General features: G+C 43.0%; 1 protein-coding gene and 1 long non-coding RNA gene across 2 annotated transcripts; one reads left to right on the top strand and one right to left on the bottom strand.

The window, feature by feature from the left end:
• Positions 1 to 11,566: 11,566 nt before the first annotated feature.
• SERINC5 (serine incorporator 5) lies at positions 11,567 to 115,653 on the bottom strand. Its single transcript, XM_047856755.1, has 12 exons — positions 115,466 to 115,653; positions 73,343 to 73,510; positions 45,518 to 45,696; positions 44,521 to 44,603; positions 42,516 to 42,609; positions 35,948 to 36,159; positions 33,634 to 33,729; positions 29,953 to 30,079; positions 22,686 to 22,752; positions 19,685 to 19,724; positions 18,925 to 19,069; positions 11,567 to 16,145 (listed from the first exon to the last, which is right to left on the bottom strand). Exons 1-12 carry the CDS (start codon positions 115,490 to 115,492, stop codon positions 15,998 to 16,000), a joined length of 1,386 nt encoding a protein of 461 aa, XP_047712711.1. The 5' UTR covers positions 115,493 to 115,653; the 3' UTR covers positions 11,567 to 15,997.
• LOC125164206 (uncharacterized) lies at positions 83,217 to 84,044 on the top strand. Its single transcript, XR_007151672.1, has 3 exons — positions 83,217 to 83,331; positions 83,418 to 83,504; positions 83,912 to 84,044. It is a non-coding gene; the product is annotated as an uncharacterized LOC125164206 (long non-coding RNA).
• Positions 115,654 to 121,896: the final 6,243 nt, after the last annotated feature.

The following is a 121,896-nucleotide window of genomic DNA, read 5'->3' on the forward strand; positions in this document are numbered from 1 at the left end:
AATTAAAGGTCCAAGACAACTGACCTCAAAGTAAGGAGATTATCCCAATGGGACTGATTCAATCACATAAGCCCTTTAATTTTTTTTTTAATGGTTATTATTTGAGAAAGAGACAGAGAGCAAGCAGGGGAGGGGCAGAGAGAGAGGGAGACACAGAATCGGAAGCAGGCTCCAGGCTCTGAGGTGCCAGCACAGAGCCCTATGTGGGGCTCGGTCCCACAGACCACAAGGTCATGACCTGAGCTGAAGTCGGCCACCTAGCTGGCTGAACCACCCAGGCGCCCCTGAACCCTTTAAAAGACAGAAGGGGAAGTCAGAGAGATTCAAGTGTGCTAAGAATCCACATGCCCTTGGTGCTTTGAAGATGGAGGGCTTTGTGAGAAGGAATGGGGGGTTGGCCCCTGGCTAGCAGCCAGCAAGGAAACAAGGACCTCAGACATACAGCCACAAGTAATTGGATTCTGCCAATAATTTGAAAGAAGATTCTTCCTAGAGCCTGCAGATAAGAGCTCTGTCTAGCCAACATCCTAATTTACAGCTTTGTGATACCCTGAGCATAGAACTTAGCCAAGCCCACCCAGACTTCTGACCTTCAGAACTGTGAACTAATTAATTTGTGTTTTAACCCACCAAATTTGTGGTAATTTGTTATAACAACAATAGAAGAGTAATACGTTCCCTAAACCTTTTTTTCACTTATTTTGTAAAAAATATGGTGTGGGATGGGTGCCTGGGTGGCACAGTCAGTTAAGCCTCCGACTTTGACTCAGGTCATGATCTTGCAGTTAGTAGACACCCATGTCGGGTTTCCACTGTCAGTGCAAAGCCTGCTTTGGATCCCCTGTCTCCCTCTCTGCCCCTTCCCCATTCATGTGGCTCTCACTCTCTCTCTCTCTCTCTCAAAAATAAACATTTAAAAAAAACTTAAAAAAAAAATATTGGTATGGGAGTGCCTGGGTGGCTCAGTCAGTTCAGTGTCTGACTCTTGGTTTCGGCTCAGGTCACAAGCTCATGGTGCATGAGTTCGAGCCCTGTGTCAGGCTCTGTGCTGACAGTGTAGAGCCTGCTTGGGATATTCTCTCTCTCTCTCTCTCTCTCTCTCTCTCTCTCTCTCCCTCTCTCTCTGCCATTCTCTCTTCTCACTCACTCTCTCTCAAGATCGCCAGGGTTGATTCGGCTGATCTGGCTGGCTAGGTGGGCGTCCCCTTCCTCCCTCTCCTCTCCATGTGTGTCCCTCCAGAAGCTGTGTGCTTGGTCGAAGAGGATGACTTTCCCAGATAGAGGAGGACCGCTCTTCAGTCAAGGGTATATGAGTAGCTGCACTCCCCTGCTAGAACCTCCAAACAAGCTCTCAAAATAAATAAATAAACTTAAATAATTTTTTTAAATAAATAAATAAATGTGTGGAGAATACCATTTGCTCAGTTCCTAGTGCCCAGTTGTATATTCAGGAGCTCCTTGCTCCTTGCGGTGGGAGCACAGCAGGGGCTGGATGTTAGCTTCAGCTTTATAGCAGTGACAATCTACCCCCCACTTCACCAGCCCCCAATCCAAAACTTAGAAGTGGCACTGCTGTCAAGAAAAAACGTTGAGCAAAGTGATTTCAAAGGCCAATGTACTTCCCTTCAAGTAATGGGGCTCAGTCTCCTGCTCTGTAGCAAGCTCTGGATAGGCGTTGCTTGTTCCCACGTAGGAGGTCTTTATCTGTTTATACCAGACTTCTTTTTCAAGTAGATTGAGGGCTCTGAGATAAAGTAACATATTAGTTGTTTTTAGTAATGTGAATTATTCACACTAATTCCAATAATAAAAAGGGAATTTTTATATAAGGAGGCTACAAGAGTGTTTTGTGGAACCTCGAGGTCAGGAAAGCATCTGAGCCACAGGAAGACACTAGAACCAGAGTCTGGAAAACCCACCACAGATCTCTCATTGTCTTGCATCTTGTCTTAAAAATCTTTCTTTTCCTTGTCTAATTGAAAACAGGCTTCATTCTCTGTACTCTGGTCCACATGACAAAAAATGTGACTATGGGAATGGCCTGTGTTTAATGGAGATTGGCCACCTGTAGAGAGACAACTCTCCTTCCCCACTCCACACCCCATCTTGATTACAAATTCTAGGGGAAGGGACACAAACCAGATCACCTTGGGTCAAGAACCATTCTAGAATAATTCACTAAGTCCCCAACCCCCTAACGCAGGCGGTGAGTGGCTGTGGGCAGTCTTGTTTATGAATGTGGCAATCATCCCACCCCTATAACGCTTTGGAGGAAAGGCTGGGGCAAGGACAGTTCCCAGAGAAAATGTAGAGGGGCAGACAAGCCAAAGGGGTTTACCCCATTCCTGATAGCACAGTGAGATAGTATTATACGGTGCTAGACTCTGTGCTTCCCAGTATCTCGGTATCACTAACCAACGTGGTATAGTCAGATTTCCTTATGAGGCCAATCACCCATTCATTCATTTAACAAATAGAAATTGCAAACCCAACATTACGCTAGGTACTTGGTAAAACTACAATCTCTGCCCTCTTGGAGAGGGCCATTCTACCACATAAGTGGAAAATTACAATACTGTACAAAATATTATAGTCTAAAACCCAAATCAGATCAGGGGTGGGGCTGAGGAGAAGGCTGTCAAGAAATGCTTCCTAAAGAACAGGATACCTTAAGGGAATCTTGAAAATTAGCATGGTTGTTAGAAATAGGGGAAGGAAAATGTTCCAGGCAGCAGTAAGGTTCATTGCCAAGGAAGAGCATTTGGGGAAACCAAAAGTAGTACAGAAAGGTTGACATGAGGTATGTCGGGGTGAGAGTACTGGGAGGTAGACTAGAAAAGGGGACAGAGACTAGATCTGAAGGGACATGAAAAACATAAGCATATGATGAAGGCAATGGGCTTCCTATACAGGCATGATGTAGGTAACTTGAGTTACCTTCTTGAAAGGTCAGCGTGGCTTGTAATGGATTGGGAGTATCCGAAGATGGAAACATGCAGGTGGGTAGTTGTTGCAGTGACCTTGGGATGGCCAAGGTGAACTAAGATAGGGGCTTTGAAGACGGAGAAGAGCAAAGTGATTCAAGAGATGTCATTGCATGGGTCAAGAAAAGGCCATGCAGTGGGTGGGGTGGTGAGAGAAAGATACATAAATAAAGTTATTACTTGAAATAGTGGAAAAAAGATTAAGAGATGGATTCTATCAGCATTTATTGAGCAGACACACAAGGCTGAATCATGAACCTTCTGTAAATTTAGTCTAAAATTTGTGCAGTTCAGAGACTGAGTGAGGAGGAGTTTAAGGGTCATCTATCAATGTGGTCTCGGTTCTGTCTCCACGGGACAAAGAGGAAGAGAACACTTCAGCGTCATTGTTATGAAAATTCAGTTAAATACAATGCGAAGTCAAAATAGTGGGGGTGGGAGGAGAACTGAAAATTTGATTGAGTCTCAATCAAGTAGAACTGGGACAAAAATGACCAACTAAGCAGAGATCCAATTTGGATTATAAAAAGCTAGTTCATCAGTAAGATCAGTACTGACTATAAAATCAGAAGCAAATGAAGAGTCACTTAAGCACAAAAGTTTTGCTGTGATGTTATGCAGTAAGATCCAAACTGTACTAAATATGAAACTTCCTGCCAAGGAGAAATATAATCTTCCCTGGTGGCAAAAGTCAGAATTTCATAACATTAGCCAGATAACCACAAAAGAATGTATCTTGTAATACAAGATGTCTGTAAGCCATCATGAGACTATGCTCTCCCCACTAATTAACTAACATTCATCATTTACTGACTGATATATTTAAAAAACACATTCCATTTCGTAGCCATGTTCTTATTATGCTGACAGGTTGAATAGAGATATACCTAAAATGTAAGCTTGCCAACAATCATTTTTTCCTTCAATGTTGTGACATTTATCTTTTTAGAAGAGTTGCACACATACCACCCGCTGTTATTAAAAACAATGCTATCCACTGCCTTTTTGCCCAAATAAAATTTATAAATTTTAATCTGGCTACCAAATAAATTTTTAATTAAAAACTTTAATTTAAGGGGCACCTGGGTGGCTCAGTTGGTTAAGTGTCCGACTTCAGCTCAAGTCATGATCTTGCAGTTCATGAGTTTGAGCCCCACGTCAGGCTCTGTGCTGACAGCTCAGAGTCTGGAGCCTGCTTCGGATTCTGTGTCTCCCTCTCTGTCTGCTACTCCCCTGTTCATTCTCTCCCTCTTTCTCTCTCTCTCTCTCTCTCTCTCTCTCTCTCTCTCTCTCTCAAAAATAACAAATAAACGTTAAGAATTTCTTTAAAAAACTTTAAAGTGTTTAATCTGGCCACAGTATCTGGCCATATTCATTGTAGAAATTCCAAATAAGAAAATTAAAATCATATAATTCTAACAGTCGGCAGCAATCAATTCTGTAAATTAGGACATATTGACAACATGTGTGACAGAAAAAAAGGAAAATGTAAGAAATTTTTTGAAATTTCCTGATTCTTGGGGCACCTGGGTGGCTCAGTTGGTTGAGCATCCAACTCTTGATTTTGGCTCAGGTCATGGTCTCATGGTCATGGAATCAAGCTCTCCATTGGGCTCTGTGCTGAGTGTGGAGCCTGCTTGGGATTCTCTGTCTCTGTCTCTGTCTCTCTCCCCTTCCTCCCCACCCCAAACTCCCCATGCTCTCTTTCTCTCTCTCTCAAAATAAATATTTAAAGAAATGTAAAATCTCCTTATTCTCCTATTAGAGATTATATGATTATTCTAAATATTTGCTCCCCCACCCTTGGGGGGATATATTACTTCCCTGTCTCATTACATCGGCCCTGGGTATGTGACTTGTGTGGCCCTCCATGTGGGAGGATTATATATCCCCTCCCTGCTGACCTCAAGAGTGGCCATAGTACTTGTTTTGAGCAATGTTAATGGTAACAGAAAATGTGTACCACCTCTGAACAGAAGATTTAGGAATCACCATGTGTTTCTGCCATCTTCTCTCTTTCTTCCAAAAGACCAGTGTAGGGGCAAAAAAATAATTTCCCTCTACCCTTCTAAGTTCTAGACTGGGGACCCTATAACAAGAGTTTAAAAACAGAACAAACAGAAGTTTACTGACATCTCATAGGAAAGCGAAAATAATTTTCACTTTACCCTTGAGTTCTTGGCTGAGATTCTTATATTAATGCTAGATTAGCAAGACAAAAACAAACATAAGTTTATTAATGTGTATATTTCATGTACACATGGGAGATATCCAGGAGAAAATGAGTAACTCCCTGACATGGCTTAGAATTCAGGCTTAACTACAATCTCAATAGGAAAAGGGATGAGGCAGTGGGATGGGATGTAGGCCTCATAGGGAGAGTAAAGGATTTTTAGGAAAGATGAATGGGCCCTTAGGAGAATGGATGGGAGGTATGATAGTTTGGGATGGTTCATCTGAGTGTGGTGTCAACTTCTAGTCTCTCCTGTGATGAAAGTCAATCCTCCCTGGTTGATGAAAATCCCAGGGAGGGATTTATAATAACTGAGTTCCTTTTGGAGGATCTATCTTTACACAGACAAGGAGATTTGAGAAAAAATTTCTCCCTGCATTTGCTGTTTTTAAAGTTCATACAGCTCAAAATAATCAATATGCCCAAGTGGCATGTTTGCTACCCATCATTCTATACCCCATGTAAACATGAGAGATACCCAGGATAAAATAAGTAACTCTCAGAAATGGCTTACAACTCAGGCTTAAATAACATCTTCAGCTAAGACAAAAGAGAGAAAAGTGGAGGGGAGGTCATTTACGGACAGGTAACCAGAAAGAGCACGGCAAACCAGAGTAAGGTTTAAAATTTAAGTCAGTGTAGGGGCGCCTGGGTGGCGCAGTCAGATAAGCGTCCGACTTCAGCCAAGTCACGATCTCGCGGTCTGGGAGTTCGAGCCCCGTGTCGGGCTCTGGGCTGATGATGGCTCAGAGCCTGGAGCCTGTTTCCGATTCTGTGTCTCCCTCTCTCTCTGCCCCTCCCCCGTTCATGCTCTGTCTCTCTCTGTCCCAAAAAATAAATAAACGTTGAAAAAAAAAATTTTTTTTAAATAAAAAAAAAAAATTTAAGTCAGTGTCTCCTCCATTGTTGACTTCTGGGATTAACATTTCTCCTTCCTGGTACAGAGAGGTTGGGGGATAACTTTGTAATTTTATGCCCTGCTTTTAGGTAAATAGGGAGAGAGCAGAGCTTTTCTTCTATCTGTTTCTTCTCACTTACCTTCAGCTCACAATAATCCTTATGCCAAAGTGGCCTATTTTGGTGTGACACATTCTGTCACCCTTCATCAGAGAATGAAGCTATTCCCAAATAGAAGCTGTTATATCAACCTGGCTCCCAGAGTGAAGAGAACTAAGCAGATGGCCTGCAGTTGACAAGTAACATGAGTAAGAACAGAATTTTGGTCACTGTGAATCACTGAGACTTCTGGAGTTGCTCCTTACCACAGCATAACTAAGCCTATGCTGACTGATACACCCACTGTCAACAGGAGTTTTTATGTCTGAAGAGAGCTTTCATGCACTGCAATAAATAAGTTGAGTTTCAACTTACATTTTATATATTTAAGTAATGTATTTTAAAACTTAATTTCTAAGCCTTTAAACTCAGGTAATTTTATTTTCAAATTGATGAATTTTGTGTTAATACTTAATTGTCCAATTTCATTTGTTTTTGACTAATAAATTTATAAGCCTAATTAGATAATTAGGCTTATAAATTTGATAAAGTACACCCCAATATTTATCAGCTTTTTAAAATTTTTACAAAGTTCAAATTACAATCTAATAAATTTGATCTTGTCAAATTTCTTCAAATTCAAAAAAAAAGTAGATTCACATTCCTATAGACTAAATCTTTCTAAATATTTAAAACACACTAAATTGGGGCACCTGGGAGGCTCAGTTAGTTAAGCACTCAACTTCGGCTCAGGTCATGATCTTGCAGTTTGTGAGTTCGAGCCCCTCATTGGGATTTCTGCTGTCAGCACAGAGCCTGTTTCGAATCCTCTGTCCACCCCACCCCCCCGCTCCCACCCCCCGCCTGCCTCTCCCCTGCTTGTTCTCCCTCTCTCTTTCAAAAATAAATAACCCTAAAAAAAACACACACTAAATGTAAAAAGTTTAACCATATAAATTTAATACATTAAAACTTAAACATTTAAACACTGACTTCAAACTTAATTACCTATATCTTCTTATGAATTATTGATATAATTCTAAAATCAGTCTCTTTACTCACCTTCTCACCCTAAAAAGCAGAAAAACACACTACATATTATAATGATTACAAAACTTATTTCTAGGTAAAATTCATTACTAGACATAACTTAGCTTGTCATCAGAGTCTTTGAAAGTATTCTTATTTACTGACAATAATGGAATATTCCAGACCCTTAGATTTCCTGCCCTCAAATGTGCAGTGTTCTCCTCACCAGGGAGCCCTGAGCCCTACCTTGGTCTTTTGCCTGGAACGTACAGAAGATGGATTTGCAAAGTAGCCCCTGAGGGCCACAAAGGAAAAGTCAGAAATTCACAGTAACCTTTTGCCTGACATCCCTGAGATGCTAAACCAAAATCTCCGGTGTTTAAGACCCTGAGGTCCAGTAGGTCACACAAATGCAATTTCTCACCAATATAACTGTTATACAAATAGAGAAACCAAGAGAAAGCTATACACGTAAAATGGACAAACTGATCTAAAGGGGTGATGGGGGTGGGAGGCAGAGAGAGTAAAGAGGGGAAAAGGGGTGGGGAGAGGGGAGATTTGGCCACCTCTGTAAAAACAAATGCATTTCGTAAGAATCTTAAGAAAATTTGCCCTTTTTCCTCATGTGTAAATGAGGGTTAGAACACTAAGGCCCATAGGATCTTTGTGAGAATTATGTCAGGCACAACATCAAGGACTCCGTAAACCTGAATTTACCATTATGGTTTTAAAGTGGAATTCCAGGGGCGCCTGGGTGGCTCAGTCGGTTGAGTGTCCAACTTCAGCTCAGGCCATGATCTCATGGTTTGTGAGTTCAACCACGTCAGGCTCTGTGCTGACAGCTCGGAGCCTGGAGCCTGCTTCAGATTCTGAGTCTTCCTCTCTCTCTGCCCCTAACCCACTCACATCCTATCCCTGTCTCTCTCAAAAATAAACATTTTTAAAAAATGAAAAAAATAAATAAAATGGAATTCCAGAATGGATTAGAGCTGGGGGACCGGATGCCATAGGACATGCAGAAGCCCGTCTTCACTCCCTCCGCCTCCCCTTTCTCTTTCACAACTATTTCTCTGCATGTCTGCTTCAATCCTGTAGCTTTCCTGTAATTTGGCTTCTTCCCTAAGTCACTAACAACATCGTTTAGTTTCCCACCTCTTTGGTTCAAGACGGCAGCCACTCTAAAGCTCTAATTTCAGTCCTAAACCCAAATTTCCAGAGGGGTGCTGCCATGAAGACAAGAGATGAACATGTGGGTACATTTTCTGGATGTGCATGCTTGTGCGTGTGTTCTGATGAAGACCCTCTCTTCTCGACCAAACTGTAGTCAGGCTCCTCTGGGCCCTCTTCTTGACTAGGCCTGGGCCTTCTGTGTCCATCCTCTCGTTGCTGGGCCTGCACAGCCCCATCTTACAAGAATCCCCCACCCTTGATATCCGCTCATGTTCTTCATTCCGCACCTTCGATGTACAAATCCTTGGCCGGGCTTTAGTAAGAGTCTTGGTTTTGTCAGTTGAACAAGAATCCCCCTACACTTGATGTCTCCTCTCATAATCTCCATACACTTATCCTCTCCCTCTGCTCTTGGCTACACATCCCCACTTATCCTTGTTGCGTTCAGAGTTGAGCATATTAAAAGGTAAACTGAGACATATTTAAAAATTTAAGAGTTTGAGTAAAATTGGATTAAAATTGGGCAGCATCCAATCTAGCAGATAGAAATGAGCTCTATGGAGCAGCATGAAATGGAAGACAAAGACAGAAGGGAGTAGGAATGAGGTTATACCAGCAAAAAAATGGACTGGTTATTACAACCAGTAAACACAAACCAGTATTTGTGTTGTCAGCACAAAGCTGGATGTGGGGCTTGAACCCACAACTGTCAGATCATGACCAGTGCCAAAGTCTAATGCTCAACCTCAACCAACTGAACTACCCAGGTGTCCCTGTCGTCTTGTTTTTAACTGCCTGATCTCTGCCCTATTGCAAAACTCCAACTGCAATAGTCCCAAATAAAATTTTCCTTACAGTTGTAACAAGCATCAGAGTAATTTCCTTAACAGTTCACACACACACACACACACAGGATGTGGATTGCCCTGCAATAGTTTTCTAAATTATTTTTCATTTACTAACACACCCGAACACATTCAATGAAATACTTTTTTTTTTTATTTTTTTTTAACGTTTTATTTATTTTTGAGACAGGGAGAGACAGAGCATGAACAGGGGAGGGTCTGAGAGAGGGAGACACAGAATCTGAAACAGGCTCCAGGCTCTGAGCTGTCAGCACAGAGCCCGACTCGGGGCTTGAACTCACGGACCGCGAGATCGTGACCTGAGCCTAAGTCGGCCGCTTAACCGACTGAGCCACCCAGGCGCCCCTCAATGAAATACTTTCAACAGCATTGATTGATTAGTTACTTATCATTTCTAAGATGCCACAAGCAAAATGTGGCCTCAGGGTGAAGACAAAAGCCCTCTCTGCTAAGACCTCAGAAAGACTTAAGGGAGTGATTTCCAGATCCTCAAGGCTAGACAAAAGGGCGCCTGAAAGATTAAGGGTATTGTCACACAGCACTCTGACCTGCAGTCCGAAGTAGCGGACGTGTATCTGGAAAAGATTGGCAGAGATGGTTTCTATCTGACCTAGTGAATCCCTTAAGATTCACAGAGAACACAATGTTTTTAAGAGAACTGATCAAAAGCACCACCAGCTTAAGTTACAAGACAAGAACCATTCAACCTAAAGCCACCAACTCCCAAATCATTATGGGCAGGACTCAGGATGAGCAAACTAGTTGGCTAGAAATCAGGCCTTATGGAAAAGAGAGGATGATCCAGAAGATGGTTCCTTGGCTGTGATTCTGTGAGTTGGAGACTGGGAGCTAAGAAAAGTTATCTGTCTCTTCTGATCTTACATACGATGTCAACAGGAACAAGATAACTATAATAGACAATCCCTTTCAAACCGTGGAGATGAGTATTTGGATATGTGAAATCTCAATAAGGTAATTTAGTTAATACCGTCAAGTGCATCTGATAGGCCACGTAAGATAAGGACATTGGAGTCAGCCACACAGAGGTTACCAATGACCCGAAAAAGCAGTTTCAGGGAAAAGGTGTGTGTAAAGCCTTGTTGCAAAGGGTTCAATTCAAGGGAAAGGAAGAAACAATGGCAACAGTAGGAGCAGAGATTTTGGATATTCCTGAATTCGCACATAAAAAGAGGAATTAGCGCAACCAAAAACACACGGACAACATTTGCAACATGAAGCAGTGAACCCCAAAGTGCAAATGGGCCAGAAGACCTGAACGGTATCAGCTTCTATGTGGGAAGAAGCAGATGTGGGGAGGAAATGAAGCAAATGACAAATTCACAGAGACAGTAGAATAGTGCTGTCCAGCGGCTGGTGGGAAATTGCTGTTTCATGGGTGTAGAGCTTCACTTTGCAGGATGAGAAGAGTTCTGGAGATTTGCTGCACAACAGTATAGATGTCCTCAACACTACTGACTGTATACTTTGGAATGGTTAAGATGATCAATTTTATATTATGTGATATGCACAATTTTAAAACTCAGGAAACTAACCTCACATTTAAAAAAGGAGTAGAGGGGCATCTGGGTGGCTCAGTCGGTTGAGAGTCCGACTTCGGCTCAGGTCATGATCTCAAGGTTCATGAGTTTGAGCCCCATGTCAGGCTCTGTACTGACAGCTCAGGGCCTGGAGCCTGCTTTGGGTTCTGTGTCTCCCTCTCTCTCCGTTCCTCCCCTGCTCACACTCTGTCTCTCAAAAATAAATGAAGATTAAAAAAAAATTTTTTTTTTAAAGACTAGAAGAACCAACTTTGGCTTAGGTCACAATCCCACACTTGGTGGGTTCGAGCCCCACATTGGGCTCTCTGCTGTCAGTGCAGAGCCTGCTTCAGATCCTCTGTCTCTTTCTCTCTCTGCCCACCCCCACCCATACTCTCTCTCAAAAATAAACACTTAAAAAAAAAGGAAAAAATTTAAAAACTTACATAAGTGAAACACTATCCTAGATCAGAAGACTTACTCTAATTCTCATATTTAAGAAAGTATAGCACCAGCCCAAGAATGGGAAAAAGAAAGCAAGACCACAGAAGTTTTCAGGGGTGAAGGAAACAAAAAACTTGGGTTTTTGTGTTTATTTTCGTTCCCAAGAATTGGAACAGACTCTATGAAGCATGAGAGAAAGCTGATTAACACTTCAACACTTTGGAAAACACCACCTAGAAGACTTCAGTTACAAAACACACACACACACACACACACACACACACACACACATACAAAACAACAATATAGTTCTCCATTTTAAGTTTTATTAAAGTACAGAGTTAACAAGTTTTGAGTTTTCTACCTAGGAAAAGACTGGTCAACTTCAGATGCTTCATAGAAAAATTAGCATTCAAAAAACAAATACAAACCCACAGTTGCCTTTGTGTCTAGAGGGTAGAAAATAACTTCTTAAAAAGTTACCAAAACTATAACCATATCCAAGACTATTATAAATTTCAAACAGTAAATTTAGCACACATTATACATTTCAAATTCTAATATAGCAAAACATAACCAATAATTTGGCTACAGCTAATTATTTCACAAAAGTTTAAAAAATTAACAAAGTTATGATTATAAAACTTTCGTAGAATTTTTTTTGCAAAGTAAAAAAAGAACTTAAATCTTTAATATAGGAAAGCAAAATAATCCTCTTAAATTTCTCATAAATAACTCTCAAGACATATATTACACATCTGTTGCAAGCTTTCTTTACCTGAGAGAACTTCCCAGGATCCTTCACCCAGAGGATTACCTTAAAGAATGCTTCATCATTTTACTCACATAAATATGATCAAACCCCTACAGAAGTAGATTTGGACCTAGGCATTTTTAATGTATCCTTACCCAATTAACTTTTCCTGAAGGAATTTTGCCTAAAAACAAACAAACAAAAAACCCTCTTTGGTAAAAGCCAAATATTTCCTCCTTTCAAAACGAACGCCTCTGCGAATGATCTACTGGTGAAAAAAATTTTAAAAAGAGAAAGATCTTTAGAATGACCAGCATTAGTCTGAAAGATCTGTGTGAACAGCTCTCTAGTCCTGTAAGGTAGGTCCAACAGGTCCAACATACCTCTGTCTGAAATGCAACACTAGATTAAAGTGTCTGAGGCTTTACAAGCATCCTAAAGATGGTGGGACACATGGTGGCTGCCTTAAGAACAAAGCAGAGGGAGCTTGTTCTATCAGGAGAATATCCTGATAGAACTGGATATAAGCAGAATTCTATGAGCAGACTGGCTACTGCACTGTCCTTAAGGAGGACCCAGCGTTCTCTCTGAACATGTAGGGCCTTAGCCCAAATCGCCTTCATTTCCAAGAGGAGTAGAATACAAATGTATGCCAAAACGAAATGCTATTTAGAAAGGCAGTCAGAGGAGGAAAAAGCCAAGGCAGCTTAAACACAGGCTCTCGAATTCCCTTTGCAGGGTAACATGAAGCACCAGCACCAATGGTGGTAAACTTCTGGCTAAAATTAAATAAGTACATAATCTTAAATAGAGAGAGGGGGACAATATGGGGGTGGAAGTGGGATTAGCACTGCATGAAGGTCATCCAGAACAAAGGCTCCTCTGAGGAACTGGAAATAAACAATGAGGTATGGGGGTGCAATGGGAGGCGGTTCCCCAAATCTCCAGTAACCCCACCCTCCAACAGCTCACATGCACACAGTCCATCTATTCACAAAAGAGCCCCAAGTATCTCTGATGAACAATTCTTTCAAGCCATTTCCAAGAAACCAAGAGGACAAAAGCAAAACCAACTAACCAGTATTAAAAAACTCAACCCAGTCTGGATGAAGTCGGGTTGCCAAAAGCCTGGGACAGAAACATCTCTGGCCTTCAGTGAGGTGACACATCTAGGTACACAGCAACATTCCCAGAAGACTCCCTTCCCCCACTTAGTGTTTTTACTCATGAAAACGAGAAGGGAAAAAATCTCCACATGGAAGGAATAGCACAGGGGAAACATACACATAGTTTTTTTAAAAAACTTCTTCCACTTTCATCACTAAAGGAGTCTGACCAGCAGCTACAGGGAATGTACTTTTTTAAATCACATACAAAAAGTTGTAGGAAGCAAAATTATATTAATAAAAGATCAGTGAATTTCTCAAATGAACACCATGACAGCAACTCAAAGCAATTGGCACAATTTTTCCAGTTTCTTAAATCACGGTAGCATAAAAATGTAGGTTCTTTAAACCCACAAACGTTGACTCATCACCTGAGTATTGTTTATTACAATTAATAATCATTAAAGTCAACTTATTTGTATGCCCTCAATCCTTAGAGTATATCCACATCGCGTGCACCATTCAGATAAACTTGCGTAAAAACCCAGCTGAGCATAAAAATCAGTGGCTGCAACCGTTCCTCTCGCGTCAGACTAAACTTCAAGAACTTTGGGCCACAAACCAAGTTTTAAGCAGCTGGCAACCATGGGATTGGCTGGGCCAGCTAAAGAAGGAAGCTCTGAGGGCTCGGCCACTGGCAGTGGATGTCCTTTTCCTTTGTGTTTCCCTGAGCTTCTTTCTGCAGGGGAAGTCGGCCAACGAAGGACAGCCAAGTAACAGCAGCCTTGTCAGAGGGACTGTGAGCTGCTGAGGACCAGTTCTAAAGTCACACAGCTGGCTGCTCAAGCCAGCTAGACCCTACCAGGAAGAAACCCACATTGAAACTGGCATCCCAGCTCTTGAGTTCCCAAAGCCAACCTCAGCTTACCCAGAGCCCTGTGGCACTACCGCACTGTGGCGGCTTCTCCCGGGGGGCTGTCACACATACCCACAGCCCGCTCCCTCAATCTGTTCCTGACCCACAGAGCTCCCAGTCCCACCGGCTTAATAGGGGCTGCACACAGTGGCTATCCATTTTGTGACTCCAGAGGACCTGTCAACTGCCAAGCTCCAAGAGATTCTGGCCTAAAAAAATCAAATGGATAAAGTTTATAAAACAAGGCCCTCACACACAAACGAGTGCCTTTATAAATGGAACCTTAAACATTATAAACAAGGCAAGAGTCTACAGGAATTCATCCACTGAATTTGTTTCCCCTCTGATTTTCCTGGGAGGAGGGCAAAGGAGTAGAAATGAAGAATTTGACTAATTCCCCACACCAGCACTTTGGCACACTGGGACCCAATTCTGCCCAACTCGTACAGTAGGGCACACAAAATACAGGCCGAGTCTCTCCATTTTCAGACCCTCTATGGCCAGGGAGCTCGAGAGGACTCTTTCCACCCTGTGTGAGACACTAACAGAAGCACCCCCACCGTGTCTCCACTGGGGTCTCTAATGGCCTTTCCACTGAGAAAACGCTTCCGTGACTGAGGACAGCAACACTGAACATGGAAATCTTCTTGGGCAGCTGCGTAAAGTCACATCTCCTAGGAGTGTTCCAAGTATGTATTTTTGGAACTCTCCATGGACATTGTTTATGGCTTAATTAAATACCCCTCCCCACGCCCCACCCCTCACCATTTCTTCTAGGTATATTTGGCCATTTCTACAACTTGTATAATAGGCTTTTATCTGGTCAGCCCAGTTTGAGGGGCTGCCTGGGATCCTTACCTCAGCAAATCTACTCTAAAAAACCACAGTGGATATTAATGCCATGGTCACATCACAGATCCTGGAAACAAAAGCCCTTTTGCTGTTAGGATTTCAAAGGCCTCAAGGTGGAAGAGAAACTGGTTGACTTTCATAAATGAAAGAGGGGTACAGCAGGCTTCAGTCAAGAAGCAACTTTTCAGGTAAGGTCCTAGAATATTCTTACTATTAATAAGTACAAACATGTGAGAACTATAAGAACTATAGCCCTCCATTGTTCAAGCGAAGAAAACAACCCGAATACTGTTCTATAATCATGTGAAAAACACCACAAATGGGAGTCACAATTATTGCAGTAACTCAGATCAGGTAGTAAGAATACAGTGGGGACCACACGGTAGTGATGGCAAAATTGTGCTTTTTCACATTATTAAGCAAAGATACTCAGCCCAGAAAGAAGAGGGGACCTCTGGAAAGGGCAAGGGCAGAGAGTGAAGCTGTGATTCCCAGCATCACAGTTTCAAAGGGAAACGCTGGGGGGCCAGGAGGAAACAGCACAAGGGTGGAGTTGCAAGCAGGTGCTTCCTCTTGGACCCTATAAATACCAAGTAGCTGTGAGCAAGGGGCCTGCAGGCTGAGTTCTGTCTGCAGAGCCCGCTGGGGACAAGACTCTGAGCTGAGATGTGTGAGAGGGGTCTGCATTCTATCAGGGGCTGAGGGCTCAAGATTTTGGCATGTTTTTCTATTCCAAGGATAAGAATGACAGGCCACACAAAGGAAGTTGTATCCCTGTGATAAGATGTCGTGCCCCAAACCCTATTTTCGTAAAAACATACAGAAGCAAAATACTAGCCTATTCCAGTTTTTAGGGTTATGACACACACAAAATACATGATCACTCGGGATCAGCCTGGCTGAAAATCTCAGTTCTTTTGGGATAAACTGATAATTTCTTTTTGATTTTCAGAATTAAAAAGCTAATCAGGTGATTTTTTTTTCTGAAGGCCTTTTCAGACCCACTTCAACCAGCCTGAAGATGCTAGCTTTTCACAAAGCACCAGTCACTACTCAGACCCTTGTTCAAAGGATGTCACTTCCAGCCTGCGGGCCTGGTCAGATGCCCCTCACACGGAGAACTGCCGAGAGGGGCAACAGAGGGGAGCAACCAGGGTCCCCAGGTATAACAGGACACACATCCAGCAGGAGGCCATCTTGACCCAGAAGATGGACCAGCTTCCGCTGAAGAAGGTTTCGATGTTGGCACTTTCATAGCTGTGGAAACAAGAGACCCAGCTGTGGTCAGAGCAGGAACAGAACGAGGTGGGGGGGGGGGGGGGGCGGTATCTTCCAGCAGGTGTCTCCCCGATTCCATCCCCTCCAGTCTTTCTGTTTTTTTGTTTTGTTTTCCTAACAGCTCAATTCAGATACAACTTACACCATTTCTCCACCTACTTTCTATCTCTATGTATCTGCCTACTCAGGACATTTCACAGAGTCATGTGGCCTCTTGGTTTTCACCAAGCACACTGTTTTCAAGGTTTAACCATGTATTCCTTTTTATGGCTGAGTAATATTCCATTGCACGCATATGGCACATTTTGTTCATCCATTCATCGGCCAATAGGCATTTGGGTGGTTTCTCCTTTTCCCTAGTATAAATGAGGCTGCTATAAACACGTAGGTCAAAGTTTTTGTGTGGACGTACTTTTTTTTCCCTATTGGGTAGATATTTAGGATTAGAACTGTCAGATTGTGTCATAACTCTATGTTTAACATCTCGAAGAACTGCCAAACTGTTTTCCAAAGTGGCAGCACCATTTTACAATCCTACCAGGAGTATAAGAGCTTCCAATTTTTCCCACATTCTCAACATCTGTTCCTTTCTGCCTTATTGATTAAAGCTCTCTCCTTTAAGCTTTCTACACCAAACCTTTCTAGGGATTATCAAAGCATTAGAAGCATTAGGGACATATTAGAAGCTCCCTCCTCTCATCTCCCTCAAGATGTTCTGGAAAAATCTCCCCAGTGAAGCATTCTGCTATCTCCACCATCCCCAAACTTCACCTGTTACTCCTCATTTCTCTTCCTCAGTTTTCTCCCTAATAGTTATTAGCACTACCTAGCACACTGTATTTGATTTGGATCATGGTCTGTGTCATCCATTCAATTATAAGCCCTGCCATTTGTAACAGCATATGGCACATGGGAGCCACTCACACAGTTGCTGAAAGAATGGATAAAAGAAAGCACAATGAGCCTAAATGTCTATCCCATGTTTATTCTGAGTTATAACAAATTATTATCCAACAAAAACTTTGGATCAGTGAAAAGTGATTAAAAAAGAATTAAAAAGAACTTCCATGCAGTGATAGGGAAAGTCAGACCCATCACGTACTGTTAGCTTTAAAAACAAAATGAAACAAAAAAAATCTCAAGGGGAAACATGTATAATCATACTTATATTTAAAAAAATGACACAGGCTTGAGGCACCTGGGTGGCTCAGCCAGTTAAGCACTTGACTCTCGATCTCGGCTTAGGTCATGATGTCACATTTATGAGATCGAGCCCCACGTCGGGCTCTGCGTGGACAGTGTGGAGCCTGCTGGAGATTCTCTCTTTCCCTCTCTCTCTGCCCCTTCCCCAGCTCGTGGGCTCTCTCCCTCTCAACACTTAAAAATTGTCAAACATTTAAAGACATAATAAATAAATAAATAAATAAATAAATAAATAAATAAATAAATAAATAAAAATTTCAAGGTGACACAGGCTTGTAAATGCATGGAAAAGGAGTGAAAGAGTATGCACCATGTTAGCAGTAGTCGTGGGGCATGGCGGGGGGTCAGGGAGAGGACACTGTCACTTCCCATGCTTCTATGTCAGTCTTTTTAAAAAAGATGTTTAAAACTTTCATAATAAAAGTGGAAAATTTAAAAAGACAAAATACAAAGTAGAAAAAACAGGTATTTTCTCTTCCTTAAAAGCAGATGACTGAGGCACCTGGGTGCCTTAGGCGGCCGACTTTGGCTCAGGTCATGATCTCATGGTTCATGACTTTGAGTCCCGCATCGGGTTCTGTGCTGACAGCTTGGAGCATGGAGCCTGTTTCGGACTCCCCCTGTGACTCCCCTCTCTCTCTGTCCCTTCCCTAGCTCATGTTCTGTCTCTGTCTCTCAAAAAATAAATAAATAAATGTTAAAAAAAAAAAAAATCAGATGACTGCTGAGGTGCCTGTCTGGCTCAGTCAGAAGAGCCGCGACTCTTGATCTTGGGGTTTTAAGTGCAAGCCTCACGTTGGGCGTAGAGATGACTTAAATAAATTAAAACTTAAAAAAAAAAAAAAAAAGCAGATGACTGCTTAAGAATTCCAAGTTCTGGGGCACCTAGGTGGCTCAGTCAGTTAAGCATTGACTTCGGCTCAGGTCATGATCCCATGGTTCATGGGTTCAAGCCCTGCATCAGGCTCTGTGCTGACAGCTCGGAGCCTGGAGCCTGCTTCAGATTCTGTGTCTCCCTCTCCCTCTGCCCTTCCTCTGCTCATGCTTTGTCTCTCTCTTTCTCTCAAAAATAAATAAACACTTAAAAATTTTTAAAAACACAGAAATAGAATTCCAAGTTCTTCCTCCATTACTATTACTGTGTTCCTCAAGACTGCCCATATGCGGTTAACATTTCCTTCTCTTTCTTTTTTTTTTTAAGGTTTTATTTTTAAGTAATCCCCACACCCAACATGGGGCTTGCATTTACAACCCTGAGATCAAGAGTTACATGCTCCACTGACTGAGCCAGCCAAGTGCCCCAACCTTTTATTTTCTTAAAGCTGCAAGGAGCATCGTCAATTCCAAGGGTTAATTAAGAGCATAACCACAGACTGTTGAGACCCCAGCACTGTTTCTGTGTAGGTGAGCACAGCAGGACTTGGAGAAGAGTTAAGCCAACTGTAGGAGATCAGGTCTGTGACTCAGTGGGCCTCAGCACTTAAAGAATAAGACTTCACTTGGTTTTCTAAAGATCATCCCTTCTAAACGGTCTAAGACAAGGGGTCACACTCACTTGAACCAGCTGGTGACCGTCATCATCACATAGAGGGAAGCCAAAAAGAACACGAAGTGGAAATAGGAATAGCTATAGACGGTGCCTCTCTTCTCATCATAAATGACCCGTGGTCCCTCCTTCACGTTCTGCTGCTCTTCAGTGTCTGTGAACGACAGAGCGAGTGCAAGCTCATAGAGTGAACACATGCACGCCTGCCACTTCAGCAAAGCCACACTCACTAACTTCAATCCCAGGGGCTCTTGAGTAGGGAAGATGTCGAAAGCCATCTTTACCCACATCTATACCCTAAGCACAACCCCCACCCCAACTCTAGAACCGTCCTCCACAGGATGAGTTACCTAACATCACATTCACTTGAACAGAGCAGAAGAGAGCCCTTCCAAACGTGAACTTATGATAAGCTCAGATGACAATGAGGGAGCACACCAGGGGTTCTCAAGCCCCTGGGATGCTCCGATCCAAATGTTCATTCCTTTGAAAAATGTACTTCCTCCTTCTCTAAGTCTCTCTGTATAATTTAACTTATATGTGAACCAAAACATAAACTTATTCCTGCCTGCTAGAATACGAACACAAATAAAACCCAGTAGCCAGGAAGAATATGGAAAGTATATCAACAGTAAACCAGCTTTGGAGTAAGAATCTCCTCTTACCATTCAAGTAATTTTGCTTGAATCCCAAATATCTACACCTACAGCCTAGTGCCACAGGTCCGCAGCACCACAAGGCTGAAAGGAAGGGGAAGTTCTCTACTCACCCTCTCCATCGGGGCCGAAGCAAAAACAACAGCGAGCCACCTGGAAGAACAAACCCAACAGAGTCAGGTGGCTTGCATCCCACTTTTCTACCTCCACATCAGTAAAGTACTAATGGCCATCTGTGTGACATGCCAAGCCTTCCCGTGGGAACTGTATCCCAGGCTCTGAACTGCGCACATTGTTTCCCTTCCAAAGGATTTGATTAAGCATCTGTTCTTCCCAAGTGCTCTTGTGCTGGTGATAGGAAACACAACACACATGGGTTGAGCCACGCACACCCCCTCAAAGGTGTTCACTTAGTGATTGCTCAGCTACTTAGAATGCTGTGAGCATCCTCTGGGTGGCAGCTCCCAGGCTTTGGCTCAGCCACAGAGCATTACTCTGCCCTACAGCAAGCTTTTTTGCTACATTAAATGACTGCACATGGCAGGGGTGTAAAGGCGCAGCCATTGACCCTTGGGTACAGCTCTGATGGGTCCTATCTGCTCTGGAGCACCAAAACAGTCAACAGTGGCTTTGTCCAGCCTCCGGTGCCCTTCGACTTCACCCTCTGCCCAATTCTGTTTCCTTCCTCTTCCTTCCTTCCACATGTGTTGATCACTAACAGACACACTGCACATCAACTCTGCCTTGGCAGCTGCTTCTGGAAAACTCAACCTGAATCACAAGGTGAATGAGACAGATTCTCACTCTCCTGGAGCTCACTCCTGGTGATGATTTGCTCTCCTTGCTAGGATTATTATCCCGTTTGCAGGTAAGGAAACTGAGGTCAGGCAGAGTGAATAACTGGCCTGAAGTTACAAAACTAGTTTAGTCACAGAGCTGGGATATAAATGCAGGATGGGAAATCCAAGGCCCGCAATTCACAAAAGGCAACAGGTAGCATGTGAAATGTAGGAGACGGTGGAGCTGGCAGAATCAGAAATGGTTAAGGCTATGAGGTCTGGAAGCAGGAGGCCCACCTCCATTTCCTATGAAATCAGGCTGCTCAACTGTCTGCCTCTATGGAGACAGGGGAGCCGAGAACTGGGATGGATGGGATGCTTTCCTTTGAAGACTCTTTGGCACCTTTTAAACGTGGTACCATGTTCATGACCTACTCAAAACAAGAAACTAGTAAAAAAAATTGGATTATGAAAAATTACTACATGATTGCAGAAGGACTCTGGTAAACGGGGTAAAAAACATTACATGTACCAAGACAAGGTGGGAAATGCTGGGTCCTTGGCACTTCCTGGCTGACCATGTTTTTACTAGAAAGAACAGAGAGCCAGGGATAAGGACATAGGTGCTTGAGCCTTTGTCTCTTTTATATACTTCAAGGCCAAGCCCCTGTTTCCCTACTACATCAGGGAAACTTCTAATAAAGGGATTGGCCTTGACAGAATCTTGGATCAAGTTACACAGTCTAATCATTCAGTGGGCTCAAGACATGGTGCCCTGGGGTCCTAGTTCTTCTGAAGCTTCATTTAGCATAAGAAACTACCAACTCTCTCTTTCAAAGGTGTATCCTGTGAAACGGGATAGAAGGAGAGCAAACCAACTTCCGTTTTGCACGTTCTTCGGTTCAGAAGGAAACACTGGGACACTTTCCTTAGAATGAGAAGGAAAACATCCTCTTAAAGCTAACTTAGAGACTTGTTGTTCTTTGAGCTTACGCTCTACACAATCGGGACATTGAAGCCACAGCGGCACAACCGCAGCAGGTGGTCACCCAGCCAGTGGTGAGAACAAATGCCTGCCTTCTAGAGACCATTCTTTTCTGTGTAATAAGCAGTAACCTATTCAGACTCAGCACAGATTCCTCCTTTTTCAAGTGACAGAGAGAGCTGCTGAATGCTGCTGGCAGACTGACAACCCTTCATAATGTTCACTATCTCCAGGTCAGGTGCAGGAAAGACCCTCCCCAGAGACCCAGCTGCACAGAAGAGTGCCCGTATCTGGAGAGACACCAGGGCTCTTCCATCCGGGGAAAGCTATCAGGATACTGTCTGGGGCCCGTGTCAGGCAGGGCTGGCAGCAGGGCCAGGAGCCAGGAGCCAAGCTCTCGGGCAGCGGCATTCAGGAACACAGACTTTGGAGCCAGAGCGCACGGTTTACATGCCAGCCAATCAAAAGTTTAAATAACTTCTGCTTTTTCCCCTCTGTAAAACAGAGATCAAACCCTTACTGGGTTTTTATGAAGATTAAATGAAATCACAAATGTAGTGCTTAGAATAGTGCCTGGCATATAGCAAGTGCTGTAAGTCTCAGCCATCATTGGAACCTCCTGTTCTATTCCTGGGCTCAGGGTTGAGTCTTTTCCTGGCTGCCTCCATGCGATTAGAACTTTCCTGACCTTAGTGGATGTTCCAGAGGGCCCCAGCAAAAGACTTTTGCACAAATAAGGAAATAACAGGCATTCTGCTGACTGATAGGCATCTGTTCAGCACCCTGATTCTCTGGACACCTACTGTTCACAATTCTTTACGCAGTGAAGGAATGGACACAGTTAAATAAGCTCATGCACCGACACTGCTCAGCAGTGTGGCATGGAGCAGATGCTGTTTCCTTCCCTTCTCCGTCTTTTTCTCCTTCTTCAAACAGCTATTACATATAACCTCATGGTCATGCTATATACGGAGGACAAAGACAGGTATGTAACAGAGGAATGCACTAGAAGTTAAAACAAAACAAAACAAAACAAAACTCACACACATTCCATTATGACAGAGGAAAAGAGCAGAGAGCAGACGGACCAAGCTACCCGGGCCTCTGGTGGAGATGGGCAGCAAGGCCCAGCAGAGGCTAATTTCGTTGGAGGAAAATCAAAGGTACATTTGAATCCCCATAGTATCTACAAGGCATTGTTTTTTCTGTACAAAAATATGGTATTCTTCTTCGAGGAGAAAAATGGGATCGTGGAATGCCAATCAATAAAGATGCAAAAACACGTAAAGAGCCTTCCTGGAAAATAGGTCTTCTGAGATAAAGCAGAACAAGGGGAGGAAATGAACTTACTTCCAGTTCAGGGGCTGCATATCGGCCTTGAAGAGCGTCAGAACTTGACCTTGTCGTGGACGTCAAGCTAAGAAACAAACACATGTTATATCACATCAAAGGAAGGGCAGAGCCGCCTCCCTGCACCCTCTTGTTGGGGCTGCTTAAGTCTATTTCATCTTTCAGTACCCCACTTTATTCCAAAATGGATGCATCATTTTTATAGTTCATGTCTTTTTACACGGATTGCATTAGATCATTTTAAGCAAAGAGAGGTCTGCAGATGAAGAAATAAATCTTTTGGTCCTATTATCTTGGTTTTCACTTCTCTCTCTCAAAGTAATTCTCTCTGCCCAAAATAATTTTCTGATTTCCCTTTTATCTTTCCCCTCTCTTTGACTACTCTCACTTAGAAGGGATCGAAATCAACAAAAGAACCCAGAGACAGCAGTAAAAAAAGCAAGGGCGTGAAAAGCAAAGGTCACAGTTACTTACTGTGATAATCAACCTTTGGCAGAACAAGGTTTTCTGTTTGCAAATTCAATAGAGTAGCTGTGAGTGTGATTTAAAAAAAAAAAAAAAAAATTCTTCCTACCACTCTCCCTACACCCAGATAGGTAAAATGTTATAAAATCTGGCTTACAAGGGTAATATAGGTATATCTTCTGGGGCGAAGAAAAGGAAATACTTTAAGCAAACAGAAATGTATAAATACTTAAGTTTCCAGCTAACTCTATAAATTCCTTTAGCAAATATCTACTGAAGGCCTGCCATGTGTCAGGTCCTGTTCTAAGCCCTGGGGAATTTAGTGAAAAAGACAACAATCCCTAGCCCCTTGCACGAAACCACACACGCATGGACATATCCTATGTGCCAGCCTGGAGGCGGGTAGGGAGTGTGGCCACTGGAGAAGCAGGAATTAGCAGGTTCATTTCAACCAAATAAACCCCAAGAGGCAACAATGCTTTTCTCTGTTCATTCTCATCCTCTTTCTCAAGGAGAGAAGAGATCAATGAGATGCAAATAAACAATAAAAAGACTTCCTCATAAAAAAGTCTTCTGGGATCCAAGCGCACTCCTTTTGTGAGCCACTCAAGCCCAATAGCATCACTTTGGTTTCTGCTCTGAACAGATGGATGCTAACGGAGGCCCACTCCATTCCCACTTCCTAACCTCGAGCTTAATCAGAGGAATTGTAGAGATACTTCCTGATGGTTGTGCACCCAAGAAACACACACACCTTGCTCCTGCATGTAAGAGCATGCTGTATTTTCTGCATGTAAATTATGATTTAATATATCATTTCTGTGGAGGAAAAGTTAGGTTTTGATTCTGGCACCTCTGTTACTTTACTTCCATCGTCAGAGAGCAATAAACTAAGCTTTTGTTCTTCTAAAAATACCTGCATTCAGTTCATCATTAATGACACAGAACTTCTCTAAGTAGATGCTACTATAAAATATTATTATAATTCAGTCATGGCCTTTACCCACAAAATACTCTTCTTGGAATTACCTTAGAAATGTTGTTTTTACAAACTCCTTAAAAGCCTAGGAAATTCTTATTGTCTGCATTCTATTACTCAGAGCCATCTGTTTGGTGAGCACAAGACGAGTTGCTAAACAGCAGCCCCTGGATTATGCATAACCTCCTCCTTTCCAGGGCTAAGGTATGAGCAACTTTCACCCAGTGCTTCCTGTCGGGGGGTGGAAGGAGACTGACAACATTTGGTTGGGACAGTGTATCACCATACAGATAAGTCATAGCCTATTCACTGTCTGTAGTCTTCACTCACAAAAAGCCAGCACTGTCTGGCAGTTATTGTGACAACCAAAAAAAAACACCTCCCCTCCAGCCACCCACCCCCTCCCACCGCCATGCCCAGGGCCTCTTCCATATCGGCAGAATGATTCAAAATTCAGGTGGCCCTCCGCACCTGCTTCAGCTGCTTTTGGAACTGGCCAAACTCCCCCAGATCAAAGAAAATCTCTACAGAACATGTCCAGACTTTCCTGTTGGAGACCATAGATTCTGCTCCCTGACAAACTTACAGGGCCCTTGAGGGATCCCATGACTATTCCCACCCTTAAAGGGAGGAAGTTCAATTATGTTCCCGGTACACAGTATAAGTGGTGATTCACAGCTCCCAAAGGAGACCACCATCCCATGTGAACTGGGCGGGGGCAGGGGTGGGGGGAGGGGGACGCCTTAACATGCCCCCGATGCAGAACCAGGAAAAAATTTTTTTAAGTTTCTTTATTTTTTACTAATCTCTACACCCAACCTTGGGCTGGAACTCTTAACCCTTAGATCAAGAGTTGCATACTCTTCTGACTGAGCCAGCCAGGTGCCCTGAGCCAGGAAGATTTCTGATAGGTGAGGAAGTGGCAGGATTCCCAAAATAAAGGCTGTACACCGCTCCTCTTTTTTTTTTTTTTAATAGATCCGCCTTTCTTAAATAAAAGTGGCAGACACAAAACACACCAAAAGAATAGACACCTTGATTTGCCAATTCTTCTCAGTTTAAGCCAATCTTCTCTTCAATTCTCTTACCAACCTTATTCTTATTCTACATAGTCTACTCCATTGCCACGAAAGTTTCATTTTGAACTACCAAGTTGTTTGACATTTAATAAAGATCCATAGTTTTTCTAATTTTCTATTCAAATTTCTTAACATTTAAATAATAATTTTTTTTCTCATAGGCATAGTTGACACTGAAATAGCCAGGACCATTTTACAGCACAAATACCTCCCGATAACAAAATGAGACAAATCATACACCTTATCCTTGTACCTCAGAGAAGCATCTGACTCCAAGCAATTCCAGGGGCAAAAGTGATTATGAACATGCCTCTCCGAGTACTCTAGCAAAGGAGACTCAAGGAGAAGTTTCCTGAGATCGGGGGTAGAGAATCACAGAAATAGGCTCTATGCCCCTCAGTTTCCTTTTTATGTACAAGGGAATTGAAGCTGATTGCCCCCAGGATCCTGCCAGACTGCACAGTCTCAACTTGAAGCCAACAAAATAGTAATTTCAATCACCTAGCGATGCCTAGGTGGCTCAGCTGGTTAAGTGTCCAACTCTTGATTGCTGCTCAGGTCATGATCTCACAGTGTGTGAGTTCAAGCCCCACACTGGGCTCTGTGCCGACAGTGTGGAACCTGTTTGGGACTGTTTGCCTTCCTCTCTCTGCCCCTCCCCTGCTCACACTCCCTCTCTCTCCAAAATAAATAAATAAAACATTTTTTAAAAATCTAGAGACCAAGAAGGGGATTAAGGAATAGTTAGTGGAGGGTGGGGCCCATTACAGCAAAGATCCAGGCCTAAGTGGGGGTAGGAGGGTGGATCTATAGAAAGAGCCATTGGGGAAACTCGTACATGGGGTCCAAGCTGTGACACTTCTTCACAGCAATGATGCCTGGGTACAGTAGAAGGGGCATCTGGAGGAAAATTGACTTCAGTTGGAAAGCTAGGGAGTAGGTTTAGGTTGAGCCCTCTTTCAAGCTAAAACAGCAAAGATAAAACATACTCATAGTGAGTCATGAGAGCTCCCTAAAGAAGCATGTATGTCTGTGTGTTGGTGGAGGGACAGTGGAGCTGGCTGGCTCCAGATAGGGAAAGAGATAGTGCAGTGAGCCTTCCAGGACCTTACAAAAAAGTTAACCCCAATCCCAAGCAATCATGTGACTTTCAGTGAAAATGTGTGATTTCTTCTTGCCATTTGCAACTACATGGGTGAAACTAGAGGGTATTATGCTAAGCAAAATTAGTGAGGCGGAGAAAGACAAATATCATGTAACTTCACTCATATGAGGACTTTAAGAGACAAAACAGATGAACACAAGGGAAGGAAAGCAAAAATATTATAAAAACAGGGAGGTGGACAAAACATAAGAGACTCTTAATTATGGAGAACAAACAGAGGGTTACTGGAGGGGTTGTGGGAGGGGGGATGGGCTAAATGGGTAAGGGGCATCAAGGAATCTACTCCTGAAATCATTGTTGCACTATATGCTAACTTGGATATAATTTTTTTTTAAATTAAATAAAAGAAAAAACACTTATCACGATGAGCACTGAGTATAGAATTGTTCAACCACTCTATTGTACACCTGAAACTAATATAACATTGTATGTTAACTATACTGCAATTAAAATTTAAAAAGACATTTCAAAGCATAATAAAAAAAGAAAAGAAAATGTGTGACTTCTTCTCCTTGTAACATTCAAACTACACAGTCTTCAGTTTTCCTACAATGTCTATCAAGAATTCTAAATATTCCTTAAAGGTGGGGGGGGGGGCGGATTCTAGATATTCCTGCAATCATCTTTTTTCCTTTTTTTTTTTTTTTTTTTTTTTTGAGGGAGAGAGCACACGCGCAGCAAGAGACAAGAGAGAGGAAGAGAGAATCTACACCTTCAGCACAGAGCCCGTTATGGGGCTCAATCCCATGAACCGTGAGATCATGACCTGAGCTGAAATCAAGAGTTGTATGCTTAATGGACTGAGCCACCCAGGTGCCCTTTCTGCAATCATGTTTAATTTTTTTTTTTTTCAACGTTTATTTATTTTTGGGACAGAGAGAGACAGAGCATGGATGGGGGAGGGGCAGAGAGAGAGGGAGACACAGAATCGGAAAGAGGCTCCAGGCTCTGAGCCATCAGCCCAGAGCCTTACGCGGGGCTCGAACTCACGGACCGCGAGATCGTGACCTGGCTGAAGTCGGACGCTTAACCGACTGCGCCACCCAGGCGCCCCTCTGCAATCATGTTTAAATGACAGTTTCCACGCAAGCAATGGAGCCTCGTTTTGTAACATTTTCCAATCTCTCATTCCTCTGAGTCTGGGAAGAGACATAATATCTAGAAAGTCAAGATCCGAAAACGTAAACTGGGCTGCCTCCCCTTCCCAGCAGCATTCTCTGACTTGAGGCTCTACTGGGCCTGATCTCACTTCCCTGGGAGCCCAAGACACTTGGCTAGAGAGTTCTCAAAGCTGACTCCTCCTGGAGCTGCACGGATCCTCGCAGTGAACACTAATCACCAGCCTCCGGAGGGGTGCTTCACTGAGTCCTGGGAGAAGTAGCTGCCCATCACAGGGAGTGTGTTCGTGCCCTGCGTCCCACAAACACTCCTGGTCACTCTGCACTCCGCTCATGGAGATGCTGTTAACGCCCCCCACCCCCACCCCAAATCAGGTCTCGTTACTAGCATTCAGAGTATTTGTTACCAGCATTCAGACAGATTTTAAGTAGCAGTGGTCAGCTTTGAAAATTGTTATCTTTTGGGAATATCAACCAAAAGGGGTGAGGTTTTATTTATCACCTCTCACGCAAGGGTGGCAGTGAAAATCTGACACGGTAAAAAGTCCATGCTGCAAAACAACACCATGTGGCAGTTCTATCAGCACACTAAGTAGAATTGTTGCCACCTTTCCACTGACAGATTTATAGCAAATCTAGGCCCTATTTCATCCAAGCAGCAGACACCTTTTTTCATGTGTGATGAGGCATTCAGCAACCCACACAAACACAGAGTTTTATTCTGTCAAATATCTTTCTAGGTTTTTTTAAATAATACAAAAACAAAAGAAATGCTACCTCCCTATAAAACAAAACCAACAACAAAAATAAGTTATCTCTAATACCACCGCTATTATAGGTTTGGTGATTTTTTTCTATATAAGTAAACATAACCATATTTCATTTGTATTCATTGTAAATAAATGTTTATTTATTTTTGAAAGAAAGAAAGAGAGACAGACTGGAAGGGGGGGGCAAGGCGGGGGGGCAGGCTGGGGTGGGAGAGGGAAACACAGAATCCGAAGCAAGCTCCAGGCTCCGAACTATCAGCACAGAGCCCAACATGGGGCTCAAACCTGTGGACCGCGAGATCAGTACTTGAGCCTAAGCCAGATGCTTAACCTACTGAGCCACCCAGACACCCCAACTATATTTTATTTTTGAAATGGAACCGTCTATCATTACATTTTAGTAATCTACTTCCTCCCACATAATTTGCCAATATTTTTTTACATACTAATACAGAAAAAACTGAGTGATAAATGATGAAATTAGTCACGCTACTGCCATTTCCCCCAAAGCTCAATAATGACAGACTCAGGGAAGAAAAGCTTACTCAGAAAAAGGAGAGCTGAGAATTGGCAGTCAGCATTTGGCTGGCTTTATGGTTTTCCTGAAAACATTCACGAACTTGAGCCTGAATCCCATCCACTACTTTGGACGTAGTAGGTACTCAGTGAACAACTATGGAATTAATAAGAATGAAAGGTCGAAATGGTGACCGTGGTTCTTTCTGCTGCAAGAAGGAGAATCTGTCACTATGTCAGGGGCAGGATAAGAACCAGTATCACACAACTGTCCCTGGAACAACCACCTGCAACACAAGCAAGCATTTCATGGCTTGATGCGTGACTGAACAAGTACTCAAGACCCAGTTCCCACATCTTCAAAACGTCTGTCGGTCCCTTTCTAAAAGTAGGGAGTGTTAGAAGCTGTAAGAGAACGTGCCAACGTTCTCAGAAAGACATTTTATTTCTATTAGCCAAGGGAAGATCATAATGTACCTATGCCAAGTTGAAATTTTTATACACTGAAACGTAATAAACAAAGCGGAAAACCTAAACATGAAAAAGTCACTGTCAAAAGGAAGCTTAGTGATCAGGGAAATACCTAACAGAATCAGTAACTAAGCATTTCTACCCGTTACTTTTCTCCCTTGGGCAAACTCTTAAACATTCTAAATAAAGGTGGAACACACCCCACGACTAGCATGTGAACTACAGTCTGCTTTAACAGCACTGTGGGTTTTAGCATAAAAGAAAAGGGACGTTTCCTGTCTTTCTCGGGCCAAACACAAAATGACTGTGTAAGTACTGCTCTGTATTCTTTCCATCAGCAGCAGAACAAATGATACTTCCCTTGGATTAGAAAGCTGCCAAAACATTCTGGCACATACTATCTCTTCCCTGCTTTGTATTCCCTTGCCCTCCAATAATGCTTTAGCAACTAATATCCAACCGTCTCCTGAATGGCTACAATGTACTATGTCTCTAATTTATTTATGCATATAAATGCAAGTAAGGAAAGTGAAGTCCAAACACTGTGCTTCCATGCTGTAATACAAACTTTTAACTTCAAGCTATTTTTCCTCTTCCTCAGATGGGATTTGTTTTGCTATCTCATAGTTGCTACAACTTTCTTAAATTTTTCTCTGCACTTTTAAGTCTGCAAGGATGGTCTCAAGTTATCTCCTAAGACTTACCATGAATATAAGATGCACACGAACAAGAGAGTGGTACCTAGTCCAGTAACCAAGTTTTCGTCTCTGTACAGGTCTTGGCCGAACTCTGGCACACAGATCGTAATGTTCTTCCCATGCTCATCTAGAACTTACGAGGAAAAGACAAAATAATCACAGTTCATCAGAAAAGCTTTTGGTAACTCACAGACGCATTCGTTTTGGGAAAATATGCGTATCTTTAGAAGAGTTAAGACTTATCATTGGAGACTTCTAGTCCACAGCCCAACTTGACTCAGACTAGACTAGACTGTTGCTATGTCAAAGCACTCCCTCCCACCTAAGCACCCTCTTAGCACAAGACCCTCAGATTCCAGCTCCATGGTTCTTCTGTTCCATGATGTAATAAGAGTCTTGCTCTTCTCAGTACTATTCAAACAGTAGCAAAAAGTAACATTAGATCCATTTATCAGCTGACTCAGCAGGCTCTGAACAGAGGTAGGATGCAGACATTAGCGAGTTTCCACCGTTGTCTATCCTCTGTGGAACAGTGGTGAGGCTACTCAACAACCAGACATGACTAGCTGGTCAACAGCCACCTGAACAACAGCCTCTACCCAGATGTGAAGTCCCTTAATTGCCAGTAACGGGATGGTCATGACTCTAGTATCCTTTGCTTGCTTGTTACCCACTTTCCCAGGAAAGTTCTCCCATAGCGATTCATTTCTTTAAATTCTTCACACTTTTGTTAAAAAATATATATATATATGTCGTGTTTCTTTTTATTGATCAGGTATCTAAATTTATGGTGCTAAAAAAATCAGTTTATCTATAAACAGAATAGCTTATTTAAAGAAAAGGTCTTTCCTCAACAATACTGCGGTGTGCATTAATTCCATTTGTTACTATTATGCACAAAAACCTTGCTTACAAGGGGATGGTATAAACATATCATTTTGTTCACTGTATTTAATAGGCATAACTGGCTAATAGTTACTAAATCATAATGTAAAGAAATGTGAGAGGTGCCTGGGTGCCTCAGTCGATTAAGCATCCGACTTCTGCTTAGGTCACCATCTTGCAGTTCATGAGTTCGAGCCCCACATCAGGCTCTGTGCTGACAGCTCAGAGCCTGGAGCCTGCTTCAGATTCTGTGTCTCTCTCTCTCTCTCTCTCTCTCTCTCTCTCTCTCTCTCTTTCCCCTCCCCCATTCGTGTTCGTTCTCTCTCTCTCTCAAAAGTAAATAAAAACATTTAAAAAAAAAAGAAAGTGACAATATCCAGGTACATGCTTTCTGAATGTTTCAAATTACAATCTATGAGTGCTGCCGATACCTATGGGAGAGAAGAAAATTACCTGTGCAAAGATGGAGGAAAAAATAGTGTCTAATCTGGGAATATTCTGAGATTTTCAGGATTTCTTAAAAATTTTGAAAGCCTACATCATAATAAAGATTTCTATCATATTACCATCAGTGGTACTTTTTTACTTAACACAGAATCTCCTATCTATCTATCTATCTATCTATCTATCTATCTATCTATCTGTAAGTAAATTCTACGCTCAACATGGGACTTGAACTGATGGCCCTGAGATAGAGAATTGCAGGCTCTACTGACTGAGCCAGTCAGGCACCCCCAGAACTTCAATTTTAAATATCCAAGTTAGATCTGATTGCCAATAAGAAACATAAACATAAATTAACAGTCTAAAAATCATCTTACACACATGTACATTCTAATTATTTGAAGTCAGACTAGAATTATTACTGGTACCCACATTTGAAACAGTAAAAATAACTGTGTATGCTGTGGTTTAAGGAATCTTTATTCTTAGGCCAACAAAAAAATAAAATTTCCCAGGCACCCCAATAAAATGTTTTTAATTGACCAAAATACTAACTTTTCTATTTAAGTAGTACCACCTGAAATTAAAAATAAGTTTTTTTTTCTGTTTTTAAGTGAGTGATACTTGTCATTTAAAAGAAAAATTCTGTAACCAAAAACCTCATTAAATTAAAACCAAAAACTAATAGTCATAAAAGAAAGTGTTGGGGCACCTGGGTGGCTCAGTTGAGTGAGCATCCAATTCTTGATTTCGGCTCAGGTCACGATCTCACAGTTCCTGGGAAAAGCCCCCTGGGCTTTGCGCTGAAAACACTAAACCAGCTTGGGATTCTCTCTCTCCCTCTCTCTCTGCCCCTCCCCTGCTGAAGTGTAATACACACATACATATATAAGAAAGTCTTAAAGAAACTAGATTTAGGGGCGCCTGGGCGGCTCAGTCAGTTGGGAGACCGACTTCAGCCCAGTTCAGGATCTCATGGTTCACGGATTCGAGCCCCGTGTCTGTGCTGACAGCTCAGAGCCTGGAGCCTCCTCTGGATTCTGCGTCTCCTTCTCTCTCTACCCCTCCCCTCTCTCTCAAAAATAAATAAACATTAAAAAAAATTTTTTTAAGTAGAGTCAAGATAGAGCTATTAAAAAAACTGAAGCTAGGATAGACTATAATTAATATAAGACCTACGACTGTATCATTTGGCACCAAAAGTAGCCATAAAGACAAGACTCACACAGTATGTGTATATAAAACTTTCAAAATTATCTTTGCATTTTTTCTACATTTAAAAAAGGAAAACAACTTCAATTTCCTAAAGACAGTATATTTACTTAACCTTATTTATACAAGACAAAATGTACCCCCCCACACATTTATATATAATTACGTGTATATATGTGTGTATACATTTATATCCACATTTATATACCACAAAAGTGAAACAGATGATGAAATAAAATGAGCTCAGAAATCAAAAGATGGAATGGTCTTTTGGTCTTTTACTGGCAAGTTTCAGGTGCTCATTATTATAACAATTTATAATATAATAGGGCTCTTATAGTTCTTCAGTAATCATTTCAACTACTCTGTAATAACAGCTAACCTTTATGGAGCACCTATTACCTGCCAGGAACACACACACACACACACACACAAGCACACACACACACACATACACACACACACTCTCTCTCTCTCTCTCTCTCTTTGAATTCTTTAAAAACAATCCTATAAAATAAGAATCGTATTTAATTACCTTGTTAAAATAATAATTAAAATCCTTATTTTAAAGACAAGGTATCTAGGCAGAGAGAGGTAAATAACTTTCTACAAGTTACTGAAGGGGCAGAACCAGGCTATAAAGCCAGGCGGTCCGACTCCAAAGTTTACACATGTTTTGTTGTCTCTAAAAATAAACATTATTTAAGATGAGCAATTCGAAGTCACACAGCCAGCATATGATAGAGGCAAGTCAAATCCTGTCTCCTGCTTCCCATTCCCATGTTCTTCCCAGTCTCTCTGACAGAGAGATGACCACCACTTAAAGAAAATTAATTAATAACCAATTAAAAAAAAAATAAGCAAAACACAAAAGTTCTTCGAAAACACAGATTAGGCCCAAAAGCAAACTCAACAGCCCATCTTTGTTTCCGTCTTTCCTACACAGCAGGAAGACTCAGAAGAAGGAATTTTCATTTTCACATCCCACGTTAAGGACTTTATTTAGAGAAAAATCTAGATCTCTCTATTTCGATTTATTGCATCTTTGACATTCTAAACAACAGCTCAGTAGAGACATATTCCTTCCTCCGCAATGAAAATATTAATACCACAAACACCTGCTCCCTAAGAGTCCAGCTGGCTTACCTACTTCTACAGGTTTGCTGGAGAGAGCTGAGAAAGTGAGATAGGTCACATAGCAGCTTATGAGCCCCGACTGCAGTAGCCCGGAATGTGGCTGTCCTAGAAAGTGAAAGTGATAGATTTCAACACAGCATTTTACATTTCAACAATAAATAAGCCAAAAAAAAAAAAAAAAAAAAAAAAAGCTCCCGACCCCTAAATGATATTCTTCAAACTGAGACCCCCATCGTTAAAGGAAAGAAGAGGTATAACATGTTTTCCAAATAACATTAAAAAGGTTGATTAGGCCAAACCTATCTCCCACGTTCTGCCGAGTTCTCTACCTACCATCACGTTATTTTAATAATAACTACAACTGTACTTAAACGCTCTGCCTAGTCTTCCTGAGGTTCATTAACACTAGCTCTTGAATCTTAAGATCTCAGAAGAAAATTCACCATCATTATTTGTGAGACCACATAGCTTAGTGAGGTAAATGACAGAGATATCATAGTGGAAAAAAGCTCAATCTGTTAACAGACAAAAAAAACTTGTGGGAATAGCAGTTCAGGTCAGAGAGGAAGGTACTGGGGCTCGGCATTCATTGAGGAAGGGCTTTAATATGTTATAATATTTAAACTAATCTAAGTGTTTTTATCATTCAGAATAACCAAGATATGATAAAAGGAATTTATCAAATTTTGGTGAAATTTTCTACCACCTGTCTACATGAAAAAATTTATTTCATCCAGTCTTCCCTCTGATTAAATGTGTTTTGAGTTGTAGTTATTAAGAGTTATAGACTCTTTTATAATGTTGCTCTTTGGCACGAGAGTAAGACTCACCTTAGCAACTAATGACATTAAACCAAATATTTCAAAATATTACAACTATTTTAAAAGGTAGGATTTAACCCAAACAGTATTTTAATCTGAACACTAATATGTTTTAGGGAATTCTTAACTGATCAGTTAAAGGCACTGGGAGATTAGTACTCTCAATTTCAATAATGTACTTGAAATTTTCAGTGCCAGAAAACCTTTAAATTATCCAATGCTAGTTCATTTTTTTTTTTTTCCTTAAAGTTTATTTATTTATCTCTATACCCAATGTGGGATTTGAACTTACGACCTGGAGATCATTCTTCCAGTAGGGACTAAACCATCCAGGTACACCAATACTAGTTAACTTATTAAATCACCATTTTAGAAATGATTTGAAGAGCTATAAATTATTGGCCACATTGCCCTTTTCCTATCTAGAAACCTGAATGTCATTTGGTTTTCTACAAGGAAATTAGGCCATGGACACTTCTTTCTATAACCAAAGATGGCAGTCTGGCTTAAGACATCAGAAGTTGTTTATAAAAGACAACTCGAGTCTGTACTTTCTAAAGCACTTCCAAAATCCCATTATTTCTTCCCTTTGCCTTTGTGGATTGTTTGTTTGTTCGTTTTTAAGTAAGCTCTATGCTCAACATGGGGCTTGAACTCATCAACAGGAGATTAAGAGTTACATGCTCAACTGACTGACCCAGCCAGGCACCCCTCTTCCATTTGCCTTTGAAACAACCTTAGGTCACGTCAGGTTTACAGATTTCTGTTGGCTTTACTGAGAAAGGACTTGGATCTGAGGAAGGTTAGCTCGTGGGCCAGCTGCTGGCTCAGCCAGATCAAATTTCCTGCTTCTTGACTCCTAGACCACATGGTCCCTGATTTTTGGTCCACAGGCCTTGAGTGAAAGATGAGCCCAGAAAGCACTCCTTCCTCAGCCTTCTCATTCAAGTTTTACACAGAGATTATAGGGAAGAACTTAATATACAATCAGGGCATCTTCCATTTAAACGCTCCTTGTGGTACATTCATTAATAATGGTTAATAGCTGGGGCGCCTGGGTGGCTCAGTTGGTTGGGCGTCTGACTTCAACTCAGGTCATGATCTCACGGTTTGTGGGTTCAAGCCCCACATCGGGCTCTATGCTGACAGCTCAGAGCCTGGAGCCTGCTTTGGATCCTGTGCCTCCCTCTCTCTCTGCCCCTCCCCTGCTCACGCTGTCTCTCTCAAAAATAAACAAACATTAAAAATAATAATAATGGTAATAACTATCTTATTTATTGCCTTTACTACATTGAGATCTTTCTTGACAAGAAGCATGCCAACTATCCCATTCAGCCCAAGTGAAGACTTCAATCCCACCCTTCCTACTGCTGACCCATCCATGATAAATTATGCAGTGGCCAGAATTTAAAAACAAAACAAAACAAACAAAAACACCGGGTTTGGTCAAAGACACACAAAAAATATACAAATGAGGAGGGATGGAAAAAACTTGTGCTTACGATTTTGGACACAAGGCGAGATGGCTACCACTGAAATAAGCAGACACAGGCCTCCGTTCAGCCCCAGGAGAATTTTGTTTTCCAGGCAGCCGTCCTTCTGGGTGTAAAACACTGCCATCAAAATCAAGCCTCCGGTGGCGATGGAGTACATGACGAGTGTCACCAGGGCCAGAGCGGCATACCACAGCTTGTTGGTAGCTGTGCCGGCAGTCCTGTTTCTCCAGAAGTGGTAAGAGGGAGAGGAGAGAAGACAAGGTGATGAGGCCCCTGTTCTCTGACCACGCTTACCGTCTCGCAGGCGGTAACTAATGCTATCAGCCCCCAGGCCGCTATCACCCCAGTTGTCCGGAAGACTACCATTTTATCAACAGTTAGTCTCAATCAAAGCTAGAAGGTACAGGTAAACATCTCAAAACAATTTTGGTTCAGGCTTAGAATTTTTCCTAAACACTACAACATTCCGTTTTTACATATGTATTCATCAATTAAAATGTACTTGCACAGACTTGACTCTAACCTCTCCATTCTTTTTTTTTTTTTTTTAATTTACCGTGAGAGAGAGAGGAGGGAGAGAGTGCACACACACACATACACATGCGTGCAAGCGGGGAAGGGGCTGAGAGAGGGAGAGAATTCCAAGTGTGGAGCCTAATGCAGGGCTTAAACACACAAACCATGAGATCACAGCCTGAGCTGAAGTTGGAAACTTAACCAACTGAGCCACCCAGGCGCTCCGTAACCTCCCCATTCTGAAAAGGAATCGCCCTGGGATAGGTTTCGGCAGTATTAAAAAGCAGCTCTTGGGGTGCCTGGGTGGCTCAGTCGGTTGAGCGTCCGACTTTGGCTCAGGTCATGAACTCACGGTCCGTGAGTTCCAGCCCCGCGCCGGGCTCTGTGCTGATGGCTCAGAGCCTGGAGCCTGTTTCATATTCTGTGTCTCCCTCTCTCTCTGACCCTCCCCCGTTCATGCTCTGTCTCTCTCTGTCTCAAAAATAAATAAATGTTAAAAAAAAAAAGTAGCTCTTAGTTAAGTTCTCTTTGTGGTTTCCCTCTCAACACAGAGCCTGGAGGGGCTGCTGTAGCAGCTTCTGCTAATGTCCATCTTCTCTTTAGGGAGAGACAAACTTCACTCAAAGACTGGATGACCTCGGCCCTTTCATCCCTCTGCTGCAAAGGTGGGTCTGTAGTGGTACTGCTTCTCCGAAGCGATGCCACATAGGATTAAAAGAGAGTTGGGTTTTTTTTTTTTTTTAAGTTTACTTATTTTGAGAGGGGGTTTATTTATTTTGGGAGGGGCAGAGAGAGGGAGAGGGAGAATCCCAGGCAGGTTCTGCACTGTCAGCATAGAGCCTGACGAGGGGCTCATATTCATGAGATCATGAGAGCATGACCTGAGCTGAAGTCAGACGCTCAACTGACTGAGCCACCCAGATGCTCCAAGGGAGAGTCTGAAAAGAATAAAATCAGCTAGGAAAGGAGTAAAAAACTGTAATGGGATTTACAATAAAAACCCTTAAAGAAGTGATTAATTTTCTCTCTAGTTTATGTAAATATTAATAAAGGGATAAGAGAAATGAGCGGTGGTTTAACAATCTATAGAAATCGTTGAGGACAATAACAAAACAAGAGTTCAAAACCGCTCAATCAAGACGATAGAACCATAGGGAGCACGGGTGAATCACTGTCATCTGCCTTATGATTTAACTGCCACACTGTAACCACATTCTCACAAACCTTCACAGAGAAAGCAACTTGCTTAATGTTTTCACAGAACTGGAAAGTATTCAGGCAACTCAGCTAAAATGTTTTAATGATGAAAAAGTTACTGCAGCCAGAGACAAATAGGGAGGGAAGACCAAAATCATAATGACCATCATATTCCTGAAACCTCGCCAGTGACCACAGAATTAGTCTAACATAAAAGGCACATGAAGGAAATAATAGAGTAAGACTTGAGAAGGGGTGGGGGGGAGTGGATGCAGAAGCCAAATGGTAATCGATGACAGGAACAGAATGCAATGTATAGAGAAAGGCAAACACTGCTGACCAGTGTGTGGGTAGGGTGCAACTGTTCCTTTACTGGTCTTTTGGGCTGTCGCTAGCATATGAAGACTTTCTTATAGTCAATATAGGTCTACATTCCCAAAGTTAAATTCCCAACCCTAACCTCTCCCTTCAACTTTAGACTCATATTATCCAACTGTTCAGCGCAGGGGGTGGGGGAAGGGGTCTGGTCCAAACTGACTTCCCAAATGCGCATCTCTACCCCCTAATCCTGCTTTTCTTCATCTTCCCAAACTCAGAAGATGGCAGTTCCATTCCTTCCTTTTGGGAAGGGAAACTTTTTTTAAAAAAGAAAAGAACTCCTGACTACAGTCTTTTTTCCCTCCCCCCACCCAACCCCACCTCCTCATCACCACCAGCAAAGTCCATGAGTTCCAATTTTGGAATAGACTAGAATCTGACTGCTGCTACCATTGTCTGAGCTACAGCCATCTCTCACCTGGATTATCTTCCACGGGCCTCCTTACTTGCCCCTCTGACACCCCAAACCTTTCCTGGAATTAAAATATACTTTGTATCACTTTCCTCTGGTTTCAAACCCCACTAATGCCCTTCCTACCTCACACAAATGCCCCAGAAGCCCGACAGCATCTGGCCAAATGGCATCTCCTACCTCACCTCTGGTGCCCATCCCTCACCACAGGGGTGCAGCACAGTGGGCCCCCATTTGCCCCCAAACAAGCCGGGCATGGGCCCGGCACAGTCCTGCCTCAGCCTCCACACTTCCTTCTGTTTGCAGTGGTCTCCCTCACACCTGATCATGAAGCCTTTCCCTGCCCTGCTCTCCTCAACCCCCACACCCTGCTTTCTTTTTCTCCGGTCTTTTCCCATTGAACCTGTTAACTTATTTACTTGATCATAAATTGGTTATCTGTCCCTGCCTCCTGCCCTCCCCAACAGGAGAAGGTAAGCTTCATAGAGCAGGACATCACTGTGTTCACTGCTCTTCTCCTGCTATTGAGTGCCTGGCAAACAGGTGCCTACTGAATATTAGTGTAAGAAATGTCAACTGTTAAAAAATAACTTTGTGGGGGTGCCTGGGTGGCTCAGTTGGTTGAGCGTCCGACTTCAGCTCAGGTCATGATCTCAAGGTTTGTGAGTCTGAGCCCTGTGTCTGACTCTGTGCTGACAGCTCAGAGCCTGGAGCCTGCTTCAGATTCTGTGTCTCCCTCCCTCTCTGCCCCACTCCCCTACCTGTACTCTGTCTCTCTGTCTCTCTCTGTCTCTCTCTCTCAGGAACAAACAAGCATTAAAAAAATAATAACTTTGTGCAGCAGTGTTTTTTTTTTTTTTTTAATGTTTATTTATTTTTGAGACAGAGAGAGACAGAGCATGAACAGGGGAGGGGCAGAGAGAGAGGGAGACACAGAATCGGAAGCAGGCTCCAGGCTCTGAGCCATCAGCCCAGAGCCCGACGAGGGGCTCAAACTCATGGACCGTGAGATCGTGACCTGAGCTGAAGTCGGACGCTTAACCGACTGAGCCACCCAGGCACCCCTGTGCAGCAGTGTTTTAGCAGAATGGCTGCTATTCCTGCTGCTCCAGATTCATGACATCCTCCTTGATGACCTTTCGTTTTGCAGATAACCCAAGTGCCATGACTTACTTATCTTTATACTCTCGGTGCCTACCACATTGTCTGGGACACAGTTAGTACTCCCCAAAACTGTGAATAAATGCTAAATGAGAAGAAGTGCTTCAAAGGAGATTAGAAAAGGACCAGACAACAGGGCAGAGTGCACCAACCCAGCAGTACGCTGGCACCAGGCTGGGCTCGGGTTCTGGAGAAAATAACACCTAACCACAACACAAATGACAAATCTAGCACATTTAGAAAATGAGTCTTTGTTAGAAACACCTAAATGTACCTTCTACTTTTTGCTATTTCAATTTTGATATAGAAGTGTCACTTCAAATCACAATATCTGAGGTCGAAAGGAAAAAGAAAATTAAACATCTAACGTGACCATGTTATTTTGCAGGTGTGAAAACAGCGGTCAGAGAGGCCAAGTAATATGCCCAAAGGGAAACAGCGATCTAGAGGAGCAGAGGGACAGACACCTGCAGTCTCCTGGTTTCCGGACCCATGGCCTCCGTCCTACTGCCATTGGGATCTTCTTCTCAAGATATTTCTTGAAAAGAGGAAACAGGGGCACTTGGGTGGTTCAGTTGGTTAAGTGGCCAACTCTCAATTTCAGCTCAGGTCATGATCTCCTAGTTTGTGAGATCAAGCCCCACATGGGGCTCTTCACTGACAGTCGGGAGGGAGCCTACTTGGGATTGTCTCTCTCCTCTCACTCTCCCTCTCTCTCTCTAAAATAAATAAGTAAACTTAAAAAAAAGAGAGAGAGAGAGAAAAAAAACAGAGAGGAAAAGGGAAGAAAAAGCAGTTTGGTTGTTCCATGAAAAGTGATGTATTATATTTTCTAGACTATCCTTGTAAGCAATAGTGTCTATTAAAAAACAAACCTAGTAAATTAGATTAATTTATCTGAAAATACATTATTAGTGAGCTGCCTAGCTTAATCCTAATTTTAGGCAGACAAATCAACTATGAATATGCTGACATTAAGGGATTTTGTTGGGATACTGGCCTCAATGTGTAGACAAGAGCAACATCATCGGTTGCAAAGCACTTAAGTTGTTCTTACTGAGTGGTTTCTCGAAGGTTTTTACAGCAGCCAAACTCTTCCAAAATGCCTGTTAAAACTTAGCATGAATAATTAGTCCCAGAAAATGGCTTCAGAACTGAGCAAAACATTCAAGTCAGAGTAAAGAAGCTCAAATATTGTCAAGAGAACATACTGCTTACTGGGTAAATCAGGCACCCAGTATCAAAAACGGTATTCTTCCACCATGAAGTTCCCTATTTTGACCTATATGTGTAAGAATTTTAGGAAACATTTAGAATGATTTTATATTAGACAAAATAAATTTCTGTAGTATCACTTATGTGACTCCTCTATGTGCTGTAAATATTTTAGAAACGGACTATTAAGTATTTGGGTATTTAATATTCACTAAATTATAAAATGATAACACTAGCCTTTCACTCAGGCATCTCTTGATTTGATCTCTAAAGAAACAAAACCAAACCCAATGAAACACTAACTACCACCAAGCTGAGGAATATAATCAGAATGAAAAGTTATTTTGAGGGAATCTGGACCGTATATTTTGTTTTGTCCAAGAGAAAAAATAAATTTCATGGTCATACATTTTCTGATTTCTTTTTTCCAAAACAGTTTAAAATAACATGATACGCGGGGCGCCTGGGTGGCGCAGTCGGTTAAGCGTCCGACTTCAGCCAGGTCATGATCTCGAGGTCCGTGAGTTCGAGCCCCGCGTCGGGCTCTGGGCTGATGGCTCAGAGCCTGGAGCCTGTTTCGGATTCTGTGTCTCCCTCTCTCTCTGCCCCTCCCCCGTTCATGCTCTGTCTCTCTCTGTCCCAAAAATAAATAAAAAATGTTGAAAAAAAAATTTAAAAAAAATAAATAAATAAAATAACATGATACGAATAAAAATGACAGAACAACAAGAAGTCTTCCTAGGCACAATAGATAGTTATTCTCATTTGTTATTTTATAAGGAAGCTAAGCAAACAAGAGCAGCAAAGTGCCCTGCCTGGGGGCACAAAGGGAGTCAGCCTGGCCTTTAGCACTCAAGGGGCTGACACTTACCTAGTTGCCATTTCCTGAATTGTGTGGCTCAGCGAGAAATAAAACTAGCTATTAATAATTTGGCATTTCCTACTTACCCTAGGATGTGAATTCCATGCTCAAGGTGCTTAGAAAGAATCTACATTTTTAAATTCAGGATGGCTTTCTAAGGTAGCACAACAGATCTTCCTAATGAAGGGTCTTTATAATCTTAGGCAGATTGAGAAAGAACCAAAAAAAAATTTTTTTTAAGTGTATTTATTTACTTGGAGAGAGACAGAGACAGCACAAGTGGGGGAGAGGGAGGGAAAGAGGGAGACAATCCCAAGCAGGCTCCGCACTGTTGGTGCAGAGCCTGATGGGGCTCAAACTCATGAAAGATCATGACCTGAGCTGAAACCAAGAGTCAGACTGACTGACCCACCCAGGTGCCCCCAAAGTACTTTTTTCTAAATCTCCTGAGGATGGAGGCATAAGATAAAACCTGCCCAAGTTTTCAGCCACCTAGCATCACAACTGGGGAGCCAGGGCCAAGAGGTGCCAGCAATGGATGTGAGTGTGGCTAAGTCACAACAGCAGCTGACTCAGAGAGCCCAAATGAGAGAACAGAGGGAAAAGCCAAAAAGTGAAAAAGAAATAACATGGAAGAAGGAAAGGAAGAAAGGAGAGGAAAACCGGTAGAGGAGAGGAATGAAGGGAAAGTGCGCCAACCTGTTTCTCGCACGAGCAGGCTGCCCACCCCTGCCAACACAGCTCGGGGTAGACCCTCTATCAACACCGTACTGCAGGCAGTTTCCCCGAGCAACGACTGAGTTCACTTGGAAACCTTCCCAAAATGCACATACCAGTTCTTGTTCCATTTATGTGCAAACTCCACGAGCAGGATGAGCTGGATGCCTATAAAGATGAAGCCCCCGACGGCTCCCACATAGCGCCAGGCTGCAAAAGAAGACCATCCAAAAGGAGGTGAGGGGATCACTCCAAGTGCTGAGCTTAAAGGAGAATAATGACTACAGTTTATCTTTACTACATTCTTACTGTACCTGCAACACATTTAATTTCCACGCAAGCGTATAAGATGGGTGCTATTGTTACACGCACTTTACAGATGAGAAAAATTGAGAGTCTATGCAAATCGACAAAGTCCCACAACCACGGGGCTCAGTCAGTTAAGTGTCCGACTTCGGCTCAGGTCATGATCTCACAGTTTGTGGGTGTGAGCCCCGCATGGGGCTCTGTGCTGCCAGCTCAGAGCCTGGAGGCTGCTTCAGATTCTGTGTCTCCCTCTCTCTCTCTGCCCCTCCTTAGCTCACACTCTGTCTCTTTCTGTCTCTCAAAAGAGAAATAAAACGTTAAAAAAAAAAAAAAATGTCCCATGGCCAGTAAAGGACGTAGCTGGGATGTGAACACAAAGCAGTGTGTGTGGTTCTTGAGCATCTAAGCTGAGCCTACACACTGTAACTGACAGCTACCCTAAAAGACACAGCTATTCACAAAATCAACAACGACCCACGATTTGTAAGTAAAAACACATCTTAAGAAGAAAAAAGGCAGTGAGCCACCAGAGATTAGTCGGGAAATGAGGGTCAGACTGGGGGCCACGGACTCAGATCCACTCCTCACTCTGCTACAAGGAAGCTCTAACCTTCCGTGCCATGTCTCTAGGTTACAGGTTGTCTATGAAAATGGCTGAACTGCAGTTGGCTATAAAAAGAACTGTTGGGGGGCGCCTGGGTGGCGCAGTCGGTTAAGCGTCCGACTTCAGCCAGGTCACGATCTCGCGGTCCGGGAGTTCGAGCCCCGCGTCAGGCTCTGGGCTGATGGCTCAGAGCCTGGAGCCTGTTTCCGGTTCTGTGTCTCCCTCTCTCTCTGCCCCTCCCCCGTTCATGCTCTGTCTCTCCCTGTCCCAAAAATAAATAAAAAACGTTGAAAAAAAAAAAAAAAAAGAACTGTTGGCCCCATCCCATTCTAAATCTATCTTTCTAACACATAAAAGTACATCTGTGGGGAACAGAAAACTAGTTAACAGCATTTTAGGAAAAAATAAGACTCCGAGAGGACCTCCTTCAGGAGTGCATGTAGCTTGTTATGCCCCTAAAAACTAGCCAGACCCTAGTGACCATTTGAGGGGCCATAGGCTGTTCCTTAGGGACTGACACAGTGTGAGTGTTTTTACTACCTTAATTAGGAAAATGAATTCGTTTGGGTTAAACAACGTTTTGAATCTCCCTACTTTTCATGTAGAAGGGCCCCTGTTTCAGCTATGATTAACGGTCCCAAATTAAATTAAGTTTGGGAAATTCTAGGAATAAGAAATGTAATCCAATATTATATACAGTTTCACATAGGTAAGTTTAGAAATAAGGCTGGATGATGCCTTTCTTATCTCATTATAGCTGCAGCTGATTTAAAACTCAGTAGCCTCGTGTTCTGCGTAGGCAGATTTCCGGGCAGTGCTCAGAAAGAACAAGGCGTCCCAGAACCCCTTCAGTGATGGTGTCATGCTGACATGCTAAACTGGTTTTCAGACAGACTTGCAGGGCCCCATTTTCCCTTCAAGCCAATCACCTTAAAATTATCAATTGAATTCTCCAGGCTGTAGAGTAACACCTGGCCAGAAAGGGAGGGAATAGGGGAAAGATCTAGATGGAGAAAGAGGAGTGAACTGGAAGGGATAGGGAGTGGGGAAGGTGGATACAGTGTGGGCAGGTAAGGCAGGAATTTTTTTTATTAAACCACAAGAAAATCACTAATTCGAAATATCAAAGGCACCCTTGACTACACTTTTGAACAATTTTACAAAATGGGTAAGAACAAAATAAATAGGTACCCCAAATACCCCATTTGTACCATTCAGAAAGGTCTCCTGATCTGGAATGAAGAAAGCTCCTGAGCACATGGCCCCCAACAGCAGAAGTTTAAAGAACCAAAAGCTGGAAAGAAAAAAAAAAAAAAAAGAGGAAATGTATTTAAATTGTATTCATGGAAGGACAAAAGACCTTTTATAAGGTAAGCATGTCAGGGGGCACCTGGGTGGCTCAGTCGGTTAGGCGTCCGACTTCGGCTCAGGTCATGATCTCATAGTTCATGGGTTTGAGCCCCGCATAGGGCTCTGTGCTGACAGCTCAGGCCTGGAGCCTGCTTCGGATTCTGTGTCCCTCGCTCTCTGCCCCTCCCCCAGTCATGCTCTGTCTCTCTCTCTCAAAAAAAAAAAAAAAAAGAGAGAGAGAGAAGGTAAGCATGTCAGTCCATGTTTCTACCACTGGTACTGTTCCTTCCAAATCGAGAGGAAGTAATTAAGTGACTGGAGACTGCCTTGTCCCATAATTAAAACCAATTCAGCATAGCCGCTGATTGCACAAAACACCACTTTGTTGCAGGGGGGTGGAAATGACCTAAGGGTAGGTCTTAGTACTAGAAATAAAAACGCCTATCTCTGCTGCATCTCTCACTGTGGTACTGGCATGACCAATAGGATTCTAATTCTTGGGCCACTGAGGGGTGACAAATCCCCCCTTCCCGAAAACGAGTGTCAACAATTTCAACTACAGGAAGAGCAGTCAGATGGTCGGATTAGAAGAGGTCAAGGAACACTATTCTGAATATCAGGAAAGGGGAAACTAGGGGCGCCTGGGTGGCTCAGTTGGTTAAGCGTCAGTTGGTGGCTCAGGTCGTGATCGGATTGATGCTTTGTGAGTTAGAGCCCCGCACACTGACAGTGCCAAGCCTGCTTGGGATTCACTCCCTCTCTCTCTACCCCTCCCCTGCTCACACTCCCTCTCTCTCAAAATAAATAACTATTCAAAATAAAAAGGGAGAAACCAACCCCCCAAGACTGAAGACTCACCCGTTGTGAATATGCGCTCTACAACCTTTGCTGCTGTTGATTTTCAAGGTCAGAAGGCAGAAGATGAAGAAGAAACAGGCCATTCCAAAACAGACTCTATACACGGCAGAATACCCCACTAGTTTCTCACAGGTGTCACCAGCTTTAATGCCTTTACAAATATCTTCGTAAAAAGGAATCTGAGGAAAAAACAGAAAAAAGTCATCTGTTAAAACTGGGTAAAGAGAGGGGTGCCTGGCTGGCTCAGGTGGAAGAGATTTGACTCTTGATCTTGGGACTGTGGGTTTGAGCCCCATGTTGAATGCAGAGATTACTTTATAAACAAACTTCTAAAAAATAATAATAATAAAGTTGGGTAAAGAGGGGCTGTCATGAAGTGTTCCCTGAGCCTGCAAATCAAAGTCCAATGTGGAAATGTACTTTGGGCATAGAGAAACAAACAATTTTCTCTGAATCATTTTTTTTTTAATTTTTTAATGTTTTTATTTATTTTTGAGACAGAGACAGCATGAGCAGGGCAGGGGCAGACAGAGAGGGAGACACAGAATCCGAAACAGGCTCCAGGCTCTGAGCTGTCAGTACAGAGCCCGACTCAGGGCTCGAACCCACGGACTGTGAGATCATGGCCTGAGCTGAAGCTGGATGCTGAACCGACTGAGCCACCCAGGCACCCCTCTCTGAATCATTTTTAAAGACACAGTGCTCGGGGCGCCTGGGTGGCGCAGTCGGTTAAGCGTCCGACTTCAGCCAGGTCACGATCTCGCGGTCCGGGAGTTCGAGCCCCGCGTCGGGCTCTGGGCTGATGGCTCAGAGCCTGGAGCCTGTTTCCGATTCTGTGTCTCCCTCTCTCTCTGCCCCTCCCCCGTTCATGCTCTGTCTCTCTCTGTCCCAAAAATAAATAAACGTTGAAAAAAAAAAATTAAAAAAAAAAAAAAAAAAAGACACAGTGCTCATAGCATACCACTTCACCTTTACTTATCCTAATGAATTTTGAAATCTAGCATCAGAATTTTTAAAAATTATACTTGTCATTTTTCTTGAAAAGCATAAACATACAGAATAAAAGTGAGAAACTTCCTTCACTCCTGACCCAAAATGTCACTCCTCTCCTTAAGAGAGTTAACAATTTGGTGGGTATTTTTATTAGTTCAGGTGTGTGTGTCCTCATCCCCATACTTAGTCACAATACACACACACACACACACACACACACGTATGGTACCATGTATATAGTATATACAAAAAACAATTTATTAAATAAAAGATTATACGTATTGTTCTGTGATGTTTCTTTCCAACTAACAGTAAGCCATGGAGATCTTTCCCTATTAATTATACATAAAATCCCAACCAACTTCTTAACCACTATTTAATATTTTATTTTATTTTTTATTTTTTTTTACTTTTTTATTTTTTTATTTTTTGGGACAGAGAGAGACAGAGCATGAACGGGGGAGGGGCAGAGAGAGAGGGAGACACAGAATCCGAAACAGGCTCCAGGCTCTGAGCCATCAGCCCAGAGCCTGACGCGGGGCTCGAACTCACGGACCGCGAGATCGTGACCTGGCTGAAGTCGGACGCTTAACCCACTGCGCCACCCAGGCGCCCCACTATTTAATATTTTATAGTAAGAATTCTAGATCAAGATTGGTAAGCTTCCCACACTGAACTTGTTAGGGACAATTTTTTGTTGCCTGTTATATGTTTTCTTGCTATTACAAATGCTGACTCAATAAACATTGCTATGCCTCCTCATTGCACACATGCCATTATTTATACAGGAAAGACTCCTGACCTAGAAATGGAATCAAGTTTTAGTTTCAAGAGTTAGAGTCAAACCACACTTCAAAGACTGTAGCAATTCATGTCTCATCAGTAATATCTGAGACTGCTCACATTTCCAATCTGAACCTGCAATTTAAAGATAAAGTAAAGGTTCATAACAAATGGCCCCAAGATATGCCACTTTGGTGTGAGAATTACATTGATCTGAAAACAATCAAGTTCCAGAAGACTCAAAAAACTTTGGCCTTCCTTGCTAATTGCCTAAAAAAAAATTAGATGGGGGCAGGGGAGAATTTAATAGAGGACTTGTTCCAGGAAGAGAGCTACCACCATAGACCAGTACAGCATAGTGCACCTGGGTGGCTCAGTCAGTTAAGCATCTGACTTCAGGTCATGATCTCACCCACCATTCGTTGAGTTTGAGCACTGCTTCAGGTGCGCCCTGCTTCTCTCTTTGAAAGAAAGAAAAGAAAGAAAGAGAGAGAGAGAGAGAGAGAGAGAGAGAAAGAAAGAAAGAAAGAAAGAAAGAAAGAAAGAAAGAAAATGAACAAACTACAGCATACTATGAACTAGGTAGTAGACAAGGAGGAATTCAGCAAGGTCTGTTTATGAAAATTCCTCTGTCCCTTGCTTCCATATGGCCCAGCAAATCTGTTTACCAAGCATTTACCCTTTATCTTCCAGTAAATTGCCTTCCTTCCCATCGGAGTCTCGAAGTCTCAAGCCCGTTCCCCCTTCTCCTAAGTTCAGGATGACATATATACCTCATTTTGCCTATCTTTGGAATCTCATGTTTATGAGATTATGTGGATTCTGTGAAAGTATGAAATTAAGTTTGATTTCCCCTATTAATCTGTCTTGTATCAATTTAATTTTTAGACCAGCCATGAAATTCTTGAAGGGTGAGGAAAAATTTTCCTCCCCCAAAATAAAAAACACTATCTTGTTTCAATGTCCTCATTATGAGTAGTATTCACATCTTTTGTTAAATTTATGGCTATCTGCATTTTTCTCTGTGAATTGGCTATTAATTGAGCTTTTTTTCTTCTTGATCTGTTGACACTGTTATTTATAAGTCTTAATCTTCCAGTAAGTGTTGGCAATGGTTTCTTCTAGTCCAACTAGAAGGTTTCAATGTAAAACCTATATGCATTACCAGAATGATTAAAATCTTTCATAATAGGGGTGGGCGCCTGGGTGGCTCAGTTGGTTGAGCGTCCAACTTCAGCTCAGGTCACGATCTCATGATTTGTGAGTTAGAGCCCCACATCAGGCTCTGTGCTGACAGCTCAGAGCCTAGAGCCTGCTTCGGATTCTATCTCCTTCTCTCTCTGCCCCTCCCCACTTGTGCTCTGTCTCTCTGCCTCTCAAAAATAAATAAAATAAAATAAAATTTTTTTTCATCTTCCATAATAAAAACAAGCAGTATATTTCTAACTAATGTTGGAAAATAAAGATTTAGTCAATGGTTATTAAAAAAAAAAAAAAGAAAAGAAACTTTGCTTCTTATTAACATCAAAGTGGAACATTCTTCAGAACAAAACAATAAGCTGAAAATCACATTGTAACTGTTATTCACAAGACAAAAAAATATCGCAGAGGGGAAAAAAATGACACAAAGCTGGAAGTAAAATTGAAGCATGACAAGCTAGTTTTTTCTTCAGAAAAGATTTTTTTTAAGCTTATTTATTTTGAGAGAGAGAGAGAGAGAGAGAGAGAGAGAGAGAGAGAGAGAGGAGTAGCAAAGCGAGAGATAGAGAGCAAGAATTCCAAACGCGGGGCTTGAACTCACAAACTGCAAGATCATGACCTGAGCCGAAACCAAGAGCTGGACGCTCAACCAACTGAGCCACCCAGATGCCCCTCTCCAGAAATTATCTTAAAGGCTACTCAGATTTCCATCAGCAAAAGGAAAACTAAATTTAATTGGAGTTCATTTTCCTGAACGAAGATTCCCTCCACTCAGAAAATGTCTGCAGTCATTATGATACCTGAATCTGAAACATGTTTTTCCCAAACAGCATGTTTTTTCAAGTAAATGCCTCGGGCAAAAATGCATTGTTGCTGAGAACCAATTAGTATAGGTCCTTGTCTCTGAACAGACAGATACACAAGATTTCATAAAGAAATGTCAAATATTTTGTAGTCAGAAAGTTTCTACAACCGCAATTTTCTTTTTTTTTTTTTTTAGATCAGTTCAAGATGTAAAAGAATAGAGACATTACTGTATTTTTTAACAGGCTACAAAACAAAGTAGCATGTGTAGGATTACCAGATAAAATACAAAGTGTATAGTTAAATTTAAATTTTGCACAATGACAGATTTTTTTAGTCCCAGTACATCTGCAGGAGTGCTGACAGTACGGACTCCATCTTTGGCCCTCCTGCTAGTTTGTGTTCACTTGATGACCTCTCTTGGGGCTGGGTGTTCAGGGTGCCCTGGAGATTAATATACTTAGAAATGCCTGCCCGGCCCAGATGGAGGCTGGGGGAGGCTTGTTTGGGCCCCATGAATCAGTAAGATAGAACATGGTCTTCCCTCTTCCTGAGGCACAGGAAGATCTAATTAAAGGTTAGCTGTCAATTAGGTACATGTGAACCCTCTGACCTCATGACAGTGCTCTCACGCATGTCCCCTCCCTCTGTAAAATCCAAACCAAGGTCCAGACTTTGCAGAGAATAACTGCACTTGCCGGGGATCCTTCTCTGCCAGATCCACCCCCCACAACCCCTCACCCCCACACTCAGTAAGTTACCCTAAATAAAACTCTGTATAAATTGTATCGAGTTGCCTGCTTCGTTTTCCAGTCTCAAAGTTGCCTTCTCAGTTTGGGAGAAATAATTTACTCTTCCTCCTCTACCTTCTAACAATGCTCCATACAATATTTGGGACATACTTATGCTAAAAAAAAAAAAAAAAAGCATTCCTTGTCATAAAATAAAGCTCAAAAGAAGTCAGGCTCTCTCTGGAAAGGGCCAGGTGTACTCCATGCTAGAAAGATGAAAAGATGACTGGTTTCAGTAGGTGGGTAAGGTGGAAAGCCCTGGTTCAAAAGTCCAGGTAACAGATGAAGAAGGTAAGCCACTGGTAGGGAGACTAGAAATTCTGTAGGTAAAAGTCCTAATTGGTAGGACTATATGAATGACAAGAATGAAGTGAAGGAGGGGGCAGTGGGTACTGTTTGGGGTGGTGGGGGAATGGGGTTGGCATAGGACAAACAGGGGAACTAGAACACATCAGGCGTTTGTTTTAACATACAGGGTTGGAGGCACCCTGGGGCATCCCAGTGAAAATGTCTAGTCTGGAAATTGCTTTAGGACAGCGATTCGGACTAGGCCCAAGAGCACAGGAAGCACTCCCATGCAGGTAATAAGAGAAGTCAGCAAGTGCTTTCCGAAGGAGTCTCAATTTTTAGCTTGTGTTTTACCATAAGTGAGCAAACTCACAGGGTTAAAAATCGTCAAATAGTCAACATCCAAAAACCAAATGATCCAATTAAAAAATGGGCAGAAGACACGAACAGACATTTGTCCAAAGTTGACATCCAGATGGCCAACAGACACATAAAAAGACGCTCATCATGACTAACCGTCAGGGAAATACAAATCAAAACCACAATAAGATATCACCTCACACCTGTCAGAATGGCTACAATCAACAACACAAGACACAAAAGGGGTTGGTGAGGATGTGGACAAAGGGGAACCTCACGCACTGTTGGTGGGAATGCAAACTGGTGCACTGCTTTGCAAAACAGTGTGGAGGTTCCTCAAAAAGTTAAAAATAAAACTACCCTATGGTCCAGCAAATGCACTACTGGGTATTTACCTAAAGAACAGAAGAACACCAATTCAAAGGGATACATGTACCCCTATGTTTATAGCAGCATTATTTACAACAGCCAAATTATGGAAGCAGCCCAAGTGTCCATCGAAAGATGAATGGAAAGGGGCGCCTGGGTGGCTTGGTCGGTTAAGCGGCCGACTTCGGCTCAGGTCATGATCTCACGGTCCGTGAGTTCGAGCCCCGCGTCGGGCTCTGTGCTGACAGCTCAGAGCCTGGAGCCCGTTTCAGATTCTGTGTCTCCCTCTCTCTCTGACCCTCCCCTGCTCATGCTCTATCTCTCTCTTTCTCAAAAATAAATAAACGTTAAAAAAAAAAATTTTTTTTTTAAAAAGAAAGATGAATGGAAAAAGAAGATGTGGTGTTCATACACACATACAGTAGAATATTATTCATCCGTTAAAAAGAACGAAATCCTGCTATTTGCAATGACATGGATAGAGCTATACAGTACAATGCTAAGCAAAATAAGTCAGAGAAAGACAAATACCATATCATTTCACTCCTATGTGGAATTTCAGAAACAAAACAATGAGCAAAGGGGGGAAAAGGAGAGAGACAAACCAAGAAACAGACTCTTAATTATAGGGAACAAATTGATGGTTACCAGAGAGGAGGGGGGTGGGGGGATAGGTGATAGGGATTAAGGAGTGCACTTGTCTTAAAATGAGCACCGGGTGATGTATGGAATTGATTCATTATATTGTACACCTGAAACTAATATATTAACACTGCACCTTAACTAACCGGAATTAAGATAAAAGCTTAATTTAAAGAATGTTTTTAATTTATTTATTTTGAGAGAGCGAGAGAGACTGAGCACGCACACAAGTAGGAAAGGGGCAGAGACAGAGACAGAGAATCCCAAGCAGGCTCTGCACTGTCAGCACAGAGTCCAACGCAGTACTCGGTCTCACAAACTGTGAGATGATGACGTGAGCTGAGAACAAGAGTCCAATGCTTAACCAACTGAGCCACCCAGACACCCCGTTAGGCTGTTTTGCTTATACAGAACTTATTGCTCTACAATACTCATCCACCTCTCCCTCCTTCCCTTCTCTCTTCCACTCACTCAGCAAAACTAATTTCTGACATTCCCCCCTCAACTATGACACAAGCATGTCAGTACCCCTTTCATCTACACCAGCCCATCTTTTAACTTCAGGCGCTTCTCTGCCTAACTCCCCACAAATCCACTTCTCTCCTCTCCTCCCCAAACCCATTTCAAGGAGAACACTAATGCCAGGAGGCCTAAACTTCCACTCTAACCTTCCCCTCCTCCCCCCCCCCCCGCTTATTTACTCCCAGAGGCTCTCAGGCTCATCAAAAGGTGAGTATGTGTTTCATCCAAAATAAAAGCAGCCAAACTACCCACTGCTCCAAGTACTAAGACCTGCTTTATGCTCTGTGGGTGACTTAGTCAGTTAGTCCTCAGTAAGTGGTGAATATTTTTAGGCAAAGAACCTCTACACTGAACAAGCTGGCAGGATTCACGAAGGGGGAATTTGCTCTGGTTCAATATTTGCTCTTCCAAGTTCCATCCCAGTTTTAAAAAAAGAAAACACACATCATACACAGGCTCCACACTGTGGGGTGAAGGCAATGGGCTGGCTCAGGGTGTTGCCCCCTTAAGTCGGGCCCTGGGCATCCAAGGACACTACATCTATGTTGGTTCTGTAGGGACCTGTGGGCAAAGGGTTTCCTTTCAATCCTCAAGGCAGCCAAACTCAAAGCCATAAAATTATCAGAAAAAATAAACAAGGACTCAGTGGACTTCCAACCCCAGCTCCCCTACTAACTTGAGCAAATTACACACCCTTTCTGAGCTTCAATTTCCGTATCTGTACAATGAAATAAAATTGCCATCTACCTTATGAAGTTGTCCTGAGAATTAAATCAGTCAGTCCTTGTAAAGTGATTGCCACAGTTGCTAACCCATAATAGCTATTAACTAAACTTCCTGGGGTGCCTGGCTGGCTCAGTCTCAGAGCATGAGCCTCTTAATCTCAGGGTCAAGAGTTCAAGCCCCACACTGGCCACGGAGCATACTTAAAAAATTAAATAAATAAACTGCCTTAAATTCTAAAGTACTATCTACTTTATAAAAAGAACTTTTGGAGGAGGGGTGCCTGGGTAGCTCAGTCAGTTGAGTGTCCAACTCTTGATTTTGACTCAGGTCATGATCTCACAGTTCCTGGGATCGAGCCCACGTCGGGCTCTGTGCCGACAGCTCGGAGCCTGACTGGGATTTTCTCTTTCTCTGCCCTTCCTCTGCTCGCGCCCTTTCTCACACACACAAAATAAATAAACATTAAAAAGGGGGAGGGTGCCTGGGTGCCTCAGTCAGTTAAGCATCCAACTCTCGATTTCAGCTCAGGTCATGATCTCACAGTTCATGAGATAGAGTCCCACATTGGGCTCTGCACTTACAGTGTGGAGCCTGCTTGGGATTCTCCCTCCCTCTCTCTCTGCCCCTCCCCTTACCACCCCCCCACAAGCTTTCTTGATCTTTCTCCCAAAATAATTAAATTAACATTTTAAAGAGAAAGAAAGAAAGAAAGAAGAAGAAAGAAAGAAAGAAAGAAAGAAAGAAAGAAAGAAAGAAAGAAAGAAAAAAAAAGAAAGAAAGGGAGGGCGGAGGGAGGAGGAAGGAAGGGAGGGAGGGAGGGAAGGAGGGAGGGAGGAAGAAAGATCTTTCCAGGGAGGGAATCAGCACATTACATGAACAACTGATGGGTTGCTGCATTCTGACTTAAACACAGTGGGGAATAAGCATCTTAGAAATCAGGAGATGCTCTACTCACTTTACCAAAGGATTGGTGTTGCAAGATACAGGCTAACTTCCAATAAGATGACTCCTTCCCTGGTATATTTATATAAGAACTGAGTTCCAAAAAACAACATTCATTTATCTGTTTTTCAGAGACCTAGCCACTGGTCAAAGAAAATATATCTGAACTCCCAAATCAGGGAAGATATTTTCAAAACATCAACACAAGTATGAAGCTCAAAGACATGGAAGCTAGAAGGAAATCCACACAATTTTTCCTACACAGGAGAGATGCCAGCTACGCCCCCCCAAACAACTTCAATCTCAGAGGAGTAAGTATCAAGAACCCACAGAAGAGTTATGGAAAGGCCTACACACAGGTCTGGTTGGCCCAAGGCCCAGATGCTACAAACTTAGAAAAAAGTATGGACTTTGGGAGGGTTCTTAACAGAAGCCGAGAGGAGGAAGATGAGAGGTGTGTCCTCCTAATATGAAAGTGTTATTTGGGAGAGATGAGAAAATGGCATATTAGTAAAGCTAAAGATTCTTACATTGTATAAAATTTCCAGGGCATTTCCATTTAAAATTTCCATATAAAAGCTGCAAGGAAAGCTTTGGGCAGGTTGGCATGAGTAATAGCATGAAAACCAGAAGAACTAGCTCTGCAAGTTCTGTTTAATATCTCTTGACAATGAATTTCATAACCAGAGCCTCTTTCTGTCTGCCTCTCCTCTTTCTGGTATTCCACTTATCTTCAAACTTTCTAAGGCAATTTGTTTTTCTCTGTGGAATAATGTCAGGTCGGTATCAGTGATGTCTATCTGTCACCCGCCAAGAGACAGGAGCTGTGAAATGGGGAACACCGAAGTCAGCTTCCATCCTCCTGTAGACCACCTCTGGGCTCATTCCTTGATAAGTGATTATCTCTGAGGCCATTTTCGTGACGGGGTACGGGTTTTTATTTTCATTTTTTTATTTTAGAAAGAGCGCACACGCATGAGAAGGGGAGAGTGGCAGAGTGAGGGAGAGAAAGAATCCCAAGCAGGCTCCACGATCAGCGCAGAGCCCAATGCAGGGCTCAATCCCACGAACGGAACCGTGAGATCATGACCTAAGTAAGCCCAAATCAAGAGTCCGGTGCTCAATGGACTGAGCCACCCAAGCGCCCCCTGGGGGTAGGGGTGGGACTATTTAAAATCAGTACCAACAACCAACACTCACTTCTCTCTGGGGTGGGTTTCTAAATATTTTTAAGATGCAAGTCTCCATTTGTCATTGTTAAAAACCACAGGAGGAACGAAACTTCCACAGTCTAGTTTTATCTGACCCTGCCACCTCTGAAATCAGGAACTCAATCCCTCCAACAGTAACTCTGCAGAATCACAGAGGCATGATACAGAGCTGGCATTAGCACTCACAGCTCCTCCACCTCAAGCATTTCATCAGGATCGGCACAGCCCCAAATATGATTAGACAGAAAACAACTCTGTTCAAACTGTCAACAAAAAGCTTTCAACAGAAACAAAACAACTCCCCGAGGACTGACTAATTATGATGGAATGAAAGGATCTTCCACGGGAGAACAGGGATCAACTAATGCCAGTCTCTAGAAGAGAATTAGGTAACATCGAAGGTAGAATGTACAAACTACAACACACCAGTAACACAAGTAAGAGTTAATCCCAGTGAAAGCTTTTATAGCTCTGCATTCAGAAGGCAACAGCATCGGGGAATGGGGGCCATGGAATGGATAGGTCCCATTTGCTGATTTGATGTAAGCCTACAGATTAAGGCAGAGGAACTCAGGTACAGGAATCCTGGTTTCTAGCTTGAGAGCTGATCTGATGGCAGACCAGTGGTGGGGCAATAATTCACTTAAAAAACAGGGGCGCCTGGGTGGCGCAGTCGGTTAAGCATCCGACTTCAGCCAGGTCACGATCTCGCGGTCCGTGAGTTCGAGCCCCGCGTCAGGCTCTGGGCTGATGGCTCGGAGCCTGGACCCTGTTTCTGATTCTGTGTCTCCCTCTCTCTCTGCCCCTCCCCCGTTCATGCTCTGTCTCTCTCTGTCCCCCCAAAAATAAATAAACTTTGAAAAAAAAATTAAAAAAAAAAAACAAACAGATTGCATTGGAGGTGTCTGTATCAATGGGAAGCATGAGCCGGTGACTAAGCAAGGTGCAGTGCTCCAGGAAGATAGCTGGACTAGAGATAAAGATTTGGTAGACCAGCAGAAGTGGTAAAAGAGGCAATCATAGGTAAACTCACAGGGAGAGGAATGTGGTGAAGGAGGGGAGGGGGGACAGGGGTGGACACAGCCCAAAATGCTGGGGAATGCAAATATTCAGGGGCTGGGAAGAAGGAAAAAACTCAAGGAAGAAACTGAAAAACTACAAACTGAAGAACAGAAGTGAAAGGAGAGGCATTCAAGAAGCAGAATGTGGACCGTCTGGGTGGCTCAGTCTCTTTGGCATCTGACTTCAGCTCAGGTCATGGTCTCACGGCTTGTGAGGTCATGAGTTTGAGCCCTGAGTCAGACTGCCTGCTGTCAGCACAGAGTCCATTCAGGTCCCTCTGTCCCCCCTCTCCCTCTGTCCCTCCCCAACTCACTCTCTCAAAAATGAAAACAAACATTTAAAAAAAAAAAAAAAGGAAGCAGAGTGTGGTCAGCAGTGTCAAATAATGCCAATGTGAGGGGACTGAGAAGTAACATTGGGTCTGGCAGCCAAGAGTCATTTGGGACACTGAATCAAAATATTCTCTAGAGCCAGTGGGAGCAGAAGCTGAACTACAGATGGTTGAGGAGATAGCCCAGGTCTGGGTATGGGTCAGGAAGCGAACCCAGCAGGTCTTTTGCCCATACTTCCAAGAAATCAAGCAGCAAAGGCCAAGGATCATTCCTAAATTTTATTGATTTGTGATTACTCACGCAATACTTAATAATTACATTCTTGTTGCCAAGGAAAATGTAAATTACAATAAAGGTAGAAAAAATACAACCCTCTTGACCATTATCACCCCACCTCCAACTTGATTGCTCCCCAGAGGTAAGCACTGTTGCAGCTGCGTGCATACCCTTATGGACACTTTGCTGTGTTATTCTACACTCACTATGTCTTGGGGATGGTTGTATGTCCGTACCAACCCTAATTTAGTTTCTGTTACCCAACTGCCAGACATTTATTTAGGTTGTTTCTGATTTTTCACTCTTATAAAAATAATGCATGGGAATGTAAGATGGTGCAGCCACTCTGGAAAACAGTATGGAGGTTCCTCAAAAAACTAAAACTAGAGGTTCCTCAAAAAACTAAAAACTAAAAATAGAGCTCCCCTACAACCCAGCAATTGCACTACTAGGCATTTATCCACAGGATACAGGTGTGCTGTTTCAAAGGGGCACAGGCACCCCCATGTTTATAATAGCACTATCAATTATAGCCAAAGTATGGAAAGAGCCCAAATGCTCATCGATGGATGAATGGATAAAGAAGATGTGGTATATCTATACAATGGAGTATTACTCAGCCATCAAAAAGAAGGAAATCTTGCCATTCACAACTACACAGATGGAACTGAAGGATATTATGCTAAGTGAAATTAGTCAGTCTGTTGCATCCACACGACTCCTGAAACAGAATGCTACGGGCACCAGTGACAGTCACAACAAAGTTTATTACAATGAGAGGCAAGGCCGACCGATCGGGACCAACACTCTTGATAAGAGAGCGCCCTGAACAGCCGGGGTACAGAGTTTTTATAGCCAATCACATCGTTTTATCATCACCTGGGAACAGAACAAAGAAATAGTTTCCAGATGAGTTAGAAACAGTTGCCAGATGAGTTAGAAACAGTTGCCTAATGAGGTGTTTATTTTAGACTTTCTGCCTCTAAGTTGCAACCAGTGGATCTCCTTGACCCTGCTTCTGATGCTCTTTTCTTTGAACTTTTGTTTCCTTAATTGGTGAAGCCTAATTTACAAGAGTATGAGGCTTAGTTTACAAGAGTAAAGCAATGCTGTTATCTCTTAACCTTCAGTGTCAACACAAAGCTGTTATTTTTCAAGCTAAGCATTAGCCCTACACTACAATTTAACCCTTACAAGTCAGAGAAAGACAAATATCATATGACTTCATACATATGAGGACTTTAAGATAAGGGAAGGGAAACAAAAATAATATAAAAACAGGCAGGGGGACAAAACAGAAGAGACTCTTAAATATGGAGAACAAACAGAGGGTTACTGGAGGGGTTGTGGGAGGGGGGATGGGCTAAATGGGTAAGGGGCACTAAGGAATCTACTCCTGAAATCATTGTTGCACTATATGCTAATTCGGATGTAAACTTAAAAAAAAAACAAAAAATCAAATTTAAAAAAAAACTTGAAAAAAAATGCATGATGGATATTTTCCCCACTGTACATATCTCTCTACACGCGTGTAAAACATTAAGGAGGGCAGACACCAAGAAGGTAACTTTGGGTCATAAATTTAGTATGTTTTAAATTTTAACAGATATTGCCAAACTCTCCCCAGGGAGGGTTTTTGTGAACTGTAGGGTTAGAGTAAGAGGATGAGTAGAAGAAAGGAAAGAAAATGTCAGGAGAGCCACATATATACTCCTGGGAGCCAGGAAATCCTCCACTGGCCCCCTGGGGGTCAGCATCTCAATCCTCTTTCCTGAGTGTCTTCACCCATTACACACTGCCCCGATAATCAAGGCAAGTGGGGTGGGAATGGGACCCTCTGAGATCAAGGAAAAAATCTACACTTCACCCCAGAAACAACTTAAAACTCACTACAGAGGTTTGCACTTTGTTTTAGTGGTTACTGCCCCCCTACTCCTCCCACAGAACACAGAGTCTGGATGCAGGACTTTCTGCTGCCCTGGGAGGAAAAAGGTCAATAAAGAATCACTCGTGAACACAGAGATGCTGGGGGTTCTATAACAAGAAGACTAAACATCTCAACAGGAAAACTTTTCTATTCGGATAACTTATCAGACAAAAGACATGGTTATAGCCTAAGTGAGCCCCAAACAGGCTTTCTTTGTGAATATATGGACTTGCAATACAGCGATGACATGTTATACACAAATTCAACTGTGTGTGACCGACTTCTATAACCAAGTTCTTTAAACCAGCGAAACTAGAGCTTGCATGTGAAATCTTTCTTCCATACTACACATTACATTGTACAATTCAATATACAATATACCACAGAGATCATCGTTCACTCACTCATTCACATCTACTATGTGCAGGTATTGTGCTAGGTTATAGGGATACAAGCAGTGAATAAAATGGGTTTAAAAAATCCATGCTGGGGTGCCTGGGCAGCTCGGTGAGTTAAGCATCCAACTCTTGGTTTCGGCTCAGGTCATGATCTCACAGCTTCATGGGCTCAAGCCCGGCATTGGGCTCTGCAATAACAGTGCAGAGCGCACTTGGGATTCTCTCTCTGTTCCTCTCACACTTGTGCTGTCTCTGTCCTCTCAAAATAAATAAACTTAATAATAATAATAATAATAATAATAATAATAATAATAAAATCCATGCTGACAAGAAGCTAACTTTCTAGTGAAATGTTGTACACACAGAACCACGTGTGCTCTCCTTTATGGGTATTTCAAGCATTTTCATGGTTAATTTTCACTGCTCATGCATGATTTTTGCCTTAAGTGGGACATGAGAATCTAAAATCCCCAAAAGATCGGACTCTACCATACACAGAACCTCAAGTTTCTGAGAGATCCTAGTCCCCAGTCCTCATACTGAGGACCAGGACATGGCAGACACTCAGGTTTCTGACCCAGCATCTTTCCCATTTTGCCATTTATTGGACCTGGAATGGGGTGTCCCCAGCAACAGGGGACCCACAATCTCATTTTATCCATCCCCACTTCTTGCTGACCACCAAAATGCTTGGTTTGGCTATATATAAAGAAAAAATGTAAGTTTTCTTTTCTTTTTAATCATTTACCATTTATTTCAAAAGGCCACATAGAATAAGGCAGACTGTTAAACGTGTCACACTAAATTTTTTGGTACATTATTCTTGTCTCGTTGACACAACATGTGGTTGACCCATCCCAGTTATCTGCAACTTCAGGACTCTGGTGTCTTCAACACAAAGTTTAAGCCACTGAAGTTCTCCCCCCAGAGAGGAGAGAATTAACTGCATATGACAAGCATAGAGCCACAAACACAAGAATCAAACACTCACATCCTATGGGTCAAATTCAGCTAGCTTCTGTTTGTGCAAATAAAGTTTTATTGGAACACAGCCATGCTCCTTTGTTGGCACATTGTTTGGGTGCTTTTGCCCCACAATGGCAGGGTTTGAGCAGTTGCTACAGGCCACAAAGCCCTCAGAGCAGAGAATGTTTTCTAGCTGACTCTCCACAGGAAAAGTTAACAGCCTAGACTACCAGAAATAACAGCTGAGGAGTTGTGTAGCAAGGGTGAATAAAATTAACATCTCAAAGGCAAATGACAAGTGGTGATGACTTACTCTACAGATCAAAAGCCAAAGGACCAGCACAGAACAGAGAGGTCCATTTGGAGGATTTTCTGAGTGTCCAGGACTCCGCCCTGCCTTCTCACCTCCACTGAGATTCTTTCCCTCCTCCAGAGCACTGCTGTCCCAAAATGGAGCTTGTGCTTTAAATGAATTCAACTGTACATCTCCTATATGCCATTTTTAGAGCAGTACATTAAGTGTTTTAATTTATCTGCCGGGTGGTGGAGGAGATGGGGGGAGGACATGCCTGGGAGTTCCAATGCTCCTCTCTGCAGGCCAGAAGCCCTCAATAGCTCTAACAGAAAAAAGTCCTCACATCTGTTATGCAAACACGCCATGTGCAACCAAAAATAAAACCCACACTGATGAAAGCCGACATTTCGGAAGATAATTTTAGACTTATTTTAAAACTGTAGAAACAGTCTTACTGAAATGTAAAACCACAGCCCCAAAATGCCTGACCCCCTAGTGATTAAGCTCAAGGCTGCTTTAGAGGTCAACACGCTCCATTCCATTACAAACCTCCCACCTCACCTTAGCTTCACTGTGTCCAAAGACGCAGAGAAAACATTCCTGAGTGCTAATGTGACCCCAAAGGTCAATAGAAATGATGGCTAAGCTGACAGCAGGGTCTCCAAGTCGCTAATGGAGTTCTCGTACTTGGAGCTTTCAAACACACCCACGTGCATACGGCCTCTCTCACATCAAGGGGTTCCTTCTGCATACACTCACCAAACTGGTCTCTTTCTCCCCGACCTGAGGTCTGGTTCTCTAAGGACAACAACCCTATTACTCATACTTACATCCCCTGCACTTTGCACAGTGCTTGGCATCTACATAGTAAAGAAGGAAAGACAGGAGGAAAGAAGGAATTCTAGGACTTAAAAGACTTTTTCAAGCACGAACTCAGATTACAGTGTAACCAAGTAACACGATCACCCTGTTAAATTCTGAAGAGCATCAAGACTCAACTATTCACAATATTTATGTAGCGTTTTGAGGCTACCCACTCCTAGTTCCCTCTGTGTTGTGCCATTTGTCTGCTCCCTCGGGCCCATTTTTATAATGACAGAACTGTTCATTTCCAACTGTCTGCCCTCTTGTCTGCCCTATTTATCTGTGGAGCGCTCCAAGGTCCCGTCGGCAGACAGCTGCTGAAGAGATGCTTTTGAGGATGACAGAGAAAGGGGGCAGGAAAACTTGAGTTCTCACATCCTATCATTCTTCACTTCCCATAGCCAGATCCACCCTGAAACAGAGATCCTCTTAACACCTGATGCCCCTCCCCCAAAGTTTCTAGGTAACAGACCCACAGGTCTAAGGACAATAACTATTGTTTCTTTTTCTCTGGCTCCGGGCAAGCTCATTATTACTGGACAAGGATCAAACCTCTCTGCCCTTGGTTCAGACTGGAAAAAAAAAAAAAAAAGACTCTCAGCAGGGTATCCATTAGTTCAAATGACTGCTTGTAGTACAGAATTATTTCCCACCATCATTTTCCCCCTGGAATTCGGAATTCACTTGTGTGCAGAAGGGTGAGGCCTGAGGGAGGGGAGGGATGAGGGATGGGAGGGTTGCAGGGACTCTGTTTTCTCCCACATGTTGTTAGGTCTGGATGGAATTTACACCAAAGATAAAACTGTTTGGGGGCGCCTGGGTGGCACAGTCGGTTAAGCGTCCAACTTCAGCCAGGTCACGATCTCGCGGTCCGTGAGTTCGAGCCCCGCGTCGGGCTCTGGGCTGATGGCTCAGAGCCTGGAGCCTGCTTCCGATTCTGTGTCTCCCTCTCTCTCTGCCCCTCCCCGTTCATGCTCTCTCTCTGTCCCAAAAATAAACGTTGAAAAAAAAAAAAATTTAAAAAAAAAAAAAACTGTTTGGAAACATGTGTCCCCAAAGTCCCTCCCCCTTGGAAGGGAGGGGACCCAGAGCATTTAAGAGGTGGAACCTCACTACCAGCTCCCCACAGGAAAATTTTCATTAGGGCACAGTGAGAATTTTCCCATGGTGTCCTCACAAAGGACTTGGGGTTTGATGGCCCAAATCCACCTTTAACCTGAGAAACACACTCATTGATAAACTTGGCACATGCAAGGCACAACAGTACCATGAACTCAGCTGCTGTTCAGAAAGACAACTTCTGAGAAGCATTCTATCCCAGCTGAATTTAAAAACAAAAACAAAAACAAAACAAAAAGAACAAACTCCAGAATCAAAGAACTGGGTCAGGTCAGCAATTATTATTATTTTTCTGCTAATGTGACTCTTGTTCTAACACAAAAACATAAAATGCCAGAGCTCTAACGCTCCATAATAACACCTGACAGGTCTCAGGTACACAGTTTTCTTAACATTCAGCCGGTAAACATCAAAATCAAAATAAGAGCCAGGTTTTCCAGCTTCGATGTGAATACCTGCCATTCTATGCTGGGACAAAGCACTCAATGTTTTGGATCAAACTGGAATATTTTTCATTGCTGTTTGCTTACTTCTAAAATATAATTACAGCACACACAACTTGAAGGCAGTTTCTATTTTACATGCAAAGCCAGTGGATAAATAAATACTAGATTTGTGACTGCTCCTATTTTCTACTTCAGACCAACAAGTCGTCTCTTGAGCCCAGCTTTTGGCCCTCACAACAGGAAGGAAGCAGGTGGGGGAGATAAGCTAAGAAAGCTGCTAAAGATGGTAGTTTCCAGAAGGAATCCTCCTCCTCCACTGGCTACAGAAAAAAGATTGGCAGTCAGGAGGAAGAAGTTTGCGAAGGCCTTCCCTGTTATACTTCTGTCACCATCTAAGCGACAACCAGACCCAGCGGTGCAGAAAAAGGCACTGGCCAGGCAGCCAGGAGACCAGCACTCCTGGGTTCTAGTCTCAGCTCTACCTGGGGTCACAGCTTTGGACAAGCCACTTCCCGGGGCCCCACCCACTCACCTGGCAAAAGAGGGGTCTGGTTAGGATTAAGATGTTAAGATTCTCCCATTTTAAAACTTCTAACCTTTGGGGCACCTCGCTGGCTTTGTTGGTGGAGCATGTGACTCTGGATCTTGGGTTTGGGGGGTTGGAGCTTCACACTGGGTGTAGAGAGAGATTACTCAAAAATAAAAACCTTTAAAAGCAACAACAACAACAACAACAAAAACTCCAAAATACCTTCTAACTTATCATTTAAATCATATTCTAAAAGAGATAATAATTTTCTCTGCATAACCCTTATCATATCATAACCATAGGATACTTGCTGTCTCTTCACAAAGTAGAACACATCATAAATGTAAGCTGGATCTTTTTTCCATTTATCTGTTCAACTAGAGCCTTTGCCTAGAAACTGTGTTTCAGTGTTTCTTTTCTTTCTTTCTTTCTTTCTTTCTTTCTTTCTTTCTTTCTTTCTTTCTTTCTTTTCTTTCTTTTTAAATCGCCTGTGACTACCACAGGGAGGGCTTTCCCACCAACAATACCAACTCTAATGCCTTCACATTCCTCTTCATACTACAGGTTAAAAATAAAAGCAAAGTGCTCATCTACCAAATTTCAGAGCCTCAAACATATTGCATCAGAACTCTGTCAACACTAGGAACTACCGAAGTATTGTTAAATGTCAATGGACTAAAGCATGTACTTGTAAAAAGCCTTCTGAATTCAAAGTTGTTTCTAAAGAAAGTAGTTTTCCTTAGAAAGCTCATCTGTACACTGTGGTGAGAACAGAATTTGGAAACGGGGTGTCATCTGGGAGAAATACAAATGGCAAGCAGTCATTCATGGGATTTAGCCACTTGGAGAAAGATGTCAAAAGGAAGTGAACGTGTGAAGCTGGGGACATTCAGGAACAATCCAAATCCAAATAACACAACTGGAATGTGACATGAAGGAGCATGGTAGAGGTGAATCAGAACTGACTGGAATGCACAGTGGAAACCCAATACTTTTATGACCTGTCTGTGGTTAAGTACGTGGTCAGCACTAGATCCAGAAAAAAGAAGGGGAAGGCAACTCCCAGGGTCCCCAACACAGCCCTGAGAAAAGCATGCCCTAACTAGCAGATAATCCATACAGGTACAACCAAAGCTAGAAATGAATGAACTGCCCCAGGGAAAGGGGAAAGGCAGCAGATGAGAAGGGCAGAGGACCGTGTCTAGGCTTAGGCAAGGAGGAGTTGACCGCTTTGTTCTGGATGATGGATACTACAAGATTTGGATGTGGCCTTGGCACTAAACTGGCTACAAATAATTCTTTCTTTTTTTTAAGTTTATTTATTTTGAGAGAAAAACAGCACACATGTATGTTGTGCAGCTGAGCGGGGGCAGGACAGACAAAGGGGGAGAGAGAGAATCCCAAGCAGGCTCCATGCTGTCAGCCCAGAGCCCAATGCAAGGCTCACACTTATGAACCCTAAGATCATGACCTGAGCCAAGATCAAGAGTCAGACGCTTAATCGACTGAGCCGCCCAGGCGCCCCTGGCTTAAAATAATTCTTTAACTATTTTGCTTTCATCTACTTCCACATAATTTTATATTAATGCTGGTAATATACCTGAATTTCCTGCTACCACATCTCCTTCTCCTTTCTCCTTCTAAGATAATAATGAACAGTGAAAATTACTGAAAAACACAGATCAAAAGAAATTATATAGCATACACTAGGGAATGTGTCGTGAGACAGAATTTTCTGAATAAATAGAGAAAAATTCTTTAAGCCTATCTTGTTACCTTTGTTCAAAGAGCCTAAATCCACAGTTAGCAGCCTTAACATCCACCTCCTTTCCTGTTACCTGGTGCATTTTGGACTTCACAATAAATGTAGAAATTGTAATTACAGTATGTACTTAAGATTTTAAAAGTGGTGGTGGGGTGCGGGGGGGTGGGTGTAGTGATGATTATTAGTTGGGAAAGAAAGGGCCTGGTTTAGATCCAACTCAGTGTCCCACCTCCACCACACATTAGTCCAGAAATGGAGTGGTCCATTGAGCTCAGTGGACCAAAGGGATCAAGAAAAATTCTAAATAGTTACTTGGATAAAAATGCCTGATTGCAGTAAGCAAGGGGTAGACTAGTTCCGGTAGAGAAGGGTTCCTTGGATCTCAGCCTGGGGCTACGGGTGTAGACGTGCACAGACCGCTGGAGCATACTCCACTCAGCAACTTCCCTATTGCTCACCAAAACAGAGGTGGGTGAAGAGAAGCCTGGTGTCCACTCTCATACTTACAGCTTTTTCTCAAGAGTTTAAGCTGTTTCAGGAGTGGCAAATCCAAATGCCTTTCTTCGGGGCAAGGGGTAAAGGTAAATGTGTGAGACACTGTAAGCAAACAACCTGTGTTGGGACCTATGATGAGCTACGGCATGCTCGCCCTCTCTGAAGGAGCCAAATATAAATTTTAAAATAACAACACCAACAACGATAATAACCACTGGCCAGACTCACTTGCAGTCTCTGGGAGTGGCACTGGCTGATGGCGAGGGCAGGGTTCTAACGTCAGACTGGCTAACTTTCACCAAGTTCAGGGAGAGAATGGAGTTTCGGAAATGCTTTTAAGACACTGAGGAAACTGCAGCCAAGAGTCCTGCTCACGATCCTATTAGACCTGGTCCACAGTTCTTTTAAAGCCCACTCTACCCTGTAGCATTATTACCCTGTGTTGAATAGACAAAAAGCTCTTTTCATCCAGGGCAAGAATAACCAATGACAGGAGGACTGCAGTTTTCTGCATTATTACTCCCTTAAAGGAAAATGGACCTAAACCCATGAGGAGAAAATACCGCAAAAAGTAAAACACGTTTCCAAAAGTAAGATTACAAACAAAAAAGAATGTCTTCTAAAACAAATGAAGGGGGGGCGCCTGGCTGTCTCGGTTGGAAGAGGACACGATTCTTGAACTTGGGGTCATGAATTCGAGCCCCATGTTAAACATGGAGTTTACTTTAATTAATTATTTAATTAACAAAAAAACAAATGAAGGAACAAAAAAAGGCTGCTATTAAAAACAAAAGATCTTAGTAGCCTTTCCTCTCGATACACAAACTAATTCTTCATAATTTAAATTTAAAACAGACATACAGCACAAAAACCAGTCTTCCACAATGTGGAAGATGTGTTTTGGTTCTGAAGAAAATAAAATGCAAAGGTCCAGCCATCTCAGGTACTGACCTACCACCCATCTCAAGGATTAGAGCAGTGTGGTGATCACATAGGGTGGGAGTGAAGGAAAGGACCTAAGAAGTTTCTGGTCAGGTGCATTTAGGGCTCTTCCTACTTGGCCTGGCTCACTGAGCTCAGAGGGAAGAAGGCTCGAGGGCCATATCAATCACCTGTCCTTCCTTCTCCAATGTACATTTGGTTTCAGAGGCCCCTCCTCCACAGGAAACAAGAACCTCTCTTTCTTGTCCCTCTCAAAATGCCAGTGCAGAGGCGCCTGGGTGGCTTAGCAGACTGAGCATCTCTTGATTTCAGCTCATGTCATGATCCCAGGGTCATGGAATCTAGCCCCACATTGGTCCCCACACTGAGTGTAGAGCCTGCTTGAGATTCTCTCTCTCCCTCTGCCTCTGCCCCATCCCCTGCTTGCATGCGCTCTCTCTCTTTCTCTCTTTCAAATTAAGGGGAAAAAAAGAACTTTTAAAAATTAAAAAAAAAAAAAAAAAGAAAGAAAGAAAGAAAGAAAAAAAACAGCAGAGGCACCTGGGAGGCTGGCTCAGTTAGTTGAGCGTACAACTTGGGCTCAGGTGATGATCACAGAGCCTGCTTCAGATCCTCTGTCCCCCATTCACTGCCCCTCCTCTGCTCGCACTTTCTCAAAAGTGAATAAACATTTATTGAAGGTGGGGGGAGGGGCACCTGGGTGGCTTAGTGGGTTAAGCGTCCGACTTCGGCTCAGGTCATGATCTCATGGTTCATGGGTTTGAGCCCCACATCGGGCTCTATGCTGACAGCTCAGAGCCTTGAGCCTGCTTTGGATTCTGTGACTCCCTCTCTCTCTTCCCCTCCCCTGCTTGTGCTCTGTCTGTCTCTGTCTCTCAAAAATAAATAAATGTAAAAAAAAAAAAAAAAAATGGGCGGGGGGGAGCCAGTGCAGATTACAGGGGGGGTCAAAACCTCAAAGTGTCATCATTTGCTTCCAGAGAAGTTCCATCTTGATTTAGTGGTGCAGGTCAGTAGACTTAAATCTCTCTCAAAATACCTACCCTCCCCATTTGGGAGTTGTTGTTTTGTGGGGGTTTTTTTTGGTCACCCTACATTCTGAAATGGATTTTTAATCCCCTAGGCATCAAGTATCTCAAGACCATACCTGCTTGAATTACATGCCTAATGACATGAATGTCCTGCAGTAAAATGGCTCCTCCATTTAAGATGGGAACCATGCTCCAGGAGAAGACAGAAGTCTCGCCCCACTCCACCAGCACAGCAATTTCCTCTGAGCCCAAGTTCTCAGGGGAAAGAGGAGTTTGCCTAGTGACACAAGGCAGCATGAAGTGTGGCCCCGCGGCTCCCTGCAGTTCCCTCTTGGTCAATTTTAAACACAGGCCACCTTTTGAAACCAAGGCAAACACTGAAAACAACTGAATAGGAGGGCTGCCCTCGTGTTCTTAACCCCAGCAGCCCCCGTCCCTTGCACATAAAGGTGAGAATGCCGGGTGGGAGGCAATTATACACTCCCATCTGGGCAGTTAAAGCACACACGCTTTCTCCTCTTCCAGTCACATCCTCAAACGTTACCACAGCCCAACAAAGCGGGGGAAGGACTGCAGCAGAAGCCCAGTGTGTGTCCCCACAAGGGGACCTTTCAACGCCCGCCCTCAAGCATCGCCTGAGGATGAGGTCAGCCTCTACTCTATAGGCTACAAACAAGCTGACTTTGTGACCAGCTGGCCTGCCCACTATGAAGCCCTAAAGATGGAAAAGGATTGGTTTCGCCCACAGGGACCTCATTCCTTATGCAGAAAGCCCAGCCAAACCATTTTTAAAGAAGTACATTCAGGAGACAGGCATAGAAACATTTACAAGAGCCAGTGTGAGGTGTCCGGGCAGCCCCTTCTCCCTCTCGCTCTCTCCCTTCCTCCGTCCCTCCCTCTGCAATGACCCCAAATCACACTGTACATACACAGGACTGCTGGGCTCACCTCCCTAAATATCCATCTGTTTTGACAAGGACATACTCTTACTCAAGAATTGATAATAGCTTCCAACTGGCCATCAGACCACGGTCAAATGCCTAACTTTGGCAATAAAATTCCCGCAAGGTCATTTTACCTCCCCATGTCTCATCTCTGTCTTTCTACACGTGCCTCGTCCTTGTTCTCTTCCCTCCTGTCAACCTACACAGCCAATCACTAAGAACGCATTCAGCCTGGGTTCAAATCCCAACTGTACCCCTTAGAGCGGGAGACCTCGGATAAGGTACTTAAAGGATGCAATGCCTCAGTTTCTTCATATGTAAGGCAGGAATAATGCTTAGCTGAGTGCAGCAGTGATGAACCGAGATAATTCAGGTAAAATGCTCAGAATAAAACCTGGTGCGTGGCATTACCCAGTAAATATTAGCAATTAAAGTACTCATTATTCTCACACAAGTCACTTCCATGAAGCCTCCCTTAGTGATACCACTCCCTTAGTGAAACGCTTTCTGTTTCTTAAATGTTCTACCAACACTGAGAAACCATACATGCTAGCTGGAGTTGTCAGGGACTATTTCATGGGGCAGGTTAGTTGGATGGCAATCAAATATTAAAATTAGTATTATGAAAGTTATATCCTAGGGGGGGCCTCAGTGACTCTCTTGGTGGAGCATCTGACTCTGGATTTCAGCTGAGGTCATGATCTCATGAGCATGGAGCTGCTTAAGATTTTCTCTCTCTCCCTCTCTCTCTCTCTCTCTCTCTCTCTCTCTCTCCCCCTCTCACCCACTTGTACCCTCTCTCTCTAAAATAAAATTAAATTTAAAAAAAGAAAGTCATGTCCTAAAATGTATACCGGTGGCTCCCAAATGAACCCTACCTCCAGTAATGTTGCTCATGGGTTCACCACTACACATTTGTATACTTTCAGGTTTTGTTTCTTGGATCCAAAGCTAAATTCTACCAAGACTGAAAACTTCTTAAGGGCTGGAAATGCACCACAGACAACTGACACACACTGAGAATTCCTATCACAACCACAATGGATCCTCAAACCGATGCTTGCTGAATTGACAAAGAGAATATGACGTTACCTGAAAAACAAAGGTAATAAAAGGGAGATGAAATGCCCTTTCAGTTTTCCTCCTCTCAAACGTCCTGCCACAAACATACAAGATTAAACCATGGTATGCGGAAGACAATTGCTGGTAACTACCACCAAGGTGCAGTACAGCCTGATGTAGCCTAACAAGGTAGTCTTAGCTCTGGGTCTCCCCACCTCCAAATTTCCAAAGCGCTTCATGCATCCTCTCATATGGCACTGACTAATTTCCCCCTTGTTCTATGCCTCAGACGACTGATGGATGATAAGCTCCATTTCTCACAAGTTTGAATGCCCCAGATCTCCCACTGCAGTGCCTTACTGAGGAGACATCCAATGTTTAAAGCACGGAGCAGCTGGGTGGCTCAGGGGTTAAGCATCTGACTTTGGCTCAGGTCATGATCTCCTGGTTCCTGAGTTCGAGCCCCACATCAGGCTCTGTGCTGACATCTTGAGCCTGGAGCCTGCTATGGATTCTGTGTTTCCCTCTCTCCTGCCCCTCCCTTGCTCTCTCTCTCAAAAATAAACATTTAAAAAAAAATTTTTTTTAACGTTTTATTTATTTTTGAGACACAAGGCAGCATGAACAGGGGAGACACAGAGCATGAACAGGGGAGGGTCTGAGAGAGGGAGACACAGAGCATGAACAGGGGAGGGTCTGAGAGAGGGAGACACAGAATCTGAAACAGGTTCCAGGCTCTGAGCTGTCAGCACAGAGCCCGATGCGGGGCTCGAACTCACGGACCACGAGATCATGACCTGAGCCGAAGTCGGCCACTTAACCGACTGAGCCACCCAGGCGCCCCTCAAAAATAAACATTAAAAAAAAAATTAAAGTAATCGGGGGAGAAGTGCAGTGTCACAGGTTTTGACAGTAGTTTCCCCAAATTCCAGACCATACATTCGCAATTATAAAAGCAAGGCCCAATGGGAATGAATGCAAGCTGGTGCAGCCACTCTGGAACACAGTATGGAGGTTCCTCAAAAAACTAAAAATAGAACGACCCTATGACCCAGCAATTGCACTACTAGGCATTTATCCAAGGGATACAGGTGTGCTGTTTCGAAGGGACACATGCACCCCCATGTTTATAGCAGCACTATCCACAATAGCCTAAGTATGGAAAGAGCCCGAATGTCCATCGATGGATGAATGGATAAAGAAGACGTGGTGTGTATATATATACGATGGAGTATTACTTGGCAACCAAAAAGAATGAAATCTTGCCATTTACAACTAATGGAATTAGAGGGTGTTATGCTAAGTGAAATTAGTCAGAGAAAGACAAATATCATATGATTTCACTCATATGAGGACTTTAAGAGAAAAAACAGATGAACATAAGGGAAGGGAAACAAAAATAATATAAAAACAGGGAGGGGGACAAAACAGAAGAGACTCATAAATATGGAGAACAAACAGAGGATTACTGGAGGGGTTGTGGGAGGAGGGATGGGCTAAATGGCCAAGGGTCATTAAGGAATCTACTCCTGAAATCATTGTTGCACTATATGCTAACTAATTTGGATGTAAATTTAAAAAAATAAAAAATTAAAATTAAAAAAAAAAGTAATGCATAACAGAAAACTTCAGAGAGCCTAATGGATAAGAATATGTCGAGTGTTTCTAAGGAAATGGTTGTTCTGAATCCCCTGATGTGGGACCCAAGGAATTTAACAAAAATCCCCTACCCCTGGACAAGCAGAGCAAGACTAGCTCCATTTTGTGCTACACCCACCATCTCATGTATAAGCCCCACATGACCTACTTATTGCTTAAGACACTCCCCCACCCTAGTCAAGCCGCTGAGCACACCCTTACTGGAAACCGGCTCATATAGGAATGCGGAACCCCTAACCGCCAAAGAATGTAAACCCCACCTTTTGCCCGCAACACTTGCACGCCAATTCTTAAACCCCGCCTTTTGCCCACCAAACTCGCGCGCCAATTCCGACCAGAGTGATAGGCTAGTTCAAACTATAGGGTAAATTGTAATTCGATTGGCCACCTGCGTGTGGACCGACATGACTATGCAACTTTCTGTGTGTGTTACAATCTCATTGGCCACTGGCCCCTATAAAACTGCTACGCCTCTTAACCTAGGGGTCCATGTCCCTGCTCCGCTGTGTCGGGTATACTTGGGCCCGAGCTCGAGCTTGCAAATAAACCCTCGTGCGTTTCCATCGGTATCGGCTCCTTAGTGGTCTCTCAGATTCGAAATCGGGGGCATTACACTGAGAGTATCTTTAAGATAGCCTGTAGCTTCAGCATGAGGTTGGGGAAAAGAGACACTTGCTCGGGAGTTGTTCCTGGTGATGGCATCTCCACGGTGGTGGGGTTCCATCAGAGTGCTGGCCCTACCCTTCTCTCCCTCCTCATTCTGCTGGGCCCCAGGAAAATGGGGTTTGGATAGCTAGCCTTTGCTCTCCCCCTTTCCCTTAGACAAGAGCTGCCCCTGGCAAAGAGTGCCCCTGCCACTCTTATCGGGAAACTGTATCTCTGCAGGGGAAGTATGGCCCAGCCTAGGGGGACTGGCGCCTGGGTAGGCTCCCTCAGTGGAAAAGTCTAACTTGTTTGGGGGTTCAGTACTAGGAGGCCCACTTCTCTGCAGATCCAAGCCATACTCTCTCATATGAGCTTATGAGGGACAGAGGGTGATGTCTGGTATCCATCTACTGACACTTCGGTCTTTTTTGCCTATTGGTTCAGAGACTAAGAGGGGAAATGTTATTTACTGGGCTCCCTCAAAAACCCCAACACGTGCCCCTGTCATCTGGCTGATTAAAATGCCTTCTATGGGGAAAGTCCAGGAAAACGCCCTGCTTCATCAGCATCACAAACCAGGCCTACTTCTGCATACATTGCCCAAGAAATGTCTAAAAATCCACTCCTCACCCTTGGAGACACCCGAACCACAAATGACATGTCAGCAAAGTAAAAATCGCCCTACTGCCCACTCGTCATCATGTCATCATTTTCTAAGCTTTATCAGGCTTCCCAAGTAGGCCAAATAGAGTTTATTATAACAGCTGCTACTTGAGACACTGGAAGCCATCCTTACAACAAGGGAAAAGTACCAAGTCTACAAGAAAAGACTGTACATCTAGGAGGAACAGTTATAAACAAGGCATTGACCGAACACACAATACACCAAAGAACAGACTGTATCTGTTCTGCTAAAGTTCAAGACTTTGAATGGTTCCCCTGCTTGGCAGGAAAGCACTGAAGAGGCTTCAGGAAGGTCTGGAGATGAGTATACCCCTACCCACACCAGCGTGGCTGGGCCCCACCCTTTACAGGGAAAGTTTTCCCACACACTCTCACCAATCATCATCAAATGAGAAGAGTTCAAAAGAGGCCACGGCGCCTGAGTGGCTCAGTCGGTCAAGCATCCGACTCTTGATTTCGGTTCAGGTCATGATCTCACAGCTTGTGGGTTTGAGCCTGGCATCGGACTCTGTGCTGACACCACGGAGCCTGCTTGGGATTCTCTCTCTCTCCCTCTCTCTCTGCCCCTCCCCTGCTTATGCTCTAAATCTCTCTGTCAAAATAAATAAATCCAAAGCATTAAAAAAAGAAAGAAAAGAAAAAGAAAAAGAAAAAGAAGAAGAGAAGAGAAGAGAAGAGAAGAGAAGAGAAGAGAAAAGAAAAGGAAAGGAAAGAAAAGGAGGGAGGGAGGGAGGGAGGATGAGGCAGACTTACATGCTCCTTCATTTCATTAGCTACGGTTTTTGACATCATGATGCAGCAGAGAAGGACGACCAGAATGAAGTACAACGCATACATGAAGCGGGTGCTCCGGGACTGTCGGATCTTGGGGCAGCAGTCACAGCAGAGGGAGCAGCCAGCGGACCCACAGCAGCAGGCCAACTAGGAAAAGAACACAAAACATCCTCTTAGAGCCACTGATTTACGGACCCATTAACCCCAGACCACTGCAGGTCGACCTCCCAGGCTATCAGTCTTCTGAGCCATCTTGCCTACAGAACGTGCAGGAACAGTTTAGTGTGCAAATGAAGCTTTCACCAGAATTGGTCTGATATTGTCTTTAATAAAAAGAAGGGACTGTGGCTTGGGAGAGGCCCAATCATTAAAAAAGAAAAGTCACAGTTCACCTGAAGCACTATAATCATTACTCTGAGGGGAAACAAAGATTTCAGGGATCAGCTAAGGAGTAAGAGAAGAAGTCTAAAACCTAAAAATTCAATCTCTTGGTGATGATTTGGAAGGCACTTCAGGACCCTGCAATGGTTTGAAAACAACCATCACACTGTAAACATCACTGCCAATGAGAAGAGATCATAGGTATCAGACAAGAGGCTATAATCACATCTTACTTCATTTACTGCAGGAAACTGCCTTTGTGACACCACTCCAATAGGTCTTAGGGCTTAACCAGCATTAAGCTTATGCACTCCCTTGGTCTGAGTGAGCCAAACTCACTTACCTTCCTTGAGATCTGCAGACCACTGGCCTGGAGGAGAGAAGGACCAGTCTTGCCCAGAAGAGAAGTCCTGACGACATGTGAAAATAGCTGCTGCTGGCGCCCACAAGCCTATTGAAGGTTATGTCGGCATATGCAAACTAAATGCCTGGGCACCACCTTCTCCTCCAGGTAGCCCACCCCCAACCCCAGTGTCCCACACTTTCCTCTTTAAAACCCTCCGGCTTCGCCTGGACGAGAAGATGATCTTTGGGACCTTAGTCCGCCATCTTCCGAGGCTGCTGGCTTCCTCAGTAATGCCAACCTCTCCTTTCCCACCATCACCTGTCTCTCAAGTATTGATTTTTGAGAGGCGAGCAGCCAAACCAGAGTTCAGAACGGGTTCTCTGTCCAGTTAACACCACTGTTTGAGCACTTTGTGTAGTATTTCATCATTTCACATGCTTATAATGGGCTCTCTCCATCTTACATTGTTTTCCAAACCATCTTCCTTGCAAGACTCTTCTGGAATCCTAAGGCTAGGCTGCTTTGTAAGATAAGCTACTCTACTCTGGGCGGGGCTAACAGATCACACGGGTGAGATCTAACACTACTGCTTGTATGGGGTCCTGATAGGCCACCTTCCTTCACAATTCACTCACATTCCCTATCCCTATGTCACAGACCTCTGTCAACCCATCTGTTCAAATTTCCCCCTCTCCTCCCACTGGCAGGGCTGGCTTTTCTCTGGGCCTTGCCTTCCTCCTCCTCGCCTCCCAAATTCTTTCTCAATTGTCTCCTTCGTTGCCTGCTAACTTTTTTTAGTTCTATGGTCTTAAATAACTAGTCTTACTGACTGCACTTCAAATTCAAATGCAGTAAGATATTTATTCTATTTGGGAAAGGAAATATTTTTATTTTCTTTTAATTTTTTAATGTTTGTTACATTTTTGAGAGAGAGACAGAGCACGAGTAGGGGAGGAGCAGAAAGAGGGAGACACAGAATCCAAAGCAGGCTCCAGGCTCTGAGCTGTAGCACAGAACCTGACACGAGGCTCGAACCCACAGATCGCGAGATCATGACCTGAGCTGAAGTCAGACGCTTAACCAACTGAGCCACCCAGGTGCCCCAAAAGAAATATTTTTAAAGCAGTTAATCCTTCCCATGATAGAACATTCCCATAGTACAATCAACATTTAAACTATCTCCACAGAAGGGGGAAAATAAATGGATTTTATGTGTATATATAAATATATATATACATACATATATTCTATTTATATCATGTTTATTATATATATTTATATAAATTATTTTATATATTATTTGTTATTATTCAAAGGCAAATAGTAACAAAAGAAATGTGATCATGCAAAGTGTGAAATGAAAATCATACTGCTTACTTAGAATAATCCTATCCTATCATTAAAGTCATGTATCATTGTATGGATTTGACTTTTCAAACTTTTCTCATTTCACTCTCACTCTATATAGTGCTATGATGTTTTTTTAAAACATACATATACATGTGTGAGTGTATCTGTGTGTATATATACAGGTAGGTGTGTGTACATGTACATGTGAGTGTATCTGTGTACATATATACACACACCTAACATTTCAACTGGAGCCCTCCCACTAGAGCAAGTGAGCAGCACTTGGTTGGGGCCTGTGCATTCAGGGTATAGCTCACAGGGCACTGTGAGAACTCATTCACCACGTCCCCTTCATTCCTCTTGGGAAGGCAAAGAAGGATACTTCTGCCGCAAGAACCATTCCAAAGAGGGTCACATGTTTTACTTCCACTGCTTTAGTTTAGGAGCATGTAAATCCCTAAGCAATGTGGAAAACCTTCATTCAGAAAGACTTACTCCTTGAGAGTTCTGGATAGGCCAGTTGGCTTTGGTTTGTCTAAACTAAGTCCCAACTGGAAAAAGAAATCTTGACCTGACACCGTCATTCAGTTGGTTTTCCCAACTCAGAAATATGGGAGCCCTAGCAGAATAGAGGAAAGATATCAGAGACTTCTGTTAACTACAATAATTCTCATACTGTCCCTCAATAAATGGTGCAGAGAGAGGGGGCAGCAGTAAGGAAGTTTCCCAAATACTGAAGCTGTTGAAGCTGTGAAAAGCAGAACCCAGGTGTTCCTGAGCATGCTGCAGGGTTTATAACATCAAAGAAATAGAAGCAAAACATTAAAGCATAAAACTGGGTTTTATTATGTTTATTTATTTTTGAGAGAGAGACAGAACGTGAACAGGGAAGGGGCAGACAGAGAGGGAGACACAGAATCGGAAGCGGGCTCCAGGCTCTGAGTTGTCAGCACAGAGCCCGATGCGGGGCTCGAACTCATGAACTGTGAGATCATGACCTGAGCCGAAGTTGGACGCTTAACCGACTGAGCCACCCAGGCGCCCCCCTTTTTTTTTTTTTTTTTTAATTCAGGTAAAAAGCGTTCTCTATCCTTTAACTAAATTTGGATTTCCACATCTTTCGGTAATATACAATACTTCACATACAATGTCACAGCCTGCTTTCCTTCCTTCTCTTTTGAGGTTTTAGGCTTACCTATGAATCACCGGGGGTTAGCAGAGAGATAGTCAACTGATTCCACTTGGACAAGCAATATTTATTTAAGTTTTAGAGCCCCCAACCAACATTTTGCCGCTCATTCTCCAGGCTCCAAGTGCAAAAACAGCTTCCCATCAAACTTGTACACATCTCTCACTACTACTAGAAGGCAGAGGTAGTGGTAAATTTCAATTCCTGCCAGCATGGGGCCACGTGCTGTCCTTTAGTGGTAGCTGTGCAAGGGAATGGTAAAACTTGAAAACGAGGAGGTCAAGAACACGCAGCTCCCTCTGCTCAATAAAGGAGGAGCTCCCCAAAGAACAAATACACTTGGCAGGTAGTCCCTAACACACAAAATGATCATGCTGTCGGAAACTCAACCATGCTACAATTGAGTTAGTAAATTGGGTGGGGGCTTACAGTGGATTTCTTCCATACAAAAGAACATAGGGCAATTTACTAAAGCTTATTTAGTTTATCATATTAGCTAACAATAGCTAACACTTATTGATCTCTTACTCGCTGCAAGGCACAAATAGTATTATTAGCTGTTTTGTCACCCCAAAGTTACAGAGCCGAGACAGGGGCTCAGAGGGGTTAAGCAACCTAAGGTCAGAAGGCTGATGAGTGGGGGAGCCTGAATTTGAATCTGGTTGTCTCTCCTTGCTGCTGGCACAGAGAGGGTGAGCAGGACAGACAACGCAGGCCTGAAACTTTGGTTCCCTACAAAAGGGAAGCTGGCTGCGTGGGAAGGAGGCAGCAAGACAGGAAGCGCTTTTTCTTGCCTGCCCTTGGGTGTGCAGTAAGCATTCAACAAATATCTGAAGAAGGCATCTCCTTCTCTGTGCCCCTTTTGCTCTCGCAGGCAATCTCTGGCCTCAGTGGACCTGAATGATCCCGCTTAAATACAGCCCTGCCCCAAGCAGCTCAACACCCCCAATCACCAAGCTCCCTGAACCACCGCGTCCTACCCCACGTTAAAAGCCCTATTCCCAACCCTATGGAAATAACTAAGCCATTCATTCACTCAACTAATATTTATTATACTACAAACCTACTATGCACAGCATTAGTTCCTGGGAATGAGGCAATTAAAACAAGAGACCTTTTTCTTCCCTCGCTAAGCAAGAATACAAAGATATGTGTTAAGAACGACCATCTACGTGCCATTTTGGAGAGATAAAGGAAACCTGGATGTTCAATGAAAGAGTACTAACCACTGAAATTATGGTACATTCACATCACTGAATTCAATGCACTCACCACAATGATTACATAGTGGATACAGAAAAATTTATTGCCATGGAAAGATATACACAATGTATTAACTGAAAGTAAATAACACACAACAATATAGAGTATGAAAGCATTTGAGGTAACAATATACCCAGACCTAGAGCAGTAACAATAACAAAAAAAGGAATCTGAAAGGATATACCAATATGGCAACAGTCATTAATAGACCTGTAGGATTAGGAGTTAACTATGTTTTTCTGTATTTTCTAAGCTCTTTGCAACAAGCACATAGCTTCTAATTAGAAAAACATGACAACACGTTTCTATTTTGGAAGAAAACAAAACAAAGTTTCTGTTCTCACAGGTGGTAAACATTCAAATACTTATTAATTTAATCAGCCAATAAGTAAAAGAAAACTACTAATTTAGCTATATGAGAGAGAAAAGCCAGAGTGAACCATCTCTGTAACTGGGGGGATAAAACCAGAAAATTCCTACTGTACTGTATCTTTAAAATTGGTTAAGATGGTAAATTTTCTATTTTTTACCACAATAGAAAAGTGATAATTCCTTAACCCTTGTAATATTTGTTAGTATTTAATACATATAAGGAAACCTCTACTTGGTGGAATTTGAAGCAAATAAAAATGAAACGACAAAAATTAAACAACTACCTAAAAGTTCAAGGAGTTGAACAAGAAGCTATACATTTGCCTAACCCAAAAATCTGCTCTTGTATTTCCTTCATCTAAAATTCTTAAGTTCTTCGGGGTGCCTGGGTGGTTTGGTTGGTTGGGCATAGGACTTCAGCTAAGACCATGATCTCACAGTTCGTGAGTTTGGGCCCCATGTGGGGCTCTGTGCTAACAGCTCAGAGCCTGAAGCTTGCTTTGAGTTCTGTGTCTCCCTCTCTCTCTGGCCCTCCCCTGCTCACTCTCTCTCTCTCAAAAATAAATAAACATTAAAAAAATTAATAACAATAATCAAAAATAAATAAAATTGTTAAATTTTTCTCTTTTGAGTTCAAGAATCCCTTAAAACTCCGAGGGTTTTACAATTCTGGCCATGACCGTGGGAACCAGATTCTGGGGGTTTGCCAGAAAGGAGTTTCTGACAGGTAGTTTCTCACGCAGGTTTCGACATACCAGAATATACTGGTTTCTACCCTTAACATCATTGCAGTGAAAAGCACTGTCAAGGGTCAGTGTCCTTCCTTAAATGGCACTGGGTACCCAGGGACTGAGTCTGAAACAGGCACGCTATGAACACACACGATGCCAGCGCTGGCTTCTGGGGATCAGTGGTACCTGGACAAAAATGTTCTCCCTGAGAGTCTCTTTTCTCACAAGGTTAGGGTTACGTTCAGCACCCAAAAAACAAAGTGGGAGGGGCCTGGTGGCTCAGTCAGTTGAGCTCCAACTTTGGCTCAGGTCATAATCTCGTGATCCGTGGGTTCGAACCCCACACCGGGCTCTGTGCTGACCACTTAGAGCCTGGACCCTGCTTCAGATTCTGTATGTCTCTCTCTCTCCACCCCTCCGCCACTCACGCTCTGTCTCTCTCACTCTCTCAAAAATAAACAAACATTAAAAAAATTAAAAAAAAAAAAAGTTGATCAAGTTCTCGGTCCTCAGATAGCAGCTGGATTCTTTGACTCATTCCATCATGCCACCCTCCACTTATATCTCTTCTAAAAAACACCACATTTGATATAGTTCTGTAGGTCAGAGGACAGAATCTATTATGTTTAAGGTTAAAAGGTGAACTAACTCCACTTCCTGGCAGTTCAACAGAAAACAAACATTCCCGGGAGGCAGGTCAAACTCAGCACTAGGGCATTTTGGGGCCCTGTAAGTCTTTGTTGGGGTGCTGTCCTGTGCACGGTAGGATGTTAAGCAGCCTCCTGGGCCTCTACCCACTAGATGCCAGGAGCACCCTCCCTGTCTCCTTCACAAGTGGTGACAATCAGAAATGTCTCGAACAATTGCCTCCCCCCTTCTGCTGCAAACCACAGCTTTCAGGGTTAAAATCAAGAGCTATGAGGTCAGGCCATCTGGGTTCACACCCAAGCTTGAATACTGCCTGCTTATGTGGCCGTGCACCAATTCTTTACCACCCCCTAAGTATTAATGACCTCATTTGTAAAATGGGAATAAAAACCTCTACTTCAAAGGACTGTTAGTAGGATTAAATGAGACAATTCAGATAAAGTTAACACAGAGCCTGGCACAAGGTGATAGGGAAAAAAAAAAAAAAAGAGCCAGGTATACACATCATCAGTCCATCTGTCATGTCCCTCCTCCCTAGATCCCCATTCTCCTTGGTCCTTGAGGTTCTAAAGAAAGAGGTAAGGATAAGAGGGGGGTGGGACCAAATGATTAATACCTCTTTTATAGCAATGTTTTCATTTCCTGCTCTAACATGGCTGATAAGTCCATCTGTTGGAAGGAAACTACTTTTGGGAATAAAGCTCCTGAGATCCAAACCCAGGAGAGCATCCTAGCAACCTGGGAAAAAGCTGGACCACTTACATAGAAGCACTTCCCACCCGCCAAAAGCTACAGCCGTCTTTGTACTTTGCTTCCAGTAAGGAACAAACAAGGCAGGCAGAACATTCATTTGCACCCACTGAAGCCACAAATACCGGCAGCAGAACAGACCTAAGAAGGAGGAGTTAAGCAAGTTCTGGAGGGAGAAGAAAAAAAAGTGTAAAAAAATGAAACCTTGAAATTCAAAATGGTAAGTGTAGGATGGGAAGAGAGGTGTTCATTTTTTAAAACTTTTTCAATCTTCTCATCAAAATAAGAGAGGAAAAATCCTGCTTGTTCTACTTATCAACAAGCAATTATTGAAACACAAACCCCAAAATTCGCCTAATTCTGTCATGGGGGTTATGTTGCAACGGGAAAAATCTGCCAAACCCCTTCCAAGAGGTGCCTCCTGCCAGCCTGATCCCCAAACCCCGCCGAGTCATGGAGCACTTCCCAGGCTGGGGATGGAGGCCACAGAGCCAACCTGATGCAAGGATGTTCTGGGATGGAGAACAGAAACGAGCCTGTCTCAGCGGATCAGACAGTTGGGGCGGGGGTGACCTCAGAGCTCAGGTGGGTTGGCAGGGCACTCCTCTCCCCAACAAATGGAAGCCTTTGTGCAACTCCAATGTATAAAACGTACGGATGCACTATAATACTACAAATGTGTTTACGTGTTCATACACCAAATTTACCTAATGCTTACTGGCGACCAGGCACTACCAGGGGCGGGTGGTACAGTTCCTCATGAAGCTTGCATTCTAGTCGATTTAGGTCAAATTCAGCATTCCCCAGATTCTACCCAGCACTTAGGGTGAAAGCCTCTGGTCCAGTCCAGTCCTCTCATGTTGCTGATGTGAAATCTGAGGCCCAGAAATGTTAGGTGATTTGGCTCAAGGACAAATTCAGTGACGAGCATCAGTGGACCAGGAAACACACGCCACTTGAGACAACTGAGTACATCTGGAGGAGGGACAAGCCTTTGGATCCCACACCTCTGTATCTATAGTGCCAAAGACTAACGAATATTCAAAACAACTAAATGAAGTCCCCATAAATTGGTTTAAAAAAATTTTTTTAATGTTTTTATTTATTTTTGAGACAGAGAGAGACAGAGTATGAGCAGGGGAGGGACAGAGAGAGAGGGAGACACAGAATCTGAAGCAGGCTCCAGGCTCTGAGCTGTCAGCACAGAGCCCGATGCAGGGCTCGAACTCACAGACTGTGAGATCATGACCTGAGCTAAAATCAGATGCTCGCTCAACCGACTGAGCCACCCAGGTGCCCCTCCACAAATTGGTTTAAATGACACTGTTGACCACAGTAAAAAGGCAGTAAGGGTCTAAGCATCTAGTACAGTTTGAAAAGTTTCCATCACAAAACAGTTAAAATGAAAGGCTGGCACACGATGAGTTAACCCTGGGGTGGCCACAAAACTGAATGCTGTTGAACAGCCACAGGCTGTGGCTGGTAAGTGCCCAGTACCCTGTTGCACCTCCCTTCCCCTCCCCTCCCTCCATTCTGAGAAGACAGAGAGCAGGAAGTCCCTCCCCCACCCCCAATCTCACACACAACCTAAGTGCAGGGTCAAGTGCTGGCCAGTCCTCTTCCAGGCCATAGAAAGGAGCCACTACTCAAGAGACACCTCTGACCCTCCGCACGCTGGCAAGATGCCTCTCTGTGAAGGTTAGTCTAGCTGTGCAAGGAAAAACCTGTATGCACCATCTACCTCGGGTTTTCCAGCAGTCAGGATTTCATTCGATCCTATTTTTTAAGATTCACAAAAAAGCCCAATGGAAGGTGACATCTAGAACCTCTTTGCAAGTACATGAATACATAAATTGGAAACAAAAATGTCAGGCGTGGGGCCTCTGGTTTGGAAAGCCCGTGGGCGGACCCGGAAGGCTCCAGCACTTGGGGGCAGGAGCGAGGAGGGGGACAGAGGAAAGGCCCACGCGGCCTGGACTCCTCATTTCTCATGGGTAAACTCACGTCCCTCCCACTGGCCGCCCTCCACCCTCTAATTGCCTCTATCTTTCAGGATGAAAGCCTCCTGGTTTAACAGCTTTTTCTTGGAGCTGAAGTAACAGCTGTACTGCTTTCCTACAGCTGAGAAAAAACTTTCTCGCCATTAATTCCACCCTTCCTCAGTCCTTCAAAACTTCAGGAAGCCTAATCAACTCTCCTCTCCTTTCATCTTCAAAATCTATCTCTGTCTCCCACTTCTAGCTTAGAGAGGAAGGAATGAATGGGTGTATGCCTTTCCCCCCCAAGCAAATATCTGCAGTTAATTGCCTTTTTCATTTGAAGTGCTGTGCAGATGCCCAGCGAATTTCATCACCACCCCCTCTTGTGAGCCTGGTCCTCATGACAAAGCCAGCTGGCACAAAGTCCGAGGCAGCATTTATGATGATGCTTTTCTTCAAGTATAGCTGCCTCGATGGTACCAACCAGCAGAGAAGCGTCATGCACGTGCAACTCCTCCCCTGCAACCAACCCCCAGTTTGAGACGCGTGCTGTTGCTGTTCCTAAAATTTGCAGAAGGAACCAGGGCCAAATGAAGGAACCTATGAGTCACATTTTTTCTATCAAAATACCAACAGAAATGTAAATATTCTCATAAAGGGGACCCTACCCAGCTTTTGCCTTCTTATTTTCTACTCATCCGAGCACTGGTTATGTGACCAAGTGCAAGGTGGAGCAGAGGAGCCTAAGAGAGAGGATTCCCCTGGGGCATTCTTTTTAATGCAGGAAGTTACTTACTCATATTGGGAGTGGTGTTCCCTCTGCTTTTTAAAACTATAAAGACAGAGCTCTTCCATCAGCTCTAGACTGAAGTTACCCAGCATCAAATGGAACAAAATGGCCCAGCCCAGCCCAGACTAGGCTGACACACACACCAAACGAATGGTTATCCGGCTACAAGGTAAACAGGCCCCAGGGGTGGGCAGTTCAGAAAATGGACCTTAATTACTGTTATTTGTTCAATCAAACCTAGCATTTCTCATCTAGGCAAAGTGGGTGATGGACCAAATAGAGGGCTCTTTTGAAGATTCTGGATCTGTCTCGCCCCTCCTTCCTTCACCAGAGAAATCCAAGGTCTTGTTGTTCAGGGAGCCCCAGGGGGTGGGACAGGTTGGGGCGGGGCTGCCAGTGAAGTGGGTACCCCCACCCTCCACGGAGACCAAGGAATCAGCACTGTGCCTGAGTTCCCAGGTGGGAAGCTGAGGGGTGAGGGAGGATGGCAATAAAGTAGGAAATAACTGAGAAACCTTTCTGGACCCAGACTTGCTGGTGATGGTGGGAGTGTAAGGGTTAAATTGTAGTGTAGGGCTAACCTGTAGCCTTGAAAAGTAACAGCTTTGGTTGACACTGTAGGCTAAGAGATAACAGCCTTGTTTTAAAAGGGGCGCCAGAGGCAGGGTCAAGGAGGTCAACTGGTTGTGGCTTAAGGGCAGAACTGTTTCCACCCCCATCTGGGAACTATTTCTTTTTTCTGTTCCCAGGTGATGATAAGACGATGTGGTCGACTATAAAAACTGTACCCCAGCTGTTCAAGGCTGCACTCTGATCAAGATCAAGAGTGTCAGTCCTGATCCCTCGGCCTTGCCTCTCGTTGCAATAAACTTTGCTGTGACAGTCACTGGTGCCCGTAGCATTCTGTTTCAGGAGTCGTGTGGATGCAACAGGAGGAGGCCTGGGGAAACTTCACCTACTCTCAATTAATTAGGTATACAGGCAGAGGGCAAGCAGAAAGAACACATCACAACCATTCATGGAATGGAATACCAGGAATCAGAAGGTGATATTTAGCTTGCTTTTTCATGAACAAACATGTTGGGATTTTATAGGCCATATATAATAATCATGTTCTGCTGTAAAAACTTATCTAGTTTTTCAGAATACTCCGTAAGGGACACCAGACTTTACAGAGGATCCCCACTCCGAGAACAAGTCTGAGAGTCAATGCTCTGATCAAATTAAAACTCATTTCACAGACTAAATTCCAGGTTACCCTTAGGCATCCAGGAGACCTTGAAATGAAGCAATCCAAAGCAGGAAAAACAAAACAAAACAAAAAGTAGTTGTCAGATATACATGGAGAAACCCGGAAGATTTAAACCTTTGATGATACAACTGCCCGTTCAACAACTAGAAAGGAAGAAGGCGTGATGCAGAAATTCTAGCCAATGTCCAGTCTTCCCAAAGAAGGCAAGGCAGAAACTGGGGAAATACTGAGAAAACTTAGAACAAAATGGGTAACAGAAGCCATGCTAACATAAGCAACTGACAAGTTTGTGACGAACACAATTTAGTGAGTTGAGTACCTATTCTGTGCATCATATACTTTACTCAACTCTTTACATGTTATAGAATTTAATGTTCACCATAACACTATGGTGTTATCCAGCTCTATTATGCATGAGAAAGTTGATCAAATAACAAAGACACACCCAGTAAATGAAAGAACTGGGGTTTCTGCTTCAGTTGGGTGCCTTCTAAGTCAATTTCTTCCCACTGCTTTATAATGTTTAATTATCAGTGTAATACCTTTGCAAGGGGCTGGGAGGGTGGGGAAAGATGGGGGGGCTCGGTTAACAGGAACTGCCCCTTGGTATTCTACACGATGCATTTCTGGAAATTAAAGGCACAGCATGAGCAAGCCAGCAGGCATAGCATCTCAGCTCCCACCTTCCCTCTCAGCTGGTTACCTTTGCGTAGTACTACGCAACCTTATATGGCGGCCCTAGGGCTAATGCTTCCCCAAGCTGCTGCCTGACCAGCTTAATCCTACTGGCTGGATTAAGTTCCTTTTATAAACTGTCTTAACTTCATAAAACTAATCACACTGGAATTAGGTCTCTTGGGAATGATTTAGTTAAAATCTGTCCCCCTCACTAGACTCTATATTTCATCAAAGCAAAGACTGTCCATCTCATTCTAGGCAATGTCTGCAGTGCCTCGCCTGAGGCCTGCAACAAAGCAGGTGCTCTGTAAATATCTGTTGAATATTTCAGCTCATTGTCTACCAGGAGAGACAGAACTCTTATTGAAGTAACTGGTATGAGATGGACCGACAGAGAGCTAAATGAATGGTGCAGCTCCCCAAGAGGGAGATGCTACTTTGAACTGAGGTCATCAAGGATGCTCGGGAGACAGGTCGTGTTTTATTTTGCCTGCTTATTTGTTTTTTTATTAGCGCCAAATGTCTGGCATAGACCAAAGACAAATATAAAAATATTTCTACCACCTAAGAGAAGGCATTTGCCTCTTAATTTTTTTTTTGTTTCATTTCATTTTATTTTTTTCAAGTAAGCTCTATGCCCAACATGGTCGGCTTGAACTCGTGGCCCCAAGATCAAGAGTCACAAGCTCTACCTACCGAGCCAGGCAGGTGCTCCTCTCTTTTCATTTTAAAGATTATAACGGCAGGTAGGCCTATTATGGAATCAGAACTGTGTGAATTCTATGTTCCAGGGGCCTGTACCCTGACTTCATTCACTCGCAAGGGCTGAACTCTTTGCTGAGCCCTGTACTTACTTCCCGCATGAGGCTAAACGCTCCATTCTTACACTCCCATCAAAGGGTTACACTTGGGGATGTCTGGGTGACTCAGTTGGCTGAGCGTCCCGACTCTTGGTTTTGGCTCAGGTCATGATCTCACCATTCATGAGTTCAAGCCCTGTGTTGGGCTCTGAGCTGACAGTGCAAGCCTGCTTGGGATATTCTCTCTCTCTCTCTCTCTGCCTTCTCCCTCCCTCTCGCTCAAAAAGAAACATTTAAATATATACATATGTATGTATACATATAAATTTTTTTTCAAGGGTAACACTTGGATCATGCCTTCACAAACTTCCTCTTGTTCTATCCTGTTAACCACCCTACATGATGGGCAGGCAGAGTAGCATTATTCCCATTATAGACTTGAATGTAAAGCCTAGGTAAGTTACATCCTTTTCGGAAATCATTCTTATTCTAACATAGCACAGTGCAAGGATAAGGGTAATGAGCAGCAAAACCTTGATGGCACCAAGGAGAGAGTGGAGATCGCTAACACTAGAAAAGGCAGTTGAGATAACTTCAATACTGCCTTGAGAGCATAGGGTTATTTCCTGTGCAGGTATAATATGCAGTTGCATATGTAAGCATGTTTGTGCACGGAGCACGTGAATTCAAGAAGGGCAAACGAACTTTGCAGCAAGTTCCACAATTTAAGCAGAGAATTCCATAACTTAAGGCAGAGAATTATATGCTGCACTGCTACTAAACACTGATAATTAAAGATGAGACTGTCTCAGGCAACCGGATCCTTCTACCCTGTACTCATTATAAATAATACTTACCTACCATTTCTTAAACACTTCCTCTGTATCAAGACACTGCAGTAAGGTGCTTCTGTGACATTCCTCCATTTAATCTTCAAAAGAGCCCTATGTTGTAAGTGTCACAATCCTCATCTTACACATGAGGAAACCTGACTTTCTGATTTCAACGACCAGGAGGATTCCAAAAACAGTTCTGCTACATCATCACATCTCCAGGAGACCTGGAGTGCAGGGTTTTGAAGCCTCCTGCACCTGACCCCACAGAAGTACATAAAATCAAGAGACGGTAAAGCAGATGGATACATGCACGTAAGGCCTGAGGCAGAGCCCGCTGGACCCGCATCTTCCTGATCTGCGCCCACCACTCCAATGGCTTGCTGTAAGAACACAGACACAGCCTCTGGCATCCCCGTGTTTCTGGAAGGCATTCTTCACTCTTCTTATAAATTCTGGCATAATACTAATACTTTAAATAATAAAAAACTGTGTTATGTATTTTCCAGGTGCCAGGCAGGGTCCTAAGTTCTTGGCATAGATTCATATTTTTTTTTTCCTAAAGATGTTTTTATTTTTAAGTGATCTCTACACCCAATGTGGGGCTCGAACTTACAACCCTGAGACCCAGAATCATATTCTCCACCAACTGAGCCAGCCAGGTGCCCCAGCATAGACTCAATTCATCCTCACAACCTCACAAGATAGATACTCATTTAACCATTTTTTCATTGGCATTTTTGCCATTTTTCACAAATGAGAAAGTATCATTTAATTTTTTGGCATGAAAACTTATATAAGCTATAGGGACTCTAAAAAGGTATTGGAAAGACAAAATAGTACAGTAGCCATGTGGTAAAAATAAAACCACAGGCCCAAAATGGTGTCACTTAGATTAAGACCCCAGGTCAGTAACCCAACTGCAGTGTTAACTCCCCGGAAATGTAACCTTTAACCAATCAACATAGAATTTCCTGACCAGCACCAGGAAGTTTACTGACAGATCCCTTCCACTCCCCTTAGGAAGGGGACTTTGCCTAAATCAATGGATTCTCTGCTAGTAATTTCCTTTTTTCCACTCCTTGTCTACCTTTAAAAACCTTTCCTTTTCTCTAGCCATTTGAGCTCCCCTCTATTTGCTTGATCAGATGTTGCCCTTCATGAATGGATGAATAAAGCCAAATCTTTAAAATGGACTTGGTTGAATTTCTGTTATTTAACAAAAGACACAGAAAAAGAGGTAGATTCCATTTTGTCACACATGAGAAAGCTGAGGCAGATAGAAGTGAAGGAAATTTCCTACGGTCCTGAGGTATGAACTCAGTCAGCAATGCCCTAAAACTTACCCAGACTTCTCCGGTGCCATCTCTAAAATGGAGCAGCCATCAAGATCTGCAGACATACATGCTCGTGATAAAATTATGTTCTACAGAGAGAGGTGATGTTCAAAAGTTTCTAGCAATTATTTGGGGCCCCAGTTAAAAATGCCGACACTGGGGCACCTGGAGTGATTCAGATCGGTGTCTGACCCTTGACTTTGTGATCTCACGGTTCTTGAGTTTGAGCCCAGCATCAGCCTCTGGGCAGTCAGCACAGAGCCCACTTTGGATTCTCTGTCCCCCTCTCTCTACCCCTCTTCTACTCGTGCACTCTCTCTCTCAAAAATAAACAAACATTTAAAAAAAAAAAACACTTTTTTTTTAATGCAGACACTAAGCATAAAATAGAGTGAAACCAAGCTTGGCACTTGTAGTGAGTCTAGAATCCAACCCATAATCCAAGTCTCCTGTACCATTAGCCGCCTTCTTTCAACTAGTAAGTACAGAATTTTACAGGTGCTTCCGTTTTCATTCATTATGATTCTGTACAAAACGTCCATTTCTAAAATGTCCCATGATTCACTTTTCCCATTGCTAATACTAGAATACCTTCCACTCCTTCTAAGATACATAGGAAATTAACTATTACAACTTGATTCAAAAGCAAAAGACAGAAAACAAAAATTATATGTAGGCTTAAAGCAAATTTAGTGATAAGTTCAGAAAATTCCCTTTCCCTCAAAATACCACCTTCCAAGATCATGGATCGTATAAAAATTACCATACATATATATATTTTTTTATTTACACATATCACCTGAAGACTTTACATACATAGAAACAAATTTTTGCCAATTTAACATCTTGGAATCATCTCTTTTCAGACTGCATGAAATAAAACAGTTTTGTGACCAACCTTGAAGTTAGCAAATAACTGAAAAATGATTAATAGGGGCGCCTAGGTGGCTCAGTCAGCTAAGCATCCAACTTCGGCTCAGGTTATGATCTCATGGTTCATGGGACTGAGCCCCATGTCCAGCTCTGTGCTGACCACTCAGAGCCTGGAGCCTGCTTTGGATTCTGTGTCTCCCTCTTCTGTCTGCCCTTCCCCAGTTCACACCCTGTCTCTGTCTCTCTCTGTCTCTCAAAAATAAAGTTAAAAAAAAGACTGAAAAATGATCAAAAGAAACAAATAAGAATTTGAACTCCCCTGCATTAAACATTTGTAGTTTAAGTCAACACTATAAAAGAGTAAAAGTGAACAAGAGAAACTTGCTCCCTAACGTAAGGCAGAATCTCTTAGCCAGTGAGGCAATACGAAACACAGTTCCCCCATGATCAAAGTTATGATGATGAACATCTGTAAGGATTACAGGAGATCAGCCCTCTAAAGTGCTTACTTATCAGCCCATGTGCCTGGCACATAAATCAGTGTTCTACAGCAGCTTATATTAAATGCTCGTTCCAGGGGTGCCTGGGTGGTTCAATCGGTTAAGCGACTGACTCTTGATTTTGGCTCAGGTCATGAGTTCATGGTTTGTGGGTTCAAGCCCCAAGCTGGGCTCCACACGAACAGCACGGATTCTCTCTCTCCATCTCTCTCTGCCCTTCTCCCGCTTGCAAGCTCGCACACACTCTCTCTCAAAATAAATAAACTTAAAAAAAATAATAAACGCTCATTCCATTCACTATAAGGTTATTTAACTACTCTGTGCCTTGGTCGCCTCATGTACAAAATAGAAATAATAGTATTTCCCACATCATGGGATTATTGGGATAGAAAAGGTATTCAAAGCACTTACAACAATGTTAGTGACCGGTATTATTCTTAGTGTTCTTAAAAAGGAAGAAGCTCGGGGCACCTGGGTGGCGCAGTCGGTTAAGCGTCCGACTTCAGCCAGGTCACGATCTCACGGTCCGTGAGTTCGAGCCCCGCGTCAGGCTCTGGGCTGATGGCTCAGAGCCTGGAGCCTGTTTCCGATTCTGTGTCTCCCTCTCTCTCTGCCCCTCCCCTGTTCATGCTCTGTCTCTCTCTGTTCCAAAAATAAATAAACGTTGAAAAAAAAAATTAAAAAAAAAAAAAAAAAAAAAAAGGAAGAAGCTTGGATATTTACAGGACTAGGATGTGAACCTAGCTACTCCAAAGCAGCTATCATCTCATTTCCTCTCACTCAACATGAAGCTGACGCTTAGGAAGACTTCCCTGGTTGCCAGCTTGCTTCCCAACACTCAAGGAAACTCCCAGTGGTTCCCTTCCTCCCAGCAGCAGCTCAACCTGCTCCAGGAACATGCAGCTCAAGCACTCTTAGCCCCATCACCCAAAGGTCACATCTGACCAAAAAGCGAATCCCCTCAGTGTTCCTGTTTGTCAACGTTTTCCAGAGAGGGCTTGGGGGATGGTGGGAGCACAGGGAGCGGTAGGTTAGAACTATCTAAAAAATTACAACAAAGGCAACCACACCCATTTGTGCAGCACTCAGTTCCAAGTGGTCTGATGGCTCTGTTATATGTGGACAATCTCTCCCAACTCAGGAGGCAGTTACTTTTATTATTATCTCCACTGTAGCAATGACATACTTGGGCTTGAGAAAATAAGTCACCCAAGGTCACAGCTCATTAGGGGTGAGGACAAGGGCCAGACCCAGACGTGACTTCAAAGCCAGCCCTCTTCAACTAAAAAAGAAAGTCAGCATTCTTAACCACCTAACCAGGTGAATATAGAAAATATAAAAGGGGGGGCACCTGGCTGGCGCAGTCAGTAGAGCATGCACCTCTTGATCTGAGTCATGAGCCTGAAACTCATGTCTGGGGGTCGAGATTACTTAAAAAAAAAAAAAAAAAAGCTAAAAAGGAAAAAGGTAATAGCGCTTTAAAAAATTATTATTTTGGAAAACTGAATGAAAATTCATTTTCCAATTAACTTATTTTTTTTTAATGTTTTATTTGTTTTAGAGAGAGAGAGACAGAGCACCAGCGGGGGAGGGGCAGAGAGAGAAGGAGACACAGAGTCCGAAGCAGGCTCCAGGCTCTGAGCTGTCAGCACAGAGCCCGACTCGGGGCTCAAACTCAGGAACGGTGAGATCAGGACCTGAGCTGAAGTTGGACGCTCAACCGACTGAACCACCCAGGCACCCCAATTTATTTTTTGATAAGTGAAAATATCAAATAAAGAACCAGCTACTGCTCCATATGGCAAGGAAGTGCACTTTAATCCTGACAACTCCATTATCCAGGAGCAGTTTAACTGTGATATATGAATGGCCCCAGTTTCTAATGCTGCAGTATTTATATTCTGTGATTTGCACAAAGAAAATCATTTCTCACGCCTCTAACAACAGCCTTGTGTTACTTATAATTAAACTACTGTAATATTTAACCTCATGATCACACAGAGATGAGTCAACCATCTAAGAGTGACTAGTCACCAGTCACCAAACTGCAATTTCCAGCCCACTGATTGACGGTCCCACTGTGTCTAAATCCCAGATGAATAATTCCTCCAATGTATAGTCAATTTTTAGAAATTAATTGAATTGAGAGGCCAGAAATAAATCCTAACATTTATGGTCCAATGAATTTTTCACAAGTGGGCCAAGATAATTCAATGGAGAAAAAAAGAGTATCAAAAAATGATGTTGGAACTGGGCTGCAAATGTAAAAGAATGAAGTTGGACCCCTTTCTTATGCCATACGCTAAAATTAACTCAAAATGTTCCCAAGACCTAAATGTATTAGTGAAAACTATGAACCTGTTAGAACAAAACACAGCACTAAATCTTCATGACCTTGAGTTAGGTAAAAATTTCTTAGGTACAAAACCAAAAGCACAAGCAATGAGAGAAAAAAATAGATAAACTGAACTACATTGATTAAAATATTTTATACTACAAATGATATCATCAAGAAAGTGAAAAGAAACTCCCAGAGTAACAGAAAATATCTTAAATTACCTACCTTATAAGGAGTTGGTATCTAGAATATATGAAGAACTTATAAAATTCAGTAATAAAATGGGCACCTGGGTGGCTCAGTCGGTTAAGCGTCCAACTTTGGCTCAGGTATTGTGGGTTTAAGCCCTATGTTGGGCTTTGTGCTGACAACTCAGAACCTGAAGCCTGCTTTGGATTCTGCATTTGTCTCTCCTCTATCTATCCTCCCCTGCACTCTGTCTCTTTCTCAAAAAGAAATGAACACTTAAAAAAAAATTTTTTTTAATTCAGTAATTAAAAAAAAAAAGCCCAGTTTAGAAATGGGCAAAGGATCTGAACAGACATTTCTCCAAAGATATACAAATGGTTAGTAAGAACCTGAAAAGATGTTCTATATCATCGCTCATCAGGAAAATGCAAACCAAAATCAAAATGAGATGCCACTTCATACCCACTAGGGTGACTCTAGTTTAAAAAAAACTTTTTTTAGGGGCGCCTGGGTGGCTCAGTTGGTTAAGCGTCCGACTTTGGCTCAGGTCATGATCTCACAGTCCATGAGTTCAAGACCCGCGTCGGGCTCTGTGCTGACAGCTCAGAGCCTGGAGCCTGCTTCAGATTCTGTGTCTCCCTCTCTCTCTGACCCTCTCCCATTCATGCTCTGTCTCTCTCTGTCTCAAAAATAAATAAACATTAAAAAAAATTTTTTTGTTTTTAAAAAAACTTTTTTTAATTTAAAAAAAAAGGACAATAATGACAGTTGGTGAGAATGTGAGGGGACATACAGGGACACCTGGGTGGCTTAGTCAGTTGAGCATCTGACTTTTGATTTTGGCTCAGGTCATTATCCCAGGGTGGTGTGATCAAGCTCAGTACAAAGCCTGTCTAAGATTCTCTCTCTCTCCCTCTCCCTCTGCACCTCTCCCCAACTCACACACATGCTCTTTCTCTCTCTCTCAAAATTAATAAACATTATGGGGTGCGTGGGTGGTTCAGTCAGTTAAGTGTCTGACTCTGACTCTTGATTTCCACTCAGGTCATGATCTCAGAGTTCATGGGTTCAAGTCCCGCATCGGGCTCTGGGTGTTCTCTCTCTCTTTCTCTCTCTCTCTCTGCCGCTTCCCTGCTCTCTCTCTCTCAAAATAAATAAACTTAAAAAATAAATAATAAATAAATGTCAAAAAAACAATTAAGTATTATTTTTAAAAAGAAACAGGGAAGGGGGGGACCTCAAATCATGACTTTTTTCAATTTTTTTTAATGTTTATTTTATTTTTGAGAGAGAGAGAGAAAGAGAGGCAAAGCATGAGCAGGGGGGAGGCAGAGAGAGGAAGACACAGAATTCAAAGCAGGCTCCAGGCTCTGAGCTGTCAGCACAGGGGACAACGAGAGGCTTGAACTCACAGACCCCAAGATCATGACCCGGGCTGAAGTCGGATGCTTAACCGACTGAGCCACCCAGATAGTATCCCCATGATTTTTTTTAAAGTTGGATATTTCACAACAGAAAAGTAAAAGCTTAGGCATTTCTCCAACTCCACTTTAAGAATAAAAATGAAACTATGAGATTTTTTTTGAACACCTGTTAATTTAAACAGGAATATAGTGTCCCCAAGGACAAATTCCTAGTGCTTGGAAAAGCTGAAATTGTTTCATGTGCTTAACTTATCGGTCAGCTATAAAATGCTTTGTAAAGTTTACATAAAGTATTTCATGGACCTTTCAACATTTAGTTTTCTTAAGAGACTGTACAATGGCAATGGATGATATTGGAGCTCCCATTTCTCCAACAATTTTCTTGTCATATCAAAGCAGCCCTTTCAATGCATCCTAATAATCCACAGCCAGCTGGAGACACTTACAAAAACTGATTTGACAGTTTAACTATAATCTTCTTTTTTTTCTAGCTCTATTCACTTTAGTATACTTTAGTTATGAAAAATCTATATTTACATATGCAACTTATGGATAATGCAGATACACTACATATTTGTACCAACTGTGCAGCCAAATTAATCATCTCAGTTTCCTGTCTTAATGTAAAAATGAGTTAAATCTATTATGTCTAAATCCATTTCATATATATAACATATATACTACCACCACCATCTCCTTGAGGGGTAGAGGTAGTATCAAGAATGAAAACAGTGCCAGAAAACCCAATTATACAACATGTTGAAATTCACACATTTGTTTCAGTTTGCTACAATCTAAGACTGAAAATTTTGAAAGTAACCAACACATGCTCACAATAAATTCAAACAGCACATCAAGATATCAAATGAAAAACAAATGCTCCCTACATTATCCCCTACCGCCCAACCTCCTGTTCTTACTCCAAAGCAATAACCACGGTTGACAGTTTCTATATATATCTTGTATATATAACAGTACATAGTCCTCCATATGTAACAGTTTCTACACATGACAATAGGTCTTTAAAACGCTCAGAAATTTTTATGCATATACAAATGCTGACATACTTACATACATATGTGCCTATTCCTTTTGAACCCCTGTACATTGGGTTCATTATACACACACTTTTCTTTAATCCCTATTAAACACCACATCTTAGACATCTGTCCCTGTCTGCATACACAAATTTACCTCATTTTTTTAGTGGCGACCTAATATTCCATTGATGCAAGACCAATAAATTTTTTTAAATCAGTTTTCATGATTAATGATGAATTAAGATGTTCCACGTTTACTTCCAATACAAAAAAACAGTAGAATTACTAGATCCACGAACACAGACCAATTTAATGATGATTCAAAATGATTATGCTAATTTAAATATTCCTTCAGAAATGAATGAGCCATGAACCCACAAAGGTTGGTTTCTCTATCACCTTGTCAACTCTGGGTATTATACTTCTTTTTTTTAATGTTTATTTATTTATTAGAGAGGGAGAATCCCAAGTAGGCTCTGCACTGTGCGGGGCTTAATCCCAGGAGCAGTGAGATCATGACCTGAGCCAAAATCAAGAGTCAGATGCTTAACCAACTGGGCCATCCATGTACCCCAAGGGTATTATACTTTTTAACTACCAATCTGATTAGTAAAAAAATATCTCCATTTTTAATAGAATTTTTTAATTATGAGTAAGACTGTTGGGGCACCTGGGTGGCTCAGTCGGTTAAGCATCCAACTTCAATTCAGGTCATGATCTCACAGTTCGTGGGTTCAAGCCCCGTGTCGGGCTCTGTGGTAACAGCTCAGAGCCTGGAGTCTGCTTCAAATTCAGTGTCTTCCTCTCTCTCTGCCCCTTTCCCGCTCATGCTCTGTCTCTCAAAAATAAATAAACATTAAAAAACTTTTTTCTTTTAGTTATGAGTAAGACTGAGCACCTTCTCACATATTTACCAGCTACTCCCCTTTTTTTTTTCCCTAAGGTATCTATCCCTACCCTTTGTCCATTTTTCCACTGTGTGTCTTTTCCACTGATTTATAAAAACTCTTTTGGCACACTAAGGAAAACAGACCTTTTTCCTATAAATCACTTTGTTCAACTTTATTTATCTTTTACTCAGGACAAGTTCCTAAACTTTTGTATAGTCAAATTCATCAATTTGTTTTATGTATCTTCCATCACAACTAGAAAAACCTTAGGCATTCCAAGATCATTATTTTAGAAGTTCACTAATCTTTTCTCTTAAGACTTTTTTGGATCCCTTTAACCTACTTTAATATGGTTAAATATTAGAGCTATACATTATCTATTCTGATGTACAGGGCATGAATCAAACCTCAAAAGAGGCTTATTCACAACTTAGAATTTGGGTACTGTTATCCCAACAAAGAGTGCCAGCCCACCCCTAACAGGGAACATTTATGAACCCACATTCTGAGTCTGTTCCAAGTGCAAAATCCTATGAAGATATCAGTGACTACATTTCACAGGTAAGTAAACTAAAGGACCAATGAAAGGCACACCAATGGTAAGGGGCAGAGACTACATCTAAACTCAAGCTGCTGCCCATCACAGCTACTCAACTATACTGCCTGTGGACTATCAACAACAACAACAACAAAAGCCTTTTTAAAATGCACACCAGAAAGGGGCACCTGGGTGGCCTCAGTCCATTGAGCTTCTGACTTTGGCTCAGGTCATGATCTCACAGTCTGTGAGTTCGAGCCCCATGTTGGGCTCTGTGCTGACAGCCTGCTTCAGATTCTGTCTCCCAGTCTCTCTGACCCTCCCCCATTCATGCTGTCTCTCTCTGTCTCAAAAATAAATAAACATTAAAAAAAATTTTTTTAATGCACACCAGAAATAGGTCTAAATGAATTCTCTCTCCCACGATAAAGCATGCTTTTTCCTTCTCCTATCAAACATAAGCTCATTTAACTGGCATATCTAAAGCACTAAATCTTAATATAATACTTCTGAGTAACATTTAAAGCAAACCACATCCGGGTGCCTGGGTGGCTCAGTCGGTTAAGCGCCCTGCTCTTGATTGCAGCTCAAGTCATGATTTCACGGTTCATGGGTTCCAGCCTGCTTAGGATTCTCTCTCTTTGCCCTTCTCCCTCCCACTGTCTCCCCCTCCCCCCAAATAAATAAATAAACTTTATTTTTTTATGTTTATTTATTTTTGAGACAGAGAGAGACAGAGCATGAATGGGGGAGGGTCAGAGAGACAGGGAGACACAGAATCTGAAGCAGGCTCCAGGCTCTGAGCTGTCAGCACAGAACCCAACGCGGGGCTTGAACTCACGGACCATGAGATCATGACCTGAGCCGAAGTCGGACGCTTAACCGACTGAGCCACCCAGGCGCCCCAAAAACTTTAAAAAATAAAACAATTAAGTAAACCACATCCAGGGGTGCCCAGCTGGCTCAGTGGGTAGAACATGCGACTCGATCTCAGGGTCATGAGTTCGAGCCCCACATTGGGCGTAGAGATTACTCAAAAATAAAATCTTTAAAAAGTTTTTTTAAATAAAAAAATAATAATAATAAAGTAAACCACATCCAAAGTACAACCTGCCATCATTGTGTCAAATTTTTACTGTATTTCCTTTATGTCAAGGTGGTGCTGTGGGAGAGAATAATCTACTTTGCTTGTGTCCTTTTTCATCTCTATAGCTGTACCACACTGGGGAGGATTCAGTCTGTTTTGCAAGAACTCTAACCTGTATGAAAAAAAAAAAAAAAAAAATCAAGCCCAGAGCATTCAGTAGTTCTTATCTAGGCAGCACCAGGCCATCCTCCTGGGGCTTTGTGGGTCACAGGTCATAAAGGTGGGGACAGTGTTTTCACAAAGGCTGGTGAGTGCTACTGACATCTGAGGGTTATTAAGAATGCTATATATCAGCTCTTCATAAGAGTCCCTCACAAGAAAGAACTGACGTACCCAACATACCAATAGCACTGCCCTGGGACACACTAGCTCACATCCGTCCTTCCAAATGCTATAGCTCATTTAACCAGTCTACAGCTTTCTCTTTATTTCTTCTAATGACAGCCTTATAGAATAGATAATACGTGATCAGGAGCTCCAGACTTTATTAACAGTACTAATAGTTACTATTCTCAAAGTCTTACAAACATCGGGAAGAGGTAATGGATGGATAATGCTACTTGGAAGAGAGGAGGGGCATCTCCCAAGTAACCTGGGAACACCCTCAGACTCTCCATAATGAGAGGCAAGTGGAATGAGCATTAATTAGCCTTCTTCTCCAGCACTCCAAGCCCTGCTTTCTTTCTGCCACACCACAGCAGGTAAAAGAAGTCAGAGACTCAGCTCTGCTGGACCTCTTGCTCCTAAGAAAATGTAATCCCATGACAACCCTCATTGCTCTCTTCCCCCCATCATAAGGAAATAATTTACTACTTCATGCTTTTCAAAGCCTGCAACCAGAAGCTACTGCTGAGCATGATAATTTGCATAGAGCGGTTCATTGGTTAACCAGCTCTTTCTAAATGGCCTAATATCCCGTATTCAGCAACCTGCAACTTTCACAAACTACATCACTGGGTAAGAAAGCACATTCTTAAAAACTGCTTTCTGTTAAATCCCATGACTCACAGACAGAGTAGAATTTTCTGGGGAAAAAAAATTTTAAAACATTTACTTATTTTTGAGAGAGAGAGCAAGCATGAGCAGGGGAGGGTCAGAGAGAGAGAGGGAGACATAATTCCAAGCAGGATCCAGGCTCTTAGCTGTCAGCACAGAGCCCGACATGGGACTCGAACCCACAAACCACAACGAGATCATGACCTGAGCCGAAGTTGGATGTCCAACTGAATGAGCCACCCAGGTGCCTCGCTGGGAAAAAATTTTAAACAATTACGTGGGAGTTTAAGAGAAGAGAGGGGATGGGACACCTGGGTATTTTGTTTGTGAAAACCGTAACCCACGACCAGGAGTGACAGCTATTGCTCCCATCAGAAAGTCAGCAGTGAGACTTTAGGTGGCTTGCCACCAACCAAAGATTTCCCAAGATGGTTCTAATTTCAAACTGCCTGACCATTATCCTTAAAAACTATTTAAGTCTACTAAAAGTTCCAAATATTTTGGCTTCCAACTGAAATTTCTCATACCCAGAGGCCCAATTCCCCTTTGTCAGCATGTCCCAATTTTCAGTATATGGTTTGGATGGACGCTGTGGATTCCCATAAGCAACAGCATCAACACAACTGTGGTCCTCTTTTTTTTTTTTTATCAATTTTTTTAAAGTTTATTTATTATTGAGAGATAGAGAGACACAGAATGTGAGCAGGGAAGGGGACAGAGAGAGGGGGATACACAGAATCCAAAGCAGGCTCCAGGCTCTGAGCTGTCAGCACAGAGCCCGACGTGGGGCTCGAACTCACAGACTGTGAGATCATGACCCAAGCCGAAGTCGGTCACCTAACCAACTGAGCCACCCAGGTGCCCCCAACTGTGGTCCTCTTATGGCCTGTGCCCACCTTCAACACTGCCTGCCTCTTCTTACTACTATGCAAAATGACTGCCTCCCCCTCCAAGATCCCAGCCACTGGGTCATTTCAGCCTTGGGAGGCCCACAGGAAGAATTAAACCAGAGCTCCCTAAAATGAAGGAGAGCTGCTTCCAAAGATAGGAAGTTCCAGTCTCTGGAGTTATTTGCTTATTATAGTACAAGAAATCTGAGCACAATTGGGGAGGAGGAGCAGAAGACCCTTCCAGGCACTTCCAGCACCAACTTTCTGGGAGTTAGTCCAAAGGGAGGCAGGGGGGCCAACTCCTCCCTCATTCGGCTAACAGGAGCATGAATTGGTCGCTCAGCCTTAGTGAGGAACGTCTCCAAGGCCCGGGGCTTCTGAGCTATATTTGTTCCAAGAGGATTGATTCTAAAGGACTTTAGAGCATGTCACCCCAGAATACAATACTTTGCTATATTGATTATTTTGAGTTAAAGGCACCTGAGAAACAGCAGGTACAAGAAGGGCACTCTGGCCTTCCTTTTTCTCCTTGAAAGCAGGGGATAATTCCCGTTAGGTGTCCTCCCTTTACCAGGAAGAAGGAAGACATTCTTATGAAGGACCCATGAAGGACCAGAAGTTGAGATGGAGCAAATCCTAAACAAACATTCCTTGTGAAAATAATTCTTGGAGCACCTGGGTGGCTCAGTTGGTTAAGCATCCAGCTCTTGATTTCGGCTCAGGTCATGATCTCACAGTTTGTGGGTTCCGAGCCCCACTGCACCAGTGCAGGGCCTGCTTGGGATTCTCTCTCTTTCAAAATAAATATACAAACTTTAAAATAATTCTTTTCTTTCTAGTAGATCTGCCCACACAGTTAAGTCACTTTTCCACACCTGCCTCTCTTTGTTCAACCTAATATAAAAGCAAGCAGGTTATGCCATTTTTTTAGGTCTTTATTTCATTCGGAGGGCTCCCAAATCACATAAAACTTATATTAAATAAACATGTACGGCTTTCTCCTGTTAATCTGTCTGTGTCAGCCAGACATACTAGGAAAGTCAAAGAAAACTTCTTCCTCCCCTGCCATGTTAGAGAACAATTTGAACACAGCAGGATGAGTAATTATGTCTGTGGGAGACACTCACTGAAGGCAGAAAACTGCACTCAGCTGAATGGAGCTACACAGGAATACTTGAAATGCATGCCTCAGTTCAAACAGCACTTAGGAACTTCCAAAGCACATGTGGTGTTACACACATCCAATTTCAGATAACCCCCCTTCCACAACTTCACAGTAACTCATAAGCTACAACTCTTTCAACACCCACTTCCACAATCAAATTTCCATCTTTTTGAGATCAAGTACCAAACTTTTCATAGTACTTATGTATTTCTTCTTAACCATTTAACATTTGTAAAACCGTAATACCATTTTAAATAGTTTGCCTTTTGTTTTGTTTTGTTTTGTTTTGTTTTTAGAAAGAGAAAGAGTACAAGGTGGGGTGAGATGAGGATAGAGAGCAGAGAGAGAGAGGAAGAGAGAATCCCAAGCAGGCTCCACACTCAGTGCAGAGCTCCACAAAGGACTTGATCCCATAACTCTGAAATCATGACCTGAGCCCAAATCAAGAGTCAAAGAGGGTCAATGGACTAAGCCACCCAGGCGTCCCCATTTTCCCTTAAGGCCTGTGGTTTTTATTATGCAATTATGCATAGTGTGACTTTTTAGGAATGCATGTTCACATTGTGTGACAACAGGAATGTTTCCAGAGCTCTAACCTAAAGAGGCAGGGCATAGAGAAAGAGTACATAAGACTTATTTATAATAATTGTGTGTGTGGGGGGGGGGTTGTTTTTGTTTTTGTTTTTGTTTGTAAGAAATACAGTAGGGGTGCCTGGCAGGCTCAGTTGGTGGAACATGTGACTCTTGATCTCAGGTTGTAAGTTTATGCCCCGTCTTGGGGGCAGAGATTACTTTTAAAGTCTTAAAAAACTAAAAAAAAAACTAAAAATAAAAAGAAATACACTGTCTAATAAAAGGAAAATACGAAATAAATGTTGATATGATAGATTAAATGCGCTACACCAATTACAATGTTTACTTTTAAGAATTTTCAGTTAACTGTTGGTCTTCGGCTAAGGTCATGGTCTAGTGGTTTGTGGGGTCGAGCCCCACATCGGGCTCTCTGCTGTCAGTGCAGAGCTGGCTTGTGATCCTCTGTCTGTCTGTCTGTCTCTCTCTCTCTCAAAAATATATGTAAACAGAATTCTTATGTAAAAATGCTCACAATGTCATGTGATAACAAGTTAGGATATAAAATAGTACACACCATGGCACATGGGTGGCTCCATCGGTTGAGCATCTGACATCTGATTTCAGCTCAAGAAGTGATCCCAGGGTCATGAGATCAAGCCCCACATCAAGCTCTGAGCTGCACCTGGAGGCTGCTTGAGATTTTCTCTCTCTCCTTCCCTTTGCCCCCACTCATGCACAATACATACATACATACATACATACATACATACATAGAGTGCATACAGTATGTTCTAATTAATTGCATTTTTTTAAGTTTACTTATTTATTTATTTATTTATTTAAAGAGAGAGCACATGCTGGGGAGGGGCAGAGAGAGAGAGGGAGAGAGGGAGAGAGAGAATCCCAAACAGACTCCACACTGTCAGCATGGAGCCTGACACAGCTCAATCTCATGAACTGTGAGTTCATGACCTGAGCCAAGATCAATAGTTGGACACTTAACTGACAGAGCCACCCAAGCACCCCTAATTTACTGTACTTTAATACTAGAATGAAATAAAACAAAATACTAACAGGGTTTGTTCTCTCTGGGATTACAAATGATATTTACTTTCTTCTTTATACTTTTCTGCTATTTCCCAGATTTCCTCTGATAACTATGTATTATTTTTTATAAGGCAGAAATACAGTTCTAAAATATCATGAATGTTACTTAATTCATCATTTGCTATAAAGATTTGGTCAGTATCTAGTACTGACGCACCTATAATGGATTCCATTACTAATGGTGAATTTCTGACTTATATCCCTTCTTCAAGATGCTACAATACCATAATGCTTACAACATTTTAAGAAATAAAAAGGCAATAGAGGAGGACTACTTAAAAACATTCAGTGAATGCTCCCCTCCTCAAAAAAAAGATAAAAAATTAAGAACCTAAGGGAAAATGAAAATGGCCAATAATACATAGTCTCAGGTTCAAACATGAATAATTACATTAAATGTAAATGATCTAAACATCCAGTGAAAAGGCAAAGATTGTCAGACTGGATCAAAAAGCAAGTCTTAACTACATGTTGCTTATAAGAGACACACTTTTGAATATAGTAAAACCTTGGATTGCGAGTAACTTGTTCTGTGAGTGTTCTGCAAGACTACCAAACATTTCTAATAAATTTTAACTTGAGAAACAAGCCATGTCTTGCAATACGATTAGTATGTGACGTCAAATATCACATGATCACAACTGAGCCAATGGTTCTTGAAATGAGCTTTGATATACAAGTGTTTTGGATTATAAGCATGCTTCCAGAATGAATTATGCTCACAAACCAAGGTTTTACGGTATAAGACACAAATTGGTTGATGGGGCTCCTGGCTGGCTCGATCAGTAGAGCATGCAACTCTTGATCTCTGAGTCAAGCGCTACATTGGACATAGAGCTTACTTTTAAAAAAAAGGCTAAAATGGGGTGAAAGTTAAAAGGATGGCATAACCATCAGACAAACATTTGAAGATAAAGAATATTACCAGAGATAAAATGGATCATTTTATAAGAGGATCAATTCATTAAGGAAACAACAATCATAAATGTGTGTACACTTAATAGAACTTCAAAATACATTAAATAAAAAATGACAGAATGGGACAGACAAAAAACACAATCATGTTTGGAAAACACCCTTCTCCCAGTAACTGAGAGAATTAGATGATTTCCACCACCACCACCAAAAAATCAGTAATGGAGAAGATTTGAGCAATACCAGCAATCAACTTGAACCCTGTACCCAATAACTGTAGAGTATATGTTCTTTTTAAGGGCACACGGAACATTCACATAAAACAATAGCTTTAAAAGGAATTAATATGTACAGAATATGTTCTTTGATTACCACAAAAGTAAATTAGAGGGGTGCCTGGGTGATTCAAGTCGGTTGAGCAACTACTTCACCTCAATTCATGATCTCACAGTTCGTGAGATCAAGCCCTGCAGCGGGCTCTGCACTCATAACAGAGCCTGCTTGGGATTCTTTCTCTCCACACCTACCCCTCTTCTAAATAACTAAATAAACTTTAAAAAGATAAAAAAATCTTCTAAAAATTAAAAAACTAAAAATTAAAAAAATTAGAAGGGGCATTTTAAAAAGACATCTAGGGGGCGCCTGGGTGGCTCAGTCAGTTAAGCACCTGACTCTTAATTTTGGCTCAGGTCATGATCTCATGGTTTGTGAGTTTGGGCCCCACATTGGGCTCTGCGCTGACAGTGTGGAGCCTGCTTCGGATTCTGTTTCCCTCTCTCTCTAACCTCCCGTGACTTGCTCTCAACATCTCTCTCAAGATAAATAACAATAAACTTAAAAAAATAAATAAAATAAAAAGACATCTAAGCTTCAGATGGGGAATTAAAAGGGATGCCTTTTAATGTCTTCCAAGGGAGACTGGGTGGTTCAGTTGAGCATACAACTCTTGAGTTCAGCTCGGGGCATGATCTCAGTTTGTGGGTTTGAGCCCTGCGTTGGGCTCCACACTGAACAGGATTTTCCTAAGAATAAAATCCAAAAAGGGGCGCCTGGGTGGTTCAGTCAGTTGAGCAGCCAACTTTGGCTCAGGTCATGACCTCCTGGTTCATGGGTTCGAGCCCTGTGTCAGGTTCTGTGCCGACAGCTCAGAGCCTGGAGCCTGCTTTGGATTCTGTGTCTCCCTCTCTCTCTGCCCCTCCCCTGCTTGTGCTCTGTCTCTAAGATAAATAAAACATTAAAAAAAAATTTTTTAAAGAATAAAATCCAAATGGATCAAAGAAATTTAAACAGAAAAATAAGGGGAAGGAAGTTAGAGGGGGAGAGAAAAATCGGGGGGATGGAGGCTACTTCCAGACTAAATTTTGACAGGTTACAGAACTTAAGAGTACATGAACTTCAGCATCCTGCAATCTGGAGACAGGAAGTATCCAAACCTGTCCACTACTCATACCAAGGGCCAGCCCCAACTCTACTCAGGTTGTAACCTGCTCCTCTTTCACAATGGCAATCTGTTCACATCCCTCTCTAAAATCAACCACAGGCCCATGACAGAGTCACTGACACCAAGGCAAGTAACCAAACTAGGGCTTAATACCTAACCTAATTGCAGTTTCAACCCCTCTGTAAAATGTAGTCTTCCCTCCCCCCCACCCCCTTCAAGAAATATAGTCTTAGCCAGTTAGTCAGGAATTTTGCAGTCAGCACCAATGAGGTCATTTGCTGTATGGCCCTCTCTATCCCCCACCCAAAGGATATGAGGAAATCTACAAGTTAAGACCCCATGTTATTCCTAAGGGAAAGTGACAGTGCCTGAAACAATTCTTTCTTTTCTTTTGCTAGTAACTTCTTTGCTCCACTCTCCTTTCCATAAAAATCTTCCATTTTATAAAACTTGAAGTTCCTTTCTATTTGCTAGATGGGATGTTGCCTGATTCATGAATTGTTAGGGTTTTTTTTTTTCAAATTATTTTATTTTTAAGTAATCTCTACGCCCAATGTGGGGCTCGAACCCACAACCCGGAGATCAAGGGTTGCATGCTCCACTGACGGAGCCAGCCAGGCGTTCCCAATTCATGAAGTGTTTAGTAAGGCCAATTACATCTTCATATTTACTCAGGTGATATACGTTTTTTAACACCCCAAACCACATTCCACTGAAACGCCACATCCCCCACTAGTTACTCGTCTTCCCTCCATTGCCAAAGGTCTTAAAAGATCATAACCTCCCCTCCCTGGCTTCAATTCCTTAGTTCCCCAGTACTCTCCAACCCCCAGTGCCATAGCTTCTGCTCTCTGGAAACCAAAGATGCCAAAAACCCCAGGAATCCTGGTCTCCCCCTTACTAACTTCTAGAGTATAGGGTGCTGTCTGACAAAACCCAAGCCTCTCCCACCCCAAACCCCCAGATTCTTTCCTCTTCAGGCAGGTTGTAACCTCCATCACTTTATTTTCTTTCTATGTTTGCTACAGGAATGTCTGCCTTTTAACTTTGGGTTTCTTTTTTTTTTTTTTAAGATTTTCTTTTTTTTAAGTAATCTCTACACCCAACATGGAGCTAGAACTCACACCCTGGAGGGGCGCCTGGGTGGCGCAGTCGGTTAAGCGTCCGACTTCAGCCAGGTCACGATCTCGCGGTCCGTGAGTCCGAGCCCCGCGTCGGTCTCTGGGCTGATGGCTCAGAGCCTGGAGCCTGTTTCCGATTCTGTGTCTCCCTCTCTCTCTCTGCCCCTCCCCCGTTCATGCTCTGTCTCTCTCTGTCCCAAAAATAAATAAACGTTGAAAAAAAAAAAAATTTTAAGAACTCACACCCTGGAGATCAAGAGTCGCTTGATGCACTGACCGAGCCAGCCAGGTGCCTCAGAATGCCTGCCTGCCTTTTAAATGGAGAGGTCTCCACTGCTGGTCTTTCCCTTCTCATTCTACATTAGGTTTTTCCAAGGTTGTAAGATTCCTTTGAGAAGCTGAGAGATACTAAGAACTCTCTTCTAGGAAAAGTATTCAGAAAAACTGTGTAACTGCAGGAAACCACTAGAACACATTCTTGAGGACCCCAGTTCCCCAACATGTCCCCATGGGTTGGTTCATTTACTCCTAGGGAAGCGTGTCCCCCAGTGGACCCTTTCACAGGCAAAAAAGGTCCAAAACTGAGATACACAAACCCCAAATAAGTCTTTGAAGATGTTCTGCCCCAGGAGAGATCTTATACTAAGAAAAGCCAGCATCAATTCACTAGTTGTTCCCAAGCATGAAAGTAGGCTTAGTAGCCTTGGACTAATATTATGCTAGGTACCCAATGAATATTTATCAACTGACATATTGCTTTAAGAGTTGTAAGTTGTTTTTTTTTTTAACAGCAAAAAAGTTGACAGTGTCCCTAGGAATGTTAAAAAAAAAAAACCACAGGCCCAAAATGGTGTCACTTAGGTTAACCTAAATGCAGTTTCAATCCTTGAAAATGTAACTGTTAACCAGTCAACATGGAATTTCCTGGTCAGCACTAGAAGTTTACTGATAGAACCCTCCCCCTTCTGCTCCCCTTAGGAAGGCAACCTTGCCTAAAACAATGGATTCTATACCAATAATTTCCTTTTTCCCTCTCCCTCCAACCTTTGAAAAAGGCTTCCTTTTCTGTAGACTTCTGGAGCTCCCCTCTACTTACTAGATGGAATGCTGCCCAATTCGTGAATCGATTAGTAAAGCCAATTAGGTCTTTAAAATTTAGTCGGTTGAATCTTTTGTTATTTAACAGGAATAATGCTACCAAAGCCGAAGAAAATTCGTGCTGATAAAGAATCCTATTACAGAGAACATTTTCATTACTATGGTTACAAAATACTGCCATTGTTTCTGAGAACACCACTGGAGGAGTTCAATGAGCATGGAGTGAACCCCAAAAGACTGAATTCTTTCCTAGTTTTGGTGAACTACACACACCAAGGATCCCAGCGTTAGGAGACACAGTCCTCTGTAAAATCACGGAGATACAAGGCAAGAACAAAAAACTGGAAAATAAATCCTATGAAGACCTTGTGGGCTTTATTTCAAAGTGTAGCTGACCAGTTTATAAAAATGATAAACAAACCGAAGTCTGATTTTCCAGCTCTCCTAGTTATCTTTGCATAAATAAGATTTAAAGGGTTGTGTGTACGTGTTTTTCTCACTTTTGTTTCAACTGGACAGTGTTCATGAGGGGGAAAAAATGTTGTTTAATCACTGTCTACTGCAACCTTACTCCAAACCCGCAAGTGGTTTCAAAATCTATTCTGTGATAAAAACCTCCTCTAACTTTTTCCATAACAGCTGCTTTCCTTAAACAATCAGCTCAACTTTAATCTTACAAGGCAAACTACAGCAGAAAAGCCAAAGTAAAATCCTGTTTCCTTTAAAATTCAAACAGATGTTTTATGTAACCAAACCAACCCACTATTTGAATTTCCTTACACATACACTGCACTGATTCCCACATTATGTTCTAAAATCTTGCAAAGGCTCACTTTAGACTACTTGGAAAACCTGATCATTTAAGACAATCACAGTAGTTTAGATTAGTAACTGGATTAATATTGCTCTGAAGATCCAATCTCAACCCAAATTCAACTGACAACCTCAAAATGTAAGGAAATTTCACTAGACACAAAGAACACAGGATCTTTAGAGTGTTAAAAAGAAAGACCCCCAAGTCAGTAAACCAAGACCTCGTATCTAATCTAAGTGCAGTTTCAACCCTCCAACTATGTAATCTTAACCACTTAGCATGAGAATTTCCTGGTCAGCACTAGGAAATTTACTGATACATCCATTCCCCTCCCCTTAAGAGGGCGACCTTGCCTAACACAATGGATTCTTTGCTAATAGTTTCCTTTTTTCCACCCCTTTCTTTAAAAAAAAACCTTCCTTTCTTGTATTTCTGTGATGCTCCCCTCTACTTGCTAGATGGGATAAGCTTGATTCATGAAACAATTAATAAAGCCAATTAGATCTTTAGAATTTACTCAACTGAATTTTTTAAATGATTTTTCTTATTTATTTTTTGAGAGAGGGAGGAGGGACAAGGGTGGAGGGGACAGAGGATCCGAATCAGGATCCACACTATCAGCACAGAGCCCGATGTGGGAGTCCAACCAACTCACGAACCGTTGAGATCATGACCCAAGCCTAAGTTGGACGCTTAACTAACTGAGCCGCCCAGGTGCCCCAAATTTTTTTAATTTAACGACAGTTATAATTACAGGTACTGAAAACAACTCAAAAGGTAAAATGTAATTGTATCCAATGGCTAGCTCTGCAGACATCCCATCTTATATAAGGACTTCCTTTTTAATGTCAAACTATCTATCATGGATGAACTGGCCACAATCTACTCTGAATTGTAAGCAGACGATGCCATCCTTCTTGTTCTACCCTTGCAGTTCACATTAAAACACCCGGGACATGGAAAAGTAAGATTCCAAGGATCACAGCTGACTCACTCCCAGGTCTTGAATAGCTGTGGCAAATCTACAGGTGACATTTATACAGAAAACCAGGCAGAAGCAAACAATGGAGAAGAGATTATCTCATTACAGTCAGAGGCTGCCTTCCACTCCCTACAGGTCGGCCCTCTTCAAGCCTCCCAGCCAAGGCATCCCACTCAGACTCCCAGCCAAGCATCCCACACAGCCGAAAGCTATTTGTCAGCTTGCCCAGGTCAGCTATAAAGCAGCCCAAGAAAACAAATCTGAGTGATCAACCCTCAAGCTAACTCTCCAACCAACATGGCCACCTTCACTCTCTACTGCTTAAAGTAAGTGACAGACTGGTGTTCATAACAACCTGAACTTGGCTAACTACACATTTCTGAACGTTCTTTCTCTCTCAGCTCACCAGTGAGCTATATTAGTCAAGAGTTCAACATCAGCCAGTCCCCTTGTCCCACCCTTTGTCAGTGTGGGAGAGCAACTATGTGGGCACTTTACTGCATTCTGCCTGTGTTTTTCAAAAATGAACAGAAAAATAAAAGTGCTGATACTAGTGATACGACAAGACTCAAACTTAATGTAACTGAAACAGAGATGGGCACCTTCGTACAGCAGGAAAAAAATGACTCAAACACCATCTAGGTAGATAGTATCTGTATAAATCTATACATATAAAGAAGATCAAATTTTAAAAAATTGTTAAAAATGACTGAAATAAATCTTCAATGATGATACTGAAAAAGGGTAATTCAGATTTCCTTCATTATTTTTGGTATTTTAGGAATAGAAAAGCACACAAACCTATTAACACATATGCTTATGAATTCACTTCCACTCATCCAACTTTATTTAACACCTCTGGAGAATTCATCATGTTTGAAGGCAAAAGACTACCTACACCTGACTGTTAGCTCAGAAAACATGAATGGCTGCAAAGCAGTACTCAGTGCCTGTTAAAAACTTCCCTGACCAGAGGGCATCTCGCTAGCTCAGTCTGCAGAGCATGCGGTTTTTGATATCAGGGTTGCGAGTTTGAGACCCACATAGAGATTACTCTAAAAAAATAAACAAGGGATGCCTGGGTGGCTCAGTTGGGTAAGCATCTGACTTGATTTCAGCTCAGTTCATGATCTCACAGTTCATGAGCCCTGTGTAGGGCTCTGCACCAACAACAAGGAGCCTGCTTTGGGATTCTCTCTATCCGCCCCTTCCCAGCTCAGGCATGCTCTCTCTCAAAATAAATAAGTATTTTTCAAAAATAAACAAATAGGGGCGCCTGGGTGGCGCAGTCGGTTAAGCGTCCGACTTCAGCCAGGTCACGATCTCGCGGTCCGGGAGTTCGAGCCCCGCGTCAGGCTCTGGGCTGATGGCTCAGAGCCTGGAGCCTGTTTCCGATTCTGTGTCTCCCTCTCTCTCTGCCCCTCCCCCGTTCATGCTCTGTCTCTCTCTGTCCCAAAAATAAATAAACGTTGAAAAAAAAAATTAAAAAAAAAATAAACAAATAAATAAACAAACAGAAACAAAACTTCCTCAATCACCCAATATTTCACAAAAAGAGTAGGACCAAATACAGCACAGCACCTACAGTATAACCTTAATTTTGCTAAGTAAAATCACATATACTAAATAAGGGTGACTGGACTATAAAATATCAGAATATGGTTCTCTGGGTGGTAAGTGTGATGTTTTTCCCTTTGAGTCTCACAAATACCCCCAATTCATTCAAAAGCACATCAGTCATGAACAGAATGTGTGCCTGGATGTCTTCCAAAGGGAAGAAGCATCATGTGATGTAATGAGGACCTAATATTTCCAATCACTATTAACAAAGAGCTATAGGGAGAGTTTTCCATCCAAAAGCACTCAACAGGGGGATCACCTAGTTCATGATAGGTACTCCGTCTAGGGGAGAGAGGAAACTCATACATGCAGTAACCAGGAAACAAGTCCTGTGCATCAGATGACCGAGTACTAGGTGGTGTGGACAAAACTAAGTGCACATTCAGAGAGAACTCTCAAAGCTCAGGGAAGATCATTCCTAAGGAAATGCTTCTTGAGCTTATTTACTTTTTGTGGAAGTCTTCATGGACTCTGGAAGTCTTCATGGACTCTGTGTGTGTGTGTGTGTGTGTGTGTGTGTGTGTGTGTGTGCATGCGTGTCTGTGTGTGTTTTCAGCTACAATCTGGAGGTGATCAGATGCCCTGATGAGGAAGACCCATTCCAGTTCACACTTCCTCAGAGGCCACAGTCTTTTTTTTTTTTAATTTTTTTTTTTTCAACGTTATTTTTGGGACAGAGAGAGACAGAGCATGAACGGGGGAAGGGCAGAGAGAGAGGGAGACACAGAATCGGAAACAGGCTCCAGGATCCGAGCCATCAGCCCAGAGCCTGACTGCGGGGCTCGAACTCACGGACCGCGAGATCGTGACCTGGCTGAAGTCGGTCGCTTAACCGACTGCGCCACCCAGGCGCCCCAGAGGCCACAGTCTTAAGAGTCTCCTATGTGGGCTTTGGTTACCTCTAACTCTGAGGAACCCAGGTTTTATTAACCACTGTTAATAGTGAGAAACGGTGGAAATTACAAGAAATCTCAACACAAAGCCACTCTTCACAAACCCTTGCATTAAGGAACTTGACCAAACTCTAACATGGCCTCTGGCAGCCTAAGGCTGCATCCCTGGGATGACCCAGCTGTCTTTTGCCTTTCAGTTCTAGTCTGGAAAAGCTCTGAGCTGTAGGGAATACTTATACATCTCAATGGGACAGGAAGAATGCACAACTGTAAGCCCTCTTTCGTAAATGCTCTAAGAAAAGGAGGTTGGAGCCTGTTTCAGGTGCTGGCTAGAACAGCAAAATCTGGTCTGGAAGAAGCTAGACCTTATCTACCCATAACTGGCAGCTAGCAATATCTATCAAAACAGCCCAATAGCTGTGTATTCAACTGCCTTTGGTCCTTTATAGGCAACCATAATAAGCAACAGTTACTCATTATTTATACAGAGCAAGAATAATGAGGAATGGCAGTCTTGCAGTTAAGAGCCCCAACTTGAGTCAGGTGGGCCAGTGTTCAAGGCCTGGCTCCACTACCAGGTAACATCAGTCAAGTTAATTATTTCTCTGTACTTCAGCTCCCTCCCCTGCAAAAGAAGGCCAATTAGAACATTAATTGCCCCTGAAGGTTGCTGTGAAAAATGTATGACATAATGTAGGTAAAAACAGGTAGCACATTGTAGACATGAAATTAAAACTTCAGCTATTGCTTTTACTATCATTAATGTTTATACTTGCCTGGCGTAAACCCTGCCAAGCTTTATTCTCAAATTGCCTTGAAAGCATTGTCTGGACTTTTTTAAATTTTTTAAAAATTAAAAAAAATTTGTTAATGTTTTATTTTTATCTTTGAGAGTGTTGCGCGTGTGGGGGAAGGGGAGACATAGTATGTGAAGCAGGCTCTGCACTGACAGCAGAGAGCCCGATATGGGGCTCAGACTCACGAACCGTGAGATCATGACCTGAGCCAAAATCGGATGCTTAACTGACTGAGGCATCCACACACCCCTGGATTTTTCACTTACACATCTCATTTCACCTGACGGTGTATAGTGTCATTTTCTGTAGCAAGTTTCCCCCACACTTCCACCCTTAACTAGCCCTTAAGTTCCAGGACAGCAAGGAATTTCTTTGTTCATCATCCAGTCCTCAGGGACCTACCACCACAGTGCTGAGTGACCAAAAGTGTTGAGTGACCACTCTCTCTTGTAATCTCTCCTTACATTAGCATCCATTAGCAACAGCATGAGCAAAATCTAAGTGTATAGCAGAGTTAGGGCAAAAATAAGATGAACTAGAGGTGAGGTGCAGGTGGGTACGGGCCACTAACAAACTAAGAGTTTTGGGATTCCTTACTGTGTGCTAAATCATGTACTTTGAGACTTTATGTCTAGATCACATATAATCCTCATAACCCCAGGAAGTATTATCACACTCATTCTACAGTTGAGGAAAACTGAGGTTAATAGAGGGTAGGTAACACGTGCACATTCACACCAGCCCTTGTTGTCCAGATTTCCCAATTCAAACCCAGACGTGAGTCCATAGCCCAGGCTCTTTTCTGAGTTACACATCATCCCGTCCTCAGTTAAAGCCCACAAAATTTTATCTCCAGCCTCACACTTCTCCCAACTTAAACATCCAACTGGTGACTTACCCTTTCCATTTAATTTACAATAGGTTTCTCAGGGCACCTGGGTGGCTCATTCATATAAGTGTCCAACCTCAGCTGGCGTCATGATCTCATGGTTCACGAGATCGAGCCCCACATCAGGCTCTGTGCTGATAGTACAAACACTGCTTCGGATTCTGGCTGTCTGTCTGTCTCTCTCTGCCCTTCCCCTGCACATGTGTACATGCTTGCCCTGTCTCTCAAAATAAATAAATAATAAACAAACAAATATCTGTAATAGGCATCTCAAATGTAACAAAGCCAAAAGAAAACTATGGCTCTTCCTTCCCTAATGTCCTCCTCCTCCCTTTAAGCCTCCTATCTCACCTCATAAATGGCACCATCATCAATCCAGTTGCTGGAGCCAAATACAGAATCGTTCTTATTCCCACACCCTACTTCTAATCCACACAAAAGTGCAGCTCTACCTCTAAAATTTGCCCAGAAGCCAGCAACATCCCACTGTAAGCATAACAGCCTACATTAAGGTACCGCACTCTCTCCTCCTCGGGCTATAGCAACAGCAGATTGTCAAGATTTAAGCTCCATCAGGAGGCATTTTTGTTCACTGCTGCAGCCTGCTTGCACACAGAACAGGCAGTTAAAAAATACTCACTGAAGGAACAGCTCTGACTGCTCTCCCTACCTCCACTCCAGTCCCTACTATGGCTGAGTCTTCACAGCTCCCGAAGGGATCAAAGTGTAAATCAAACCACAGTTCCCACTGAAACAAGAACAAAGCCCAAACTCCAAAGGCAGCTGACAGTCCCTGGCCGCATCAGGACCTGCCTGCCTCTCTACCTCACAGGCCTCACCGATGATACTCCAGCCCTCCTGGACTCCCTTCGGTCCCACCCAAAGGCACTCTGCCACCAGGTCTTGTTCCAGTACTAGCACTTACTGTTTCATTGTTTACATGGTTTACGAAATACCCCCACCCACAAATAAATGGACCCCTGAGGGAAGAGATGATTTTGTCTGGCTCACTGCCCTATCTCTAGCTCCTGGAACAAAACAGATGAAATATGATTATTTCTTCCTCCCTGGTATGGGAGGCCAAGGAGACCTGTGACTGGCTTCTGAAATTCAGGGCTAGGGGCAGTCTTACCCAACTAAGCCCTTAACCTGGACACTAAATCCAGGTGGTGTCATAATTGAATTGAATTGTTGTATGTCCAATTGGTGTCCAGGGAGTTGGGAAACTGGTTGGTATGAGGGGGGAAAAACCCCACACATTTGGTATCAGAAATGCTGTGAGTAAAAAGTTTGTAGGTGCTCAGATTAAACAAAAGCTTGGTAGAATAAAAGATAAACTAAGTAACACAGTTAATTAATTTAAATAAATAGGTAGGTAGACTTAATTACGATATGCCGAGTCCTTTTAATGTACACCTAACAGCCTCATTCGTAGGAAATCATAGTGTCATCACCCCCTCACTGTGTTGAGACCCACCACAGTGTTGCCTCAAGCAGTCCAGAGAAAGCAGAAGTTAACTTTCCTGTGATGAATGGCCAGGATTTGGTTCTTTCCAAAGTCCTGAGAGGGGGATTTTAGAAACGAGTCCTTCAATCCTGCCAAAATATCAACCATACCAATAATTCTTTTACAAGACCCACTTCAGTACTGGTTAATCATTTTCAAAGCCCTAAATTAGCTGTTTGGAGTCACAGAAGGCCTCAAGGGCCTTTCAAAGGAATAGGGGAGGACAGATGCTCCTAAATATCTACAATTACTAAATAATGGAAAGTGTGGCATCAAATTGGAAAGCAACTGGAAACAATGAAAGATGTGCAAAGTTTTGAGATTGGGAACATTCAGAAAATAGCTTTTCCAGTCCACATTGGTCTCAGAAGCCCTGGTAAGGGGGTAAGCATCCTCTCTCTCCTTGCCGGACTCAAGGCAAGGCATTACACCTCGAGTTAAAAATAGTTTCCTCATCTCCAAGAAGTACAACGCGAATGCATGTCAGGTACAGTATTAGACCTCTCAGCGTCACACGGCCACTCGAAAGAGGGCGTATTATCTGCCAGAATAATCGGCCAGTAACGAAAACTCACAGTTTAACCCCTGCATCACTTACCGGCAGGCTTTGACTGCCGTGAGGTTGACTGGATTCGGAAGCAAGAATATCCCCGTACCTGAATGCCCCCCGGAGTTACATTCATTTGAAAACAAACAAACAAAAACACCCCATTAAAATTATGTGCAGAAATGCTGTACAGAATAGGGAGGATAGGCAAGAGGGAGTTCGACATCCGGAAGGCTTTGCTTACTTCGTCTTTTCTTACTCGGCAGGAAGGCGTGAAATTAGCATTAAAGAGTTAAAACTTACTAATTCTGCCCAGATGCGCTACTAACCAGTAGGAGTCGCCTATCCAAAGTAGACAAATATATTTTAAGATATTATATGAGGGTAACTGGCAAGTTCAGTTGAAAGAAGGGACGGGAAGGCTCGAGCTCTGCCCAGGCAGCAGGTAGCGTGCAGCGAGGGTTGCGTCGGGAAACTCAGGAAGCAGGGCTGGGTTAGTCTTCCCTGCGCGCGGCCCTGAGAACCATACTTTGGAAACAAGGTTTCGAGACGTTCTGGAAGGCACAGAGCCAATGCTCTAGGCTTGCAAGATGCCAAGGGCAAACTGCCTGCACCATATGACCCGAGTTTTGTTCACCGCATGAGAAAGAAGACGTTGCCCAAACGTACGTCTTTTTCTGGACTCATCAGGTAAGCCGAACCTGGTGGGCTACGGGGCTCAACCCCACACACCCTTGCCTTGAGGGGTCGGCGACACTCTCCAGGAGCAGTCGGGATCCTTCGCCCGAGCCCTGCCTGCCCCACCCTAAGCGAAGTCCCTAAGACCGGACGGGAAGACCTCAGGGTCTCCTCTTGGGCTTCCCCGAGTGCCTTCCAGCTCGCGCGCGGCACAGGGCTTCCCCGACGGCTGAGCGCCGCGCTCGGGCCCGAGGCACTCACTCAGACTGCGCAGTGTCAGCCCCGGGCGACCCACCACCCGCCTCACTTTCAGCCGAAGATCTGGATCTGGGACTTGCACCCAGGGAAGCCGTAGGTGCCTGGGCTCCCCACCCCGTAGCCCGACCCACCTCCCCCCACCCCCCACCCAGCCGCACGCTTCCCCAGCTCACCTGGCCCGCACAGCACTGCGCTGACATCCTGGCGGCTGACGACCACGGGCTTGCTCGCCCGCTCCCCGCGTCCCTCCGGCCCTCCTGGCTCCCTCCAGCCGCGATCACCCCTTTCTGGACCAGCTCACGCCTCCACGCCGATCTGCCCCAGCCAAGCGCCAGGCACCGCCGCCAGGGTGAAAACAACCGCCGCCAAACCCCGCCCCGCCGCTGCAGACCCCGCCCGCCCCCTCGAGCCACGACAGCCCTTGCTCCGCCCCGTGCCCGCCCCCTCCCAGGCGGTCCGCCGCGGAGCAGGCTCGCCCGGGGCTCGCACTTCCGCTGGCGTCAGGCGGCGGGGCGGCTGCCATCACTTCCCGGTGCAGTGAGAGCTCCGAAGTCCGCCCACCGTCGGGCGGGCCCGGCGCTCCCGTGCTCCCGCGCCGGCCTGACTGCGCTCGGTCCTGAGTAGAGCGCAGCGCCCCTTTGACCGCCAGCTCCAGTTAAGGAGCTGGTTGCTAGCTCCAGTAAAGCTTAAATCCTTAACTGAACGATTGCTGAGTGACCTGTACCGAACCGAACGGAACCAACGCAGTAGGGACCACCGAGTGCGGGTTGACTGTCTGCCTCGCGCCAACGAAGACACGCCCTGGATTCCTGTTTCTGAAATCCCTTACCTCCCTCCTTTGTCAAGAAAACTGAACTACTTTAGGGAAAAGCCCCTCTGCCCAAGTTTCCTTGAATCTATGGGCACCTGGCTGTTCTGCCAGGCACTCTGGGGGATTGAGTGAGAGCCCTTTCCTCCCTTCCCTGGATATTGATCTATTTTCCAGGCTCCATCCCCGCCCAGGGACTTGGTTTGCATCCCTGCCTCCTTTGACCCGACCTACTTTAAAAAGGGGTCCCAAATAATCGCTTTTTACATGCAGAAGACAGAGCACTCCTAGTTTTTCTCCGTACCGAAATCTGCTCTCCTCGCAGCCACTTCAAGAAGAGGAGTTTGTTAGTATGAACCTTGCCCCGTGCCCTTTTACTTTAAAATAAACATTACTGTACCCATTTTACAAATGAGGAAACTAAAGCCCAGACACGTTAAACAACTTGCCCAAAGTTTCACAGCAAAGCTGAAGAAGCAAAATTGGGACTGGAATCCACTTGTCTGACCCCCTAGCACTTGATGCAAAGCCTGCCCTTAAATGGACTCCCTTTCAAGACAGAGCCTTTGGCCAAGGAGTGTCTTCTCTCGAAGAATAGAAGCTGGAGAATAGAAAGTCGAATGGGAACTGAGTTTTTAATGAGCTGCACAGGATCTCCTGGAATCTCAAATACCTGAGTTTAGAGGAAGAAAAATAATGGAGCAGGCCCTACTCAGAGCCATGGAAAGTAACAAGTGGCTCTAACTAAAATTTGGAAATAATAATAAAGCAGAAAAAAAAATTAAAACAGCATAAATAGAAGCAGACTAGTGCAGCAACCTGCTCCATGGTGGCCTGTAACTCATCCCAAACAGAGGTCACTTTGGCCCCATTTCTCACCTGGGGAGATTAGTTGCACATCTAGAGTTTTTGTCCATCTGGGAAGAGCCAAACAGCTACTGGGAAAGGGGAGGTGTGACATCTATGTACGTTTGAGCTGTCTGGGATCCAAGCCTCCTATCCAGTTAGGGTAGCTGAGGCTCAAGAAGGCAGAGGATCCTCACCAGGGACCGCTGGGATAGATAGAGGCGGAGCTGGTAGCAGGATGAGGCCTCCTGACCCTGAATCCTGTGCCCTTTCTGCCAAATCAATTCCAATGTGGGACGGTTCTGTGACTGTTATCATTGCCAGCCTGCTGGGGAGTTAATGAAAGAATAACTCAGGGATTTGTCAATCCTGCCACAAGGTACAGAAAAGCATAGTGGAAGCCCAACCTTCCAGAGTCAGGAAGTTGCAAATTTTAACTCTACCCAGAACTGGCTGGACCACCTGTGAGTCTCAGTTTTATCATCTGCAAAACAAGGCTAATAATGCCCCCTCCAAGGGGCGCCTGGGTGGCTCAATTTGTTGAGTGTCTGTCTCTTGATTTTTGCTCAGATATCCTAGGGTCATGGGATGGAGCCCTGAACCCCGTGGCAGGTTCTGAGTTGAGCATGGAGCCTGCTTAAGATTCTCTCTCTCCTCTCTCTCTGCCTTTCCCCAACTCACACTCACCCTCGAGATCACTCTGCTCTCTCACTCTCTGGCTCTCATGAAGGAAGGAAGGAAGGGAGGGTGGGAGGGAGGGAGGGAGGAAGGAAGGGAGGAAGGAATGACATACACTCTCCAAGGATTAGATAAACTCACCCCTATAGACCATGCCAAACAGGGCCTGGCCTTCTTAAGCAGACTGAATAGCAGCCCTGACTGATATTAATAAAGAAGTTTAAAGGATATTGAGAAATAATCTGTGCAAGCTGATTCCCCCATCCCTGCTGGAAGATTTCAAAGGCATGTGGCCTTGTGTAAAGGTTTACCACCTTCCTTGCTCTGAGGGCTGTACTGTTACTATTTAAGGGCTGGTTGGTAGCATCCTTTGCATCTGTGGTTAGTTAACAAGAAGAGAAGTAATGTCAGCAGACATAACATAAAACAGTGGCACCTTAATTTTATTTTAAGTACTCTGAAGACTTTTTTCAAGGAAGACAGTTGTACATGGTGTTCTTCACATGTAGATACTTTTACAGTCCATCTCTTTTGATTTGGGTTTTTCAGGAATACGCAGTAATAGACCTCCTTTAATAAGACTAGCTCTTGGCACACCATGTGAAATATTTCCCCCACAAAAATTTTCTTAAATTAACTGAATTAGCTCCTTTTATGCAATATAATTATATATGTATATATGAAATATTATAAATAACCAGCTTATAATTTGCTTTTTTCTCCTCCCTAATTTGAAGTGCTTTTTTTGGTTTTTCCTTTTTAGGAAGTAGAAGTCAATGTTGAGTTTGAAACACCACTTACTAAGGGTGCCTGAGTGGCTCAGTCAGTTAAGTGTCTTGAGTTTGGCTCTGGTCATGATATCAAAGTTCTGAGGCTCTGTGCTGACAGCTCAGAGCCTGGAGCCTGCTTCGGATTCTGTGTCTCCCTCTCTCTCCCTCCCCCTCCCCTGCTCTCTCTCTCTCTGTTTCGCAAAAATAAATAGACATTAAAAAAAAAAAAAACTCACTGAACTAAAAACAACAGTGGTATATACTCATATTATTAAAGAAAAAAGCTAGTTATAAACACCCACGAACCTTCATTATAATTTAGTGTCCAGTTCAATAATGGCTTAAAAGCAAATAAAATTAATTACTCTAACTCCCTAAAATTTTCTCACCTTTAAAAAAAAAACAACCTAGTGATGCATTTGGTTAGTTTTTATTTTATTTTTTTAAGTTTATTTATTTATTGTGAGACAGAGAGAGAGAAAGAACATGAGCAGGGGAGGGGCAAAGAGAGATGGAGAAAGAATCCCAAGCAGACCCCCAAGCTGTCAGCAAGGAGCCCAATGTAGGGTTCAAACCCAGGAACCGTGAGATCATGACCTGAGCCAAAACCAAGAGTGGGACACTCTGAGCCACCCAGGAACCCTTCTGTTAGTTTTTAAATAAAAAAGAAGAAAATTCTCTAATCTTCATTATAAACTCTCTAGGGACCTCAATCTACTAGCAGAAATTGTATTAATTTCAATTACAATAAACAACAAAGTCTTCATTTAGAAACAAAGAGCTATAGATTTGGGACCCCAAGCAAAAAATAATCAGAGCTCTGTATTGCCCTTACCCCACTCTTTCTGGTAATTGCATTCTCCTTTATTTCTGCTAAATTCACATATGCACAATGGTTTGTTTTTTTTTTAATGTCGAAAACAGGACAAAACATAAAATAAAAAATAGCATCTCCCTTCTCCACACCCTACTTTTCAATCCCCTCTCCAGAGCCAAACACTTTCAATTATTTTAGCAGTTTTCCCTTATTACCTCCATATTTTCAAATAATATTCTTATACTGCTATTTCCCGATCTGTTGACTGTATTTATTGTACATTATCTTTTGTTTCATGTAGTCTGAAATCTTAACCCACTGAACATTCCATCTGACATCTTGCCGACCTAATCATATCACAGTGTTCATAAAATTAAAGTCAACGTTTATGTAATAATAAATGGTAAAGATATTCTTTGCATAACCACAAAATTGTATAATGATAACATTTTTTCTCGTCAATTTTTTTTTCAATCCCATCCACCTTACCTGAGACAGTATATTCTCATGGTTGAGAGTAGAGACACTAGGGTCTTCTGGGTGGCTCAGTCGGTTAAGCGTCCAACTTCCACTCAGGTCATGATCTCACAGTTTGTGGATTCAAGCCCCGAGTCGGGCTCTGTGCTGACAGCCTGGAGCCTGCTTCGGATTCTGTGTCTCCTCTCTCTGTTCCTCCCCTGCTCACACTCTCTCTCTCTCTCTCTCAAAAATAAATAAGATTTAAAAAAAAATTTTTTTTTTTTTTTAAAGAGTAGAGACTCTGGAGGGGCACCCGGCTGCATCAGTTATAGAACATGTGACTTGTTCTTGGGGTTGTAAGTTCAAGCCCCACGTTGGGTGTAGAAATTACTTAAAAATAAAATCTAAACAAAAAAATATTAAAATCTATACACATTAAACCACTTACAACAGCACCTTGCATGGATTAAGTATTCAGTGTCATGTTTTACTTGCATGAATTTGTATGTACCTAATCTTGATTTTTCTCCATTTGTCCATCTGAACTATCATAATTCTTTTTCCCAGATATCAACCATATCAGATAACCTATTGATTCCATTTTCCACAAGAGTTTTCTCTTTCTCCCACAGCTTTCCAGAGGACCCCAATCTGGATCCCTCCAGGCTGCTGCTGCACCACTGTCCTTCTGGCACGCCCCCCCCCCCCCTCCTTGCCACTCTCTTCTGTTGGATATCTGGCTTTCTGGAGTGTTCTTTCTTAGTTAACTCTCATTTTGGTGAGCACAGCAGCTTTGGGACACCAAACTCCTGCTTTTAACTGTATATGGACCTTCCTTGAGTTTCCCAACTTAAAAATCACTCACCTTCCTTTTTTTTTTTTTTTTATTTTTTTTATTTAGTTTTGAGAGAGAGAACAGAACCTGAGCAGGGGGGGGGGGAGCAGAGAGAGAGGGAGACACAGAATCCAAAGCAGGCTCCAGGCCCTGAGCCGTCAGCACAGAGCCCGACATGGGGCTCAAACCCACAAACCGTGAGATCATGACCTGAGCCGAAGTCAGTTGCTTAACCAACTGAGCCACCCAGGCGTCCCTCACCTTCCTTTTTAACACTAATTCGGGGCGCCTGGGTGGCTCAGTCGGTTGGGCGTCCAACTTCGGCTCAGGTCATGATCCCGGTGCGTGAGTTCGAGCCCCGCGTCAGGCTCTGTGCTGACAGCTCAGAGCCTGGAGCCTGCTTCAGATTCTGTGTCTCCCCCTCTCTCTCACCCTCCCCCGTTCATGCTCTGTCTCTCTCTGTCTCAAAAATAAAAATAAACATAAAAAAAAATTAACACTAATTCTTATGTGTTAAATCACATCCTACCTTAGTGTCCGTTACCTCCTGTCTCCTCATTTGCTCTTTTCCAAGCGTTTTTTTTTTTTAAGTTTATTTATTTATTTTGAGAGCGAAAGAGCACACACTCATGCAAGTGGGACCGGGGGAGAGAGAATCCCAAGCAGGCTCCTCACTGTCTGCATAAAGTCTGAAGTGAGGCTCAATCTCTGAAATCAACAGTTGGACACTTAACCGGCTAAGTCACCCAGATGCCCCTCTTCCAAGCATTTTCAGTCCTTCCTTTCTATTGAATCATTCTCAAGCTATACACATGGTCAAATTTCTCCCAAATTAAACAACAAATGAAAACCTTTTTTTTCAATGTTTTGTTTTGTTTTCATTTTTGTTTTTGTTTTTCCTTAAGAGAGCAAGAGCTGGGCAGGGGCAGAGGGAGAAGGGGACAGAGGATCTGAAACGGGCACTGCACAGACAGCAGACAGCCCAATGTGGGGGCTGAAATTCACAAACCATGAGATCATGACCTGAGCCACCCAGGCGCCCCAAATGAAAACCTTTTTTGATGCAGCTGCTACCCTTTCCTCTTTTTGCCTTAAGACTTCTAGCAAACAAAGATTGGTGCTTCATCTTTCTGAACCCTCTCGGCCCTGGCTTCCGGCCCTCCAGGCCACCCACGCTGCTCCTTCTGAGGTCCCTGGTGCCCACTGTTCCTGCTCTTCAGCCTCCTGCTTGTTTTGGGCAGGAAAAATAATACCTGCTTAAGATAGTTTTCTTTTTATCTCTTTACCCTGTTAAACAAAAACAAACAAAATAACACAGGCCCCAAAAGGTATCATTTACACCAAGTTCCCAAACTGGGACTTAATACATAATCATATTGCAGTTTCAACCT

The sequence above is a fragment of the Prionailurus viverrinus genome, chromosome A1, assembly GCF_022837055.1.
Source record: "Prionailurus viverrinus isolate Anna chromosome A1, UM_Priviv_1.0, whole genome shotgun sequence".
Taxonomy (NCBI): Eukaryota; Metazoa; Chordata; class Mammalia; order Carnivora; family Felidae; genus Prionailurus; species Prionailurus viverrinus.

Bases quoted from the DNA above. Each gene is read 5' to 3' on its own strand.
- SERINC5 (XM_047856755.1), bottom strand. From the start codon at position 115,492: ATGTCAGCGCAGTGCTGTGCGGGCCAG. The intron at 45,697-73,342 runs GTAAGTCTGCCT...TTTTTTCCTCAG, and splicing joins CTAATGAAATGAAGGAGCAT to ATTCCTTTTTACGAAGATAT. The intron at 19,070-19,684 runs GTGAGTAGAGAA...TGTCGTTCACAG, and splicing joins CTTCGGCCCCGATGGAGAGG to ACACTGAAGAGCAGCAGAAC.